Source organism: Mustela nivalis (assembly GCF_964662115.1).
Source record: "Mustela nivalis genome assembly, chromosome: 9".
Lineage (NCBI taxonomy): Eukaryota > Metazoa > Chordata > Mammalia > Carnivora > Mustelidae > Mustela > Mustela nivalis.
This window is the reverse complement of record NC_139028.1, coordinates 54,732,470-54,860,135: the sequence shown is the minus strand read 5'-3', so window position 1 is coordinate 54,860,135 and position 127,666 is coordinate 54,732,470. Positions and strand designations below refer to the sequence as shown.

Below are 127,666 nucleotides of genomic sequence, written 5' to 3'. Positions count from 1 at the left end.
TAAACATAGAATAGAAGTGGTGAGAAGGGACATTCTTTTTTTTTTTTTTTTTTTTTTTTTTAAATTTACAGACAGAGATCACAAGTAGGCAGAGAGGCAGGCATAGAGAAAGCCCGATATGGGGCTCGATCCCAGGACCCTAAGATCATGACCTGAGCCTAAGGTAAAGGCTTTAACCTACTGAGCCACCCAGGCACCCTGAGAAGGGACATTCTTATCTTGTTCCCAGACTTGAAGTTTCCTCTATTTGTAGTTTGCTGAGAGTTTCTATTATTATGCATGAGTGGTGGACTTTGTTGGAAATTTTTATTTCTGCATCTATGATATAATCATACTTTTTCTTTAGCCTATTGATGTGATGAATCATATCAATATTTTTTTTTAATTTATTTATTTGACAGAGAGAAATCACAAGTAGACAGAGAGGCAGCCAGAGAGAGAGAGAGAGGGAAGCAAGCTCCCTGCCGAGCAGAGAGCTCGATGCGGGACCCGATCCCAGGACCCTGAGATCATGACCTGAGCCGAAGGCAGCGGCTTAATCCACTGAGCCACCCAGGCGCCCCCATATCAATATTTTTTTGAATGTTGAACCAGACTTGTACACCTAGAATAAATTCCATTTGGCCATGGTGTATAATTCTTTTTTAATAATGTCTTAACTTTTATCAAGGTGATTTACAGGTTATAATATATTACATTTATTTTCTATTATTATTATAATATATTACTTTATCACCTTTCCTATTACTGGGTTTGCCTAATACTTCTACAATTAAACTACATTTTGTATGACACATTCATCATTTAATATGGTCATAAATTAAACCCAATTATTTTATTAAAGACATTTCTAGGGGTACCTGGGTGGCTCATTTGGTTAAACGTCTGCCTTCAGCTCAGGTCATGAGCCTGGGGTCCTGGGATAGAGTACCACATTGGGCTCCTGGCTCAGTAGGGAGCCTGCTTCTCCCTCTCCCTCTGCTTCTCTCCCTGCTCATTCTCTCTTTCTCTCAAAATGAATAAATAAAATCTTAAAAAAAAAAAAAAAGACATTTCTATGCAGTGGCAGCAGTATGGAGGCATTACAGTGCTTCACACTGGAAAAGAACATTGGCTTTGAAATCAGATCATCCATGATCTGAATCCTAACCCCACTGAGCTATCTGAGCTTCAACTACTTACTTCATTTCCCTAAAGTTAATTCCTTCCACACAAGGATTAAATAAGATATACATCTCATGGCACATGGTGGGCACTCAATTAGGAGCAAGTTTTTTTTTAAAGATTTTATTTATTTATTTGACAGACAGAGATCACAAGTAGGCAGAGAGGCAGGCGGGGGGAGAGGGGGAAGCATGCTCCCTGCTGAGCAGAGAGCCTATGTGGGGCTGGATCCCAGGACCCTGGGATCACAACCTGAGCCAAAGGCAGAGGCTTTAACCCACTGAGCCACCCAGGCACCCTAGGAGCAAGTTTTTATTGATGTTAATATTTTAAGATGATACAAGTACTCTTTTATACTCCTTTTGCCAGATTTTGGAATCAAAGTTTAGCAGATAAGAATTTTAGCAACAACAACAAAAACAAAAACAAAAAGAAACAAATAAAAACCCCTATATTTCTTTATTTTTCTAAATAATTTTAACTTCAATACCAAACTTCCCCCCAGCTTTACAGAGAGAAAATTTAATCTCATGCATCTTCAGGGATACATTTTTGCCAGGTATTGCAAGATTCTGAGGTCTAAAAGAGCATTAAAACTTTAGGATAAATTCTCCATTCAACAATCATAGGTCACTCTCATTAAGACACAGTCTCACAAAATCTGCAGGCCCATTCAAGCCAGAGTCTCTGTTCTTTCCAGATGTGAGAAAAATGGTTAGAAAAATGGACTCAGGCGATAAACTTCCTAGGTTCAAACCCTGTCTCTACTCCTTCCAAGCTGACCTTCAGTTTCCTCATCTATAAAATGGGGAGAATGATAATTCTTAGCCAATATGTAACATTTTCAAAAGTACCTGACACACAGTATGTAAGTGTTAGCTCTTATTATTTTTTAATTAATTATAGCCTTGGAACCTTGGGCAAGGCTAAAAACTCCACTGAAAGTTTTACATCTATCCCGTCAGGAGTGGTGGGGAGAGAATGCCAAGGGGCAGAGGGCCATTGTTCAAGGGACCCACAAATCTTTATCCCTTTCTCAGTCTCCTGGAACCTCTCTTCTTTGCCTTGCTGCATCTCGAAGGGCTACCTCCCTCCCTCCAGCTCTCGGGGAGCACATAACAAGATCCCTTCCTGAAAGCTTGGACTTTTGGAAAACAAGAGCCAGGGAAGGAGGATGTCAATATCCCCTGCTCTCTATCTTACCACAAATCCTGAAGCAAGAAGCATGAAGATTGGCTATCTGCTTATCTGGGGAAGAAAAAGGGGGCGGGGGAGGGGCGCAGACAAACAAACAACTGATATCTCAAATAGCTATCCTGACCTAAGAATAAAGTTAGCCTCATAAATGACTCAAAAAATTTCCCTCTTTTCCCCCCTTCTTTTCCTTACCACTGGAAAAGTAACCATCAAAAGAAATTGCCTATATCATGGATTTCACATGCTCTGGAAACAGTTCATGTGTAAAAACAGTGGATCCAGGAAGACTGGTGCAGAAATTATACCATTATCCCTTCATCAATTGCTAAGGGATATGAGGAAAGGAAGAGGAAAGAGGAATGGAATTAACATTTAATGAGCAACGAATAGTGCTTCTTACACTAGTAGGCCTTTGCCATATAATTCGCATCTTAATATATGACCATGAGTAGCAAGGTAGATTTGTTACTGCCTTTACAGAACAAGAAAACAAGGTTATCAAGATCACACAATTAATATAAGGGAGAACTAATGTTTAAATCTGATTCTGATTGACACCTAAATCAATCCTTTCGACCATGCCTCCATTGCTTTACAACAAATTAATGACAAATATGTGAATCTTCCTCCTGAACTTTATTGTTGCAAATGGAGGTTTCTTTTAGGTCTAGCTCTTTGAAAAACCCTAAGCTGAGGAAAAACTTACAGAAACACACATGTTTATGAACTTCAGAACCAAATTCACTACAGAATGTTTTCCTAAAAGTTTCTCGTACACAAGCTGCACCCTGATTAACCCCAGATGAAGATCTTCTGTATCACAAGGGGAAGATTTTGAAGGGTCAGTTTGGGAAGTGGAAGGCTTAGCTGAACATTGGGTCTTAGAAGCCTCTTTAAAGCAAGGTCACTTACATAGTGACTTGGGACTTTTTTCCAAAGCTGCTATATGTGATGAGTCCCCCAAATTATATCCCAGTAAGAAATCAAGACTTGTTAATGGAAAAGAAATAGCACCCACTTTTATTTTCATGCAAATGGTCCCAGCAGAATAAAAAGGGGGTAGTGAAAGTGATGACACTGATCTAATTATCTGCAGGCCAATATCACCCAGTTCTTGAAAGGAACCCACAGAATGGCCTGACACAGACACACAAAACACAGCCAGGAAACAATTGGGACCTTAGCAACAAGGCAAAAACTGGCTCCTTTGTGCATAAAGAGCTGTTTTACGAGCATTTCTTGTTTCTTTCCATTAAGTCCCATTACCTCTTCCGAAGAAAGCTGCAGTCTATTTTTAATCGATGCCACATTGCCTATAATCACAGACATGTACCATTCCAACTTCTGCTTTCCAGCCTATTGTCCTCTCACACAGTTTCAAGCCCAGTTTCATGGGAAATGTAACACATAAGAATAAAACTTCAGTGGATACAAAGCCTCAGCATCCAAACACAACCTATTCCTCATATCATCCTGTTAACCACTAAGTGAAGCTCGTGTTAAAAAAAAATCCACGTTTAAAAAAAGGAAAATGAAATCCAAAGAGATGTGGCCACTTGACAAAACATTCAAAGCCAGTAGAAAGAAAGGAGCCCCAAGTCTAAGACTCTTTTCACTGAACCGCACTGCCGCTGTGTTAAAGTACCAACAAAAAGAAGAAATGAGAGGTAGGTTCCAAAAAGCACATTCAGGGCAATTCAGCAAACAGTTTCCTAGTTTATGCTTTAGTTTCCTGAATCCAGCCTTGCTTCACCTGGGTTCCCAGACCCTCCCAACCTTTGCTGAGGAGCCTCTTCTCACCATTACCTTCCAATCTGCCGCTAACTATAGTCCTATATCAAATCCCAGCTGCCATATCCTTCCTCCTTCCTTGTAATATTCTAAGTATCGTCACTACCTAGGACCGAGTCATGCTCTGCCCTGTTTCCAGATAAAAGTCTTTGCCTCCTAATACCAGCTCAGATCAAACCAAATTCATCGCAACCCCTTGGACTCTTGACCATCCCCTTAGGGATCAGATTTACAGAGTATACAGCCCCTGGCCCAGCCTAAATCCAGCTCCATCCGCTTCTCTAGGGCCTGCTGTTAAGGTCCCACACAGTCTAGTAGAGGCAGTGTCACGTAGGCAATTATCATAGCCTTTGGAGTCAGGCATTCAGGCCTGGATTTGAACCCCATTACATGAGCTGGGCAAGTTATTTCAGCTCTGTAAAATTCTATATCCTTATCTGTCTGTGACAAATGACACATGTACCTTGTGAGGAGTTAGCACACAGTGACAGTCCAGTAAAAGCTAGATGTGTCCAAAGTCATAACTGTCATTTCTATTTAATCAAAATTCATCCTACTGTTATTTAAGAATAACTTCACATTCAGATTAAGTGGTGATCAGTTGTCTTGCTACTTAAAAATAGCTAACAGTATTTAAGAAGTAAATATGATTAAATGAATGATTAAATAATTGAATGAATCAATCAAACCATTGGATATACCTGGTATAAATGAATCAATTCAATTAATGAATATATATAAAATACAATCATGTCCCAGATATGATGCTGAGTTCTAGACAAATAGCAGTGAATAAGATACACAGGATCTTTGCTCTCATAGAGCTTACAGTCTACCACTTATTCTCTTCTTCCTTTGGTTTTTGATACAAAATCCATGATAACATTGAACAAAATGTATTAGAATTATTTGCTTTGGAAGCTGCTTCCTGCATTGGCCTGTGAGCACCATGAAGATAAGAGCTGCGTCTTTCAGATACCATATGATTTCACTCATATGTGGACTTTAAGAAACAGAGAACTTAGGGGATGGGAGAAAAAATAAAATAAGATGAAATCAGAGAGAGAGGCAAACTGTAAAAGACTCTTAACTCTAGGAATCAAACTGAGGGGAGGGGGTGGAGGAGGGGGTAATTGGGTGATGGACATTAAGAAGGGCACATGATATAATCAGCACCAGCTGTTATATGCAACTGATGAGTCATTAAATTCTACCCCTGAAACTATTAATATACTATATGTTAATTACATTGAATTTAAATTAAAAATAAAAATAAAAAAAGCTGGGTCTTCATTACCTGCCTCAGAGCCTGGTAATGATTCATGACTTATGTACTAACTCAATTTCCCATTTTTAACAGATCTTGCTCTCTCCTCTGGACTTTCCTTAAATGTGCACATTCCTGTTTCTCTTCCTTGACAAAAATTCAGGCAGGAGCCTGCCTTAGAATTTGTCCCCCAAGATCTCGTGGGAGTAGGGGTTTGGGCAAGGAAACACTTTTGTGCCCAGTTGCAATTTATGGACCCAGAGAGTGACTTTTAATTGTATACATCTTAAAAGAAAGTGCTGATGTTGTAACAGAAAAACGAGTTCAAGATAGTATGTCAACTGAAGAGAGCCAAGGGGTCAATGAGAGTTAAATAAGCCCATGATGATGTCCAGACTCATTCTAGAGACCAGGATTGCCTGCTGCTCCTGCCATGCATTTGAGTCAGTGGCCCTGGTCGGTTAAAGGAACAGAACTATGTGGACACTGTCAACCTGTGGAGCTTCAAAATGACCCCAGGACCAAACGAAATTTGGACCAAGACTAAGTAAACTTGAGACTGGTGACTCAATTCCTTGCCAGGAAAATCAGTTCGGCCTTCAGAGTCTCGGGCCTGACTAAAAAAAATTAATTCGATCAGCAACTGGACACTTGCACAAACAAGATGTGCTGGGATTTCTCCACCTGCATTCTGGTGCCAGGATAGGGAGAGGACAGTTAACACACACTCACAATAATTTGCTCTTACTTATACAATGGATGGAGAATAGGAAGCCTACATGCAATTGCCTCACCCCTGTCAGAGGTTGTAGCTGGTCATCATGAACCTCTGAGAGCATGTGGTTTTCAACTATTTCCCAGAGAAACACTTTGGAGTAAGTCATTTCATAAGGCAGATAGTAGCAGAGCTCCTGCAGTTGGAGGGACGATAGGTCTGGAAGGCCTGCTCAGTCCCTCGCAGTTGGTAGGAGTGGGGGGAAGGGAGCAGGAAGGGAGAGAGAGCTGGGGAAAGGATGAGGAGGTTGTGGTTCATAAAGAAACCACAACGCAGCAGAGCACTGGGATTTCATATTCTTTCAGGGTATTATATGCCAAAACAATGGTGAATGAGAATGGTCAGGAATGAGTAATAACTGGCTGCCAGGATCCTCATTAACCATGGTGATTATCTCCCAGCCAAAGTCAACAGGCAGCAGACTGATAAGAGACGCATCAGTTCTTCTGTTCACAATTCATTTAGAGTTTTGTGTTTGTTTGTTTTTTTTTTTAAATATGGAAGCCAATTTATTCAGACATTCAAGCGAGGTCTCTAGTCAGCAGGAAAGCATTTGTCCCTTATCCCTCATCTTCCCTGACTCTTCAGAACCAAAGGGGAAAAGGTGCCAAGCCAGCTGGTCAGAGATGTCTGCATTCATGCTGGACCTTCTTTCAAGGCTCTGGAAACAGAAGGCTGCATAACCGCATCCACCTATGGCCAGACGTTTTGAGAGTCCCCCTCTCCCACCGCACCCCAGCTCGGGCAACTGCTTCCCAGCTGCAGCAGTGGCCAGCACTCAGACTGGAGTGAGGGACATAAACTGTTGCCATTTATCACTCGTCAAAAATTCAGACTCCACTTGTCCTGAACAGCAGTCAGACACAAAAAGGCCACGACCAGTCAGAGAATAAGGACCTGAGGAAGGCCAAGGGGCCCGTATCCCACTTGCAGGGAAGAAGAAATGAAGGTAACAATGTTTTGCCACTGTCTTTCTGTCTAAATAGGAAGGCTGAGTCTTATGATGTGTGTCTCTCTGGGAATAAAAAGAACAGGCTGAAGGTCTCCATTCCACTCTTTCATTATGTGCCTTCTGGAAACTTATGTGATTGAAGACCTGGCTCCTCCGTCTGTAGAAGGAGGATAATATGAACACCCACTTCCAGGTTTTCGTGGAGGAGGGCTAAGAAATGGGATGAGCCTTAGGAAGTGGAATGCACTGTATATGTGATTATCAAGCTATCTAAAGACTCTCTGGAGTCTGTCTGGTCTCTGAGTGTATCATCATCCTGCCATCCCCTCGCTTCTGTTCTTTCCTGTGTATAACCATGTTTGCCCAGTGGGACCAAAGGAGTCAGCAACTTAGTGCTGCCTGGGACAACAGACTCATTGGATCACCACAGCAGCTGCAAGGTAACACAAGACTCTGAATGCAGACAGGCTGGGGGTCCAGTGTTGCCTTTTACCAGTTATGTGACATGAGACACACTATTATTCTCCAAGTCTCTTTGTCCTAAGTTTTTGTGTAACATAGGGCCAATAGCATACACCTATTCAAGGTTAAGTTCAAGTGACATACTGTCTAAAGTGCCCAGCTTGGGGAGCCTTGGCGGCTCAGTCGGTTAGGGTTAGGGTTAGGGTTAGGGTTAGGGTTGGGGTCATGATCCCAAGGTCCTGGTCGTGATCCCAAGGTCCTGGGAGACGAGCCCTGTGTCACATCAGGCTCCTGAGCAGGGAAACTGCTTCTCTCTCTCCTCTGCCTCTCCTGCAGCCTGTGTTCTGTTGCTCACTCTCTCTCTCTCAAATAAATAAAATCTTGGCTCTAGATGGCATTTGGCCTTCCAATGAAAGACAATGACATCGAGTCACTGTGTAAGAAGCCACAAGACAATAAAACTTATATTAAAATTCATCTGAGTGGCCTAAAAAGTGTGATCCTCAGTATACCTTGCAGAAAAGCATGTACACTCCTGGCAGCCCTGGCCCAAGGAAATCACCAACATTCAATGACTTGCTACTCCCTGATGTCTTGCCAGACATCTCAGAATGGAAGATGTCCTCCCTGACTTCTATCCTATCACAAATGGTCTATTAATAATCCAGTGATTATCTTCACCCAAACTGAGTCATTAATTTTTCACATTTATTTATTTACACATAATGTATTATTTGCTTCAGAGATACAGGTCTGTGAATCATCAGTCTTACACAATTCATAGCACTGAGTTATTCATTATTCCTAGAACCAATTTAGGGGTAGGCCAGGTAGACCATTTCCCAAGACCCCAGTTTAAAAGGAAAGCTAAGGCAGGACTAGATTATATAATGCCAACACAAACAGTTTTATACAAGTGATCGCTGCCCAGTTTCACTAGGAAAAAAGAAATCCACCAGTAGAGTCAGGAGGAAGCCTCAGAGCACCTTATGCTATATGGGAAAATTGTCGTGGAGTCTGCGTTAATCCAGATGAGGCTACCTCTCTCAGAATTCTTTGCTCCTGATGGAGCCCTCACCTCTCTCTCCTCCCCCAGCTCGACACCCATAGCCTCATACTACCATCTGCCTTGAGACCATCAGAGTTAATCTCATATGCCCTTTATACCTACTGAAGTCAGACATCAAAAGGAGTCTGGACATCCTCATCCTCCGGGCTCTCATTCCCACTGGGTTCTCTATATCCTCTTTTGTGATGTCACTGACCTCAGCAGATACCTTGGGAAACCCTTCAAAGCACTGAATCCCCCTGGAAATCAAAGCCGGTCATCAGCAAAACCCTTACAACCTCAAACTTTTTTTTTTTTTTTTAAGATTTTATTTATTTATTTGACAGACAGAGATCACAAGTAGGCAGAGACTCAGGCAGAGAGAGAGAGAGGAGGAAGCAGGCTCCCTGCAGAGCAGAGATCCCGATGCAGGCTCGATCCCAGGATGCTGGAATCATGACCTGAGCCGAAGGCAGAGGCTTTAACCCACTGAGCCACCCAGGCACCCCCTTACATCCTCAATCTTATACTTTCCCTTTGCCTTCTTGTTCTAACAGAAATCTGACTCTTCTGGAAGGACATTGCTTCCCCAGCAACCATCTCAAGTGGTTGTTTTTGTTTTTGTTTTTTTCAATCTCCAAATTCCTTGGACTATGGAGCCCAGGCGCGGGGGATTCTCCTTGCCTATTACAATGCCCTCTACATCTCCCCTAAAACTCCTAGTTTTAAATCATGTCACCATACCATACTGCCCACTACCCACTCTTGGTCACTGTCATCTACTGACCTCTAAGTCAAGTTTCCTTATTTCTTGGAGAGTGTATTTCACTTTTATTCTTACTCAGTTATAATTCAATAATTTCATTGAGACATAATTTCAATAATCATATAGATGTTTATCCCGACATCCTGGTTTCGGTCTTCCTTGACCTCATCTCCTCCAATGATATTATCCTACAGTTCAACCTAGCCACTCATTCGCCTAGTCTTATCCTACAGCTTACTATCAATAATGGCATTTATCTAGTCTCAGTTTCAAACATGCCACGTTCTGATCACCACTACTTCTTATTTTTCCAGTCATGGTATTCCAAGTCCAAGAAATTTCTGACCACACAGTAATCTGCAATCTATAGATTCCACTCTTTTTCACTATTGCCCACTCGAGCACCCTTCTGTGGCTTCACTCCTCACTTTACCCAGCTCAGAGTCTACACTCAGTCATAATAGTTTCTCCTTACGCACACCTTCACCTATCTTTTCCCTTTCTTGCTTCATTGTACTCACCTTGAAAACTCCAATCTCAGTGGGAGCCACCTCTTCACTTCCACTTCTCCCAGCCTCTTCTGACAAGCTGAACCTGGCTGGAGGTACACAACAGCTGTGCTGACTGACTTTATTTTCATGACTCCTAAACTGGAGCAGACTCTTGGAACTGCTCGGGAATCATCTCCCTGATCTAGTCACTCTCTGGCTTTCTTATGGAAGTATTTCATATAGTTTCCTCTCTTTAAATTGCCACTCCTTCTTTGATCATTGTTTCCCCTTTCTCAGAAGAAATAGAAACAGTCACTTAGAACTTCCAGTGCTGCATCATCCCATTCGCCCTCACACATATCTGTGCCTATATTCTCTACATCTTCTCCTGTTACTGGGAATGAACGGTCTTTGCTCCTACCTAAAGTCAATTCTGCTGGCTGTATTTTGAAAGCATCTAAAATCCAACCTCTTGGGACGTCTGGCTGGCTCCGTCAATTAAGCGTCTGCCTTCGGCCCAGATCATAATTCCAGGCTCCTGGGATCGAGTCCCACATCAGGCTCCCTGCTCAGAGGAGAGCCTGCTTCTTCCTCTGCCTGCCTCTCCCCCTGCTTGTGCATGCTCTCTCTCTGACAAAATCTTTAAAAAAAAAAATTTTAGGGGTACCTGGATGGCTCAGTGGGTTAAGCTTCTGCCTTCAGCTCAGGTCATGATCTCAGGGTCCTGGGATGAAAACCCATATCAGGCTCTCTGCTTAGTGGGGAGTCTGCTTCCCCTTCTCTCCCTGCCTGCCTCTCTGCCTACTTGTGATCTCTCTCTCTGTCAAATAAATAAATAAAATCTTAAAAATAATAAAAATAATAAAAAATAAAAATAAAATTTTTGTAAAGATTAAAAAAAATTAATAAAATCCAACCACTTCTCCATACCCACATCATTACCTCTTTGGCCCAAGATACTAAACCTGGTTTATTGCAATAAACCTCCTAACCAATGTCCCTTAACTCCTATTCTAACCTCCAAGCTTTTACAAATGTGTCAGATTTTGTCACTCCTCTGCTCAAAACCCTTTAGGGGTTCCCATCTCCTTTAGAATAAGAGCCAAGGAACTCCATAGAGTAAACTATTTTCTCTTCTCCGAATCCTGTATGTACCACAACACTTCTCACACTGAATACTAATGAGCTTGTTTACCAGTCTGTTGTTGCCTACTCTGTTAATTACTTGAGGACCTGGGTTAGGGACATTTTCTTTTTCTTTTTAATTTTTGGTATTCCCAGCTCCTAGCCATATGCCTAATACCTACAAGGAGACCCATAAAGATTCATTGAATTTTAATTGCACCTAACAACTGTGAGTCTGCCTAACCCTAATTTTTCCTGAAGAGAAGTCCCGGGTATATTCCCAACTAGACTATAAACTCCATGAGGATAAAGAGTGCATCTGCTTCTTCTCAGCACCTACCATGACACCTACTACATACTGGGTGCTAGGTAAACGGTAACTGAATGAGTTAACGATGAACAAGTAATCAAATAAAGGTCCTACACCTCAGGCTGACTACCCTTCTCCCCTCAAATGCCACTGTCATCTCCAGAACAGCTCCTTGTACTTTCCTGAGAGAAGGCTTAGAGTTGTTAACTTCTTTGAGCAGTGCCGAGTTGGCAAAGGGTAACTGCTAGCCTGGTTTCCCGGGCTCAGCTGGCTGGGCTCCGAGCTCCATGGCTGGCCCTGGGTGAGGGGAAGAAAAGGAAGGGCAACTATAGATCACTGCTTCAGTGAAGTGAGCAACACTTGCTTCCGCAAAGAAAATATCTTCTCTGTTTACCTTTACCTCAACTCAGAAGAGCTCCTGAACAGCCAGCTTTGTCCCCAGACTCTTTCTCCTCAATCTCAGGAAGCCAGGAGCCAGAGCCCACTCCCTCTGTTCTGGTGTGTGGTCTGAGTTTCAATTCTGTCTGGCAGACAGTATGGAGGACCCCAGGTCAGCAGGGTCATCAGAATGCTAAGAGGAAATCTGATTGATGAGCAAGTGTCAGCAGGAATGAATGGGGGCCTTAATTAATGACTTCTGCCCTGTTTCAAAGAAAGGTTCCCTTACACCCAGTTCTCTCTTTTCTCTGGAAAAAAAAAAAAAATTGGGGTGGGTGAGGAACTGAGGAAGAAAAGGAGGAAAAAACACCCCTATAATCCAAAGTTTTCTAAACGACATAAAGGAGACTTCAAAGACAGACATGGTCAGTTTTTTATGTGCAAGACTGGTTCAGTGATTCTCTCCTCTCTTTGTTTCCATGGACAGCTAGGCTCCATTCCAAAGCTAAAAAATAAAAGGCCACATTGTTCTGAGGGGAGCTAGCTTTTACAAGAAATTTCCTCCTCACCACTGGGGCAAATTAACTGCCTCAGCCCTGGGTGCTCTGGGAGCATTTCTTCCTGAACTGGCTCAGCAGGGCAGCCCCCCATTCCTGCCCTGCTCACTCTCACCAGAGGAGAAGCATAATCTACCTAGTCCACTCAACAGGCTTTGAAAACCGACTGGTCTGGTGAAAGATCACAATTCAGAGTGATGAGTGTGGTAACAGAGGCCTGATCAGGGTTTGTGTGTAACAGATGCAACATTAGGCTACAGAAGGATTCCTCAAATGGCAGTGTCTAAAACTAGGCTTACATTCAGGAATTTTAGTCCATAACTCACCATTGAACATCTGCCACACACCTGGTCATGGAGCTGGATGATGACACAGAATGTAGAGAGGAAACATTCAAATTACAGCTTAGCAAGTCATTTAAATTCTCTGCTCTTGGAAACTCACCTCTAACATGGATTTCCTAATATCTATTTCTAGAAGTTGGTGAGGGAGCGATGAAATGAGAAAACATAGGTAAAACTCCTATATAGTATGTGTTTGGTACATAGAAGTTAATCAATAAATGATAGTTAAGAAAGGGGAAAGGCAGGGCGCCTGGGTGGCTCAGTGGGTTAAGCCACTGCCTTCGGCTTGGGTCATGATCTCGGGGTCCTGGGATCGAGTCCCACGTCGGGCCTCTCTGCTTAGCAGGGGGCCTGCTTCCCTTCCTCTCTCTCTGCCTGCCTCTCTGCCTACTTGTGATCTCTCTCTATCAAATGAATAAATAAAATATTTAAAAAAAAAAAGGGGGGAAAGGCAGTTAGTCCCTGTCTGGATCCCTTCAGTCTAGGGAAAACAACAAATATGAAAAACAAGTAGTCCTATTGTGTCTTAGTCAGCTGTGGCTGCTGTAACAAATTAGCATAGACTGGCAACTTACAAACAATAGAAATTTATTTCTCACAGCTCTGCAGACTGGAAGTCCAAAGTCAGGGTGTTAGCACCGTTAGATTCTGGTGAGAGCCCTCTTCTGGGTTGCAGGCCACCACCTTCTTGCTGTGCTCCTGTTCACAGGATCTTCACTCTCATGACCAAAGGCTCCACCTTCCTAACAGCATCACACTGGGGGTTAGGATTTCATGAATTGTGGGTGGGGGAATACAAACATTCAGTCCATTGCACTTGGTGATATTATAAAGGCTACAAAAGGTGTGCACAAAAGGTAAGTATGAAGTAGAGTGTACACAGGATAGTAACCCTCAAGGGAAAGTTTCAGCACAGATTTAACAAAGAACCAAATTCAATCTGAGTGTTGAAAATCAAGTAACAATTCACCAAGTAAAGGAAGCTGGGAGACCATCTGAGGGGGAGGATCAGTGAAAGGACATCAGGCGGTTACTATGGGCTGTATGAGTAGAGATTCTGTAAGAGATGGGATAGGCAGATGACAGAAGCGATTGAACTTTTCAATGGATTGGACATGGGTTGAGGGCAGTGGAAGAAGTCAAAGATGACTGAGGTGGGCTTGGTCGCAGGAAGATGGTGATGTTCCAACTTAATCTCACAAGAAACAAGGCTGAGTTGCACATTATAGATAGAGCTGTTCTTTCTTTTTTACCATTTCAGTATTACTAAGAAAAGTCATTACTAAATATCCTGGTATATATTTATATAAATATTCTAGTACTTTATAGTGTATAGAATAACCACCTCCCCCAAAATGGATTGTTCCTTATTTATAAATTGTTTAACCTGATTGTTGAGGTTCATCTTAGTGAGTTAGATATCTTTTATACACGTATTATGTGTCAGGCACTGTTCTAAGTGTGTAACATAAATGAACTCTTTTGGTCCTCATAATAAACCGTAAGGTAAGTTCTATCTAGCATCCCACTTTTCTTAAATGAGGAACAGAAGCTCAGAGAGGCTTAATAGTTTGCCCAATGTGACACAACCACAAAGTAGCAGTTTGTATTTGAACACAACCATTCTGGCTCCAGAACCCAAGGTTAGGTAACTGCTATGCAATACAGCTTCTTGGCATTGTACCTCTCTTTTTCATCATATGTCCTCCATGTACTGCATGGCATTGGATGAAGGAGGGCACAAATGAATACTTGACCCAGTAGGGAGACCGAAAGAGTAAGAATAAGGCATCAGAACCACCACCACCACCACCCCGCCCACAAAAAAAGTGCTGCCCCTCTGTGCTCTGTCAAAAAGGGATAGAAAATAGGAAACTGGTTTAGAGGAGATCAACTTATGTCCATCTGACAGCTAGTGAGTCTTAGACCCAGGGTAATCTGCACGAGTCTTAGAGCCCCTTGAAGAATGCTAATGAGAAAAACTTCATTTACCCAGATATTTCAATAGGGGTGTGGAGGCAATTGGAAGAGCTGTCTTTCAGAGATTGTGCTCCTATAGGCTGTTTTTGCTCTGGGCTTTTCTCCCACCCCCACTCTTCCCAAACCACTATCATCAATGCATTTCATCAGAAAAAGAATTGAGAGCTTTTATTTCCATAGGAAATAGAATTTGAAGAAACCACTTGAATCCCAACCAAAAACCACCCTCCACTTGCCCATCAAGATTGGGAAACCAAGGCCTCAAACAGGAAGTGACTCATACAGCTCTTTCCATGGGAGCCAGACCTCAAACTTTGACCATGGTTCCCACCTCAGTACTTTTTTTACTGTTGGGGAATATAATTAAAAACAAACTCTCTTCCCAAACCAGAAAACTTCTCTACAAAGGTTGAAGAGAAAGAAAACAATTTTATTATTGAAAAAGCATTGAACCAGAATATGATGCATATCAGGCGCCATCAATCCACAAAGAGATTACAAAGACAGAAAGAAATCTTACTCTTTCATATAGTTTTCTATGAGCTGAATTTTTTCCCTTAAAAATTCATATGTTGAAGTCATAACCCGAGTGACCTCAGAATATGACTGCATTTGGAGATAGAGCCTTTAAAGAGGAAGTTAAAGGACACCTGTGGCTCAGTCAGTAGGGTATGTGACTCTCAATCTCAGGGTCATGAGTTCAAGTCCCATGTTGGGCAAGGAGCCTACTTAAAAATAATAATAAAATAAAATAAAAAGTAAAAGTACTTAAAGGGAGGGGCGCCTGGGTGGCTCAGTGGGTTAAGCCGCTGCCTTCGGCTCAGGTCATGATCCCAGGGTCCTGGGATCGAGCCCCGCATCGGGCTCTCTGCTCAGCAGGGAGCCTGCTTCCTCCTCTCTCTCTGCCTGCCTCTCTGCCTGCTTGTCATCTCTGTCAAATAAATAAATAAAATCTTTAAAAAAAAAAAAAAAAAAAGTACTTAAAGGGAACACCCTAATCCAATCTGACTAGTAGCCTTCCAAGAAGAGGAAATTTGGACACATAAAAAGCCAGCAGGGATGTGCACACAGTGGAAAAGTCATGTAGGACACAGTGAGAAGGCAGCCATGTGCAAGCCAAGGAGATGCCTCTGAGTAAAACAAACCTGCTAACACCTTCAGCCTCTAGAAATGTAAGAAAATCAATTTCTGTTCTTTAAAGCACCCAGTCTGGAGTATTTTATTATGGCAGCCCAGCAACCCAAGAGCCAAGCAGATGCAATCCATTTCATACATGTTCTCAAGATAAACAGTAACTAGTCCTCAGGTAAGAGGTATAATTTCTGTATGCCCCATCTACTTCTAAGCCAAGAAAAGCCCTGTGAAGGTAGTACAGAGGAAACAAAGCTTGAAGGGGTTAGAGGAGAAAATCCTAGTGCTTGGCTCAAAGTGATGCCACCTCCAAGAGCCTGGATTATATTGTTCCGAGCACTAACAGTGACTATGTTTCAATAGCACTTAACAGTTTCCATAGTATGGTAAAACCATTATTATGATCACAACAACTCTCTGAATAAAAAGGAAATCTTTTATACATACCCACCACCTTCCTCTTCCCCTTCCCCTAACACACACACACACACACCACTTCACCTTCCAGTCAAAATACATATATACGTTTCCCCTCACATCACCCACCATTTTTTTTTTAAACCTTTAGGACATTCAGGAGATTGACCAAGATAGCAACAGAGGGGCTTTTGAGCTCCCCTCCTCGCACAGACACACTGAATATACAGCTAGTCAGAGCAATTTCTTCTGAAAGAAATGCAGAAACTAGCTGAGCAACTCTTACCCATCAGGCAGACGAAAAAAATGCCCACATTGAAACAGGTAAGAAGGGCTGAGACACACTCTCATTGTAGACTCCACCTCCCGGGCAGTGCCATGCTACTGGGAAGGAAATTCCAAGTCCTGGCTTCTCCCTAAAGTGCACAGAGTTTGAATCCCATTTTTAGTGCTCTAACTTTTAAGACTCCTGAGTGATGGGTCTCCAAAACACCTAGCTCTGAAAGCCAGCAGGGATGGCATTCACAAGTCCCACAGAACTAAAGTAAACAAAGAAGCAGTTCTTAATGGGTGCACAGTTTCTCACTACAGCTTTGCCTCCAGGGATCAGTGCAGAAGGAGTGGCAAAAATGCCTATTTTCTAGTCTTTCTCCGAAAGGAGTCCATCAGTATACTTTTGAAAGCTGCTGCTTAAGGGCAGGCTTCTAATTTACCACAGTGGACACCATCCCCACTTTCTCTCTCTAGCCTGCTCCAAGTCACCAGTATCAACCTGGAATGGGGTATACTCATGCCTGTGCCCAGTTTTGCAGCCACCACCTAAGAGATGTGTTCCCATATCATCTGCCTTTGATAGCCAACAGGCCTTGCATTCACTAGTCTCACAGGACTGAAGCAAACAAAGACACAGTTCTTAACAAGTGCAGGAGTACACCCCTGTGGCTATACACTGGGCCAAGTACTAAGGAAGCAAGCAAAAACCTGGAAGGGGTTAAATGCATACTTGCCCAGTAGCTGCCTGAGGGTCCAGCTTCTAATTAGCCTTCATCTGGTTGCTGAACTTGATCTTACCCTTTGGGATACTGCCAGGTCTTGGCATACCTACAGCTAGGTAGTCCTTCAGAATTGAAGAACACAAAAAGAGTTTTCCAGAAGAGCAAAAGCTAAAAGAGTTCATCACCACTAGACCCGAAACTATAAAATTCCTTGAAGAAAATACAGGAGAAAAGTTTCTTGGGATTGGCCTTGGCAATGATTTTTTTTTGTTATGACACCAAAAGCGCAAGCAATAAAAGCAAAAATCAACAGATGGGACTACATCAAAGAAACAAACAAGCAAGAAGTTTCTGCACAGCAAAAGAAACAATCAACAAAATGAAAAGGCAGCCTATGGACAGGAGAAAATATCTACAAGACATACATCTGATAAGGGGTAACATTTAAAATTTTAAGTAACTTTTACAAATCAATAGCAAAAAACCAAATAACCTGATTAACGAAGGACCAAACAAACAAAGAAAATAACCCCAAACAGACATTTCTCCAAGGGAAAAATATTTAAAGATCATGATATCTTAATATTCAATTAAAACACAAACCATAAAAACACGATACTTGGCAACCTGTCTCAAGGAGAATCCCCTGATTAAATTAAATCTTACAGAAAGTATTTAAAACTACTTTTTAAAAATTCTCCTAAATACAGTGCATAGCTAGGACCATGTATAGATGTAATGGAGAAAAGTTAATTTATTACACAAAATGGATACTTTAAGCAGTGAGGCATAATTCCTTCATGAAATACATGAGAAAGACTTAATAGCTTGAAGAAAAGGGAAGGGTCAAGAAGAAAGCATGGGTTTCAGGTTGGGACCTAAGAAAGTGGAAGTTCTATTTACTGAAACAAGAAAAAATACCCTACCCTCAGCCCTCTGGTTATAGAACATTCTGCTCCATCTAGAGTAGTATTTCTTGTCCTTTTTGCCCAGTTGGCCGAGATGTCTCACAAGCAGTATTACTCCTCATGTCCCAAAACCATGTTCCCATTTTCTTTCTTTTTTGTTTCAAGATTTTATTTATTTATTTGAGAAAGAATGAGAGAGAGAGAGAGAACACGAGAGGGGGGTGGGTCAGAGCAGACTCCCCACTGAGCAGGGAGCCCAACATGGGACTCAATCCTGGGACTCCAGGATCATGACCTGAGCCAAAGGCAGCTGCTTAACCAACTAAGCCAAGTAGGTACCCAAGTTTCATTTTCTATTTGCCTACATCTTGTCTCTATCTTCAGTTGATTAGGTACTAAATGCTGGGGATGACACAAAGTTAGTGTTTTGTAATCATGAATTCAAGGGCAGGGCCTATGCAGATGTATCTCTGTAATCTCACACAGTGTCTACCACAGAACAGAACTCTGTACATACTGAGTAAATAATTAGGAATGCATTTATGATGGCTAAACCATCTGGGACTTTTGAAGCAAGAAAGCAACTTAAGATTTGTGTTTAAAAGGATTACCCTGGGTGTAGTGTGTAGAATCTCCTAAAGCAGGTTTTGTCAACCTTGGCACTTATTGATAGTTGAATGGGTCAAATATTTGTTGTGGGAGGCTGTCCAGTGCATTGTAGGATGTTTAACAACATCGCTCGCCTCTAGCTAGTAAATACCAGTAGAATTCAGTTATAAACCAAAAATGTCTCTCCAGAAATTGGTAAGGTTCTCTGGGAAGCAAAACTACCCCTTAATGAAAACCACTGTCCTAAAGGGAAAAGATGAAAGATAATTCCTGTGGCCATTCACCAGGTAATGTTAAAGGAGGAAGAATGAAGTGTACTCACATTGTTTGAAAACATCTACAAAGTGCTGGGCACTACATATGTTACCATAATTTAAAGAGGAATATGGGATAAGAGAGCCTCACCTGTCCACACCACCTGCCCCTAGAAATCCCTTCAGGATTACCTGAGGTCAAGCTCCCAAATGATTTAACCCTAAGACAGACACCATCATTTTTCCTGGCCCCACTAGAGCACGGTGAAGTCTAATTCCCATGCCATGTCAAAGAGGAGTACTTGACATTACTCCACGGATATTAATTTAAATTATTCAGGGGAGTCCTCAAAATCACTTTTCAGTCAGCTCCAAGAGGAAACAGAGCAGATTTTTCTTTGCCACAAGCTGGTCAAACTTCAGGACTTGGTTGTCCTCTTCCTTTGCCCAAGCCCTCATCCATCCTTGGGGAGCCTCTCCCTGGGGACCATGCAGCAGCTGGGCTAAGAGCTAAATGCTGGAGCTGGCCAGCATTTCTGGGGAGGTCTGGCTCAGAGGGCCCTGGCAGGTGATTCTACGTTCACTCAGCAGCCTGGGGGCTCTGTTGGCTCCTCTCTGCTCCCACCAACACCCGCTGGTTGCTGCTGGTATTAATAACCCGAGCAGCAGGAGTCTTCGCACCAGAATCGGGGCTGTCTGGGTAATTATCTAGTGGCCTAGGACCAGTCAGTAAATTACTCTGTGACCTGGGAATTCAGCAGGTTACTGCCATCACTCAGGCCTGTTCACTTTATTGCTCTCCCCTCCTGCTGCCCTGGCATTTATTTGTCTAGTTTACATTCAGAGCATTGATTTCATGCCTTTTGTTTTCCATCTTAGAGGTAAGAAGTAGCCCCTTTGAGGAGACTAGTTCTCAGGTCAGTGCAGTGACATTGGGCGGGGCGGGGGGGGGGACATTGGAGGTTTTGTTTGTGCAATCTTTTAGTGTGCACCCAGCACATCAGCACCTGCTTTCTGTGGCACTTCCAAATGTTTTTCAATCTTTGTTGTCAGAGTTGTGACACATTCCAGTAAACTACCTACCTGTCTATGTAATCTTGTTTACTGGGGAAAGGAAAGAGAATGTCACTCTTTCTCATATCACTCCCACCTTACATACTACATGTCACCTATACCAAATGGGAATAGCACATTCACACTAATGTTCCCCAATGCCATAGTCTCTCTCCTTGGACTACTTGTTCCCTTTATCTAGAGCACTCTGCCACACCCCCCCCCCCCCGCCTTAACTACACTCTTACTCAGTTCTCAGGTCTTAAGTGTCACTCCCTCCACCCAGAAAGCTTTTTCCTCACCCATCTGTAACATTGTCTGGTAACTGGTGCCCCTTTGGGACTTCCATAGTGGTCCTAAGGGTTTTCCCTTATTATAGAACTCCAGTTGGTTGCAAGACCTGTTTTCTTGCTTCTCCTGTCTTCCAGATTATGAGCTCAGTAAAGAACAAGAACCGAACAACATCTCTGCAAGTCTCCCATTTAAAGTAATCAAAGAAAATTAATAAATAGACATAGGAAGGTATCCCCTCTTTCCTCTAGACAAACCTCATTCCCAGCTTCAGTTCAGCCAAGAAAGATACTCACTCACATATCCAACACCATTCCCCAAATGGCTGTTAGTAAGTTTCCCAGTAGGGAAACTATAGCTTTACCAAGGACTTTATTATACCCATTCCCCAGAATTATCTACTACACATCTCTCCCTCTTTTCAACTTATCTATTTCTTCTTTCTTTCTCCCTCTTCCTTTCTTCCTTCCGTCCGTCTGTCCTTCCTTTCTTTCTTCCTTTACCAGAGAGAGAATGAGCAAAAGCAGGGGAAATTGCAGGCAGAGGGAAAAACAGGGAGCAGGCAGAGTGATAAGCAGGGTCCCTACTGAGCAAGGAGCCCAAAGCAGGACTCTGATCCCAGGACCTTAGGATCACGACCTGAGCTGAAGGCAGCCACTTAACCCGGTGAGCCACCCAGGTATCCCGTCAATTTGCCAATTTCTATAAATGCACCGAAAAATAATTCTGTAATTTTTTGGGTAACTCTCATTAAATGTTTACTTTCATTTCATAATTCATCTAAAGAACACAGATATTCCTGGGTCAGCTGACTAAACTGCTTTTTAACCTGGATGAAGACATTTGCTTGCAGTCAGCGTTGATTTCTTCTTACACTGAACGAGTTCATGATCTCTTATGTACCATCTATTCTGAAAGTTTCTCATTCTAAAATTTGAAGTGTATCTTGTATTCTGCACCACAAAGATGGCGAGAGTTCCCACTATGCTGCAAAACCCTTTTGATAAACATACTATAAATCAAGAAATTAATTAAAATAAATAATTTGCCTACTTTTTTCACAAAGGTACAGAGAGATCATAATCTGAGCTCTGCCAACCTGCCCCACTCCACTGCTAATCACACACCGCTTCCAGTTCTGGTTCAAACTGCGCAAATGCTTTTCTAGCTGATGTACTTTCACCTATGCTATTCCATCTCCTTGGAATGCCCTTTCTCCTCCATATACCTGGAAAATTTCTAGGTCTGTTTTGAAACCCGGCTATGGTTAACTCCTCTGGGAAGTCTTTCTTGATTTGAGACATAGCCCAGCATAATGAGTAAGGCTTTAGACTATCAGGTCAGACAGATCTGGGACTCTAATTTGGCTCACCATTTATCACAGTGGAAAAGTGATTTCGCTGATCTGACCAAGCCTCAGCCTCCTCATCTGTGAAATGGGCATGACAGTTCCTACCTCATATGGCTTTAAGGATTGAATGAAGTAACTTAAGCACTTAGCTAAGCTCCTGCCAAATAAAAGGCATTGTATAGAGTTAGCTATTATTATTAACCCCAAGTTAGAAATAATCAATTATGATGCACATTTATCAAGCTAAATTTTACATGCTTGCCTCTCCTACAAGACTATGACTTCCTTAAGGGTTAGACACCAATTCATATATGTATTCTCAGAATTAGGTATAAGGCCCAGCATATAATAAGTAGTCAACAAGTATTTTGTTGAGTTAAAATGAATTACACATTTAGAAGAGAAGTCTTAAAAGAACAATTAAAAATAATACTTTAAATAAAGTAAGATAAAATATAAATAAAAGTGTACAATGTTATTTGACAATATTCTAGATTGACTGTGGCACTTTCATATTTATGTTCACATTTTTAGTATGGTTTTCACAGTGACTTTAAGTGGCAGGCATTATTATCCCAAGTTCTCAAATTAGAGAAACAGTCTCAAAGGGATCTAATTTTGGCCCAAAGTCAGTAGAGCAATTTGCAGAATCTAAACCTGTATTACTTTTCTCCTCTTGTGTTTCCCTTCCAATCTCCCCACTCCCACGCTGGCCCCAAAAAGGAGCAGCTAATCCACTCTTTAACTCAGGTGTAAGATGTTAAGCTTCCACAAGTGACCCTTCACCCAGCACTCAATGAAAGCAGGCACCCAGACCTGGGCCCTTCTCAGAGGTACCATTCCTGTTGATGACCACAGCCTCAGGTTTTCAGCACACTGTGGAGAAAGTAGGGATATGTTGTACGTTTTGCCCTCAGCATTCAGAGGAAAACACTTGCTTTCTGCTAGTCCTTTGGGTTCCTCTAGACTTTTCCTGTGCTTTTGTGCAGCTGAGAAGGTGAAGCGTAAGGGTATCAAAAGTGGCAAACAGTCCCTACCTCTGGAGACAGGCATTTACTAGAAGAAAGAACGGACCAATGGCTTCCCAGAGCATTGTTCAGCCACATTAGAGAAGGGATTAAGCAGATACATTCAGCTATTCTAACAGATTTTCTTTAAGCCTTGAATACGCCTCTCACACTCACTCAGATAATCACATTAGTTTTGTCATTAAAAGCTCCCTTTTATAGAAAGTACCTAAACCGCTTAAACCACCCAGAGAGGTTGCATACATTTTCAAACACCAAGACAAAAAAAAAAAAAAAAAAAAAAGGATTTTCTCTTCCACAACTCAGTTTTCCTTATTCTTCAAAAAATTCGGGAAATAGAGGAAGAGATGATTTTTCAAATAGACAGTGGCAATTCTCAATCCTCCCTTCCCTTGGCAGTAGAGCTGGGAAGATAAGAAAACTCCCTCAGCATTGAGGCCAGTAGAAAAAATGGTAAGACAGATGAAGACAGTAGGGCAAGGAGAGGATAGAAAGGAGTGTTCTTGCCTCTCTACACAGGAAATTGCATTTGGAACCAAGGAAAAGTAGAAAAGTGCAAGATTTGGGATCAGACAACGGCTGCTTACTAGATCTGGGGCCATGGTCGGGGGTGGAAAAGTCACGTCCTTTCTCTTGGCTTCATGATCCTCCTTTATAAAATAGAGGTAATATCTGTCTTGCCTCCCAGAGGCCCAGGAATGTTGAGGGGCTCAAATGAGAAAAGACAGGCAGCAGAGTTCTCCGATTTATAAACTATGATACCAGCATTACAGGGGAGATTTCCCTTGGTTTTCGTTTTATGAACCCCCTAACAATAGAAACTATGTCTTTCCCCACCCCATCCCCCCTTTTCATAGTAACACGGTTGGTGCCTAATGCTTGGTAGATAATGTGTACTGAAATTTTTTTTTTTTTTAATAATGCTTTTGTTGCCTTTCTCACAAAGTTCCATCCACCCTGCAAATGCTCATCCCTCAGTCTCCATACAAATGCTACTTTTCCTTTAAAGCCTTCCTCAAACCTGCAGGGTGAATTCATCACATGTGCTTTCATGCTTCCACAGCGTCCTAAATGCGACACAAATTCTTAGCTGCATCCTCTGACATTGTGACCACCTCTCCCCATCAACACTAGGCTTCTTGAAAACAACCTGGCTTTGCCTTTGAATTCTTACTGTCTAACACTATAATGCATAGAGTTGCCATTCAATAAATGTTTCAACGAACAAATGATAAATGAACAAATAATCGAAAGAATTAGATTATTCTAATAATCTAAATTATTAGAATTTAGGAAAGCTAAATTCAAGGAGTAACTTAAGAATCAGTCTCTACAAACCATAAGTGACTCAAAACAAATTGAGGGTTGCTGGGGAGAGGGGCTTGGGAGAGGGGGTGGGGTTATGGACATTGGGGAGGGTATGTGCTAAGGTGAGTGCTGTGAAGTGTGTAAACCTGGTGATTCACAGACCTGTACCCCTGGAGATAAAAATATGTTTATAAAAAATTAAAAAAAAAAGAATCAGTCTCTACAATAAAGATTATTAAATTTTAGACAGGAGCATGTCTATACTAAACATTGTGGTATTGTATTATTTACAATGTAAGACTAACGGGTAAATTGAATTAACGATGTTTGCAGGGCCTTAAGTTGAGGAAAGGGCCTTAAGTTCCAATAGAGAAGATTAAAGTTTAGACTTTCTCGACATCAACATTATTGCCATTTTGAATCAGGTAACTATTTGGTGTGGGAGGCTGTCCTCTGCATTATAGGATGTCTACTCACTAGATACCAGCCTACCCCCAAGTTGTGACAACCAATAATACACCAGACATTACCAAATGTCCCCTGGGGGGCGCAAAAATTGATACCAGTCGAAAACCACTTGCTTATACCTAAAGACTAAATTCCTGCCGGTAAGGGTTTTTGTGGCATCAGAAAAAGAGACAAAAGAGATGGTGAAACTCTGACTGTAAGTTCTGAAAGATAAAGCACATGGTTTATTTTACTGATTTATATCGTATCTTCTACTCTGAAAGAGTAGAAAATTTGACCAAATGAACTGACATCATGGTAACATATAAAATGTCTTCTGTCAACTACCAGGGAATTTTTTTTTTAAGACTTTATTAATTTGAAAGAGCGAGAAAGCACAGTAGGGGAGAGGGAAAAACAAACACCCGCCCAGCAGTGAGCCTGATATGGAGCTCAATCCCAGGACCCTGGGATTATGACCGAGCTGAAGGCAGATGCTTAACCCCCTGAGCCACCCAGGTGCCCTCTTTAAAAAAAAAAGAAAAAAATTGATTTGTTTATTTGAGAGTGTGGGTGCATGCATGTTGGGGGAAGGACAGAGTGAGAGATCTCGAGGAGACTTCCCACTGAGCATGGAGTTAGACACGGGGTTCACTCTCACAACTCTTGAGATAGTGACCTGAGCCAAAATCAAGAGTCAGACACTTCATGAACTAAGCTGTTTAGGTGCCCTGCAAGGGAGAGTTCTGAAACAGGAATCTGACAGATAGCCTTTGTTGATGAGAGAAGGAAGTCTTTTATTTATTAAATCATCTGGCTACTTCACTGTATTGTACATATTCAGGCACTTATTGTACACCCTCAGTGTCATAGCACTTTACATAGCAGCTGAGCAAAAAGTTTCATTTAGAGTTTAATTATCCTGATGTTACTGACCCGATAGTTTTCTGTAAATCTTTGCCTATTTATCTCTAGATTTCAGGAGCTACAAAACAAAGAAAAATACAAATTAAAATCATCCCCCACAGCTACAGAGGAAGTTTGATAACAGATGCAAACATCTGCAGGGGAAGCAGCACCTGATTCCTTGTCTGGGCTCTGCCTCCACATGATTGGTGAGCTACCCTTGGTCCCAGAGTAAGTTAACAGTATATTCAGGTGTCTGAGCTTTTTTTTCAAACACTTCATTTGTGTTATTAAACATCATTCCTTCTCCCTCTTCAACTGTCTACTACAGCATTAGAAACTGGCCAAGAAGTATCTATCTGGCAAAATTTTGGCTGAGAGTATTCCTCCAAATGTTATAAAATCTATTTCTAGATTAAGCCAAATCAGCAAAAAACATATATTCCAGTAGTGTATTTCATTAGCTCATTATAGATTAATTGTATTACGGTGTTAAGACTTTCCTCTAGTGGCACCTGGGTGGCTCAGTTGGTTAAGCATCTGTCTTGAGCTCAGGTCATGATCCCAGGATTTTAGGATTGAGCCCCAGGTAGGGCTCCTGGCTCAGCTGGGGGCCTGCTTTTCCCTTTCCCTCTGCCTGCAGCTCCCCATGCTTGTACTCTCTCTGCCAAATAAATCAAATCTTTAAAAAAACCATACACACAAAAAGACTTTCCTCTACATTAAAGGATTGTGTAAGGCTGAATACCAAGAGATTTAGCAATATGTACGAAGAAGATGAAGATCTCATCACATTTTTCCCCTCCCTGAGGCTCCATCAGGAAATTCCTGCCTGGGCTCCTCCAAGCTGATTGGTCTGATTTATTTTATGCACAGTGTGAACTGTTTAACTGATTTTGTCGTTTTTCTTTGCAGATGGCTGCTAGAAAAGTTAGCCAAATTTTCTTGGCCCCTGTTTTAAAAAACATGTAGGATTCCATGGCAGTATTTCTCAATGAGTGTTTGGCAAAGTACTAGTTCTTCAAATGTTGCTAAAAAAGGGGTTCTGGGTCATGTAAGTTTGGAAAATGTTGCATTCTTCACAGTGCACCTGGTGTATCAAAGTTTGAGAGATTCTGTAGTAAAGATAATCTGTTTAAATTTATTTCGACCATGTTCAAACATTTTCATCATATATACCTTCTTGATGAAATACCCACTAACATTCAGCCTTATTAGCATTGTGAAACCTGTTTGATAAATGTTGCTTTCTGACTTGCATTCCTAGATCCATTTTGTATCTCTATCCCTTTTAAATCTCTTCTGTCCCACTCTTGCTGTTTAATGTATATCTTTAGAACACCTTTAGAACCAGATGTAACAAAAATTTTACAATTACTGTTAAATAAACATGTTAGCTCTATGACTTTGGGAAGGTAACTTCTGTACTCCAGGCCTGAGCTTATCAAAGATGTCAGCCATGTTAAACACACACGTAGAACTGAATGATCCAAGACTGAGTTCACACACTACTACTGGAAGCATCTATCCTCCCATCACCCTTGGTAGGTAATCAAAATCTATTGGAATCAGACCCTTCTTTGACTCTTTGCACTGAAAAACAGCTTCAGAGATATCTATCCACTTGCATGTCTGTTTCTAAGGGTCAGGTTCCTACCTAACCTCAAGACAGAGTTGCATTCAGCCCCCTTGACAAAGAGAGACAGGCTGACATAGCAGGAAAGAGAGCCAGGAACACACCCAGTTGAAGAGTGGGCAAATCAGGAAGTCTGAGTTCTAGAAGTATTGAGTACTAAGACATCCTCTTTGCAAAATCTAGGAAAGCCTGGGACAGGAGGTCACATGGACACATCAGAGCTGTGAAAGGTGCTTAGCTACAGATACCAATGGAAAGCTTGGCCTTTCCATCCTGAAAAGTATCTACTTATGTAAATTTACAGAGAGCCTACTGATATCTGGCAGCCAGACCCCATCCTAGATACCGATTACTAGAAAGAGTTAAGACATAGTTCCTCTGTCAAAGAACTTGGTCTTCTTAAAAAAGAGGGTGAGAACATTTAGCAAAATATCACAATTTGGGATATGTGTACTAGATTAGAGGTAGTTCGGCACCCTTTAAGGTACTAGAGATGCAGAGATTAATAAAACAGGCAATCCTTACCTTGGTGGAGTATACACTGTCACTGACATACGAGGTATGAACCTGGTGCTTTGAGAACATAAATAAGGAAATCATTTATTCCCTTTAGGAAAACTGAGAAAGACTTCACAGTAGAAATAATCGAGTTGACCTGAGCTTTTGCATACTAGTTTGTCAGTGAAAACATACTGGAGGGTAATGCCAGGAAAGGAATTTCAGAGGAAATTTGGAATGACTGGCAGGGCCTAAGGCAAGTTAACAGCTAGCAAATAAGAACAGAAAATGAGTGCAGAGGTAGATCCCAATCTAAGCCATGGTTATACCACAGCAACCATGTTGGTTGGCTAAGTGGAGCCATATGTACTAAGGCTGTAGGAGAATTAATGCATCATGGTAGGTACAACACAGCAGTGGCTCCTGACATTTCCTTACACTAGCTCCTTGAACTAACATCTCATGCTTTGATTGCCATCTATTCACCAAGGCTTTCTAGCCCAGACTGGATTCCAGATCTTTACATCCAACAGTCCTCCTTGACAGCTAGCTCTATGTGATTATTTCAAATTGCATAAAACTCAGCCTGACAAAACTGAACTGAACCCATAGTCTTCCTGCCAAACCTGTTCACCATTTACCCTCTGGTGCTTTCTGCTAGTGTAGAACACCACATCTATCCAAATGCATAACCCAAAAATCATCCTTAGATCTCAGAGAACACATCATCAAATCCTATTGATATTTCTTACTAAATCTCTCCCAAATTCATCTACTTCTCATTGCCATCACTACCACCCTAGTCAAAGCTACCCTCTTCTCTAAGCTGGACAAATGCAAAAATGATGTGGTCTCTACATCACAGGCTTGCCCCCTTCAATGCATATTCCAACATGACCTTTTTAAATGAAAATGTGTTTATGTCACTCCCCTCCTAGGACCATCACTGATTTCTCATTCCTTGTGACTCCTAATCATGGTCTACTTGAATAAGCTTTCTCCCTGCTCAAATATGCAGATTCATCTTATGGCACTTATGGCACTTTCCCTGTGTGTGCTATCCTAGACAGTGGCCTTCTTTCAGTTTCTGGAATATGCTACACTCCAGGCTTTCACACATGCCACTTCCTCCACTCCTTCCTATGTAGCTTCCATTCACGCTTAGATCACAGCTAAAACACCACATCTCTAAACAGCATTCTCTTCTTCCTGTAGACTAGTTCTGATTTCCTGCTAATAACCCCTACTCTTCAGGGCACTTATACCAACTCATTGTGTAACTTGACATTCATGTCTTTCTACCACTAGAATATAAACCTTATTAGAACAGATGTGTTTGCTTTTTCACCATTGTTTTCTCCGAGTCCCAGAACGCCTTATGCCTTGTAGGTGCTCTGTAAGAACAGGAAAAGCTGCATTTTCCATTATTATTTTAGAGTCACAATGCATATTTATAGATTAAAAACAAAAAACAGTGAGTATTTAGCTTCGCTTAACCCATCACTTTCCAAACTAAACTGTGGATCTTTCTACTACTTAAGTATTAGCATTTTGTTGGCTACTTATGTTCTGGAAAACACTGTGAGATATATATGCCTGAACTGCTTCCTCTCCAACAGTGTATCTCAGTGTATCTCATGGTTTTATAACCTCATCCCTCCCTCAACACTTGAGAGTTGTGGGCTTGAAAGGTGGTGCAGCCCCAGGGGCCCAAGGACACCATGTTGGGAAGTCATCATGGGCCTGTACCGGCAGAGAAAAAGCTGGTCTGCAGATTAAGAATGAAGCAACCACGGGAAGAGACACTTTAGGCAAAGATCCCACATTCAGATGGAACCAGGCAGGATAACAGGAATGAGGTAAATTGACAGGGCCATTTCCTGTCTTGAGATACTCAAATTCAGAATTCTTTCCACTGGTGGTTCTTAAAAGAAGATCCCCCAGTATCACCTAGGAACTTGTAAGAAAAGCAACTTCCCAGGGTCAGCCCCACAACTTATTACAAACTCTGGGATGAGGCTTAGCAGTGTTTTAACAAGCCCTTTATGTAACTCTGAAGCTCATACACATTTTTACATTGCTGGCCAAATTATAAAAATCTGAGGAACAAATCTCACCTGCAGGCTCATGACCTCTGTTGAACGTGAGATGAAACAGAAATTAGTAGTCTTGACCTTTCATGGCTTTCTGGACTCCCTCCCTCACAATTCCTAGTTTTATTCAAATCCTGGAGCTATTCCTACATAGTTTCAGTAAATTTCCTCTTCTGCATAAGCTGATTTGGTGAGGTTTTGTTGCTTATCCAAATAGACATTGCACTACACCAATTTAAAAAACAACAAAACAAAACCTGGATTCAAGGCCTGGTTCTACCAGAAATGAGTGTGACAAGTCCTGTCTCTCTGGGCTGCAATGCCATCATCTACAAATGATGGGTTTGGACTGGATGACAGCTGCGGTGCCCTCACCTTCTAATATACTAGACTAGACATTGTTTCTTCTGGGTAATCTCTTGATCCTACAGATCCCCTAAGAAAAATTCCTATTTCCTTCCTTCTATCTATTAACTCCAGGTAGTTAAAGTAACAAAAAGAGAAATAACCCCAATTCTTTAGGTCTCTCTTTCGTTGTCTTTCAAAGGCATCATCTATTAATGAGGAAATGCCTTAAATAAGGCTCATTTCATGGTCCAGTTCTTTTTCAATTTAAAATTAAATTCTAGATTATTATAATTAGGCTAATTTAAGGCTGCTGTCTGTAATGAAACATACATTGAAAAACATTACATAAGACCAAATTATACTTGCATAAAAATACAGCAATTTTTGACAATATGTCTCTTCACAAAAATGTAATTCATCCAAACAACAAATATTAAATCAAATGGCAAAATATTTTAAAGATTTTAAATAAGCGCAGAATTTCAAGGAAAGTATCACAAAATCAATGGTACCTAAAATAAATAGTAAAGCATCTCCTCTATTAAGCATTTAAACCCTGTATTATATAACTTCTTAGTTGATAGAGAATAAAAACTAGTAGTTTTGACCCTTAAATTCTCACTCCAGCAGACTTTGCTCTGATACTGAAACGAAAATAGTGACTAAATGCTTTGATGGACAACACATTACAATGAGAACTGAAGGCTTCCAAAACCAGACAAAGATTTTTTTCTCTATCTCCCAGATGCCAGGAAACTGAAATATTTCAGTTTCCCACTCAAGAATGCACTCTATATCTGCACTTTAAAAAAAATAAGTGCTTTAGAAATGAATGAGCTCAAGGTATAGTTTTTGAAAAGCAGAAAATGTTCCCAAGGCAGGGTGAAGAAAAAAAAATTACTGAGAAAATAAAAAAGAAACAAGAGGGAAGAAATCTTTCAACAGAGTAGAAACTGTTAGTCTCTCTGTGTCCCTGAAAGGTTTTGATCCAACCCTATTTGTTATCCTAGAAAAGCTCTTCTGAAGAAAGGTCTCAGTGTAAGAACTGCTTGAAAGAAGCCAACCCCTTGGAAATAGAACGGCTCGGCCATTTATTAATGTCAAATATGCTGCCTGCATGAATTAGTCAGCTTGTCTTTTGGAAGCCATACAGAAAAGTTCTCGTGCACCTGCCTCTTAGCACCCTGACACTTCTGACTTTACTGACAGCAGTAATGACCACCAGGAGATAAAATTAAAAAAAAAAAAAAAAAAGCTGAATATAACTACATTCTATCTTCTAAATAGCTGATTCACCAATTTTTAAAGACTTCTCACTGAAATATCATCAGTGACTGCAGTATATAAAAGCTCGCTCAAATGTAAAAATAAAAGCAAAACAAAAGTCATTCTCTAAACTGGCAAAATGTAACCAAATTACCACAAAACTGACCTTAGGAACAAAGAGAAATGGAGCAGAAAAAGGCCAGATTTCTTACTGACAGTACCACAGTGGCAAATATCCCAGAATGGAAAAAAGCTGCCAAATAGAAGAGAGAAAATTAAAGGACTTTCCAAAAGCAGCCAAGCCCAATGTACACAGCATTCCCAACAGCTGGAGTGAGCTTCAGAAGCGACACACAGGTATAAGGTCCAGCCTTATTCTTTATTTACAGCACAGTTCAAAGTCATTAAATCAAGTACAAAAGAAATGGCTTCCATTTCCTGGATTGGCATCAGACATCCTTCCTACCAGCTGCAATTACATCATTTTTATCTATTTTCTGCTTTTCTTTTTTTCAGGGGGGAGGGTTGGGGAGTGACAAAAGGACCAAAGAGACTTAAACCTCAAAACCAAGAGAAAGCCCTGTTTGCAGAGAAACAAAGGAAGCGACTCTCCCTCTTGTGAAAGGCAGTCAGGAACTCTGCTCCAGTTATGAGGGCCACTGATGGTGTAGGAAAGTGTCACAAAGAGATTCTTCCTGGAGGTTGTGTGAAGATGGCGAGGACCCAGGATGTGGGAAGGCTGCTGTCACCACCATCACCCTCTTTTCTATCTCAACCTTCGCCCCACCAAATCTAAAGACAAACAAGGAAAAGTAATTACACGTAGAAAATCAAAGTGAATGGGAACATGGGTAGAATTAACATAAAAGAAGTGAAAATGATCAAAACTGTTCAGTGCTTCTTTCTCAGACTGGCATAGAAATTTCTGATCCACTGCTTCATGTGTCTAACTTCCAAGGAGCGGGCTAATATCACGGTCGTGGGATCAAAGGCATTTCTGGCTCGGAGATCTAGATGATGGGCCCCATCTGGGATGGTGATCGCAACCAAGGTGTCTGTGATATCCTTGGTTACTCCACCTCCTGACCAGGGGTCTAGTTCACCATTGCTAAGTGAGGGAAAGAAGAAAAAATAAGATTGTTAGTTTTTCATAACTATACCCAGATAAGATAGGAGAAACCTATTATATACATAACATCTAAAATTACAAGTTCATAACCTGAGGGATTTGATCTGAGGATCTAATCTGTCATATAAAAAGCTGCTTCATGCTCAAGTTTTATAATATTTCTACAAACAAGAAACAGAATCAGAGAAGGCTGAAGGTGGTGCTCCATGAAGCATCCCAGATTACACTTAGGACTTGGAATTCAGAAGGCTGAATTTCAATCCCAGATTCATCACTCAAAAGCTAGATGACACACAAGCTACCAGACTCAGTTTCTTCATCTGTAAAATAGAGGTAATAAGGCCGACCTCTTACGGTTGTTACAAGGTTAAACCACATGGTAGATGTGGATGTACTGAATAAGCACAAGTGTAAGGCACAGATGAGTCCTTCAATTTATACTGGTTTCCTTCTTTTCTAGGACCTAACTACCAGAGTGATTTTAAAAAACAAAACAAACTCCCTTATTTAAAAAACTCTACTTATTTCAGCTTTAAAAAAGAAAAACTGCTTTCTTTTTCAAGATTTTATTTATTTGAGAGAGAGCAGAAGAGAGAGTGCGCAGGAGAGAGGAGCAGAGAAAGAGGAAGAAGCAGGCTCCACACTAAGTAGGGAACCCAATGTGGGGCTCGATCCCAGGCAGAGGCAGAGGCTTAACTGACTGAGCCACCCAGGCACTCCCTTTTTTCTTTTTAAATAATACTAATACTTTCCTCTTAATACTACTTTGGGAAATAGGATGTAGAACTAAAAAAAAAGTTCCTCTGGATCTAGAATCAGAAACTTTGGGCATTACTCAAAGATCTTCATTTTATATTAGCTTTTAAGTTAAATAAATGGTATTTTATTAGTCTTGGCTGGTTCACACAACATTTCAGAATGATGTAAATAGGATCAGTCATTAACTGGCTATTTAGTTTGGCCGAGTAAAAACCCAATACTCCACTGATAGCATTCTTAATAATATTGTTAACAGTTTTGTTGAGATATAATTCCCCTATCATAGAAATCACCCATGTAAAATGTACAATTTAATGGTTTTTAATATGTTCAGAGTTTACAACCATCACCACAATAAAGAATATTTCACCACCTCAAAACAAAACCCATACTCATGGCAGTCAATCTCTATTCTCCAACACCATTCTCCCTCATTCTCAGTCCCAAACAACCACTAACCAACTTTCTACCCCTATAAATTTGCCTTTACATTTCATATAAGTGGAATTATTCAATATACAGTCTTGTGATTGATTTATTTCACTCTGGCGTAATGTTTTCAAGTTTCATCTTGAAACTTATAGCATTGTATCAGTACATTATTCCTTTTTATTGCCAAATTGTATTTCATTGTATGGATACATCACATTTCATTTATTCAATCATCAGATGCACATTTGTATTGTTTCCACTTTTTGGCTATTATCAACAACATTGCTTCCGTGAACATTTTCCATGGGTGCAGGCTTTCATTTCTCTTGGAATGGAATTTCTGGGATATATGGTGACTTAACATTTTAATGCACTGTCAAACTTTTTCCAAAGCAGCTACAGTTTTACATTCCTACTAGCAACATAATTGTTTCAGGATTTCTTTTCCTCTAGTGTCATGGTTCTTGGTCATATCACTTCAAAGAATGAAGAGGTAGACCAGATAAACAGTGGTGGGCAGCAAAGTAAACTTTATGGGTAGTACAAAGCTCCCAAAGAGGGAAGGCACCTGAGAGGGTTGCCCTCAGAGTTTCTAAGTCCAGGCATTTTTATGAGATTTCTGGCAGATTGTTTTAATCTGATTAAAACAGATATGCACCTGTCACCCAATCAGGTTTTTGTTCATGCACATGTCTACCTATCAGGTAGTTGTTCATGTGGGGAAAGGTGGAGTGCTCCTTCCAGAGTAGTTGAAGCCTTGGAGATCAAGAGGGCTGCAGCCGACAACGCCCTAAGCTATGCTGGCCAGCCACAGGCCACCAGATCAAGCTCTTTGCTTTAATATCCCATAAACCATTGAGCTGGCCCTGGGACCTGGCTTAGGACTCCGAAGGCCATTTCCTTCCTTTCTGCCACATACATGTGATAAGTCCTCCCAGTAGGAAGACTTAAAGCTGGGGCACTCAGTAAAGCTTAGAATAACAGGATGGGGTCTTTTTCCTTTTAAGGATAGTTTCCTCTTTTTATTTATTTATTTTTTAATTGACAGATAAGCGTCTGGGTGGGGGAGGAGACAAAAGGAGAGGGAGAAGCTGGCTCCCCACTGAGTAGGGAGCCCAGTGTGGGGCTCTGATCCCAGAACCCTGAGATCATGACCTGAGCTGAAGGCAGGTGCTTAACCAACTGAACCACCCAGGTACCCCCTAAAATATTTTGGCAGTGGTGGCATTTAAACCCACATCCCCAAAGAGACAGAAGCCTTAATCTATTGCCTTAGATTGCTCAGCCATGCTACCACCTGAGCACCCTGAACCAAGGGTAGTTTCCTCTTAGAATGGGCTTCCCCTTTCCCCTGCCTGCCTTTCTTCCAACTACCCTCCACTATAAAAGGGTTTCAACTTCTCTATATTCTTGCCAATACTAATAATCTTTTTGATCATATCCTATGTGGGTGTGAAATGGAATGTCACTGTGGTTTTTATTTGAGTCTCCCAAATGACTGATGATATTGAGCATTTTTTCATGTGCTGAATGGCCAGATGTAAATCTTCTTCGAAAAAAATATTCAGATGTTTGACAGCTTTTAAATTGAGTTATCATTTAAAATCATTTGATCCATTTTTGAGTTAATTTTTTGTATGCTTATGAGATAGGGATCCAACATCTCTCTTTGGGTTGTGAATATCCTTTTTCCCCAGCATCATTTCTTGAAAAAAACTATTCTTTCCCCAACAAATGGTCTTGGCCTTTTGTTGATAATCAATTAACCATACACATAACAAGGGCTGATTTCCAGACTATCAATTCACTTTGAAAGATCTGTATGCCTTTCTTTATGACAATATAATAACGTATTGATTATGGTAGCTTTATAGTTTGTAGTTTCAAACAAGGAAGTATGAGTTCTTTTTCAAATTTGTTCTTCCTTGTTAAGATTGTTTTAGCTATTCTAGGTCTCCTGTATTTTTATATGAATTTTAAAATCAGCCTGTCAATTTATGTGAAAAAGCCAGCTGAAATTTTGATAGAGATTGCACTGAATTTGTAGATCAATTTGTGGAATATTAACAGCTTACTGATATTACCTCCTCCACAAGAACATGGGATTTTAGATCTTTAGTTTCTTCCAACAATGTTCTATAGTTTTCAGTGTATAAGTCTTATACTTCTTTTGTTAAGCTTATTTAAAAATATTTTATTCTTGATGCTATTGTAAATCAAATTGCTCCTTAGTGTTATTAACTCCACACCTGCATAGAGTGGTTTCGAGTTTACCAAGGCCTTCACATTTGACTATAACAACTCTGTGAGGCGGGTTTAATTACAACTCTTTCATAGATGAGAAAACTAGTATCGAGGGGCACCTGGGTGGCTCAGTGGGTGAGCCTCTGCCTTCGGCTCAGATCATGATCTCAGGGTCCTGGGATTGAGCCCTGCATCGGGCTCTAGGCTCAGCAAGGAGCCTGCTTCCCCCTCTCTCTGCCTGCTTCTCTGCCTATTTGTGATCTCTGTCTGTCAAATAAATAAATAAAATCTTTAAAAAGAAAGAAAGAAAGAAAACTAGTACTGAGAGAAATTAAAAGACTTGCCCAAATCATTCAGTTAGAAATGGCAAATCTGAGATACAAACTCAGGCCTTGTAAAGCCTAGTCCAATGCTCAATCTTATACTTCCCTACATTTCATAGATACAGGTTGAAAATGAACAGCACACATCCTCTTGACTTCTGTGGTGCAGAGTAAGAAGAACATGAGCTTTGGGATTAGACATACCTGGGTTCCAATTCCAGGTCTGCTTCTCAGCTTCCTAACCTCATGGATGTTTAGATTCCTCAAAATAAAATAAAGACTGAAATACCTGGATTTAAGAACCTGGGAACTATTAGATCACTTTTCCCTGGTACTGCACCTCTTGGTATAACTTTATCTACATATAATTTGATTTCACTTACAGAATATTTTTATGTGCATTCTGACATTTCTCTCATATATATTCCATTTTGCTGATACTGTTACAAATCTTTAGGGTCACATTATCAGATATATGAAATGGTTCCCATAATCTACATAATTATTTTTTTCAAAGATTTTATTTCCTTATTTGACAGAGAGAGATCACAAGTAGGCAGAGAGGCAGGCAGAGAGAGAGACAGGAGGAAGCAGGCTCCCTGCAAGCAGGGAGCCCGATGCGGGGCTCGATCCCAGGACCCTTGGGATCATGACCTGAGTTGAAGACAGAGGCTTTAACCCACTGAGCCACCCAGGCACCCCTACATAATCATTTTTGAAAGTCTCATCTTTAAGTACAGTCTATACAAGATGACTATCAAATAATATTCTTAGGGAGGACCTTTCCCCTAAACTTCAAAAGCAAAATTCAACTGCCAACTTGACATTTTCACACGGAAATCTCATTAGACATCTCAAACTTACTAGGTCCAAAACAGAGCTCTTAAGAGTCCCTAACTGCCAAACACCCCCTCACTATCTTCCCAATGTTTGCTGAAGGCAACTCTATCCTTCTAGTTGATTAGGCCAAAAAGTTTGATGTCATTTTTTAACCCTCTCTTTCTTTCATGCCCAAGGGGTCAAGAATTCCTATCAGTTATATATTCAAAAATATATCTAGAATTTCAACACTTCTCACTACATCCACTGCCACTACTCTGACCCAAATCACCATTATTATCTCTAGCCTAAAGAGTGTTTTAACTGATCTTCCAGCTTTTATTCCTAGCTCCCTGCTTAGAGCATCCAATTTGATCTGGTTAAAACCTGAATTAGATTGTGTCACTTCTCTGCTCAAAACACTGAGTTTTCCCATTTCACTCAAACTAAAAGCCAAAATCTTTACTAGACTCTACAAGTCTGTACATGATCTGGACCCTCTGTGGTGTCTGATTTTCTCTCCTGCTACTCTCTCCCTCATTAGTTCCACTCTAGCCATACTGACCTCCTTACTGTATATGGAATAGAACATGATAAGACATTTACTTCTCAAGTCCTTTACCCTTGCTTACTCCTTGGTTTAGAGTGTTCTTACTCCACAAACCCATGGCTACCTTCTTCCATTAGATGATTTTTCAAAAGTTCCCCCTTGTGAGATCTTCTTTGGTAACTCATCTAAAACTGCAAAACTTGGGGAGCCTAACTGGTTCAGCTGGAAAAGCATGTGACTCTTGATCTTGGGGCCATAGGTTCGAGCCCCACATTCACTGTAGAGATTATTTAAGTAAATAAAAGAAATAAAGTAAAATAAAACTGCAAACCTTTTCCCTCCTCCCGACATTTCATGGCCTCTCCCCTGGTTTATTTTTCCTCCTTACCACTTAGCTCCTTCTAACGTATTTATAGGTACAATTTTTACTATCTCTCCAATTAGAACTCCATGAGAGAGTTTGTTTATTACTATATCCACAGTGCCTAGAACCAGGCCTGCACATATTAGAAGCCAAATATTTATTAAACGAATGGAGGAAAAAGTAAGTGTATAGTTATCTGTGGCCTTGTACTAAATGCCCTACAAAGAGATCCATAAATATATGTATCCAAGTTCAGGAACAAGAAATCACTCCACACTTTTTTACATGGGAAACCAGAGTTAATATAAGTGATTAATATAAATATAGGGAGACTGACCTTCACCTATGTGTAGTAGTGGCAAGAACAATTAACTAACAAGATCAAAGTTTTATACCCTTACCAGCCCATGACCTTGGGTAAATCATCTAACCTCTATGAACTTTAATTCCCACATGTATTACAAAGAAAAAAAAATATTTAATTTTATTTTTTAAAGATTTTTTTTTTTAATTTTAGAGAGAAAGAGAAAAAGAGGGAGAGAGAAGAAGAGAGAAAGCAGCAGGGAGGGGCAGAGGGAGAGAGAATCTTTAGTTGATTCCCACCTCAGCCTGGAGGCCATGATGGGGCTCGATCCCTTGATCCACAAGATCATAACCTGAGTCAAAACCAAGAGTCAGACGCTTAACCGAATGAGCCACCCAGGCACACCCCGCCCCCCAAATTTTTTTAAAGAGAAGAAAATTCCTTTCCCTCACAGAGATACTGTGAGGTTCACATTATATGACAGTAAAGTATAAACTATAAAATGTGTGGTATTATTATAATTATTATTATCATAGTTTGTAAGCATGAAAAGTGTTAATACTTCTGAAAGGTAATTTAATCATGAAAAAAGGATGCGAAAGCTTGTCTCATAGAACTCTGGCCAGAAAAGTAATGTGATCAACTTTTTCCAGGTAAATGACAAACTAAATGAGAAAATATGCACTTAGGTATATTGTGTGTGTGTGTGTGTGTGTGTGTGTGTGTGTGTATTTGAAATACAATTTTAAACTCTCTGTTCTAGGGCACCTGGCTGGCTCAGTTGGTTTAGTGTCCAACTTTTGGTTTCAGTTCAGGTCATGATCTCATGGGTGGTGGGATTGAGACCACCATGGGATCCCATGCTAAGAAGTACGTGTGCCAGAAGATTCTCTTCCTCTGCCCGTCCCCCAACTCATATGCTCACTCCGTCTCTCTCTTCCTTTCTCTCTTTCTCTCTCTCAAAGAAATAAATCTTAAAAAAAAAGAAGTCCCTGGGGCACCTGGGTGGCTCAGTGGGTTAGGCCACTGCCTTCAGCTCAGGTCATGATCTCAGGGTCCTGGGATTGAGCCCCACATGGGGCTCTCTGCTCAGCGGGGAGCCTGCTTCCCCTTGCCTTTTTGCCTATTTGTGATCGCTCTCTGTCAAATAAATAAATAAAATCTTTGGGGAAAAAAAAAAGAAGTCCCTGTTCTATTCTCACCACACTTTCTCTTTAGAAACAAAATTAATTCGATTGCAACTTAATAACATCATTCTTGAGGAAAAAATAAATCACTCCAAAAATGTAGATTTTTGATTTTGTTAAAAACAAAAAGGATAACTCCCATGCAAACTAGCAGCCTTAGTTTTCAAATACCAGATAAATTCTTAAACTACACAGGAGTTAGATTCTCTTAAGTGAACAAATAGCCTTTATCATTATTCTGATTTGACAGAACCAACCCAGATAGGAAACTCTCCATTATTTGCAAAACAAAAAAGCCATCCCAACAGCCACATAAGAAGCAAACTGCATTTGATTTAAAAGGTCATCTGAATCAGCCCAGTGGCTTAGCAACAGTGTTTGGAGTTGCTGAGAAACCTAAGATGCACATGGACTTGAATTTCTTGGTCGTAGACACATGAAAGCTAAACCAGCCACTGGGACTTTTCCCAAAAAAAAAAAAAAAAAAAAAAAAAAAAAAAGAAAGAAAGAATACTGGCTTTTATGAGAGCATCTAGATGCCTGGATAAAATTCCCAACAACAAGCTTCTAATCACTGGCAATAATTAATTTGCCTGAGAAATGATATTAAACTAACCAACTCCTCAGGGACTCCCTTTTGAATTTATATTTAAGTAACTGAGCATGACCATTGATAAGATAATTCTTTACTAGTTGGGGTTGGGGGAAAAATAAATCCTTCTAACAAAACTGTGGAATAAAAAAAAATTACTGAAATGAAACGAATAATGGCTACTACTTATTAAGTCACCATTCATTCCACAAATGTTTACTATGTACAATGCATTCAACAGTGAGCAGACAAAATCTCTGCCCTCACGGTGCTTACTTCCATGACAATCTATTTACTCATTAAAGTATCTCTGTTTTGTAGTCATTATTTCTAACTTAAACAAATTGGCAATTTGCCTAAGTCTATACAGCTTAACTCTTAGGTCTCCCTGACTTAAAGCCCAAGCTTTTAATTTAACTGACAAACCTCTGATCAGATAAATTCATACTCAACTTTTCATTCAGAAAAGCAGTCACAACTAGATTTGCGTGAGACAACCAAAGGAGAGAGGCAGGGACATAAAGACACTTTCCACCTGGTTCCTTGAACATTTACTTAGTCATCAACCAGAACCTTTTTCTAGCTGATACCATGAAGTAAACAGAACAGAGACACCTAAGGCTGTTTCTTTACTTTGAGAATGTGTTTTTTTCAGAAAATTTTTCAGGAAAATTTTGAATTTTTTAAAACTTTAAAATTTTTACATTGGATTTCTCACACCTAGCAGCATAAAGATTTCTTTTTAAAAGTAGACTTGCCACTGCAAAACAAAACAAAACAAAAACCTCACTATCTTCATATATTCCTGCTTTTAAACTTTCTCATGTCTTGGAAGCCTTTCTAAGCTTTGTATTTTGTTCCTTGTTTTTATCCACACACACATTCGTGGGCATCCAGTATGTGCCAGTCACCATAGTATCAAAGGCACAGATATGATTAAGACAAAGTCTCTGCCACTGAGAAGTTTACAATCTCATGGGGCAGAAAGAAATAGATAATTTCCAACAGAGTGTTAAGCGATATTCACAGGCCTAGAGGAGCTAAAGGGTTGGGAGAAATCTAACCTCCCTGGAGGACTCAGGGAAGGTGTCTTGTAAGATGCCTGAGTCTTAAAGAAAGGGAGAAAAAGATGAAGTGAAAGAACACGCAAAAACAAATAGTTCCCTGTGGTTAGGACATTAAGTATAAGGCAGAGAGTGTATTTCCATTTATTCATTCAACAAATATTTTTTGAGCACATGTATTTGTCAAATCTGGGCCAAATATTTCCTTGGGTTAACTCTTAAGCATCACACAACACAGTGCAGTGAGTGGTATTATTATTAGCATTTTACAGAAAAGTAGACTGAGGATCCAAGAGCTTAGTAATTTTATTTAAAACAGCTCATTTGACCTTTGCACAGTTCTATTAGAAAGTCCCACCTTATTATGCAGTTAAAAGTTTCTAATACTAAGCTATAATTCCCATCTCTTGGCTTCAGTTCTATTCTCCAAAATTTTTTCACAAAATCTGCCTTCTTCCCCAATGATGATGATGATTTTGATAGCCTAAGCAAAATAAAAGCTCAAACTGATATCCAAAATACTCATCTATTCTGGTTGACTCCAATAAAAAAGGACAATATATTTAACCAAAAGTCACATATTAAAACCTTCATATAAGGATTTAAAGACTCTACAATTCAATTTGAACTTCGGCTTTATAGGGTTAAAGCAATGAAGGATGAGCTTAAAGTATCAGCATGCTACTGAAATCCATTTAAATACTATATGGAGATACATTACCAAAGAAAAAACAAGAAACTGACAAAGTAATTCCTCTTCTGAAGAACAAAAATGAACCTGGACATCAAAAGCATTGTGTTTAAGCCTTTTACAGTCCTTTAGGTCCCTTCATGTTTTTCTGATTTCACACACCCTCGTTTGGCACAGCTTCCTTAAATAATCTATACTTAGATTTATTTGCTCAACCATCACTTTATAAGATTGAGCGGAAAAGTATAGTTTTGAAAAATCCTACTGAGAATAAGAAACACAATTTAAGGGGCGCCTGGGTGGCTCAGTGGGTTAAAGTCTCTGCCTTCGGCTCAGGTCATGATCCCAAGGGTCCTGGGATTGAGCCCCCCATCGGGCTCTCTGCTCCTCAGGGAGCTTGCTTCCTCCTCTCTCTCTGCCTGCCTCTCTCCCTACTTGTGATCTCTGTCTGTCAAATAAATAAATAAATAATCTTAAAAAAAAAAAAAAAAAAGAAACACAATTAAAAAAAATTAAACCGAAGAATCTTTACATTTTCCATTTAAGTGTTTCAACTTTTATTTGGTGCAGGTAACATGTTGGGTTAGCCAACAGCAGGAATCTAGTAAGAAAGGCTCTTTTGCAAAGAGGGCAGTGCCACCAGCCTAAATCCAGAGAATGATCCTTCAGCTACTGGCCATATCCAGAAGGCCAAATTTGACTGTCATTTTATTTTTTTTTATTTTTATTTTTTTAAAATATTTTATTTATTTATTTGACAGACAGAGATCACAAGTAGGCAGAGAGGCAGGTGGAGAGGGAGGTGGAGAGGGAGGAGGAAGCAGGCTCCCTGCTGAGCCGAGAGCCCGATGAGGGGCTCGATCCCAGGACCCTGGGACCATGACCTGAGCTGAAGGCAGAGGCTTTAACCCACTGAGCCACCCAGGTGCCCCTTGACTGTCATTTTAAAGAGCTTGTAAAAGAATGACAATCACAGTTTAAACAATAGCTCCACATTAAGAAGTATATACACTATCTCACAACTATTTTTATGCAGATTTGGGGACTATTTTTAGTAACTGACTGTTATCTTAAGAGCTGACAGCCTACTATTCAAACCAAAAAATATGGAAATTTTAAAGTCACAATCAGATACACACAGGAGTCCACTCAGATTATGTCTGACTTGAGCCAATACCAAATACATCCATTCCATCTAAAGAAGCAACTTAACGCAGAACAAACACAGGTTTTGTAGTCACAGGCCAACGTTGAAATCTGGCTTTAACACTTAGTTACTATGACAAAGTTGCTTTATCACTTAGTAACTATGACAAAGCTAGACAAGGTTTGGCAAGTGACTGAACACAGTGACCTTCACTTTCCTCCTCAGTAAAAACAGGACTGTAATAACTACTTCACAGAACTGTTGTGAGGATTCAATTAGGCAACTTATTTAAAGTGCCTCACTTAGTGCCTGAATCAGAACTGTGTAGGCACCTCAAAAGTGTTTGAATAAATACTAAAAACACCTTTATTAACAATTAGTAATAGTATCAACAGCGACACAAATTGAGAGCAGCAGATGATGCTTCATTTTGTGCTACCCTTTTTTCAATAAAATATTTAAATGTCATTGTTATTATTCTTTTTAAGCCTTTAACCATGTTGGTAACAGAGTATAAAATCATATCTCTTACACAGCATCCACTTTTTTTTTTTTTTTAAGATTTTACTCATTTATTTGACAGATCACAAGCAGGCAGAGGCAGGCAGAGAGAGCAAGGGAAGCAGGCTCCCTGCTGAACAGAGACCCCCCCCCCCAAAGCGGGGCTTGATCCCAAGACTCTGGGATCATGACCTGAGCTGAAAGTAGAGGCTTAATCTACTGAGCCACCCAGGCGCCCCAGCATCCACTATCTTTCAAAGAAAGACATGATGGATACCACTACTGCATTCTATATTGTTTACTGTCAGCATTTTTCTTGTTCTATCTTCTCAGCTATTCTACAAATGTCTCCATCAACCAAAGTTTTTCTTTGCATGAGTAAAAACTCACCTAAAAATGATGTTCGTGTGTGAACTGATGTTTTTGCCTCCATACATAGTAATGATCCAGGCAGGCCTCGGTCTTACACTCCACTGTTTAAAACAGTCATCAGAAAATTCCCTCAAGTTCCATGCATGAGGTTCAAACATGTCATCAATACCATTAGTACAAAAAGGCATGATCATTTCTGTGCAGGCCTATAAAAGGAAACCAAAAGAGAATCCAGTAAGAAAATGAGGCACAGAGTTAAATAAATTACCCAAAGTCATACAGTGAATAGTAGCAAAGCTAGAACTTGAACTCAGGCAGTCTGGCTTCAAAGTACCCACTCTTTACTCTGTTAAACCATCTTTTGTTATTCCTGGAAAGGCCCAGCGAAGAAGTTAACAAAAGTTAGGGCTATATATTCTTCCTTCGTAAACTGCTTTCTTACACATCTTTTATCATAATTAATCATCAAAACAACTCTGGAGGGTATGTATTATTATTAGTCTCATACAGATTAAGGAATGGAGGTTGAGAGAGAGTCAAGTCAGGCTGCCCTTCTTTTCTGTATCCATAAAATGCTTCTTTATAGGACTTAGAAAGATCTATTGTAACATAAGTATCTTTTTTCACTGAGCTATATTTGAAAGAGAGATCATGTCCTATTTATCTCTGAGATAAATGGGTAAGTACCCAGAATATATTTGGTGATGATTAAATACAGGAAGGAAGGAACGAATGAATGAACGAACGAATTTATCCATGGTCTCACAGTGTAAGATAATGGAGCCCAGATTTGGATCCAGGTCAGTGACAAAATCTTGTGAACTCTGTTACAGTACAACGATATCAGTGAAAAGTAAGTTCTACTTGAGGAAATGATACACGCTTACCTGATAGCTCCAACCCTGGGTTCCCAGATTGCTAGTTGTTGTCTCTGATATATTCAGGCAACTCGCCTGGCCTGAATAATTATAATACACATTCAGAGCTTGGAAAATATTCTGTAGAAGCTGTGCATCAGATACACTGGGATTTTTCAAATACTGGCACACTACCTGTCATTTTAAAGAAATGTAAAGGAAAAAGAGTTTATATTTACAAAATCACAATTTTTAATGAAAAAAATTTTTCATTTGTCTATAAAACAATCTTAAACATCTAATAGCACTGCTTGATAGTTTTCATCTCGAGTATAATCCCGTTCATAAATGAATAAACCATTAATTTCCAAGTATAAAATTTAAATTATTCTCTTAGCTACAGAAATAAACCAGTCATTTGCATGGTGCAAAGTCCTCCACATCTACCACTGTAGGCTCATCCTTTCTTCCAATCTAGCAAAACCATTCCCATCACACCAGGCTCTTTCTCTGCTCTTTGCCTTTTCTCACCCTGAAATACCCTTTCCCACTCTCCCACTCCATTAATTTAGTCTGGCAAACACCAATTCATTTTCTATGATACTTAGCTCAAGTATCACCTCCTCTATAAGGCCATCATTAGCTACGGCTTCAAGTCGGGAAGATCTAAATCACCCGCTTTGTGCTTCTACTTATGCCCTGTACTTCCTGTGCTTCTACTTATGCCCTATAGCAGAGCCCCTATAACACTGCACTGTACTCATGTAATTCCAGAACATCTCACTCAGCACTTAGCAAAGTATCTGACAACTAAATGCTAGCTGAATGAGTAAGCACGTTTTTATGAAACTACAAAATTTATAAAATTTCTTATGGAAAAACTATACCAAGCTCCAACATCTGTGGAATGATAAGAAGCATATTAGGCAGTAAACCAGCTTCCAAATATTCCTATCACTAGACTATAATCAGCATCTGAAATTCTAGTATTTTTTTTTAAGATTTTATATATTTATTTGACAGAGAGAGATCACAAGCAGGCAGAGAGAGAGGAGGAAGCAGGCTCCCTGCTGAGCAGAGTGCCCGATGCGGGGTTCAATCCCAGGACCCTGGGATCATGACCCAAGCCGAAGGCAGAGGCCTTAACCCACTGAGCCACCCAGGCACCCCATAAAATTCTAGTATTAAAAATCACAGACAAGGGGAGCCTGGGTGGCTCAATGGGTTAAGCCTCTGCCTTTGGCCAAGGTCATGATCCCAGGGTCCTGGGATCAAGTCCTGTATCGGGCTCTCTGCTCAGCAGGGAACCTGCTTCCCCCCTCTCTCTGCCTGCCTCTCTGCCTACTTGTGATCTCTGTCAAATAAATAAATAAAATCTTAAAAAAAAAAATCATAGACAATACTTGGGGTGAGGAGTGAAAGAATGAGTGACTAGACAGTGGCATGGGGAATTTTTAGGGGTAGGGAAATATTCCCTATCTTCATAGAGGTCTGGGTTATATAATAAATAGTTCATTGGCAATTTGTGTAATTCACAGTACATAAATTTTATCTAAAAAAAAAAACATAAACAAATCCTGAAGTCCCATTAATGATGATAAAGGTGAAATGTTCAAAAGAAGTATACTGATATCTGCAACTTACCTTGAAATGCATTTTAAAAATAAAATGGAATAAAGGATAGAAGGATGGTTAGGCAAATATGTATGTACAAAATCAAATACAGCAAAATACTTTTCTAGAATTTAGGTGTCATTTTTATGGGTGTTCACTGTCCAATTATTTTAATGTTTCTACATTTGTAATTCTTCACAATAAAATGTGGGGGGAAATCACAGGCAATGTAATCACAGCAAAAAACAACCATAACTACTAATTACAGAGTTATGGGTTTACAACCATTATATCATATAGTCCTCAAACAATCTTATCAGATATATTATCATCTATTTTATATAGAGAAACTGAATCTTAAACCACTTATTCGAGGTTACTCAGCTAGTAAATGTTAAGATCTAGATACAACCCCAGATCTCTCTAGTTATAAAATACAGGTCTTATCCATCAAGCTACACAGCTTAGAAAGCATCCCCTGTAAAACCGCAAATGGCCACAATGGCAAGGAAATCACACTCCGTAAGCTTTCATCTTCTATTAACACCTTGACATGAAGTCAGTGATTTGATCCTTTCTCATTTCATATGGAAAAAATGTATATAGCAGGCAAGTACTGATTCAAAGAGAGAGAGAGGGGCGCCTGGGTGGCTCAGTGGGTTAAGCCTCTGCCTTTGGCCAAGGTCATGATCCCAGGGTCCTGGAATCGAGCCCCGCATCGGGCTCTCTCTCTGCTCAGTAGGGAGCCTGCTTCCTCCTCTCTCTCTGCCTGCTTCTCTGCCTACTTGTGATCTCTGTCTATCAAATAAATAAAAATCTTTAAAAAAAAATAAAATGAAAAATAAAAAAAAATATAAGAGAAAGACATCCAGAGAAGAAAGAGCCAAGAAAGAAAGAGTCTAGTTACTCTACTTTTGGGATAGGCTCTGGGCAGCAGAAGCCACAAGGCTTGGGCTGGCCTTATGCACCCACTCAGGAAAGGAGGACACTGAGAAAGGAAGTAAACAGCAAAAAGCAAACCTAGCCTCTAATCAGTTTTGCTTAGGACTAGTTTCCAGCAACATCTTTCTGATAAAAAAGGGAAACGTGAAAAAGTGGAAGAAATGAATCAGGGAAAATTCAATGTCTATGGAATTCTATGGAATGGACCTGTGGAATGCATAGAAGAACACTAAGGTCAAGCATATAGCTTCAATAGATGAGGCAGGGTGACAATGTAAGCTGGGCAGGAGGAAAAGTGAGTGCTGATGAGCAAAAACAAAGAAGTAGCCTAAAACTCGAAAAGAACAGTAGCAAGTTAAGTGTGACTCACATACTGGCATCAGATTCCCTCTCAGAGCTAGAACACTGGCCCTCTGTCAGGCAAAGAAAAGGAGTACCCATGAATAGCCATCTCTGCCAATAGCAGTTACTGTCATTCCTTAAAAGACACAAGCATGGCTGGGGACTGGCACCAGCTGACAATACTTGGGTTTCGGCAGTCCAGTTACACAAAGAGAACATCCTGGTCAGAAACTTGGCATCTAATAGAAATTCCATGCCCAGATTAAGGCCACTCCTGGGTCCACTGTCCTCTCTGAGGTCAGGGCTCCTTTGCAGTACTCGGTCCAGTTCTGAGCACCACACTTTAAAGACAATGACCAAAGGAGCAATCAGGATGGGGAGTTGAGGAAAAGTTGAAGCAATCCTACAATTGCTCATTTGTATCATTCCCAATCTTTTACACTACAAAGGCTACAATAAATAAACCTGAGGCTACATCATTACATATATCCTTAATTGTTTTCTGGAGGTAACTGATTCAAAGGAAATAAACATTTTTTAAAAAGATTTTATTTATTTATCTGAGAGAGAGCAGGAGCAATGGGGAGGGGCAGAGGGAGAAGCAGATGTCCTGCTGAGCAGGGAGCCCTACGTGGTGGGGCTCAAACCTAGGACCCTAGGATCATGACCTAAGCTGAAGGCAGATGCTTAACCAACTAAGCCACCCAGGTGCCCCAGGAAATAAATACTTTTAAGGCCTTTGTTACATCCTGTCAAGTTGCGTTACAGAAAGAAAGTACCAATTTATAATTCTACTGGTATATCAGATAACAGAAGGCCTAAAAAAAAAAAAAAAAATCACTTAAATTTTTTTTGTAAAATACTTACAAATTTCTAAGTATCATCCTCTAGCATAAAGAACACAATCTCTACATATCTCTGTGTACTTCCTTAACAATTATGGTAGTAAAGAATGAAATTTTCCAAAAAAATACTGAAGTTATACTAGCAAAACCTCAGCACTATTTCCATGCTTAGTTAAAAGAAGATAATCATGGGGCGCCTGGGTGGCTCACTCAGTCAGTTAAGTGTCTGACTCTTGATTTCAGCTCATGTCATGATCTTGGGGGTGTAGAAGTGAGCCCTGTGTTGGGCTCCGCACTCAGCACAGAGTCTGCTTGTTCTTCTCCCTCTGCTCCTCTCCCCTACCCTGCTCATACAGGCACTTTGTCTTTCTCTGTCTCTCTCTTCCTCTATTTCTTAAATAAATAAATAAAATTCAAAAATAAAACACGAATTAAAAAAAAGAATAAAAGGAGATAATCAGGGGCACCTCAGTGGCTCAGTGGGTTAAGCCTCTGCCTTCAGTTCAAGTCATGATCTCAGAGTCCTGGGATCCCGTCCTTGCATCCAGTTCTCTGCTCAACAGGGACCTGCTTCCCCCCTCTCTCTGCCTGCCTCTTTATTTGTGATCTCTCTCTCTGTCAAATGCATACATAAAATCTTAAAAATAAAAATAAAGGAGATAATCACATACTTTTATTAAAAATCCACAGAATGCACAAAACACTTATGTAAATGTTAAGTTGGAACCACATGAAACTGCCATGTTTATAAGTCAAAGGTGGTCAAGCTATCAGCTTCTTTGGTTCAACCTCATCTAATACCCACTTCACCTTAAGCCTGATAATTTGCAGTTATTAGCCAACTGACTGTTTATTTAAGGGTTATGATCTACTCAGACAACAAGGTAAGAGTCCCTGCCAACCACTTTCATTCAGAACACTCACCATCCACATAGCCTCTGTACTATATTTCCTACTAATTTCATGGACACTATCAAATTAGCTTCTTCCAAACAATTTCTATGTAAGGTATAGCATTTCCACTTGTGCCATAAATTCACTGATATGAGAATATCTGGGACAGAGGCTGCTAGTACAACTACCGAATATTCCTCGAGGTCAGGTACTTTCTCTACAATGGCCCAGGGTAAAACACAAGGCCATCCCCATATCACAGAGGAGAATATAGCTGGGAGAAGTCTGGCTACAGACATACAGTTTTAGTAGTCTGAACCCAGACTCTGGCGACAAAGTCCTGGGATAACACTGTCCCCCTATTATTATGTAATAACAATAATAGTTACTACTATATAACTAGTATCACTTTAGTGCTTACTATACATGGGGTTCTATTAAATTCTCATAATGACCCTTATAAGCATTACAAATATGATATCCCCACTTTGCCAATGAGGAAACTAAAGCACAGAGAGGCTAAGAAACTTGCCCAAAGTCATACAACCAGGAAGTCGCAGAGTTGGAATTCAAACGGAAGACACACTCTGGAGCTTCCATTTGTAATAACCAACACTACACATACTCAACCTCAAGGTTTTAGTGTAAGAGAAAAATAACAATACAAACAGTGCCTAAATATACCTGTAGTCTCACACTTAAATATTGTAAGCAATTTTTTAAATTCTTAGATTATCTTTATATTTTTCTAAGTTTATCTGGTAAAAATCTTAATAAAAGGGATTCAATATAAAAATAAAATATATAATATATATTTTATATTATATAAATTTTATATTTATATAAAAATCATACAACTTTTTGGGGGTGCCTGGGTGGCTCAGTCAGTTAGGTGGCTGCCTTCGGATCAGGTCATGATCCCAGGACCCTGGGATCGACTCCATGTCGGGCTCCCTACTCAGTGGGGAACCTGCATCTCCCTCTCCCTCTGCCTGCTGCTCTCCCTACTTGTACTCTCTCTGTAATAAATAAATAAAATCTTAAAAAAAAAAAAATCACACAACTTTTTTATTATGCAACAAAGAAAACTGTAAAATAGTAATTAATATGAGGCTCAACAATCAACATACGAAATACTTAATTTACCTTCTATTTCCTAGAGCAAAAGTAAATGTACAGGGAAAAGAAATTTAAAAAGAGCATTACACATCCATTTTAATTATGGCTTTAAAGAGTGTAGAAACAGAACATTTCTATTTTAGTACCAAACTAATTAGCTCTGCACCCAAATATTTAATTTGTGCTTTGACCCCACATACACTAGAGAAAGTAAAGACAATGATCTGTTTCAGAGCTTTACGTGTCCCTTTACTTATAAGGATAAGCATTTGAATAAAGAAAGAAAAAAGGAGGCAAAGAAATTTTTTTAAAAGAAGGAAAGAAGATAGGTTAAAAAAAAAAAAGACCAACCTCCTCTCAGAAAGTATGGTCCATCCACATTAGAGAAAGGATTAAGCAGATACATTCAGCTTTTCTAATAGATATTCTTTCTCTAAGGTTTCAATACCCCTCTCACACTCACAGATAATCACATTAGTTTTGTCTTTAAAAGCTCTCCTTTCATAGAATGCACCTAAACCGCTTAAACCACCCAGAGAGGTCGAATACATTATCAAACACCAAGACAAACCGAAGAAATTTTCCATTTTATGTCTTATTATTTCACTATATCTATCTGCATGCTCAGAAGGCTAAGCCAAGAGATGTGGTGAGTTATCAGCTAAAAACTTATTCAAAATAAACAACCTCTATAGTATCCTTAAACACTGCTTTTTAAGCTGAGAAGAGGTCTAGTAGTTTTTATGCTGACAGAGCAGTCAAATTACAGAGAGGTTTTCTATTTCCCTTTTTCTTGTGTTCCCTCAGCCAAGTCCATGATTATTTCTGCATGAATGTTGCAGCTTCTGTTAACAGTAAACAAAAGCAAAAGAAGTCTGAGTGTACACAGCCCACAAACAAATTAAAAAGAACGATACTTGAGTTGACACAGAAAAGACATTCAATCACTGCCTATGGATCATTCAGAACCATACAAGGTCCAGGCAGAATTGGAAATCACCTACTTTTTTTTTCATAACCCAACTGTTACACATCATCTCACTATCCTAAGCCTGAGTTACAGACTTAGAAAAGGACGGCTGTTTGTCAGCCCTTAAAAAGGAGGAAGTGTATCAGAGGGAGGAGGAGTCCTGGTTAAATGGAACTATCCAAGTGAAAGAGTGGTCCCCAACTGGGTAGTGTTCCTGGGATTAGTGGGTTGGGAGAACAGAGAGGAGGTCAAGAAAGGAGAAATAGAATGAACACTGAAAGAAAGTGATATAAAGCTAAAAGTCTGGGAGGGAGACATGTAGTAGAAATACTCTAAAATCATATAGGATAAAACTGGAAATAGGGCAATGGAAATTTCTCAAGCAGGGGGCAAAGAGAGATTTCTTTTGGTTGGTGTGCAGGCAAGAAACAGAATCATAAATATATTATAAGCAATCAAGAATTGCTTAATATGCCAAAAAGATAAAACTGTAAGAAGTAACTGAAAAGAATGACAAGAAGTAGTCCTAAAGAAAAACAAAAGGTGATTATAGGGCAAAGACCCAAGTTACCTTGTCTTAAAAATAAACTTTTATAATGTATATACACTAAAGATAAAAGAACTGTGCTAGATCAAAAACAGAATGCAAAATATCTCAGATACACTCCACTAACTTTGAGTGAATATTTAAGAGAAAGAAAGGATAGACATTTATTTACATTTAAAGATGCAACAGCAAAGTATCTCAAAAGGAACATTAAAGAAATGGGTAGAGAAGCGAAGTTAGTGTTCCTTGTTCCAAATCATAAACAAATGAACACTGAAAAGCCGTATTCCTCTGGCTTTTTTCTAAATCAGGAGTTGGCATACTAAAGACCACAGGCCAAATCCAGGCTACTGCCTGTTTTATAAATAAAGTATTTTTGTGACACTGGCTACTTTCTTGCTACAGCTGCAGAACTGAATAACTGCAGCAGAAACCGAATGGTCCACAAAACATAAAATATTTACTATCTAGTTCTTTACAAATAAAGTTTGTTGACTTTTGTTGTAAATAACAAGGGAATTCCCCATATGTTTTTATCACCTGACAACTCATTTGTTCTTCAAGTGGGCATAAAAATGCAAAAGTAATTATCACTTTGTAAAGAGAATACAGTTAAATCTGATAGTTGTCACAATGCAGCTAGTGATCCACCCAAAACTTCAGCCAAATCCTCTCCTCATGCAGTGCAATATGGTAGAAGATCAGAGGTTCTGAACAATGGTAGACCCAAGCTCAAATCCCACTTTTACCATCTTCACTGAGCTTAAATTTCCTCTTTATAAAACTCCATAAATTTCCTCTCCATTGTACCTCTTTTTCATATGTAAGGGGATTAAATGGGATAGCATATATGAACGTGTTCTGCAAACAGTAAAATAATATAGATAAGGCCTTATTAGCACAAAGACATATATGGAGGCTAACTGACTCGAATTTATTTTTTTCTCATTATTTTGATCCAGGTTTTCTTACCATGAGAGAGACAGCTCTTTTAAATATTTCTGTATTATCTAAATTCAATTTAATTCAATACACATTTACCTCTGGCCTGTATGTGCAAGACATCCAGTTGTCATTCTACTTTTTAGATGAAGAAAAATATCTCTAATAGCAAATGACCTTGTTCCATTTGGGTTATAAAGTTTTAAGCAAAATGTTCATTTAATATTAACTTCAAAGGGACTGTTAAATTAAAAGTGCTTTTGAAAACTGGTTCTCATATTATCAAGTCTGTTTACATTTCTGGCATTCATTCCAGCTGCAGAATCAGTTATATTCTCTAAACTTAACCATCAAGTTGGCCAAACTTGGATTTTAAAACTAAGAATGTTCTTTACAAAGAAATGCTTAAAAGGAGATACACAGGGCGCCTGGGTGGCTCAGTGGGTTGAGCCTCTGCCTTCGGCTCAGTAATTGCTGCTAATGGAGTGATTACTGTGTGTCGTGTCTTGTGCTGAACACTTTGCATGGACAATTTACTTATTACATCTTTGTGATGTATGTGAGACAGGTAGACCTGTGTCGTATATGGTTAGTGGTTAATAAATGGGATCTCAGGGTCCTGGGATCGAGTCCCGCATCAGGCTCTCTGCTTGGCGGGGAGCCTGCTTCCTCCTCTCTTTCTCTGCCTGCCTCTCTGTCTACTTATGATCTCGCTCTGTCAAATAAATAAATAAAATCTTCAAAAAAAAAAAAAAGGAGATACACAATAAGCATTTTGCCATATAAAGAACCTAAACATTTATGATGTAATGTGTCTTTACACTTTCCAGAGTGTTTTCACATCTAGTATTTTATTTGATCCTGAGCACAACCCTACGGAGAACTAAGTATAATTATTTCATTTTGCAGAGGAAGATGTTCAGAAGAAGATAGCCTCACCCAAGATCACACAGCTGGTAAATGGTAGTTTCTAGATCAAGGATCCAGAGTCAGTACTCTTTCCACTCCACCTGCTGCATGGAGATCACTCCTTTGTGATAAATGTGTAGCACTTAGAACACATTAGCAGTTGACTGAATCATAGCATGTGAGAGCATTTGCCATTTATTAACCACTAACCACATACGACACAGTTCTACCTGTCTCACATACATCACAAAGATGTATTAAGTAAATTGTCCATGCAAAGTGTTCAGCACAAGACACGACACACAGTAATAACTCCATTAGCAGCAATTACTGGTATTAGTTTTAATTCATACAACTCTATAATCTATTCATTTTGTCTTCTTTATTCAAATAAGAGGAAACTGATGTTCAGAAAAGTTAGATAAGGGACGCCTGGGTGGTACAGTTGGTTAAGTCACCAACTCTTTGTTTGGGCTCAGGGTCATGAGATGAGCCCCGCCTCAGGCTCTCCATTCAGTACAGAGTCTGCTCAAGACTCTTTCCTGGGGCACCTGGCTGGCTCAGTCATTAAGTGCTTGCCTTCATCTCAGGTCATGATCCCAGGGTCCTGGGATCGAGCCTCACATGGGGCTCCCTGATCGGCAGGAAGCCTGCTTCTCCCTCTCCCACTCCCCCTGCTTGTGTTCTCCCTCTTGATGTGTCTCTCTCTGTCAAATAAATAAATAAAATCTTAAAAAAAGAAGACGACGACTTGTCTTTAACAACAACAACAAAATGACTCTTTTCTTTTCCCTCTACCTGTTGTTAAATAATAAGATAAATAAATAAAAATAAATAAATAAATAAATCTTTAAAAAAGGGAAAAAAGAAAAGTCAGGTAAGATGTCCAAGTGAGGGGGGCCTGGGTGGCTCAGTGGGTTAAAGCCTTTGCCTTCGGCTCAGGTCATGATCCCAGGGTCCTGGGATCGAGCCCCACATCAGGCTCTCTCCTCCATGGGGAGCCTGCTTCCTCCTCTCTCTCTTTCTGCCTGCCTCTCTGCCTACTTGTGATCTCTGTCTGTCAAATAAATAAATAAAATCTTAAAAAAAAAAATTAAAAAAAAGACGTCCAAGTGAGTAACCAAAAAGTGACAGAAGTCAGGATTTCTGCCCAGGTTAGTCAAACCAAGAGTCCCTTTGTCACTGGAGATTCCTTTACTGCTAAAAGTCACAGAAAGCACCAGTTTAAAAAACAAAACAAAATCCCGAGACTAATAATACACTATATGTTAATTAACTTGAATATAAATTTTAAAAAAAGAAAGAAAGATGCTTTCTATAAACAAAAAGAAAGAGAGACAGAAGTTCATATTAAAAGTGATAAAAGGACATTTTTCTGTTACCTTTATAGGCCAAGCAGGCAAAGGCTGTAAAAAGTCACACTCATAAGGGTAGTCCACCATTGCCAGATTTATCCAGGTTTCAGAGAGCCAGGCTTTCAAATGCTGGACATCCTGAGCATTTGTTAATGCGGTACATAAGTCAAGGGCTTCAGAAAGCCAACGCAAGCCAGCACCTGAGAAGAGAATCACATTGTTGGGAACCTAAAAAGCACTATATGACAGAACGCTTTACTCAATACTCCAGAAAATTCAATATTCTATACCATTTCTCCAAGAATGCTTTTTCAACATTCAATAAAATATTTTTAGGCATCTGGATAATGCCATGATAAACAGGTTGTCTATCCTCATGGAGTTTGCCAGAAATTATATGAATTATTCCCTGTTTTAAAGATACGATTGAGGTAAACAAGTAAATAAACAAATGGAACACTAGAGAGCAATCAGTGTAAACCCCAACAAGTAAAACAAATGGAAGTATCTGACATAGTGTCAAGCAAAAGACAGCAGACACAAAACATACATACTGTGTTCTTGATTATACTGGATGATGAGTAAACTATTACACCATACCGATTATGTTTTCCCTTGTGAAAATTCATCAAGTGATGTATTTTGATTTGTGTATGTTTTTGCATGTTTTACCTAAGTAAAAATGTTACTGAAAAACTGAGAAGTGTTGAAATTAACAAGTGAAAGGTAAAAAACTCTGTGATTCCATTCTATTAATTAAAGCTTACCTGTTCTTGAGAATCGATTAATAGCATCCCAGGAGCTACGGATGGTTTCTGAACAATTTGGACCACCTCTCTTAAAATCTTTAGTTACAATCTCCATAAATACACCACAAGGTACCAGATTACCAAAATGCCAAATGGGGGCGGAGGCTGCAAGAGCTCTAAATGGTGAGAAAAATAAGAAAGGAGAAAAGAAAAAAAAATGCAACTTACTGAATTAAAGTTCTGAAATTGAAACTAATACTGAACAAAAATGGTGAGAAAAATTACAGTTGTTAATGAGATATAAAGTAGAAATATCAGTACAACAGAACTTGTTTTACCAAAACAAATCTCTAAGTATGCTTGACAATCATTAAGAAGTGCTCATGTCCAACATAAATGCATTTACCCAACCACTATATGAGGATATTTCATCCTGAACCAGGCTGCAAGCATGCCACCGTAAGAGCCCCCTATGGCAATGACAGGTTGATTTTTAGCTCCTGGGATTGTTTTTTTCAAGTGTTTGATTAACACTGCAAAATCAGCCAGAGCTTGTTCTGATGTCAGAAAATTCAAGTGTCTGGAATCCTAAAGAAAAATAACAAAGAACAAATATAAATGTACACATAATAGCAGCTTAGGCATAGCATAGATCCAAGAAAAAAGCCAGTCAGATAAGCTTTTCTCCAAACAGAATTTCTAAGCAATTGAGTTAAAATGCCTAGTCAACATAAGAGCAATGTTGATTTAAACAAATCATTAAAACAATGATTTTAAGTTTGTGTGACAAACATAATATATTTTGCATTCAAATGTAATTTCGATTAAATGCTATTTACCAAAGATCTTGTTGAGGTTGTAGAAATAACAGAAACAAACTCTAAGTAACTTTTAACTGCAAATGTGACAGAATACAATTTTCAGCTTAACAGATAATTGCTGTATAATTTTTATTTTAAAACTTGAAACATTTAAAATGGCTACCATACAGGCAAAAGGAGACCGAATCCTGTGAAATACTGAAGTATCATCAATAAAAATAAATCTCACCCTCCCAAGTAAGAAAGAAAATTATGTCTGATATACCAACAACCAGAAATTACCCTGTTGTAAACAACAGAAAATTAGAGTTAAAAACAAAAACCAATAGAACAATTATTTTCAGGCATTAGAAAAACAGCAATACCAGACATTGATCCTGAGAGAAGGATACTCAAAAAGTTCCATGATCATCTAATTCTCTGCCTAGAGACAACTGCCTCACTTTAACATAGGGAAGTAAAGCTCAGAGCTCTGCTAAACTGAGGAGGCTAATAAAGTATCTCCCTTTAAAAGATAAGTCCTCTCTTTGAACTTGTACTGGACTTAGTGACTTGGTTCTAACCAATAAAATGTGTCAGAAGCGATATGTGACTTCCAATGTTAACTCATAATAAGCACTGCAGTTTCCACCTTGCTCCATTGGATTACCGACTTTGAGGGAAGCCAGCTGCCTTGTCATGAGGCCATTGAACTAAGCCTTTGGAGAAATGCAGGAAGAGACAAATTGTAGCCTCTGGCTAACACCCAGCAACATTTTATCACTCATGTGGATTCTCCCTATAGTGGAGAAGGTTCTCTGGCACCAGTCAAGCCTTCAGATAATTGTTAGCACCAGCTGACATCTCAACCTCATGAGACCCCTTAAAAAAGAACCTCCTAGCTGAGCCACTTTTAATTTCTTACCCACAAGAGCATGAGACAATAAATGTCTACTGCTGTTTTAAATCACTAAGGTTTTTGTTTTTGTTTTTTTAAGATTATTTATTTATTTATTTGACAGAGATCACAAGTAGGCAGAGAGGAAGGCGGGGAGGAGTGGGGGAAGCAGGCTCCCCGATAAGCAGAGAGCCTGATGTGGGGCTCGATCCCAGGACCCTGAGATCATGACCTGAGCCAAAGGCAGAGGCTCAACCCACTGAGCCACCCAGGCGCCCCTAAATCATTAAGGTTTAAGGTAAATTGTTACATAGCAATAGGTAACTAGTACAGCTATATACCTATTAGGCTGTCTTACTTGATCTTCATGCTTTGGTCTCACCACTCTGACTCCTTCCATCATTTAGCCAAGTCTGAAACCACACAGTTCCCATCTTTCCTCTTTCCTATCATCCTTTAGCCTTCCCCCTTATCCAAGATGTATACCTTCTGACTTCTTACCTCCTTGCTTATTGTCTGTCACTAGTCTTTTACTTCCAGTTTTCATCGCATTATGTATAGTTGAGTGCGATTTTTTTCTAATCCTCGCATAATATTTGTAATATTATCCCCCAAGCTACTGACAAATTCTGTGAGCACATGAAGAGAAGGAAGCATATCAAAGAAGAGCCCTCCGCTCCTTTTTGCTAACAAAGCATGAAAGAAGGGATCTAGAAGAGGATACTACATTTCTGTCTGCAACAAGGTGACTACTTCTCAATGGTTTCAGGATCTATCAACTCTCCGAATCAGATAATTATGCAGAATAAGCAGCTAAAGAATAGTTTCTCATGCAGCCCAACAAATATCAGCAACTTGTTCTGCTTTTCATTTCATTTTTCACTTTTTATTTATTTATAATGAGGTAATAAAACCTCTGAGAACAAAAATTAAAACTCCTTTCAAAATAGGCAGCCTAGAAAATTACTGTCCCTGAGTTCTTCTAACTCAAGAGTTCCCAAAAAGGATGGTTTGTATATACTGGTAGTATGCATGATGGTCTTAGATAATACACAGTCTTTCTTAATTTAATACTTGTTTTAATGTCATTTAGAAAAAAACATGTAACTAGGATATAAAGCCCTTGTTAAGGTAAGGTAAAGTTTGAAAAGTTAGTTCTTTAAAGAAAAATATTGGGCGCCTGGGTGGCTCAGTGGGTTAAGCCGCTGCCTTCGGCTCAGGTCATGATCTCAGGGTCCTGGGATCGAGTTCCGCGTCGGGCTCTCTGCTCAGCAGGGAGCCTGCTTCCTCCTCTCTCTCTCTCTGCCTGCCTCTCTGCCTACTTGTAATCTCTGTCTGTCAAATAAAATAAATAAAATCTTTAAAAAAGAAAAGAAAAGAAAAGAAAAATATTGTGTAAATAATAGCGCAGATCGCAACCAAACACTCAGAATCACAAAGGCAGTACAGAGTGACTTAGATGCAGAAAATGTATCCTTTTTATTAGGCGCACAGTCTGTGGTCAAGGCCAAAGCTCCTTGTGAGATCAGGAAAGGCCAGAAGGTAATCCAAGTGGCCCGTTGGACTCACTGAAAACGGGATAATTTGTACTCATTTTATTGAAAAATACCTATTAAACAATTGAGTGCTCACTGTATTTTTTCCAGGGGTAGACCTAAGAATTTATGTGTATAATTTATAAACCAGAATTACTTACTGACATTTTTGCAACACTGAGAAGTTCCCTTCAAAGTCTCTGCAGCCATACCTTAGGATTTCTCTAGTTAGAGCTAACCTCATCACACTGAGTTAAAGACTGACCAACACTATAAATGATAATATTATGGCTTTAAAAAGGCTTAATCTGTTCAATTGCATATAAAAAGGAAAGATTACATACAAATTTTTGAAATTTCAAGCTGTTCAAATTAAAGCTATCATTTCTTTCTTAATGTTATTAGAACATGTAATACCCTAAACTTCAAAAAAAAAAAAGTTTTAAACTTAAAAATAAAAAAGTATACAGGCACACCTCAGAGATCTTGCATGTTCAGTTCCAGTTCACTTCAATAAAGTGGGCATCTCAATAAAGCAAGTCAAACTACTAGTTTGGCCTCCTAGTGCACATAAAGTTATGTTTACACTATACTGTAGTCCAGTAAGCGTGCATTAGTATTATTTAAAAAAAGATGTACATTCTTAATTTTAAAATACTTCATTGATAAAAAATCCTAACACCATCTGAGCTTTCTGAGCTTTCATCTTTTTACCAGTGGAGGATCATGCCTAAATGATGATGGCTGCCAACTGGTCAGGGGGGCAGTTGCTGAAGGCTAGGGTGGCTAAGGCAATGTCTTAAAATAAAACAACAATAAAGTCTGCCACATTGATTGATTTTTCCTTTCATGAGTGCTTTCTCTGTAGCTTGTGATGCTGTTCAATAGTAGTTAACCCACAGGAAAACTTCTTTCAAACTTGGAATCAGTCCTCTCAAACCCTATAGCTGTTTAACCAAGTTAAGTTTTTATAATTTTCTACATTCATTGTTGTTATTTCAACAATCTTCATAGCATCTTCACCAGCAGTAGATTCCATCTTCAGAAACCACTTTCTTTGCTCAACCATGAGAAGCAATTCTTCATCTATTCAAATTTTATCATGAGATTGGAGGATTTCAGTCACATCTTAAGGCTACACTTGTAATTCTAGTTCTCCTGCTATTTCTACCACATTTGCAGTTACATCCTCTACTGAAGTCTTCAGCCCCTCACAGTTACATACAAGGGCTGAAATCTACTTCTTTCAAACTCTAGTTCATGTTGATTATTTTGACCTCTTCACACAAATCCTAAATATCCTTAGAGGCATCTAAAATGGTGAATCTTTTCCAGGAGGTTTTCAACTGACTTTGCCCATATCTATCAGAGGATTCACTCTCTGTGGCAGCTAACGCCTTATGAAATGTATTTCATAAATAAGATTTGAAATTCAAAATGACTTTTTTTTAAAAAGATTTTATTTATTTATTTGACAGAGAGATCACAAGTAGGCAGAGGCAGCTGAGAGGGAGGGGGAAGCAGGCTCCCCACTGAGCAGAGAGTCCGATATGGGGCTTGATCCCAGGACCCTGGGATCATGACCTGAGCCAAAAGCAGAGGCTTAACCCACTGAGCCACCCAGACACCCCTCAAAATAACTTCTGGATCCATGGGCTGCAGAATAGATGCTGTATTAGGAGACATGAAAACAACGTTCACCACATTGTACATTTCCATCAGAGCTCTTGGATGACCAGGTGCATTGTCAATGAACAATATTTTGAAAGAAACTTTTTTCTTCCTAAGCAGTAGCTCTCAACAGTGATCTTAAAATATTCAGCAGACCATTTTGTGAACAGATGTGCAGCCATTCAGGCTTTGTTCTTCCACTTATACAGCACAAACAAAGTAGATTCAGCATAATTCTTTAAGGCCCTAGGATATTCAGGATGGTAAATGTGCACTGGCTTCAATTTAAAGTTACCAGCTACACTAACCCCTAACAAGAGAGTCAGGCTGTCCTTTCGAAGATTTGAAGCCAATCATTGACTTCTCCTCTCTAGCAATGAAAAGTCCTAGATGGCATTCTCTTTAAGAAGCTGTTTTGTCTATATTGAAAATCTATGGTTTAATGTAGTTGCCTTCATGAATTCTCTCAGCTAGATTTTCTGTATAACTTACTGCAACTTCTGTATCAGCACTTACTGCTTCATCTTCACTGTTATGTTATGGAGATGGCTTCTTTCCTTAAACCTCATGAACCAACCTCTGATAGCTTCAGACTTTTCCTCTGTAGCTTCCTCACCTTCCTCAGCCTTCATCAAATTGAAGAGAATTAGGGCCTTGCTCTGGATTAGGCTTTGACTTGAGGAAATGTTGTGGTTTGTTTGATCTTCTATCCAGACCACTCAAACTTTCTCCATATTAACAACAATGCTGTTTCACTTTTTTGTCAGGTGTATGTTCACTGGAGTAGCACTTTTAATTTCCTTCAAGAATTCTTTCTTTGCATTCACAACCTGGCTGAATGACTGGCACTAGAGGCCTAGCTTTTGGCCTCTCTCACTATTTTGAACTTTGAACATGCCTTCCTCACTAAGCTTAATCATTTCTAGCTTTCTATTTACAGTGAAAGACATGCAACTCTTCTTTTCTTTTCATTGGAACATTTAGAGGCCATTGCAGGATTATGCAGGATTATTAATTAGCTTATTTCAATATTTTTGTGTCTCAGGGAATAACCAGACCTGAGGAGACAGAAAGAGATGGAGGACTAGCCACTCGGTAGAGTAGTCAGAACAGATACGTTATTTATCAATTAAGTTTGCCATCTTATGTGAGCATCTTAGACAACTGATCACAGATCACCATAATATAAATAAATATAAAATAAATAAATATAATAATATATTATATTATATTATATTATATAATAATAATATTATTATATAATAAATAAATATAAAAACAATGAAAAAGTCAAATATATTATAAGAATTCCCAAAATGTATCACAGAGACACAAAGGAAGCAAATGCTATTAGAAAAATGGCACTGATACACTGGCTCAACACAGAGTTGCCACAAACCTTCAATTTGCAAATACCACATGATCTGTGAAGTACAGTAAATGGAAGTACAATAAAACAAGGCATACCTGTACTTACCCTGAATGATTTGTTACCAAAAGGTAGGGATTCTCCATAGTATCGATGTTCTGCAAAAACCAACATAGCCTTCAGTTGATCAGCCACATCCCACATGAACCCCTGGGAAGAATTTACAAATATTTTACAGGATAAAAACCAGGATGTGAAAAAAATCATCAAACCTTTTGGCAACTCCTATGAAACGAATGTTAAACCAGACCAAAAAGAACTCTGAGAAGCTGCATAATTTATGTTTGTTCTACAGATAAAAAATTATTGTTTCATTGTTGCACATCAATCTCATACTATGTTAGAGTGAAACAATAAAAAATAATCTCAAGTCACTCAAACACCAATCATTCCAACTCTCCTTATTCTAACATTCTAGCTGTAGGATCAATACTGTGTTGAAAATAGTCTTCAAATTGCCCTGTGTACCAGTCTAGGAAAGAACTGAGGATGTCTAAGTTAGCTGCCTACTCATAAACATTCACAACATAAAAGAAAAAAAAAACAATAAAAATAAGCATACTGGACTCCCTTGGGTTCCATATTATCTTATTTACTTGGAAATAAGCAGTCGCTAACAAAGGCCAGTAATAGCTGAGTGCTTACAATGCGTCAGGCACTGTTCTAAATACTTCATATATAGTAATTCCCTTAATTATCACAACAATCTAGGAGACAGGCACTTTTATTATCTCCATTTTAGAGACAGGGACACTGAGACACAGTAGTTTAAATATCCTATGACAGTCAACACAACTAGAAAGTGGCAGAGCTACGAACTGAACACTGGCTTGCTGGCTTCATAGCACAATCAGCCAGTGCATTCGACCTCCTTATGTCCACACTTAATGCTTGTGATTAATCAATCACTGCATTTTTTTCATTTACCTCAAATGGTGCCCTCAGAATTCTTCTTGACAAAGCACTCTAGGCAGCCAACATCAATCGATTAGATTTAGATTTAGCACAGATTAAAACTATTTGTCATTCCTAGGGCACACTCTTGTTTTTTAATGAACTGCTGCTCCCTACCAACAACTAAGAAATTTCTAAAAGGTTTTGTTCATTTCGATCAATAAATGAACAATTAAAAGATCTGCGTGCATGTGCTGATGGAGAATTTAAACTGTTATCTGTGATGGTTTCAATAATCCTTACTTTCTCTCTTAATACGTTGCCCAGTCCCTGCCATTTATCTGCAGATTCTGTAATAAGCAGCTCAAGCATGCTCTCCTCTACCTACTGATCACGGGCACCGCTGATCACTCCCGCTTCTCAACACCACCATGCTAGGCATAGCTCTCTATTACCATGTTGCAATATTTGCTTATATGTATGTCTTACCCTACCAGATTATAAGCTTCTTAAGGGTAAGGATCATCTATCAAAATAGCCACACCTCTGGGGAGCTGACTTCAGGCTTTTAATGGAAGCAATTTAAGTGAACTGATATGCATTACAATAAGTGATTATTTGCCTATATCTATTTCAGGGTATTTGTATTTTTCAGAAGAGGTCCATGTAATATATTAACATTTAATAATAGTATAGCATTGTCCTAAGTTCCTAATTCTTATTTAGTCCTCACAGCAACTCTATGAACCAGATTATTAATATACCCATTTAGCGCATAAGAAAACTGAGGCACAGAATAAGAAACTACCCAAAGTCACAAAGCATAATGGTAAAACAAGAATTCAATCCTTATCAGTCCTAATCAGTCTAATCACTCCTGACATTCTGCTACACTGTCTCTTAATAGATGAATGTCCAGAATATGTGAATATGCAACCAGGACATTTTAGTTTGTACAGGGATGTGTCTAGGGCTGGGAAAAAACTGAGATCCTCCTAAGGATCTACCTTTAGCCCCTTCCTGAACTGCTTCAACACTTGAGTGGCTCCTCCTCTCTACCACTTCTGAGGCAAGCCTGAAATTATGCTGCAGTGTCTGTCAGAGCAGTGGTGGGAGGAGCAGCTGCCTGTTTATTAATTCTATAAAGAAAAGGAGGGAGCACACAGGTGGCTCAGTTAAGTGTCTGACTTTTTAAAATTTTTTTAATTTTTCATTTATTCTTATTTTAAATTTTTTTTAAGTGTCTGACTCTTGATTTCAGCTGAGGTCATGATCTCAGGGTCATGAGACTGAGCCCCAAGTTGCGCTCTACACTGAATGTGGAGCCTGCTTAAAATCTCTCTCTCCTACTCTCTTTCCTCCTACCCTCCCATTTATTATCTCTCTCTCAAAAAAAAAAAAAAAGGAAGAGGAGGAGGAAGTGGGAGAGGAGCTGGAAAAATAACTGGACAGGAGAAGCTGCCCCATGGCCTTGGCATAAATAGGAAGTCACATAAGAGAAAGAAAAAAAAAAAAGCTAAAGCAGCCTCAGTTGTTCCATAGAAAAAGCAAGCAGGAATCTGATGGAAAATAAATCTTAACTTCATTTGTCACTGATGTAAGAGAAACAGACATCCTAGGATCTCATTTCTCAGGAAATTATTTTCAACTAACATATTTAGACTCAATATTCCTAAGGAAATAATCAGAAATGGGAAATCCAATAACAGTATAATTGGGTTCATATCTTTACTTCCAATTCAGTGTAGTTCAATACACATTTACTGAGACCTCCTGAATACTAGGCACCATTGCCAGACATTGGCAGTGGAGAAAATATAATTCAGTCTTCACTTTAAGGTAATTCACAGACTAGCTTTTTGGTAGGAAATTGACATCTTCTAGTCACAGTTTTGGAATACAAAAAGGAAAATTTCTTCCTTTCAAATTAAATGTTGTTAATGGATTTAAGTGTTATTATAAAAGTAGGATATACAGTCAGGGAAGCAAGCTGACATCTATACAATTTTTTAACCCTCACAAATATAGGAAAAATAGAACAGGAAAGCTAAAATCCTATTTGACAATCAAACTTGCATTTTTTTTTTTCTTATTTGCCCTGGCTTTGTTTAGGTTTTATCCATTTATTCATTTAACAAATATTTATTGAGCACCAATTATATGCCTTAGCACAGTTTTAGACTGAATACACAACACTGAACAAACAAAAATCACATCCTTGTGTTTACATTTACATTGACCATAATCAAAACAAACAAAAACCAAAAAAACCTATATGCAGTAACATTTAAAAAAAGATTTTAGGGGCGCCTGGGTGGCTCAGTGGATTAAGCCGCTGCCTTCGGCTCAGGTCATGATCTCGGTGTCCTAGGATCGAGCCCCGCATCGGGCTCTTTGCTCAGCGGGAGCCTGCTTCTCTCTCTCTCTGCCTGACTCTCTGCCTACTTGTGATCTCTCTCTCTGTCAAATAAATAAATAAAATCTTAAAAAAAATTAATTAATTAATTAATTTAAAAAGATTTTATTTATTTATTTGACAGAGAGACAGCACAGGCAGGGGGAGCTGCAGGCAGAGAGTGAGAAGCAGGCCTCCAGATGAGCAAGGCGAACCAATGTAGGGCTCAATCCCAGGACTCAAGGAATATGACCTGACTGAAGACAGATGCTTAACTGGGCCACCCAGATGCCTCTGCAATAACATTCTTATTCCCATGTCCCTCATATCCTTATTCACTCTAGAATCAAGACAAAAAAAAATTTTTTTTTTTTTTTTTAAAGATTTCACTTATTTATTTGACAGACAGAGATCACAAGTAGGCAGAGAGGCAGGCAGAGAGAGAGGAGGAAGCAGGCTCTCCGCGGAGCAGACAGCCCGATGCGGGGCTCGATCCCAGGACCCTGGGATCATGACCTGAGCCGAAGACAGAGGCTTTAACCCACTGAGCCACCCAGGCACCCCACAAGACAAAATTTTAAAAAAATGTACAATTCAACTATCCAAAAATATTTTCATGTATAATTCTTTAAGGCAGAACACACAGGCTTATTGGACATCTGTATTCAATCTTTTGTGATCTGCCCACTTGTATGCTTCTGCCATTTTTCTATTATTAGTGAGTTTTATCTGTTATTTTCTAAAGAGCTTCACAATTAGCTACAATGATACTTGGTCATACATACAGCAAAACATATTTTTTTCCAGTTTGCCATAATAAAAGGCAAACTGAGCATAAGAATTTGCACATACCGTATTATTACAAAACCAGGTAATGTCCCCTTCATTACCAGTGTAGAAAAGTATTGATCCACCATTTTTCTTCCAGTACGCATCAGCTATTAGGTACCGCTGTTTAAAAGTTTTATCAGCACTAAATCCAAAATGATCAACCTAAGACAAAAACACAGTAGACAAATTTCAGAGGAGAGGAATTTAATGAGAACAAAAAAAGTAATTAAGTTTATTCTTCCATTAAGATCAACCTATGTTACAAAAATAACCACAAAACTTTTTTTTTTTAATTTCTTTTCAGTGGTCCAGAATTCATTGTGCACCACACCTACACAAAACTTTTTAAACTTCATTTGATTTTAGTCACAGTAGTAATACTGGCACTGTTATTTTGAAATTACTTTCTTTATACTGTAAGATAAAAAAATATTAGGGGCACCTGGTTGGCTCATTTGGTAGAGCATGCAACTCTTGATCTCAGGGTCATGAGTTCATGCTCCATACTGGGTGTGAAACTTACTTAAAACAACAACAACAACAACAAAACCCAACAGGGGTTCCTGGATGTCTTGGCCAGTTAAGCATCTGCTTTCAGCTCAGGCCTCAGATAATGAATGATCAGTCCTAGGACTGTGCCCTGTGTGGGCTCCTGGCTCAGCAGGGAGTCTCTTTCTCCCTCTCCTTCTACCCCTCTACCCCACTGTGTGCGCACCTCTCTCTCTCAAATAAATAAATAAAAATCTTTAAAAAACAACAACAATAAAAAAGTGTTATCAGTACTCAAGATTTTCAGTGTAAGAGAAGAGATAACAATTATAAAGGAGGTATTTACAAAACAGTAATTAAAACTGAACTGGAAACAGAGATTCCAATCCATTAACTTTTAAAATACATATATCCCTGGGGCGCCTGGGTGGCTCAGCGGGTTGAGCATCTATCTTCCACTCAGGTCTGGATTCCCAGCACCTGGGATGGCCCTGCTCAGTGGGGAGTCTGCTTATCCCATTCCCTCTGCCCCTCCCCCTGCTTATGTGACCATTCTCTCTGAAATAAATAAAATCTTTTAAAAAATACAGATATCCCTTACCATCTGTATTTTCATTAGCTGATTGAAACATTCAATTCACAAAAATCTACTAGTTCAGAAGGATATCAAAAAAGAAAAAAAAAATACTAGTCATTTGTCACCACTTAAGGTGCCTATTAAACCAACTTAGAAATTGGGAATACAAAAATAAAAAACTCAACATTTAACCTCCCTTTCCAGTGGAATTGTGTTTCAAAATATCAAATAGTTCCAGTTAATGAAAAAGAGCTGTGTTCAATTAAATGTCAGCTAAAGCAGAAGGAATGACAAAATTAGACAAATGAGTTTTGCAAACCCTTATGAAGTTACTGATTTGGGCAAAAATTACCACATGGTGTTAAAAACATTAGGAAAATGAATGACAGGGAAATGAAGATTTGTATTAGGACCAAAGTAACACCATGGAGAGTACCTTCTTGTCACATAACAAAATGTAATTTTACAATGGAAGGATCAGGCTGTCATCACCTCAATCTACTGATCAAAATTAGCATCACTACCAGCAGGCCAGGCATGGATTATGCACTTCCTCAGGTGGTACAAGAAAAGCAAATATCACCAAATTTCACCTATAATAAAATCATGCCAAAAATGTTCAACTTGTAACTTTTTCCAGCCTTCAGATCTGATTTCTTTTAGATCTAATTTCCTGTTTGTACAGAACAGGAAATACACAAGGAAGATGAACAAGATAAAGACACTCTGAGCAATCAGACAAATCCAAACGTGGGATAAGACAACGGTAAGACAATGTAATGATAAATACTAAACTTTAAGGAACAAAATAACCAGATGCAATGCATGATTCCAGGTTGTATTCTGGTTCAAACAAATGATAATTTAGGGACAATTAGGTTAATGTGAATATAGACTAGGTATTAGACAATACTAATGACTCATTAATTTTGTTAGGAGTGATCATATTGAGGCTATGTAAGTAAACATTTTTGTTTTATACAGCTGTACGTTGAATGATTTAGAGATAGAATGTCATGCTATCTGCAATTTACCTGAAAATATTTCAGCACAAAAAAGTAAGGTGAATTTAAAGGAAGAAAATTTAATTTACACTGAAAGAGAAAAAAACACAGGACACTGAGACTTTGCAAAACTTACTATAAAACATGTCCAAATGATAAAAATGACAATAGTTTTAAGTTTAAAACAAACTTTACATTTTTGTGATATTTTTTTACCCTTCCCTTAATAAACTCACCATTTTAAATATAATTATCATATCCTACAAAATGAAATATTCATGTGCAACTACCTAAATTTATAGTGTTATCCACAGTACAGAGTCCCACTGAGCCTCTAGGATCATGGGGCTGCATTTCCCCAGTACTATGGAGACAGAAGTGAAACTGCTGCATTTGGTCTGGTGTAGACCAGTACCTCAGCTGCTCCAGTGCTGCTTCAGACTGTCTGGTTCAGACCTAAACCAAGCTCTGCAAGACTTACCTAGGTCCTTCTAAAACAGATGGGACTCCTCATACCCAGTTCCATCTATCTACACATATCTACTTCACAGTATTCCAGAGGTCCCAATCATGCAAGTTTCTCAAAACTGTACTAACTGTATACTTTCTGATGACCATGATCATCATTACACATAGTCCTAAAATATAAGCTATTCTAATCCAAAATCTGCCTACCTCGAGAAAATAAAGTTTGCACAGAACAGGCATATGATAATGATGTCCATGTGCTAAAAAATCCCTCCCATTTTATATGCTAGTTTAACATATATAACCAATCACTCATTCAATAAGCATCTATTGAATCGCCAAGCTCCTGTTCTGGGCCAAGATGTAAGCTTGGCCAGGCAATGGGATAAAGTGTTGGCTGAGCCATAACACCTACACTTAATTTAAATGAATTCAAGTATACCCATTCACCTAAAAAAAATGGAGAGCAAGAGAGACAGTGGAGGGAAGACAAGTGATCCTACTTGCCTCCATTCATTAGTACAGCAGTCCTCCATTCAAAGTCCCTACAGTCAGAATCAGCATCACCTGAGAATCTCTTAAAAATGCAAATGCTCCCGCCCTCTCAAAAAAAAAAAAAAAAAAAAAAGCAAATGCTCTGGCAGAATCCCAGACCTACTGAGTCCGAAACTGTGGAGAGTAGAATGCAGTAGTCTGTGATGCTGATGTACAGCTGAAGTTTTGAGTTAGCCTAAGCCCTCAAATAGAAGATGAATCTGCTATTCTTTCTTTTGATCTAGGTTTCGGAATACCTCTAATACTATAAGCATCAAACCATGGTGAATGAGAGTCTGGTGTTTAAAGATGTGTATTACCACCCAACATGGCCCCCAAATACAAGCCAGCCTCATCATTTGAAGCTGAACAGGAAAAATCATGATCTGTTTCACCAAAGAAAGACTAGCTGTGCTGGACTTACAGAAAGGAGGTACATGGCTCTCTAACAAGACACCTTACCGTGGGATTCTCAGAGATTATTCCACTGTAGTGGTTTTCACCTTACCTACTGACTTTAGAACCCAGGCTTCTTGTAAAATGCGACACTGCTGTACCCTTAAAAAGTAGCCCACCAAAAAAAAAATATTTCAATAATCCAGTTTAAAGGTTTCAAATTTGAAAACATGGGTATGTGTTTATATATAGGATGTTAAACATAAATGGTAAAAAAAATTCTTGTCAGACGAAAAGCTTCCATCTAGAATTATAAGGGTCACCAAAACTTCAGAACAAGAGAAAGTCAAACTTCTTTGTGTGACCACTGTCTGGCCATGCCTGCTCCTAGTAATTTGGCCCTAATTGTTTGAATTGGGAAAAAAAAGGAACTCTGGTATGGTAGAAAGAAAGCAGGTTTGAGAGTTAATAGACCTGCACTTGAATCCCTATTGTGAGGCCTCAGGCAAGTCACTTCATCTCTCTGAGCCCAGTATCTTCCTATATAAAATAAGAGTAACACACAATTTAAAGGATTGCTGTGAGGATTAGAGAAAATGTACCTAAAGTGCTAGGTATAGCTTCTAATATACAGTAAGGACTCAATAAATGTTAGTTCTCCTCTCCACCCCATTTACAAATCACCCTAAGCTTAGAGTACCTAGATAGGGTAAATAAGGTGGAGGGAGATGATAAAGCTCTTTACAAAAGAAAAAAGAAGTTCATATAATCGTAAGAAGTGCCCCCAGAATGTCAAAATCTCCTTTTTTTTTTTAAGTGTTTCACCCAAATATTAAATAGTTAGAAAACAGGCCATGAAATCTTCTTTGTAAAACATTAGTTTAGGGAATTTTCTTGGCTACTTCCTATGATCAAGAACATCAACTTCAGGCTACATAACTGCAGACAGTTTCTAATACCTAATGGCTTCGCACACCAGGGGCAGTGTGCCCTCTGCCGTTGAGAACTGGGACCCACATACCACTTTCAGCTCTGTGTTCCTGAATAAAGAGATTTTATAAATCACAACAAAAAAAGGGACAAGGGCTGTATAAACCATTTGATCTGTGTCATTCAACTGAAGAAACTGCACTCGAGGACATCAAGTGACTTTGCCAAGGTCACAAGTTAGAGGAAGAGGTGGAACTTGTAATTATTTTTGCAATTTGGTTTATTGAAATAACTAAAATAAATAATAGTGCTGTAGAAGCAATAAAACATGACCTCAAAAAAGAAACACACCTCTAGTCACATAAAGTAGTCCTTTCTAAAATGCAGTCCAAATTTCAAGAAATACTCTCTCCTTCACCTTGTAGAGAAGAGATCTGTCAGAATGTGTAAGCAAAAGGAACAAAGAGAACATCCTCTAAATAAAATATATTGCAGCAAAATTAATTATTTTAATTAGCTTCAAAACTATTCAAGAATAAAGTTCATATCCAGAAAAGTCCATTAGAACATTACACTAACCTGTGTAACACTAACATGACACAGGGGAGAAGGGAATGCAAATAACACAGAGCATGAACTACACACCTGGCACCATGCTGGTGCCTTATAAAGATCATGTTCTCCCCGCAGTTACCCTCTGGGGCACTTTCATTACACTAGTTTTATAAAAAGGTGCTGACACTTAGAAAGGCGGATAATTTGCCCAGGATAACATAACTAATAAATAAAAATCAAATGTAATTTTTTTTTTAAGATTGTACCTATTAATTTGACAGAGAGAGAGGGAGAGCATAAACAGGGGAGCAGCAGGCAGAGTGAAAGAGAGAAGCAGGCTCCCCACAGAGCAGGGAGCCCAATGTGGGGCTTAGTCCCAGGGTCCTGGGATCATGACCTGAGCCAAAGGCAGAATTTAAACAACTGAGCCACCCAGGTGCCCCTCAAATATAATTTTTTCACATGCTTTTATCCCCTACCCAATTCCACCTTCAACAAAATCCCCATTTTTCACTGTAATACAGTATTGCAGAGACAGCTGACTACCAACTTTAAACTTAAACAGGAAACACTAGAGCATCTTTCTCCCAATTTGTAAAACGAAGGACATACTCCCCACCATTTACTAACAGTTAAATTGAAGAAAATGTGGAATATTGGTCTTTTCACTGGCCTAACTCAGTAACTGTTACTATACAACTATTTTTAACTCATTTAATTAGGCACTAATAAAAAAACAAAATAAAAAAATCACACTCTTACTCAGGAGCTTTTCATTTTAGAAAACTCAGTATTACAGTTAGTTTAATTTACAAACCCAGATATATGATCATAGCTAACTGAAATTTTACTAGAGATAGGAAAAGTATACTCGGAGGTACACAGAAAAAGAAAAAAAAAAGAGTTCCACCTCCAGTAAATCAAAGTACCTTGAAAGACGGCTCTCTGGTTCCCAATTCTAATTCAAAGATGCTAAAAAGAAGACAGACCCACTTTCTTCCACTTGATATGTATGTCCTGTATTGGAAGTGTGGCATTACATTTCATTAGAATTCCTAAATGGAGACACATTGTTTCTAGGCAAGGTTGATCTCCCCTGAAGGGGAGACACCCTCATGTTAGAAGGATACAAGTTTTCAAGGAAGGAATCAAAACCTGGAAAGAAGGTAAGGTTTAGGCAAACCATAGGTCTATAGCTGCAGAAGGGCGAGTATCTGTAAGTGGAGTCCTACTAAGTTATCCCTCATAGAGGAATAGCCCAAAGCTAAAACAAGAAGGGAGAGTAAACCATATCTTATGAGTTGGTATTTCCTTGTGAAAATCCTGCTTAAATGTTCTGCATATGCTTGTCTGTATTATGAAAACAGGACTGGAGAGTAAATGTGATTTCAAGAATTAAAAGGGCAACAGTATCCCTCAAGGATAGTATGGTAGTGACAAAGGAAATGAACCAAATCCCACCAAGAAGAATATAAGTCTAAGAGACAGGATTGTCCTTCTCTTCCCACAGGGATGTTTTCTTCATTGCCAACCTTACCACATGTTGTTTCCATTTTAACAAGGAAAGGAGAAGTTTCCTCAGGTATACTCTTCAAATGAAAACCATCATTCTCTGTAGTATGACACTGTTTTGCACACACCCTTCTGTCCATATTAACCAGGAGAGAGAACTATATTCCCTCCTTCTATACTTTTTTGGTAACCTGCCCCTAATCTTAAAAAAGAGACTATTAGAAATAAATTATTTATTTGAAGAGAAAATGACAAAAGAAGGGGAAAAAATAAGTGATATGGGAGAGTCCATTGTAGAAAAAAGTTAGACTATCCAGCCTCCTATATTTATAAAATAATAGTTAGAAAGGCAAGAACACAATAGCTACCACAGCATACCTATATAAGATACTTTATAAATAATTATTAAATGGATGCAGTTCAATTCTAATCAGTGGTTCCTCACAATTTTATGTATGAACTTCTCATTATTAATGTTAGAGTTTGCATACATATTCTATTTTAATAGTCCATGCTTGAAAAAATACACTAGAGAAGCTAATATAAACTTAATACCGGTATAAATGAGTACACAACAGCATCTAATTACATTTGAAAAAATAGTATATGCTTGTCAAGAATACGGACTACTCGTGCACTCTCTCCAGGAACGGTGCAATGTTCAGTAACTCCCTTTTCCTCTGACTAAAGACCATGGGCCCCTGACTCAAAATTACCAAAATTCTACACACACAAAATACCTCTGCTCTACTGCTAAAACCAACGTAAGGATATCCTGCCCTTGAAGCATCAAAAAATTACAGTAAATCAAGAAATAACATGTTTTGTCAAACAACACTGAAGTATTGCATCAGATGAAGGTTCTGGCATCATCTGCTGGCTTTCACAAAGCATCACATGATCAATAAATCACATGATCAACTCTCAATGGCTTTAGGAAGCTTTGCACCTCTAGAATTACCTGGCCACAGTTTAAATTCTCAAATTACAAAGTGCTGCAGAGATCACTAAATCATAAATTTTAAGAAATGTTACACCGTCAGAGGGCGCTGTTGTATAAGAAGGGGGAGAGGCCATTAAGTTTTAAATATTAGACTCCTAAAAATTTCAGATTCGATCTTAAGTCCAAACTCTTTTTCTTTTAAAGATTTTATTTTTTTTATTAGATTTATTTGACAGAGATCACAAGTAGGCAGAGAGGCAGGCAGAGAGAGAGAGAGTGAGCGAAGGAAGCAGGCTCCCTGCCAAACACAGAGCCCAACTCAGGGCTCCATCCTAAGACCCTGAGATCATGACCTGAGCCAAAGGCAGAGACTTTAACCCACTGAGCCACTCAGGGGCCCCTTAAGTCCAAACTCTTAAGGGGGAAAAAAAAAACCCGAGATACAGAGATGCTAATTACTTTAAATCTCTCTTTAAAAAAAAAAAAAAGATATATTTGCATAATTGAAATATGGCATTCATCATTATTTTATAAGAGTTAAAAAATTTATGCTGTGCAGAACAGTGGTTACTCTTAAGAGCTATAAAGAATTTCTCAAACTCAACACTCAGAAAACTAATAACCCACTCGAAGAATGGGCAGAAGACATGAACAGACACTTCTCCAAAAAAAGATGTTAAGAATAGAGCTACCCTGCGACCCAAAACTGCACTATGTACCTACTCCAAAGATATAGACGTAGTGAAAAGAACGAGCATGAGCACCCCAATGTTCATAGCAGCAGTGTCAACAAGACCAAACTGTGGAAGGAACCGAGATGCTCTATGCCCTTCAACAGGTAAACGGATAAAGATGTGGTATATATATACAATGGGATATTATTCAGCCATCAGAAACCATGAATACCCACCATTTACATCAACATGGATGGAACTTGAGGGGTTTATGTTACGGGAAGTAAGTCAAGCAGAGAAAGATAATTATCAAATGTTTTCACTCATACGTGGAGCCTAAGCAATAGCACGGAGGACCACAGCGGAAGGGAGGGAGAGAAATCAGAGAGGGAGATGAACCATGAGAGGCTATGGACTCTGAGAAACAATCTGGGGATTTCAGAGGGGAGGAGGGGTCCCAGGAGGGGGTAACAGGGTGGAGACTATTGAGGAGGGCACATGTTATGATGAGCACTGAGTGTTATACTTAACTAATGAATCACTTAACATTACATCAAAAACTAATTATATACTATAGAGTGACTAACTGAACATAATAAAAAAATAAAAAATAAAATAAAATAAAATTTGGTTGTTTAACCACCATAACATAGTATATATCCCTTACCAAAAAAATACTAAAAATGAAAGTAAAGAACTTAATTTTTTTTTAAAAATTGTCATTTGTTTTACCATTACAATATTTAACCACATATTTTAATATTTTTTCATTTTATATCATAAAAACTTTTGTTATTTTATGTGTTCCAAGACAAACAAAAATTAACTAGGAAAAAAAAAAGAATAGTGGTTACTCTTCTTAGGGGAAAAGGACCCTAAAAGATAATGAGAGGATTCTAGAAGTAGGACAGTGCATTTTTCTATATGTATAAGATAATCAACAAAATAGACTTATAAACCTTTAAATTTCCTTTAAGGTATATGTATTATTTTATGATGTATATATATTTACATTTCTACTTCACTATAATCATATGTAAATTATGCTGCACTAAAATCACATCCATAGTACATTTTTCCTTTATTTAAAAATGTGTATTGAAAAAAAATAAAGTAAAATAAAAATAAAAATAAAAATATGTGTATTGAGTACTCATTAAATGACACACATTAAGGGAAGTAAGACAGAATTCCATCTCTCGAATTTAGCAAAAGTGGTGAACACAATAATAAACAATCACAGGATAGTATGGTTAAGTTCTACAAAGTGCTATGAGAGCTCAAAAGAGGAAATTACCATCCTGCCTGAGGCAATCCTATAAGGCTTCACCAAGGAAGGAATATCTGAGCTGAACCCTAAGGAGTAACAATTTTTTTTTCAGGTACAAAAGAAACAGAAGAGCATTTCAAGCAAAGGGAGCAAGATAAAAGCTATGCAGAACAAGCATATTCAGGAACTACTGCTGTTTTTTGGCAGGAGGTATATGGTTTATGAGGGGAAGAAATAGGAGATAAGATGATATTCATCAGACTGCCTCCAGATGTAGATAAGGAAATCTATCAAGAGAAACCTAACTGAAATTTGAGCTTGCCTCTCTAAACCAACACTGAACGAAACTGGTTCACTACAAATAGAGTCTAATGAGGCAAAGACTTTTATCTGGTTTGCCCACTAAATCTCCAGTGACTAGTATAATGTCCGGTACATAATAGAAGATCAGTGAATATACAGAGAATGAATAATGGCATACATACATCCTAGCTCTGCTATTAGTATAAAATGAGACCCAACATTGTTTTCAGAGACCAGAATGATTCAAAATAATGAGAACGGAGGTCAAAGTGTCCAAGAGTAAGTTTGTGCAGGTTCATTTATTGCATGGGTCTGTTACTGACTTTGGAAAAAGAGCACAAGACTGTAGTTTGCTGTGTCTTTTGCCCAGTGACAAATCACATGCCTAAGGGAAAAACCCAAGCGTAAAATCTAAAACCAACTTGTAATAGTTTAGGCTTATACAGGCTGTTGAGGACACAGGAACTGCATGCCCTTTACTGGGAGCAGAAACAGGATGATAAATAACTGAAATTAATATAGACCAAAGGCCAGCATCTGTATGGAGTGGCAGTAGAAAAACTAATCAGCATTTTACTGAAGTATTAAATTAAAATACACTTGGCCTTTTGACAAGGTATAGTCACAGTTTTTAGGGCTGAAAAGGATCTAAAGGTGTAGATCTCAGCGAGTGCACAGTTTATCTAACCCGAATGACAGCTTCCTGTAAAATGTATATCATAAGGGCTCATTCAGCAGCATTCTGGTGTTTGGTAAACCTGAATATGCTATAAAATGTTGATTTGATCAGTGCAAGATACATTTTCTCAACAGAGTTTTATAAAGAAGGAAGAAACACATAAGAGGTATCATGCCCACGAGCAAAAAGTGATTAGAGGGAATGACTGAAACTATAGGTAAGGAGGCATTTTGTGAGGCAGGGGGGATTCTGAGGAGGCAAGACAGAATGGGGTCAACAGCAAAGATGGAGGGATTTAACTTGGACAGACAGAGGAATTTCTCCTCCACTGGGTAACAGATGGGTGCAGGAGTTACATTTCCAGGTGGAAAGGGAAGAAACTAAAGGGGTCCTAGCTAAAATGCCTCTTACATCACACCTTTACTTTTTTAACCAGTCAAGTAGGAGGCAGGGCTATTAGAAGAGCATAGTGCTCTAACAATTTGAAGACAGAAGTAAAAGTATGATGTGCAAGAAAGAACTGAATCTGCAGGCACAACAACCTGCCTAGTTATAGGTGGGCTTCAGCAGAGGTTCACATCTCAGGTGTCGGAATAGAGACATTTAACAGCTGAATAAAACTAGAATGTGAATTCCATAAAGAGGCTGACAGAAGGACTAGGGTAAAGGGAACTGAGGGGTCATTCCTGATCTCCATGTAAGCATGAATACCTAGAACCATGAGGTCCTCTACACCACATACAAATGCTGCTAAAATCCACTTGCTGACTTGCAAGGGAATAGAGACTGTTGTATTTATTCCATTTTATAGAGTAAAAAAACCTTGACAGAACTCATATATACAATATGTAAGCATTTCAACAGTAATCTTATAAAAGTTACATAGTGCTGTATATTACCAAAGAGAGCTTTACATGTTTATATTCTCTTGCTTTGTTAAATATAGTAAGATATATTACTAATATTTTTCTTCCTTTATACTCTATTGTTCTAAATGCTTCTGGACATGCAAAATACTCCTCTAGTAGCACTGTTATAATCGTATACCATGCCAGATCCTCTGAAAGATGGAGAAAGAATCTGGTACAGAATAAAAAGACAGAGATTCTACCCTTATGCCTAAAGAGTCGTATCTTTCCACAAACAGAATTATAACACTGTGGTGTATGTAACACCACCCATTCTTCTCTACTTCCCCTTCTCTGAAGGGAAAGTCTTCCTGCAAAGGGTGTGAGGACTTTTCAGATCCTACTAACAGAGCAATACTGGTTCTTACCCATCTAACACCATTTCTGAAATGTTCATACTCCCTTTCATATGCTAGTTCAATTATGTTCCTCTCATGGATGGCATGCCCAGAATTGAGTGCAATGCATGCAAGGTGGTCTAATCAAGTAGCTTGCTCACCACTGGATAAAAGGAAGTAATTTATGAGTATGTTTACAAATACAGCTCCACTACTGCAGCCTACTTCAAGAGTTCAGGAAAGGAGGGGCGCCTGGGTGCCTCAGTCGTTAAGTGTCTGCCTTCGGCGCAGGTCATGATCTCAGGGTCCAGGGATCGAGCCCCGCATCGGGCTCCCTGCTCAGCGGGAGGCCTGCTGCTCCCCCTACTTGTGCGTGTGCTCTCTCTCTCTTTCTCGCTATCAAACAAATAAATAAAATCTTTAAAAAAAAGAGCTCAGGAAAGGTGTGTTGGGTTAAATAATGCCTTCCCCAACCCCTCAAAAATTCATATTCTTCCTGGAAACTCAGAATATGACTTTATTTGGAAATATGGTCACTGTAGATATAATTAAGTTGAGGTCATACTGGAGTAGGATGAGCCCTTAATCCAATATAAGTGGTGTCCTTATGAGAAGAGATACAGAGACAGAGAGGAGAGGACCATGTAAAGACAACAGTAGGGTGCCTAATCAGTAGGTTAAGCATCTGCCTTCAGCTCACGTCATGATCCCATAGTCCCAGGACTGCATCCTACAATGGGCTCCTTGCTCAGCAGGGAGTGTGCTTCTCTCTCTGCCCTTCACCCCACTTGTGCTCTCTCTCAAATAAATAAATAAAATCTTAAAAAAAAAAAAAAAAAGACACCAATGAATAAAACAAAGACAGCCATGTGACAACAGAAGAAGACATGGAAATCATGCAGCTGTAAGCCAAGGAACACCAAAGACTTCCAGCAACCACCAGAAACTAGGAAAGGCATGGAACATATTCTCCTTTTGCACCCCCCAAACAAACCAATCCTGCCAAAATCTTGATTTTGAACTTCTGGGCTCCAGAATTGTGAGAAAATAAATTTCTGCCCCCCAGTTTGTAGTACTGTTACAACAGTCCTGAGAAACAAACGCAGAGGTACTCTTAAGCCTAAAGCAGCCAGCCAGGGGAAAAATTCCAGAAAGGAATGGAAAATACAAAGGCCCAGAGATCAGAAAGAGTTTACCTTGTTAGAAACAGAAAGGAGACAAGAGTGTCTGGAGCATGGTGAAAAGAGGGGAAAACATTAGGGTAGGGAGTTTAAATTTAACATTAAGAAAATGAGAAGCCTTAAGAGTTTTAAGGCTTGTTCTGATCCAGAGGTGCCTGAGTGGCTTAGTTGGTTAAGCATCCAACTCTTGATTTCAGCTCAGGTCGTGATCTCAGGGTCACTGAGATTGAGCCCTACATCCCAAGATCATGAGATTGAGCCTTGCTTCAGGCTCATGATGAGCATGGGTCTCATACTGGGTATGGAGCCGGGGTAAGATTCTCTCTCTCCCTCTGCCCCTCCACCTCTCTCCCTTTCTCTTAAAACAAAACAAAACAAAACAAAACTTGTTCTTGTTCTGATCCATATTTTAAAGAGATCACTCTGGCTATTCTGTGGAAGGTGGTCTAGAGAAGGAAGGTGATAGTTTAAAAAGGGAGAAAGATTGAACAGAAGGTTACTGAAAGGTCCAGGTGAGAGATCATGGCAAGACTGATTAATAAGCTGTTTCAAACCATGTCACTTAAATTGCTACATATATAACACATATAACAATGTTCATTTTCCAAAACCATAATACATTTAGGGAAGATCAATCAAAAAGGGCCCAGTGTATAATATCAGCAGTACATGCACAACAGCAACGGGTAAAAGGAAGTCTTTTCTTTTTTTTTCCCCCTTTATTTCCAACAGTTTCTCTCTCTCTCTTTTTTTAAATTTTTTATTTTTTATAGACATATATTTTTATCCCCAGGGGTACAGGTCTGTGAATTGCTAGGTTTACACACTTCACAGCACTCACCAAAGCACATACCTTTTCTTTTCTTTTTTTTTTTTAAAGATTTTATTTATTTATTTGACAGAGAGAGATCACAAGTAGGCAGAGAGGCAGACAGATAGAGAGGAGGAAGCAGGCTCCCTGCCAAGCAGAGAGCCCAATGTGGGGCTCAATCCCAGGACCCTGGGATCATGACCTGAGCCGAAGGCAGAGGCTTTAACCCACTGAGCCACCCAGGCGCCCCAAAACAAAATCTTTTTAACAACTGTAACCACCACTGCTGCTCTTCAACAACTGATTCTGCACCGACTCTGACTGTGGACATTCTAAATAGTAAGAATCCTACTAAACTGGTGTAGGAGTCCCAAGACCATCAGGCTCCTCCTAGCCTTTAATCGAAGTTAATAAAGTAGATCCTATTTTCACCTTTTTCCTTCAAAAGCTGCTTTAAAAAATTGTACAAAGTGAGACTCCCAAGTTCTCAAAGTTATAGTATCTGTTCCCCTCTAATGAGACAAAAGACATAAGGGACCACAATCTTTACCTTGTTACTCCTGTTAAATTAACTACCTTTTTTTTAAAAATGGTACCTATGAACAAGATACTACAACACAATGCTTAAATACATCTCCTCCTCCCTCATGGAAACTCTTCTATGAATCACATTGTGAGGATCACTGCAACAAAAATCTACAGCGTTCTTTTCAGAGATTGCTTTAAAATGAATTATTTTGATTACATTGAATAATACAAGATTTTAAAAGGAGCATTTCAAAATACTAAACTTTACAAAATCCTCGCATGAAAATCACCCACAAAAGGAAGCAACTGAAGAAAAGTAGCTGCCTAAGCTTCTTCCTCCTGGGGAACTCCAAGGTCAAAATTTTCAGTCCTGATTTCACTATAAAATGGCCTCTAGAGACCTTTAATCATCAACTTAAAAATATACTGTATGGTCTACTCATTGTTTTCAACATTCATCCGGTCTGAGGGATAAGGACACTGTAAAAAAGATAAAGGAAAGGAAAAGGATATCCTCAGCTGAAACCAAAAAACTCAGAACAATGGCAACAAGTTCAAACACGACCAAGTCGCTTCTTTGATTACTTTCAGGTGCTTCTGCCTTTGTGTCACCATCTTGTATAGCAATTGCCCAGAGTTAATAGGATGTACAGAGAAGTGACAGTGAATGGTTATAGTCATCAATTCATTTAACAAGCATTTCTTGAGTGCCTACCACAGATAAGTGCTAGGGAGACAACAGAAGACAAGCTAGATATGTCAATGACCTCACAGTGCTTATAGTCTAATGAAGGAAACAGACAACAAACAAGCAAATACACAAATAAACACCTGGAAACCACAACTGAGCAGGTTTGATTCCAAAAGAGAATACAAAGGTTGATCTGATTTTAATACAGTGGTCAGAGAAGGGGTCTCAGAGCAGACAATAGTTAATTAAGCCTTTATTCTCCACAGCCTTCGGGGGAGCCTAGGTGGCTCAGTAGTTTAAGCTTCTGACTCCTGATTCTGCCTCAGGTCATGATCTCAGAGTCTTGAGATCAAGTCCCATGTCAGGCTCCATGCTCAGCAGGAGTTTGCTTGAGATTCTCTGTCTCCCTCTGCCCCACCCCCTGCTTATGCTCTCTCTCTGAATTAATTAGTTAAATCTTTAAAAAAAAATCTCCATAGCCCTCTATCACATATGTCACTGTGTGAAAAGGTCCATGGGATCTAGTCAATGTCATTTCCTACACTAAGCGGTCCTTGTCCTTCCTGCCTTGTGTTGCCACAGTAATTTTAGTTCTATTATATCATTTTTCAAATATAGAATTTCACTATAGTTATTTTTATATACATATCCTATACCTGCTATATTGTTATTAACCCAAGACTAAAGTAACCCTATATAAGATGTCAGAATCTGTTGATCAAATCATGTGTAGTAGTCCCACTTGCCCCTGTGAATAATGCAAGGGCCACACCTAAAACCTAAAAGTACATCCTCTCATCTCTTCTTCACAGAAACACTATGATGTGTAAAGGGTAACTTTCCCCACCATATCATACTGTCTCTCTTCTCTTGTTTACATCTGAACCCCCACAGCACAAAGCACAGTGAGTATAGGACTGATTCATCAGTGACTATTAAGTTGAATTTTGTAGAAAATGTGAGGGGTGACACCAGAAGACCAAGTGACCTAGCTGAACTTGGGTTATACCAGTATCTCTATTCTTACCCCTATCTCACCAGTGACACTCTATCAGGTGTGTTAGCCATAGGAAATATGAACAGATTAAAAAATTATCAAGTTAAAATCCAACTCAACTTTGAAAGAGTAGAAGAGTGTTAAACCCACAGATGACTATGATTAATATTAATTCTTCTCAAGAAGGACAAGGCATTTTCATCCTCCTACTACTTCCTGAGTGCCTACTGCATGCTCCGGGCTACAATGGCCACAAGATAAAACACACAGTCTTTGCTTTCAAAGAGGTCACAGTATAGCAGAGACAAGCAAGCAAAGAAACTATTTCTACACAAGGGATGCACATTATTAATGCAGGTAAGCACAGGATGTTTGTGATAGCAGGAAAGAGGAGATATAATCTAACGAAGGCAAACTCAGAGGATACGATAATACCCATACTGGGGCCCTGCCCACCTCTTTTCCAACCTCATCTTCTATCACTTGCCCTCTACTACTTCATAATTCAGAAACCCTCTAGACATAATATCCTTTCTCAAGTCTCCAGGCTGCTGCACGTGAAATATCCCCGCCTGGAATATTCTTCTACATTGTATGAAATTATATGTCATTATAGAAAATTCCCTATTTCATCCTCCATCTATCCATGTGTTCGCTGAAGCACTTTCCCCTCTGTAAGGCTTTCCAGGACAACCCCAGGCCCAGAGGAGTGGGGCTTCTCCAGTGGTAAGAGCCCAGCTTTATAACCTGACAGAGTTCTGGGTTGAAATGCTGATTGTGCCACTTTCAAGCTAGGTGAATTTCAGCATATTTTTCCACATCTCTGAACCTCAGTTGCCTCATCTGTAAAAGGGGTACTAGTATCTTCCCAAGAAGGTCACAAGGATTCAAGATAGTGTGTGTATAAATCCCTGACCACAGTAAAGGCCCCTGATATATTGAATTATAGCAAATACTCCCTGATGATTGATAGCTATCAGTTATTACAACTTGTGACATTCAAACACACACAAACACACACACAAAAGTACGTTACAACCATATGGATATTTTGGCATGTGACCCCTGGGAAACCTAAAAAGCAGTTTGATGATACATTTTTCCCAGGAACAATTCTGTCCTCAAAATTGCTCAGAATTGGCAGAAAAAATAATGTAAGGTGGCATTTACATAAAGGATCTTCTATAAAAGAGCTGCCACAAAGAATATACCCAAGAAAAGCTTCACCTTGAAAGCTCATTTCACTCAAAAAGAAAAATCAATTGAAAACAAACAGCACATTCTAAAGGAAATACTCAGGAGTAATAATTATAACCTCCCAACACTACTTACTATATGACATTGTCTCCCTTTAAAACTATAATCCAAGGATCCTACAATGAGAAAGTAAACTATTCACCAGTAATATCTTCATCCCATAGACTAGTACCTCTTCAAGCTCCCCATTTTATTTTAAGATTTTATTTATTTGTCAGAGAGAGAGAGAGTGTGTGTGAGTGAGCACACAAGTAGGCAGAGTGGTGGGCATGGAACCTACTTAATTAAAAAAAAAAGAAAATTCTAGACCCGAAATACAGATGCAGGCTGATTCCAAAGTTGGTGGTCTTCACCAGGATAGCAATACAAGGGGGAATGTTGTATTTTTATTTATTTATTTTAAAGATAATATTTTTTTGTCAGAGAGAGAGAGAGCATAAGTAGGCAGAGTGGCAGGCAGAGGCAGAGAAAGGAGCAGGCTCCCCACTGAACAAGGAGCCTGGGACTCGATCCCAGCACCCTGGGATCATGACCTGGGCTGAAGGCAGCAGCTTAACTGACTGAGCCATCCAGGTGTCCCTCGAGTTCCCCATTTTAAAAACAGTCATTTTTGTTTGTCCCCAAAATGCATGACTATAAAACAGATATAAATATTCTTCCTCATGGTATCCTGCTTTGCTCATTAATGTTTAGAAATACAGTCCAATCAGGAAACCTCAATTACAAGCTCTGCTATTAAGCAAGCACAAAACACTGAGAAGGAAAACAAGATGGTGAAGAAAGAGGAAATGAATGTAAAGCCCAGGATCAGATGGCTTCACAGGGGAATTCTAAATTCTAAATTTAATTTCAAGCATTTAAGAAGAGTTAACACCTATTCTTCTCAAACTATTTCAAAAAACAGAAAAGGAAGGAAAGCTTCCAAATTCATTCTACAAGGCCAGCATTACCCTGATACCAAAACCAAATAAAGACACTACGAAAAAACAGAACTACAGACCAATATAAAACAGATGCAAAAATCCTCAACAAAATATTAACAAACTGAATCCAATACATCTAAAATCCAATACATTTAAAAAATCATTCACCACAATGAAGTGGGATTTATTCCTGGGATGCAAGGATGTTTCAATATAAGCAAATTAATCTATGTGATATATCACATCAATAAGAGGATAAAAACTATATGATCATTTCAACAGATGCATTAAAAGCATTTGACAAAGTACAATATCCATTCTTGATTAAAAATTCTCAACAAAGTATGTTCAGAGGGAACACACCTCAACAGAATAAAGGCCATATATGAAAAACCCACAGGTAACATCATACTCAATGGGGAAAACCTGAGAGCTTTACCCCCAAGGTCAGGAACAAGATAAGCATATCCACTCTCATTTTATTCAACATAGTAATGGAAGTCCTAGCAACAGCAATCAGACAACAAAAAGAAATAAAAGGCATCCAAACTGGTAAGGAAGAAGTAAAACGTTCACTACTTGCAAATGACATGATATTATATATAGAAAATCCTAAAGACTCCACCAAAACAACTACTAAAACTGATAAATGAATTCAGAAAGGTCACAGGATACAAAAATCAATATACAGAAAGCCACTGCGTTTCTATACACTAATAACTAAGTCATTAAAAAAAAAGAAATTAAGGAAAATAGTCTCATTTAAAATTGCATAAAGAGAAAAAAATTGCATAAAAATTTAAAAAATTGCATAAAATTTTCTTTTAAAAACTAGTAATAAAAAACAAAAACAAGGGGTGCCTAGGTGGCTCTAGTGGGTTAAGCCTCTGCCTTCGGCTCAGGTCATAATATCAGGGTCCTGGGATGGAGCCCAGCAGCGGGGCTCTCTGCTCAGCAGGGAGCCCGCTTCCCTTCCTCTCTCTCTGCCTGCCTCTCTGCCTACTTGTGATCTCTCTGTCAAAGAAATACATAAATAATAAAAGAAAAAAAATCTTTAAAGAAGTTAAAACAAAACAAAACAGAACAAAAAAAACTAGGAATAAACTTAACCAAAGAAGTAAAAGACCTATACTCTGAAAACCATAACTGATGAAAGAAATAGAAGACGACACAGACTAATGGAAAGATATTCCACGTTCATGAATTAGGAGAACAAATATTGATAAAATGTCCATGGTACCTAAAGCAATCTATAGATTTACTGTAATCCCTATAAAAATAACAGCATTTTTCACAGACTAGAACAAATAATCCTGTAATTCATATGGAACCATACAAGATTCTGAATAGCCAAAGCAATCCTGAACAAGAGTAACAAAACTGGGGGTATCACAATCCCAAATTTTAAGACATACTACAAAACTATAATAATCAAATCAGTAGGGTACTAGCACAAAAACAGACACATAGATCAATGGAACAGAAATAAACCCACAATTATATGGTAAATTAATCCTTGACAAAGGAGGAAAGAATATCCAATGGGGAAAAAGTCAGTCTCTTCAACAAATGGTGATGGGAGGGAAGCCTAGGCAGCTCAGTCCATTAACCGCTTGCCTTTGGCCCAGGTCATGATCCCAGAGCCCTGGGATCAAGTCCGCATCAGGCTCCCTGCTTAGTGGAGAGTCTGCTTCTCTCTCTGCCTTTTCCCCTGCTTGTATGCTCCCTCTGTCAATTCAATAAGATCTTTTAAAAAAATGCTGATGGGAAAACTGAACAGCTACGTGCAGAAGAATGAAACTGGACTTTCTTAGCCCATACACAAAAATATATTCAAAATGAGTGAAAGACCTAAATGTGACACCTAAAAACATAAAAATCCTAAAAGAAAGCACAGGCAGTAATTTCTAACATTGGTAATAGAAACATCCTTCTAGATTTGTCTCCTATGGCAAAGGAAACAAAAGCAAAAAAAAAACTACTGGGACTACATAAAAATAAAAAGCTTCTTCATAGCAAAGGAAACAATCAACAAAACTAAAAGGCAACCTACTGAATGGAAGAAGACACCTGAAAATGACATATCCAATAAAGAGTTAATATCCACAGTATACATCTCAACATCCAAAAAACGAATAATACTATTAAAAAATGGACAGAAGACATGAACAGAAATTTCTCCAAAAAAGATATCTCAATGACCAACAGACACATGAAAAGATGTTCAGTATCACTCATCATCAGGGAAATGCAAATCAAGACCACAATGAGGTATCACCTCATACCCGTCAAAATGGCTAAAATCAAAAACACAAGAAACAAGTAATGGTGAGCACACAGAGAAAAAGAAACCCTTGTGCACGTTGGTGGGAATGCAAACTGGTGTGCCTACTATGAGAAACAGTATGAAGGGTCCTAAAAAAATTAACAGTAGAATTACTATATGATCCAGTAATTCCATTACTGAGTATTTACCCAAAGAATATGAAAACACTAATTCGAAAAGATGTATACACCCTGATGTTTTTAGCAGCATTATTTACTACAGCCAAATTCTGGAAGCAACCCACGTGTCCATGGATAGCTAAATGGATAAAGAAGAGGTAGTATTTATATACAATGGAATATTACTCAGCCAGAAAAAAAAGAATGAACTCTTGTCATTTGCAACTATAAGGATGGATCTAGAAAATACAATGTTAAGTGAAATAAGTCAGAGAAAAACCAATACCATATGATTTCATTCATATGCAGAATTTAAGAAATAAAACAAATGAACAAAGAAAAAAAGAGGCAATCAAGAAAACAGACTCTTAAATACAGAGAACAAACTGATGTCACCCATGAGGAGGTGGGTGGGGGGGATGGTGTGAAAGAGGTGAAGGAAATTAAGAGTACACTTACTGTGATGGGCACTGAGTAATTTATAGAAATGTTGAATCACCTGAAATCTAAAACTGTACATACCTGAAACTAATATAACACTGTATGCTAATTGTACTAGAACTGAAATAAAGAAAATGAACAAGAATTTATATTATTCCTATGTGCTCTTGCAAAAAAAAAAAAAAGAATGGTAATAATAAAGCGCACACACACACAGAAAAAACAAAAAAATTTCTGAAAGGAATGATTTAAACATTGAGGGAAAATTTCTAAGACTGTTAAGAGATACCAATTGCCTTCGCCCCTAAACAATCATCTTCCTACAGTAAGAAGTAGTTTTCACCAAGAAATTCTCCCTTCTCTGAAATCTTGTGCTATATATACAGATATCTATATCTATCTATCTATCTATCTATTGCAATACTTTACATTCACCCTATAGTAAAGATTTTTGCATTCCAGGCTTTACCTCTCCATTATATGAGAAACATTCATCTTTATAGGATCCACATAGTCTAGGATTAGTGTTTCATTAGGAGGATGTGATCCATTCATAGTTATAAACTAAAGTTAGTGGATTACAGTCAGCATTTCTTTCAAAGAAAATTACCTGCTATTCAGCAACCTGGCTACAGAATTTTAAATTATGTCAATCAGGAAATTTTAAAACTCTAAATGTCCTGAATCATTATGACCCTGTAAGGATATTAATTCTAGGGCATGTATGCTTTCAACTTCAGAGACAACTACTTATTAAATCATATTCTAAGATGTAATTACAGTTCAGGCAACAAGAGCCATTTCACAAAGTTAATATATAGTAATAATATATAGACAATAAGTACCAGCAGAGCCCAGGGAAGGATAGATAGTTCATACTAGGCTGGGTCAGTTGAGGAAGGTTTCCCTGAGGAGGTGGGGTTTAAGCAGGGCCCAGGAAAGGCCTGGATTGGAAAAGAGAAGGGGAGAAAAAAACCATAGTTGCCAGTTGGCCTGGCCTGAGACTAACAGAACAAAAGACTGAAGAGGCTATTATAATAGTTTAGCTTGGAATTGTGTAGGTTTATAAAAGCTAGTAACCCTGGAAATGCAAAGGAAGGGGCATAAAGTAGGAAGGAATCGTGGAAGTCTTGGTGGTTAATTGGACTTCGGTATAGAGGTGAAAGTAAAGGAACAGATGACTCTAAAATACTGTAATCCTGGGTGACCAGGAGTTAATGGCACTAATGACCAGTGCCATTAACAGAAATGTGAAAAAAAAACCAAAGGAGTTTTAGAAGGGAGTGTTACATAATGACATTAATATTTTTAATAAAAGTTTAACTTGCTTTGAACACCCATCCCTCCCAGTTGCACCTATCCATATGAGGGATACTAACCAGTTTAAGCAGCATCCTATTCTCAAGGCACTCCCTACTCGGAAGAACCAAGTCTGCTACTCAGCCAGTTAAAATACTAAAATCCCTCTATACCAGTTATCAAATAATTATCTCAGCACCTTGAGTGATGCCTACCTCCACTCTATGCCCACCTGTCCCACTGTCCCAATTCTTTCTCCAGACCTCAGGCCTAAAGAACTAACCCATGACACTGTAAGGGGCCTTAGCTCAATGACCAGCTTCTGTTCTAATTGGGCAAGTGTATGCCTTATTGGTAGTAGTAGGCAAAATATAATAAAAGCAAGTGTTAACAGCATTCAGAAAAGGGAATAATCACCTCAGCTTGGGCCCATTACTCATTTAAACAACTGTTGAGGGTGTACACTGTGGATACACTGATAGGTGTAATCCTAACAGTTTCAGCCTGCTCAAATACTATTACAGAGACCAACAAATAAACAAATTACTGCAATCTAAAGTAGTAGTACAAAAGAAGTATTTATAAAGTACAGCAGAAGGCACAAAGGGGATATTAGTCAATACACAGCTTGGGAAGAAAAACAAAGCAGCCCCATGAAGTTTCACAGAGGTGATGTAAGACCTGAGCCATGAAAGATGGACAGGAGTGCTAGGCAGAGAAAGGATGAAGATAAACCATACCAAGCAGAGAGATACCAGTACTGTATGAGCCACATTCCAGCACAGAATGTACAAAATAATGAAATGACCAATGCGTAATGCCTGGCACACGGTGTCAATAAGAAATAACAATATACAATAAATATCAGAGATTCTTTTCTAGCAGGGTTATTTCTCTGATTATGTCTTTAAAGGCTGATCCTAAAATTCATTTGTTTTGTCTAAGCCTATACAAGCTGAACAATGGATACGGTAATCAAAATATCCTGGGAGGCATGGGATGAGGCAGTTTGGAATTTAAAAATGAAGTACATGTAATTCACAAATCAACTAGAGTTGTCTTCACATCTTAGATGTGTGTAAGCAAAGATGAAACAAGGACAGTGAATTAACTGTGAAAAAGGAGCAAAAGAACAACAGAAGACCTCACTACTTTTCCAATTAACAAAGAAGGGCTCCCTGGAGGGGAATATTTTTTAACAGAAGGGAACAAGCAAGTGCTAAACAGGCTAGATGCCTTGAAGATTCAAGAAGTATTTAAAGAATAAATCTTCAGAGGAAGACCAATAGGCGAGAGTAAACATATGTATATGCTTGTCTAGAATGTGAAATGGAGAAGGGTCATCTAGGGAATAGAGATCACAGATAAATGACTATAAATTCAAACTAAAAAAGGGTTTGGCAATGTTACACAATTTAAGTCCAAAAACGCCTTCTGGATGGGCGCCTGGGTGGCTCAGTGGGTTAAGCCTCTGCCTTCAGTTCAGTTCCTGGGATCGAGCCCCATATCGGGCTCTCTGCTCAGCAGGGAGCCTGCTTCCCCCCTCTCGCTCTGCCTGCCTCTCTGCTTACTTGTGATCTCTCTCTCTCTGTCAAATAAATAAATAAAATCTTTAAAAAAAAAAAAAGCCTTCTAGAAATCTTTTAAAAACCAAGATCCATATTTTCTGGAGAGTAATTTCCCTGACATCTTAGCTAACATTCATTTCACCATGTTACACTCAAATTCTTCATATATGAACCAAAACACTGGGGGTATGTAAGTAACAGCAATAGGCTCTTTTATACCTTGTCTGAAGTTGGATATTTGCATTTAATGTTTTCAATAACACAGAACATTACATGCAGTGTCATTCTATCAGTACAGCTCAACATGTACAAAGCTTGGTACTGCAGCCACCCAGATCCACAGATGTGTGAGACTCAACATTGCTGCCCTCAAAGAGATCACGGAGAGGTGGTCAGCACATATTAATTACCTCCTCTTTTAAACTACGGTCATTTTCTAGAAATCAAACTACATAAAAAGGCAAAAAGAGAGCGTTTTTGTCTGCAGTAGCCAAACCACTCATTGTCATTTAAAGTCAATTGTTTAAGAGAAAGGAAGCAGCCTAGGCCAAGGAGAAGGGAGTTATCACCACTGCTTTCCGAAATTGTTGTTATGAGCTGCTCCCTCAAAGGAAGAGGCCATCAGTGCTCCGGAAGTGACAGAGGTTTCCGGCAGTTTTAAAGGATAATGTCTGCAGTGTGACCCACGGTTCAAACTGCATAAAAATAAGAATTCACTGGCAAATGATAACAAGTACTTCCTCACTTTCCTATCAGCTGAATCAGAGTCATTGTTTGGGTTGTAGTTCCTTGTTTAAATTAGGTTATTAAATCACAATGATGCTGGCCAAACATTCTAGTCATAAGCCATCAGGAAAACTTATCAAAAATACCAGTGTCAAGGTTTGGGCACACGCGTGCACACACACACACAGAGACACACACACACACCTTTGCACTAATAAAATCGGATCAGTACCAAGGGTATCTTTCAAAAACTTTGTTTTTTTCTCTCCTGAAAACCACAAGCAAATGTTCTATAAGGTAGCAAAAGAGAAAGATCAGAGTTTGAATGCCAATTCTGCCATCTATTAGAGCTATTGGAATTTGAATACGTTACTTCATGTCTGTGGGCTTGTTTTCTTACACATAAAATGAAAAAAAATAGTACCTATCTCAGAGATCTTTTTTTTTTTTTTTTTAAAGTAGGCTCCACGCCCTCAGCTTGGTGCCCAGCTCAGGGCCTGAATTTCATCACCCTAAGGTGTGCTCTCAGACCTGAGCTGGGATCAAGATTCAGACGTTTAACTGACTGATCCACCCAGGGCACCCCTCAGAGAGGTCTTAAGATGATTAAGTTGGATAATACATGCATGCAAGTATCTAGCAAGGTCCTGAAGGAAGTGAGAGCTTGGTGTATTACAGTGTATTTTGTAGAACATGTTTTATTAGCATGCACATCCCAAATCTGAAACCACTGCCAAATACATGCACAAACATACGCAATGGTATATGTTTAATAGTACTACTTATGAGGAATAAATTGTCATATAAAACATTTCTTAAAAAGATTTCATTTACTTATTGAGAGAGCATATGTGCACACATGCACACGCACACACAAACACAAGAGTGCAGGTGGGGCGGGGGCAGAGGGAGAAAACTCTTTGGAGAACTCAGTCTGAACACAGAGCCTGAGGCAAGGAAGTGCATCACCACTCTGAGATCAGGATCTGAGCCAAAATCAAGAGTTGGTTACTTAACCAACTGAGCAACCCAGATACCTCAGTGATATAAAACTTCAACAAAAAACAAAACAAAACAAAACAAAACAAAAAACCAAAACCAAAAAAACTTGAGCAATTTGTTCCAACTTTTTGTTTAGAACAGTATGACCTGGCAAAGCAAAATATTTTTAAAATTTGCAGTTATCATGGAACTGAAAGCAGCAAAAAGGCAATGACTTGGTGACAGTGTAAGTTTCCAACATACTAAATACCATGTGGCCTGGTATGTGTGACAGGTTTTTGCTTCTGACTTTCTATCCAGTGCTGTGACAGTGCAATATACCTTTAGTTACTCATTCATCACTACATGAATTATATAAGCTCTGAGGAAAGTTTATATATCGCAAAAATAAAAGGTGATTGAAAATCTTATTTCTAAAGAATTTTAAAATAATCTGTAGCATCACTTCCATCACTCCATATGTTGAAGATTATGAATTTGCATCTCAAAGGACTACTTATTTCTTCTTGGGGTCAGAATAATATAATTACAATCATGGCTCAAATATCCAGGTTTCTCCTAGAGATTTAGTTTAAATTTTCAGCTTAATATCCTTTAAAATGATAATACTCTATTATATAGGAGAATACTATCATTCTAAGCACTATGTTTAAAGATAAGACCACTAGGGGACTCGCGTGGCTCAGTCCGCTGAACATCCAACTCTTGATTTCCGCTTGGGTCATAATCTCAGGGCCCTGGGATGGAGCCCCACACAGGAAGCCTGCTTCTGCCTCTCTCTCTGATCCTCCTTGCACTGGTTCCCTCGTACTCACATGCACTCTCTCTCACTCCCTTTCTCTCTAAATATTTTTTTAATCTTAAAAAAAAAAAAAAGAGAGACCATTATCCAGGCTTCCAGAGAAAACAAAATATACAGGAATTGTTACCCAAACTTGACTTTCTAACCAAGGTAGACTTTCAAAACCAAAGTGCCAAATGGTGACATCTATTCCTTTGAGTTGGTAGACAAAAAAGGAACATTCAAATGGAATAGAAGATAAATATATAGCAGTAACTAATTCATAGAGTATAGATAAGCAATATTTACATAAACTTTAACTTATTCCAAGCCAAATTTTGTACACAGATTGTTGGGAAAGCTTAAAATTAAGGAGGATTCCCTAATGGAACTATGGTGAACTACACTAAGCACCAAACTTAAGGGAACAATTTCTAAAGTAATGACCTCACTCCTGCCCCACAACCAGTTTAGTCTCTTTCTTTATTTCTTGGAGAGTACCTTTTTGTGATCATCAGTGGAGGTCTCTTAACATCCTTTACTCTAGAATTACAGAGCCCTCCAAAAATACCTAATAGTTTGTGTCTCGGAAGGTTTCATAGCTCCTTTTTGCTGTTAACATGGTTCATTTATTTAAAGAGCATTCAAGATTTTCTTTTTGTAACAGGAAAGCCAAGTCAGAAGAAAGTTCTATATTGTTAAAACCTCCATTACGATTTTTTTTTTCCTCTCCAAAATTATCCAGCGTGGTGCTAGAGAATTGAGATTCCTCTTGATTCAACTTTATTATGGTCTAATCTGGATTTCCTTAACAAATGTGACTTCCACACTATCTCTAATTTAGGCCATGAATTACACAATCTTATGTCTATTCCAGAAATAGAGCTAACACAGAAGTAACATAGATCAAGGGCTCTGATGTCAACAGGGCTTAGTTTAAATCCTGGCACTATCACTTATCAACTATGGGATCATGGATATATCACTTTACCTCTGAGCCCTTTCTTTCTCTATAAAGAAGATGTAGTACCTCCTTGCAGGGTGGAAGATAAATATATTAAGAGCACTTAGGCTGTACCTGTTACAAGGTGAATGCATTTATTCTGGTCAGCAGAGCAGTGCTTTGCCCCATACCACTTCAACACCAAGTTATGTTCTTGAAGTCAATGAAAAATTCAGAAAGGAATACCTATACCATGCTTGTGCCAATGGAAATAGTAATAATACTGACTTCATAGCCCACCTCTTGCCTCATGAGAGTCTGACCCCCTGTCCCAGTATTACTGACCTTTCAGTTCCTCCAATATGGACTTCTCTTTCCTACCTTAAGATACACTCTCTACCTGGGCAGAAATCTCGATTATCTCTTCTCCTGGCTAACTCCTATTCAAATTCCCAGTCTCTGCTTTGACACCATTGCTGCCAGGATTCTCTAATACACCGGCGCTTGGGTGGCTCAGTCAGTTGAGCAGCTGCCTTCACCTCAGGTCAGGATCCTGGAGCCCTGGATTGAGTCCCACACTAGGCTCCCTGCTCGGTCGGAAGTCTGCTTCTCCCTCCGACCCTCCCCCTTCTTGTGCTCTCTCTCACTCTCTCAAATAAATAAACAAAATCCTTTTTTTTTTTTAAAGGGTTTTCTAATACGCAAGACTCAGGACTCCATTATAGATCCCACAACAATCTACTTCCTTAGAGCACACATTGTCACACTAGTAATTACTTATCACTATGTTCTTTCCCACTAAACTGTAAACTTCATGAAGTCTATCTTTGATTTCCACTTATCCCCAGCTATTAACATAGCGTATGGCACATGGGAAGAGTTAAATAAATATTTCTGGATGAACACTGTGCTACTTTACTATATGTCAGATATCATATCTACTGTAATAGAATGATACTTCATTGTACCATATAACCAACTTGCAAAGCTATTCAGGGAAAGCTCCTAAAGAAATCTGACTTATTAATAAATCAGCCTTTTCCTAACCCATGCATGCATCCCCACAACATAAACGAAAAGAAAGAACATCATGAACTTCAGAGAGACGGGACAGTTGATCCTCTCCAGGTGCAGTACTGTGTGACAACTCAGAACTGACAAATACATAACAGAAAGTAAGGATTTACAAATACACATAGTTAACTGGCTTCTTTTTGCAAATGAATCATAATAAGTATTGCCTTTACCTCAGGTCTCTAGTAAATATGGGAAGTACACAACTGCCACAGAAGTAGGCTTTATGGGGACATTTTTCCTAATTATCTTCATTATTTATCCTTTCTCTGGCCCTCACCCAGACACAAAACAGAGAGCAAACTTTGCCACACTCCCTCCCATGATTCTTTCTCTGTACATGTGTGGGGAGAAGGGTCAGTTCAGATAACTAGCTACAGCTTCCAGACAGATCATCAGAATAAGAGAATGCGAATAAGTGGGACTGCTTTTATTTGCCTGGCATTCTACATTGTTTCCCAGAAGGATTTTAAGAACAGTTGAAAATAAAGTCTCCATGCCATTTCCTTCCCTATTCACACACACACCCCTTCCTTATTTCAATGTAGAGGGAAGCAGTAAAGGAGAACAGATTCAACAAACATTTGTAATGATGATACTCTAGAACTATAAAAACTATCTAAAACCTAGGGGCAGTATGCTATGGAGTATGATACTTACAAGACAGAGTTCCTGCTTTAAAATGGAGTAAAATAAGGGTACAAAAGATTTTAACACAAGGCTAGAATAAAACATGTGCCATAAGAGAAGAACAAAGATAGATCTGACATTCCAGGAGATTAAGACATACCTCATGGAGAAGGCAGTGTCTGAGATGGGGTTTTAAAAAAAGGCTAAGATTGATAAAGGAGGTAAGGGCATTGGGAGAGGTATTCCAAGCAAAAGGAACAATGTGGGCTAAAGCATAGAAACAGGAAAAGAAAGAGCATTTGTGAAGAATAGATTAGCACACTGGAAAAATGGGTTGGGGTCACAGGGTGGAAGGCCTTGGAATGATACAGGATTTTGTTCTGAATAAAGGAAACAATCAGCTGGCGTGCCTGGGTAGCTCAGTCTGTTAAGTGTCTGCTTTGTGCTCAGGTCATGATCTCAAGAGTCCTAGGACAGGGCCTGGCATCTGGCTCCCTGCTCAGTGGAAGTCTGCTTGAACTTCTCCCACTCCCCTTGCCCCTCCCCATATTTGTACACTCTCTCACTCACTCTCAAATAAATAAAGTCTTAAAAAAAATAAAAAAGCAAATAATTAGAAATCATTGCAGGCTCCGAGGAGAAGAGGTGATTGAAGTGACCCAGGGGAATACAGTAAAGGGCTAACTGCAGGAAGCAAGAAGGACCTTCAACCTCACATAATTTACTTTTCACTGTTCCTCACGCCATCCTCACTCTTCTCCTTACTTGGTTTAAATTTCACGGCCAATGAATAAACTACTCCCTTGCATGTGTCCCTCAATTCCCATGTCTCTCTCTCTCACTGATTTGGCTAATGGTTAAAAAGAACTCTCCAGGGGTGCCTGGGTGGCTCAGTGGGTTAAAGCCTCTGCCTTCGGCTCAGGTCATGATCTCAGGGTCCTGGGATCGAGCCCCGCATCGGGCTTTCTGCTCAGCGGGGAGCCTGCTTCCCTCCTCTCTCTGCCTACTTGTGATCTCTGCCTGTCAAATAAATAAATAAAATCTTTAAAAAAAAAAGAACTCTCCACCAACTTCTCATTCATACCCAAGGAAGTAAATGTAGCTAGAGAAACATACAGCCTATCAAATAATCTTATTAAATGAACGAGACTTCAAAGATGGCTATAATCAAACTATCAATTCTCTAGCCCATTTACTTTCCTTTTCTGCTAGAGGAGTGTTTCTGTTCTCTTTCCTCCTCACTGTCCTCACCCCCTGCTACCCTCTCCTTGGGTCCTTTCAGCCATATTGGTTGGCCTCCTTTTAGTTGTTCCTGCCAGACAAACATCTACCTTCAGGCTTTTGTACTTGCTTTTCCCTATGCCTTAAATGCTCTTCCCCCCATGGCCTAGAAGGCCTAGAAGAATGCCTTGCAAAGAGTAAGAACTTAACAAAAAGAGGGTTTTTTTTTTTTTTCAGTTTGGATTTTGAATGTTCATTTTTTTAAAATTTGGAATTTGAAATTTGTTTTTTTTCAATTTGGAATTTTTCAATTGTTTGAATTTGGCAACATTTGTATGTTCAAGTTTTCTATTTTGCTTTTTTCATTTAACATTAATTCAAGAACATTTCTCACATTACCAGATAGACTTCAAGACCATCATTTTTAAGGCATAATAATATTTCATTTTATCAATGTACCACAAATTACTTACAATTTGGGACTAAGAAAGCAGGAGATTTACAAATGGCATATTGTAGATGTTTCTTCCTTTGATCCTTCTGAAGCCTGATAGATTCACTTCTAAAAATAAGCATAATATCTACCTCACAGTATTGTTTTTAAAACTGAATGTGGAATATAATAGACACAGAGACATCAGTTTTGAAAACAGAGGCATCGTGATGTCAACTGACTGAAAGATCATAGATCTTGGAAGCAAAAGATTAAAATATATTTCCCTCAATAGCTGGATCAAGTCACTTAACCTCTATGAACCTCAACTAAACCATCTATTTTTGAAAATGATTGTGTAAACGAGTTTTAAAATAATACCTGGCCCTGATAAGACAATCAATAAATGTTTACTCATTCACTGCTCATAAACAACAAAGATTTTTCTTAAATTGTGAACCAGAATAAAAAAGATAGTAAAAGGGGGGCCTGGGTGGCTCAGTGGGTTAAGCCTCTGTCTTTGGCTCAGGTCATGATCTCAGGGTCCTGGGATCGAGTTCCTCATCAGGCTTTCTGCTTAGCAGGAAACCTGCTTTCCCCCTCTCTCTCTGCCCTCTCTGCCTACTAGTGATCTGTCTCTCTCTCTCTCTCCCCCTCTCTGCCTACTAATGATATCTCTCTCTCTCTCTGCGAAATAAATAAGGTCTTTAAAAAAAGATATTAAAAAAAGATTTTTATAACTCACCAATAACATACACATTGTCAATGTAAAAGTTTCCTTTTGATGGACACTTAAAAAGCATACTTCAGATTTTTTACATAAAGCTCTATATCAATTTTGTTTCATTATGAAAAAGACAGGCAAAACCATTATTTTAAATACTAAGTGACAGTACGAATAAATAAATTCCTTTATTTATCACATGCTTCAATGTGTATATACACATCAGGTCAGCAAACTATCATGGTAATGATTAAGTTGAGCAAGAAAATATTAAGTAGACCAGGCTCACTTCAGGGATTTTTTTTGTTTAAGATTTATTTATTCATTTATTTATCTGACAGAGAGAGATATAGACAGAGAGCACAAGCAGAGGGAGCAAAAAAGGGAGAGGGAGAAGCAGGCTCTCTGCTGAGCAGGGACTTGATCCCAGGACCCCAGGATCACGACCCAAGCCAAAGGCAGATGCTTAACCACTGAGCCATCTAGGAGTGCCAACTTCAGGGATTTTTTGAAGCAATCTGCAAATGCAGCCACATAATGCCAAGACATTACACATTTTGTCAGTCCTCTTTCATATTTTTCAGATATAAGCTTAAGTATGTATGACTGGAATGGTCAAGAAGTATGTGAATTCCACCAGGATGTAATCATCTCTGCCTTCCTGGGACCTAGTACAGTGCCTGACATATAAAAGGAATTGGATGAACACCGAGTAGGTGGATGGACGGTGAATAAGAGACTGAGTATGGTAGTCATTAGTGTTGTTTTTGTTTCCTTCTAGTGTTGTTGTTTCCTTCTAGGATCTCCAAAGTGAGTATTTTTTGTCTCCCCACCCTGTCCTTAGATGCAGCAATATAATCAGTATGGTTCAAAGAATTATGAAAGGAAGTGACATGTGAAATTTCCAGACTGGAGCATTTCTTTGCCTTATTTACAAGTATATTAAACTATAACCCACTGATAAAAAGAAATATATATACTATTTATGTAACTGAAAAAAGAGTTCGTATAGATTTTCATATTTTCCAGAATAATTATTTTAGGCATGGTAAGTGATGATTTGAATATTTTATTCCGTGTAGAGAGGGGGTAAGTTAAAGCCATATATATTAAGAAACCTCAAGATAAAATTAAAATATTTATCATTTATTGAGTAAAATGATATATAAACTGTACTATTAAGTCCTTTACACATACTAGCTCATGTCACAACAAATCTGTGAGATGAACAGTATAATTATCCCAAAAATCTTGCTGATTATAAACACAGATGCTCAGAGTAACCTGTCTGAAGTTTTCCTCAGCTAATAGGAGAAATATAATTTGCTCTCAAACGTGTATAGTAATCAATCTCTAACAAGTTCCTGACTCTTCTAATTTAGATCAAAGTTACCTCATCATATCTAAGGGGTGGACTACATGATCTCCAAGACCCCTTCTGGTAATGATTCTAGGAGTAAAAACACAAATCAATTCAGAAGTTGCATAATATTTGTGACATATACCCTGGGCCTTAGGGGAAAGCCATCAATAGATGAACCAATAATAAAAAGTGGAGAAGAGGGGAAAAAATTAAAAAGGAGAGGAGGAGGAGAAAGATCAGGATTTTACTAGACATTAGGGCCACTGTGGCATGAGTGGAAAAGGGAAACCTGGAGTAGGAAATAAAGAACCATTACGGATATACACCAGTAGAAACAGCTTAGCCCACTGATGTGACTGCCTCATAGCAGACAAGGAAGGAGCTGTGGGAAGGCTTTGCAGAAGTCAGTGGCCATGAGCTTAATGCTGGGTCAAGATGAATAAACACTGACCATTAGTTAAACAGGAATAGTTGAGTATAAATTACTGACCAATTAAGTTTCTAAAAGAGACATTACCACAACTGTCACGCATTTGCTTCAATCTGAAATGCTAACACTATGGGGACTGTGGTTTTAGGACAGAATGGGGAAGAAACCAGCATTTACTCTGTTACGTTCCTTAAGTTCCTACTATGTCCCAGGCACTATGCTTGTGCTTTCATGTGTTACTATATTTAAACCTCACAACAAGCTTGGAAGAAATAATGGTTAATTTTACATGTCAACTTGGCTGGGCTACAGTGCCCATATATTTGGTCAAACATTCTGGATGTTTCTATGAAGGTGTTTTTTTGGATAGGATTTATATGTAAATCAGCAGACTCTCTGAGTAAAGCAGATTTACCCTCTATAATATGAATGGGTCTCATACAACCAGGTGAAAGCCTGAAGAGCAAAAAAGACTGACCTCTCCTGAGCAAGAAGGAATTATGCAAGCAGACTCTTTGGACCCAAACTGCAACTCTTCTCTGGGTATCCAGCCTGCTAGCCTACCCTGTAGATTTTGAACTTACCAAGCCTCCATAATCATAAGAACTAATTCCTTAAAATAAATCAATCTCTGTGAAAAGAGGGATAGACAGACAGAGAGACACATTCTATGGTTCTGTTTCTCTAGAGAACACTAGAAACACTAGTGTTTCCTAGTAACACTGAGGAAAAAGAGAGCCTCAAAGGACCCATTCTTTTTTCCTACTACATCACACAGTAAAATGTCCTCAGGACTCACATTGTATTCTGAGGGGCTAGGGTGGACGGTGGAGAGTAATGAGAAGAAGGGAAACCTTATAACCACAAGCCATAGATTCCAAGGAGCACCTTAAAACTCTGGCATCACACATGTACCCAAAGCCTGGATGTGACCAAGTGATGTACTATCCTTTGTTGGGTCTCCTGATTCAGTTACTTCAGAAAAAAGAAACCAAATAAAAAAGTATTCCTACTACAGCAACAACATTTGAAGACTTCGAAAGAAGGGGAAAAATAATTAGTGAAGAAGAGAAGTAAAAAACAAAAATAAGAATAAAAAATAACTTGTGTCAATTAAATGATCTGCTTTGTGAATTAAATGACTTTGCTTTGTTTAGGCTTTTTTTGGATAGTCATTCATTCACTCCCTCAACAAGTATTTAATTTGTACTTTATATTTTTTAATGGGCTCTTCTGGGTACTGGAAAGCACTATCTAGCTATGGGGTACACACAGAAAATAGTAAGCGTGCAGAGTGATAAAAGACAAACTAGGTTGCCCTAAAGTCCAGAAGGCTTCACAGAAGAGGTGACATTTCAGCTAGGATAGAGGTATCAGTTTGAGGAGAAGAAAAATGGTATTTCAGACAGAATTTCCAACACCGTAAAATTCAACTGAATCTATGTTCTATGTTGCTAAAGGTATATGTATATGTTAAGGAGCAAAGGGGAGGGAAAGGGCCATGGACTAAGCCTTTATACCCAGACCATTCATGTACTTATGTGCTAAAAGGACAGCTGGGAATGGCTTGGTCAACTGGACAGATATAGCCACAGATAAAGAAAATCATTACAAAGGTTATAAAAATTCAACCTTGAATAAAAACTGAGCCTTACAATTCCAATAAAGATGTCTATTATCAAAAGGCACAAAAGTATTTCAAGTCCTCTAACTAAGAAAAAAAAAATTGAAGTTGAGTTTATACAGACATAGTCAGTCCCACTAAAAATCTATGGTCCAGAATTAGCAATTACTATAATCATTATTATGTAATAAATACATATGTGGAAGTTTTCTCAAAAAATGAAATAAAGCTCAGCTGAAGTTGGTGTAAGGAAAATTATTATTATAGTAATAAACATGTATGTGGAATCTGTGTCCTAAAATATAAACTAAGTCAGAGGGCAAAAGGTGGCTGAGTAAAGTCAGATTTATCAAATGACGAAAAATGAAAAAAGGACCCATCTTAAATTTTATTTCTAAATAGGTAAGTGGTCAAGAAAAGAATGTATAATGAAGGAATATAAATTAAGGGCTCACAGATCATTTGGTCTCTTCCTTCCTTTTGTACCCCCTTTTCTCTTGACACTTCTCTTTTTCATCATTTCTTATTTTCTTTTTGGCGGGGTGGGGAGGGAACAGAGGGTGAGGGAGAGAGAGAAACTTAAGCAAGCTCCATGCTCAGCTGGGAGCCCAATATGGGGCTTGATCCTACTGACCTAAGATCAAGATCTGAGCCAAAATCAAGAGTGGGACACTTTATCAACTGAGCCACCTAGGTGCCCCTTCATCACTTTTAAAAAGATTTCAGAGATCCTCATTCCAGAAGCTCCCCTTCAATTTTACTTTATCAGTAAAACTCTGCAAATAATCATATATAAAATCCCAATATATGAAATAAACCAAAGCATAAAGCTCAGGCTCAAAGTGTTCAGGAAGAAAGGGGTTGCTAGAATACCCGAACTTGGCCTCCACTTGGGCCTTCACCCACCAACCCCCTGAGATAGCTCCCCCAAAGCCCTTAATTTTCCTCAGTAGAGTGTGTACTTTGCTGTTCCTTATTCAACCCTCTCATTTTACAAATGAAGAACAGTACCCTACAGATTTAATTTAAATAAGTTGTCTGAATAAAAGTCCTGTTTCAAAAATTAAAAAATAAAAGTCCCCTGTTTCCTGGTACCCCTACTGAAATAAAATGCTTTCTCTTCCTCATAAACTGTAATTTAAATTTCTGGGTTAAAAATAATTTCTTATAAGTTACAAATTCATACGATCCCTCTACCAAAATTCAAAATTTAGGGCCAAATTCTCTGCTGGGGACTTGTCATCTGTCCATTTAACCATTATCAAATCCCCAGATTAAGAAACTGGGTTCATTTTTTTAAAGATTTTATCTACTTGAGAGAGAAAGAGAGCAAGCATGCAAGCTGGAGAGAGCAAGAGCAGAGGAGGAGCGGGAGAGGAAAAAGATGACTCCTGCTAAGCAGGAGCCCTACCTGATCCTAGCACCTTAGGGATCATGACCAGTGCCTAGGGCGGACCCTGAACCTAGTGAGCCACCCAGGCACCCCAAGAAACTGGGTTCAGAGAAGTACTGTATCTTTCCCAAGGTCACAGAGCTAACAGAGCAGTATGCTGTTCTGTTCAACTCCAAAAGCCAAATCTCAGACTCTTAAATTCTTTCTAATCCACACATTTCCCTAAACTTTGCCTATCTTTACAGAGTCTCCCAGAAATAAAGAACCATAAGAGATCCTGTCATTTTACGCAGGATATACTTTTTTATCCAGGCTTGTCAGAGTGCATTATGCTTCAGCCAAGCATCAAGGCTCTTTTAAACTTCTAAACTCAAGCTTCAGAACCACAGAAACGCTAATCCCCACCCTCAAATCTTGACTCTCTTCTACTATTTCCTCTACAAGCATGGGCTACACATAAGTTCAGTCTTATGGAGCATAGGAATGGTTAAAAACTCTTAATCAAAGGGTTACAAAATCAACTTTGAGCTAAGCAAGAGATGACAGGCTTGCGTTTTAGGTTGAATACTAAATATTACCTAGTAAGATATTGGAAACGTGTATTTAGAGGCTGCTTAGGGACAAAGGATGACTGTCACCACGGAGTAGGAGACAGAGTTGGCATTAAATAATTTTAATTTGACGGGAGGTCAGGGGAATTTGAATTACGGCAGAATTTGAAGATTTTTCAGAATTTGAATTCTGAGAGCAGAAGAAGTTGAAATGACTATCATAGCCAATTACAGAAGAAAGTGTGGAACCAGGATTGATGTTACATTACTGGTAAAGGGAGGAGAGATTTTTTTTAAAAGGCATTTTTTTTTAAAGATTTTATTTATTTATTTGACAGACAGAGATCACAAGTAGGCAGAGAGAGAGAGAGAGAGAGAAGCAGGCTCCCTGCTGAGCAAAGAGCCCGATGCGGGGCTCGATCCCAGGACCCTGAGATCATGACCTGAGCTGAAGGCAGCGGTTTAACCCACTGAGCCACCCAGGTGCCCCCCGGGAGGAGAGATTTTAAACAGAACTGAAACTTAGTGTCACCCTCTGGGAGCTGTGAGCCAAAGATCGAACAAGTCCTAGGCATCAGGGATCCGAAAGTCCGGGTGGGCTACGGTGCCTAGGCTCGGGTCTATTACACCGGAGACGTCGAAACTTCGTCTACCCGCACGCCCACCCCGCTCCGCCTTACCTTCTGTTGGATGTAGTGAACCGAGTAATTCTTGGCAACAGTACGGCGGAATGTGGAACTGGCTGACCAGCGCAGGCTGCTGAGGGCCTTCATGGCCGGCGGTACGTGGAAGGCGGTCCCGGGCGTCAGGATAGCCAAGAGCAGGAGCAGGACGGTGGGACGCCCCATGCCTCAGGCTGGCGGCTGCAGTGCGGGTGGGAGCGAGACGGGTAGATGCAGCGGGCTAGAGCCAAACCCAACCACAGCTCCGCCCACCGCAGATAAGCTCCTCCCCGCTGTAACCCAAAGCCACTCACCCCGCGGCAACACCGCCCACACCTGGTCACCCAAACCTTACCGCCCCCGAACCCGAGGGCGCGGCAACTTTTCTTGTTCGTCTCGTGCAGGCCCCTATAGAGTCCAGCTTCATCGCGGTTACAGCCCAAGCCGACCTTTACCATCCTTGGACTTCCTCCTACCTGACCGCCAGAATCCCATCCTCTCCTAGAGCGCTCCACAGATCCACCTTTCCGGCTGTTCCCTGCCGGCCTCAATTCCATTGCCACACCCCTTGCCCTCCGCAAACCTATACGATAATAATAGTAGCTACCATGACAATTTCTTGAGCGTTCTCTAAGGTCACTATATCGCTAGGCATAACGGCACACACATCAACTTATCTAACTTAAGCATCAGTGTGTCGTGTATGATCGCCCCTCCCATTAACTGATGAGGAAACTGAGGCCCCAAGACAGGTGTAGAGACTTACACTGCGTCACTCCGCAGACCGCTCGGTCTGGCTCCTTGCACCCCACTTCCATTAAGTCAGTCAACCACCTCCTGTGGTACTCTGCTCATGGGTCACCCCAAACCTCCATGTTGTCCACATAACCCATCCCGTAACTGGAGGCGCCGGGGCCCACATAGCCCCGAGTCAAGGTACGTCCTGCTCCCTTCTTCCAGGATACGCCCCCTTTCTTCTCCCGGCTCGGGATAGCCCCATTCAGGTCCCGCTTCCTCACCCCCTTCCGTCTTCACCGCGCCACCAACCCCTTTACTCAGCTTCCACTCCTCCTTCCAGTCACCCCGCTGAGCCCCGACTGGAGGGGTGCTACCACCACCTCCTGGGATCCCTATACGACCCCCAAAACCAACTTTATAGACTACGCCACGACTCCACTAGTCAGAGAAGAACATTCGCCAAACCCTGTCTCTACCCACAGTTTGACGAAAATGGTCGTTCCCAAAAACTCACAGAACGCAGTGTTCAATCTCCACCCTTGGCGGCGCCTTCTTCTGATTGGCTGTGAGGAACCACTGCCAAAGCGTCACTTCCGGCGGAAAAGGACGCGGGAGATTCGATTGGAAGGCGCCTGGCTGGTCGCTAAGCCCTGGGGTCTGCACCACCGAGCGTTGCCCGGGCAGGTTGCGTCCTCTGCTTCAGGTGAGAAACTATGGGAACAGATTCTCGGGTCGCGCAAAGGGCGAGACTCCTAACGAGGTCCTCAGTGTCGTTATAAATGAAAATTAGAACATTCTATGTTATTTTTTTCAAGAGTTAGTCTTTTCTGTAAAAGGTTTCTGAGAGTAAAGAGAAAAAGGTCAGTCATTTAAATTTTAGGCACTGCTCTTGATAAGAGTTGAACTAGCGTTTACTCAACATTTACTAAGCCATCGAGCTAGATGTGGATGAGCGTCTGGAACCGGTAATACAAAGAGGGAAAGTACTACTCCTGATTTTGGGGTGCTCAGAATTAGAGATTTTGCGGGCTATGCCGAGTAATGCGTGCTGAAAAGGGGTTTCTTTCTTTCTTTTTTAAGATTTTACATATTTATTTGAGAGTGAGAGAGAGCACAAGAGTGGGGCGAAGGGCAGAGGGAGAAGCAGGCTTCCCGCCAAGGAGGGAGCCCAGTGCGGGACTCGATACCAGGACTCTTGGGATTCTGACCTGAGCCCAACGGAGACGCTTAACCGACTGAGCCACCCAGGTGCCGGAAAAGGGGTCTTTTCAAACTGCTTTGATCTAGAGGGAAAAGTGCTTATCAGTGTGCTCAAACCGGAAACTTAAGAGTTTTCCAGATTCCTTCCTTGTCTCGTGTTCGGTTCGTCCTTACCAGTCTCTGAATATCTCAAATGCATACAATTAACACCAAGACTGCTACATAGGTAGGCGTCTAGCCTCCCAGCGGCTCTTACTTCAATGATGTTATTTTCCAATCCAGTCTCCGCATTGCCAGGCTGTAAGAGAAGTCGCAGATCTGGTCAGGGCACCGCCCCCCCCCCCCCCCATTTAAAAGCTTTGTTGCCTCCTATTTGCCCTCAGGTTTAAGTCTAAGCCCTTCACATATTTTACAGGGCCTTTCTCATCTAGCTTTTGCCCACCTCTGAGCTTTGATTTTCACCACTCTAGCCCTAGGCTCCAGCCCTGTGGAAGGAATGTCTTTTTTCAATTTCTCAAATGCACCAACTCACCTCACCTCCAGACCTAACCCCATCCCCACCTTGGCCAAGGAGTAAAACTCCTTCCAACCTGTATTTTATTAAGTCAGGAAGCCTTTCCTGACCTTGCAAGACTGGGTCACAAAGTACCCAGTAGTTAGTCATTCTGCAGATAGTTTTAAGTGTCTTCCTTTGCCAAGAGTTACTAGGTACTGGTATTACAATGGTGAACAAGTTAGATTGCTCACCAAATACAACTTAAACCTTTGATGGTTCGAGTTAAGGATAATGGGAAACTGAGTTAGGCTGGTTTGGGATGGCCTTTCTGAGGTCTTAAAACACAAAATTCAGCCAAGTAAATTTGAAGATCTATTCAGCTTTATTAAATGATTCAGGTAGCATCTTAGTAGCAAGTAGAAGGGCGTTCTGGGAGGGTTGTACAAAATAGGTTTTTATGGGAAAGAGGGTAGGGCTAGAAAGTTATTAGCAAAAGAAAGGATTGTTCCAAGCAAGGTCACTCTCCCTGCTGGTGGGGGAGTCTTACCATGCTGATTACCTTTGTTAAGATGGAGGGAGCCCTTGTTGGCTTTGATCCGGAAAACCCTTAACTGACCAGTTAAGACTATTACTTCTGCGGAAAGGTTGAAAACTGCAATTAGGTTAGGTATTAAACATCGATTTGGGGACCCTGCCTAAATGGACTCAATTTTGGGTCTGTGGTTTTCTTTTTAACAGAGGAGTTGACTCTTAGAGTAAGGCCTAAAAGATGAAAATGATCCAGCCATGCACTAGAAGGAAGAACATTCCAGAATGAATAGGTTGTGCAAAGGCCCTAAGGTAGAAAAGAGCTTGGCACCTGAGTGTTGAGGAACTTAAGGAAAGACCGGTGCTGCTTGAAATGTGTTCAGAAAGGACAAGTGGTGAAATGGGCCTTGAGAGATGAGTGCCAACCAGATCATGCAGTTAAGAGGCTATTGCAGCAGCAGAAGTAATAGGTGATGGTGGTTTGAATTAAGGTGGTGACAGAATATATGGGGGGAAGTGGATGGTAGTTTTTAGATATGGATATAGATCCGAGGACATACAGATGGGTATAATGTGGGATTTGAGGGAAAAGGGAATGAAAGATGATTCCTAGGTAACTGACCTGACTTAACTGATTGGAGAGTAGTGCCATTTGCTGAGATGGAGAAAATTGTAAAAAAAGAATGTGGTGTCTGTCTGATCAGATTGGGACCTCCAGATGTGGGGCAATGATCAGTTGGAAATGGGTAGCACAGGCAGTGAAAGAATTCACCCAAGACAGCACAAAGGAAATAGTTTATTGAATATACCACAAACGAGTGGCAGGCAGGACAGCGAAGAAGAGACGTCCGCCACAAGAAAGTGGGGCTGTTATTTCAAGGAGGACGGTGAAGGAGGTATGGAGACATACAGAATTTTTTCTTTTTGGTACTTTGGTACTTTGGTAACTGTTCCTGGTTGTGAGTAGCCCATTGGTCTGTTAGGGACGATGGATATTTTGAGATAGGTCACCTGATAGGCTTGTCTGTATTCAGCCAGGTGGTCACTGGACCCTTTTGCCTTGCTGTACATACCTCTGCTCAAGCCTGTTGTCTAAAAGTGGTCTTTACAAAGAAGTTTAAGAGGAAACTAAGAATTCAAGTTTTTTACCTATGAAAACTTGAAATATCTATGAGAAGTCAAAATAGTTGGCTCTCCATAACTGTCCCCTGGGTGTGGAAGTCTGGAGCTTGCAGATATTGTACATACCTTTGTGTCACTTCCTTAGTAGTTACACATTGTCTTAGCCAACAGTTTATAAGTGTCTTGAACACAAGAGCCTGTGTTTTTTTGTTTGTAACTCTTTCCTCCTCCCCATCCCTAAAATAGTATTACATTTACCACAAATTCAATAGACAAACTGTTGTACTCACTAAGAATTTCTTGGGTGGTTCTTGGATTTTTTGTTATTGTTGTTAGGGTTTCTTTTGTTTTGTTTTAAATAGGCTCCACACCCAACATGAGGCTTGAACTCATGACCCTCAGATTAAGTGTCACATGCTCTACAGACTGAGCCACACAGCAGCCTCTTCTTGGGTAGTGGTTTTTTTTTTGTTTTTTTGTTTTTAAGATTTTATTTATTTATTTGTCAGAGAGAGAGAGCAAGAGCAAGAGAAGCAGGCTCCCCGCGGAGCAAGGAGCCTGATATGAGACCCAATCCCAGGACGCTGGGATCATGACCTGAGCGGAAGGCAGCTGCTTAACCAACTGAGCCACCCAGGCGTCCCTTGGGTAGTGTTTTTAAAGTATTTTTCACCAATATTTCTCCAAATAAAAGAGGTTTTATTTTTTGTTTGTTTAGTTTTCTGTCTTCTGCCTTCTCATCCCTTTCCAGAATTTTCATGTTAATGTCAGTAAATCATTTATCAAGGACTTGTTTTGACTACTTTTAGAAAAATTAGACAAGTATGCACCCTCAAGGGTGACCATTAGATAGTTTTAAGTGAATAACTTAAAATAGCTGAGGCCTCTTGGCCCTGTGTAATATGAAACAGGAGATCTGAAAGCAACAATGTGGACAGATTTTCTTGCCCAGCAAGAACAGTTTTGGGAGTATAGAGGCTGCCCCAAGATGAGGCACTCTGTCATGAAGATTATTTTGAGTTAAAAAGCAATCAAAACCCAGCAGATTCAAGAAGAGCCCTTTACTTCCCCCCATAACTGCCTAAAAAGAATGTAGATAGAGGACCTCATCCAAGATGAGAGCTATCTCCACATTATGATACATAATAAGGTATGGTAGAAAGGAGAAACCTAGCAAGGCCTGTTTGAGCAAAGTCCTCTCTTATTCCCATTGCTTCTGAGTGGCCCAGCAAACATTTGTTTGCCAAACATTGACCCTTTTTAATTTTTTTCTGAGGATTGCGGGCCTTCTCGAGGAAGTCCTGGACTCCTACCCACTTCTACTTAGTTCAGGGTGACATATGTACCTGATTTTGCCTGACCGTCTTTGGAATTTTCAGGATTGTGTGAATTCCTTCTGTACACATGCTGTTAAATTTGATTTTCTTGTTAATCTGTCTCATGTCATTTTGATTCTTACTGCAACTAAAATCACCTTGAAGAGGACGGGAATGTTCTCAACAATGTTAAATAATTAAATTTTTCTTAATGATCTAACATTTTAATAAGAATTATTCTAGGCTAGCCCAAAGGAGAAAAAATTATGTCACTGTATGTGCATATAGGGGCATGGTTTTGTTTTTGTTTTTAAGATTTTATTTATTTGAGAGAGAGCACAAGAGCAAGTGAGACTGAAAGAATGAGTGGGGGGAGGGGCAGAGGGAGCCGCAAACTCTCTGGGGAGCCTAGCACAGGACTGGATCCCAGGACCCTGGGATCATGACCTGAGCAGAAGGCAGACATTTAATCAACTGAACCACCCAAGTGCCGTGGTTTTTCATATGAAGGTGTCTTCTAGGAAATTGGTAGTGAAGGAGTTTAGATTAAAAGTCTCCAGATAATAGAGCAAAGATTTACAAAATAATCTGAAAGAGACTATAATACTCTCAAGCTTTATGACTTAACTGTAACCACATTAATCGCAAGTGTTGTTCACCATCAGACAGCCTCAAGCTAGGCCAGTGATTTTCAAGTGTGGGCAACATAAATATTATCTTGTGAGACGTGCAAATTCTCTGGCCCTCATCCCAGATTCACTGAATCAAACTCAAGTTGGGGCCCAGAAGTCCTTTTAGCAAGCCCTCCTGGTGATTTTGATGGATACTAAAGTTTGAGAACTACTTGGCTAGTATGAAAATGGATGGTGATTAATGAGTTTTGTATCTGGGCCCGCTGACAACCATCTCTAGTGAGAAAAGAACACATCAACTATATTAGCCTAATTCTCTTAAAATATTTGATTCACCTAATACCCCTTTTTCAAGCAACTTCCTCTTTCTAATTTGGTTTAACATATAGTTATACCCAAAAGAAAATGTGTGTTTAAGATGTGTCCCTTCCCTGTGACTGTAATTTTTCATGGTGAATTAATAAAGCATCTTTGGATATGGTTTAGATCCCCATATAGCTTGACTAGAAAGAAAGCATGTATTCTGTGTTAAATACTGGACCCCACGTATTTTAATAAATCTCAGTCAGTCTTCTTCATTCTTGGACATTCCTGGGAAATTTGGGACTTAAAAACAAAAGCTAACTGAGGTCCTAATTAGTTCCCATCAACCTATCCTAACACATATTTCCCCCTCCCCCCCATCTCAACCTCCTTGTTTCTACTTTTAAGTGTAAGAGATGAAGAGAGGACCCAAGACTTTCTTTGTATGTTATTTCTAAGTTCACTACCTAGTATTTTTATTATATTTATTCATTTTTTAAAGCATAAACATAATACATTTTCAAAATACTTTAAACCTATAAAGAAAATTAAAATCACTTTTAATCTGACAACTGAAAAATTGTTTCCAGAGAATGATTATGTATTTTCACAACTATTCTCTGTCCTCGAAGCTACGACTAGATTAGTCCCCTTATATTTTCTCATAACATTATGTATATTTCTTTTATAGAATTTGCCGTGTTATTAGTTAAAATTTTTGTGTGATTATTGTCCATTTTACCCATCACTTATCCCCCAGTACCTGGTATTTAGCAGCTGCACAATAAATAACTGATAAATTGAACTGGAATATGATTTTCTGGCTATGATAGAGCTGAAAGAAATTAAATGCTTCTTCACCATCCTTCCCAAGAAAATCAAGAATAAAAATAAATTGCAAGAGATACTATATATGAAATTGTTCCCAATTCCATTGTAAGATTTTCATAACTTTGGTATTTACTTGTTCCTGATGTTTCATTCAGTTCTCTATCAAACATGATTCTACAAGTCAAGCAGTAGAGTGAGAGATAAATTAGATGACAAGTGTCATAAAGGAAACACTGTAAAAACAGCAAAAAGCTGCCTGAAAGGATTTTACTGGATTTTTGTCTACTGGAAAATTAATGAGAAGTCTTTTTGCCATTTTCTGGGGCTTACCAGGTGAAACACAAATAGTAAAAATAGTTGACTGACCTTTTTCATTTTAGTTCTCAAATTTGCCTTTAAGTTGTAAATACTGTAGTTTTTTTAGACATACTTATTTGACCCGCTAGAGGGCAATAGACCCTTAAATAAAGACAGTTTACCCAACTTAAAAACACAGCAGTTAGTGCTTGCACAATTAATTTAGAAATTAATCCCAAATATTTCTGCCTGTGTTTTCATTTGTTGTTGAGCTGCCTGCCCAATTAGACAGTAAGCATCTTATTTTGCATTGTTTCTTCTATAACATTTAGCACAGTATCCTAGTTATCTTTAAGGTCTAATCCATTTCCTAAAGTTTTAGTTTGATAACAGTTGTGTCAAGAATATGATTTGATATAAGTTCCCCATATATTTCTAGTACAAAATAAAACTATTTTAGAGCCCTAAAGAAGATAGTCTCTGCTCATTATATGACTACAACTAAGGGGGAAAGTAGAAATAAGGATATAATGCAAATGTTTAAAAGAAGTTTTAAATACGCTACTGTTATATCAAACTACTCTGTGCCTGCTAATGTGTATATATACAAATATAAGATTATTTTGTGATTTGGTAAAATTGGATTTATATTTAATGGTGTATGGTAAAACCAGCTTAGGAAGAAGTAGGCTGAAAATCAGGAAGGAAGTTAACAGCTGTAGTTCAGATCAACAGTTTTTAAGCTTGGCCCTGGGGATATAATGAGATGGTAATTCTAAGATCTTACTCTGTTCCAGAAGAAAACATTAAACAGATAAGTTTATTGGGATGTGATAAGTGGCAAATTTAGAAATGGGGTCCTTTACCTGGGAAAGCTTCCTGGAGAAAAAGGCCCTTAAGAAGACTTCTTAAAGAAGAATAAGCATTAGCCAGGAAAGTGAAAGAACATTTTAGACAGAGGAGAAAGGGAAAGAAGCAAAGACAGAGAAATGTAAAACGTATTGTAGTAGGGGAGTGTTCAGGGTTAGGGAAGAGAACAAGGGTTACAACTCATATTATTTTTTTGTGCTCTCTTTAGCATAAATTACTAACCCTTAAATAACAAGAGAGAGCCAAGGAAAGAGGTGTTAGCGAGAATAAACCAAATGGAAATGACTAGACAAAACAAATGTCAGACCTCTTTGTTAATAGAGAAAGACTTTTTAAAGGGGGCTTTAAATAAAAAGGGAAAGAAATCTATTGTGTTTCATATACCTGCTCCTATAAAATTTTTTCTTAAATTGTAAAATTCTGCTTATAGTTTTTTATTCAGTGTATATGGATTAAGAACATACTTTGTGGGTGCCTGGGGTTGCTCAGTTGGTTAAGCAACTGCCTTCGGCTCTAGTCATGATCCCGGAGTCCCAGAATCGAGTCCCACATTGGGCTCCAGCTCCATGGGGAGTCTGCTTCTCCCTCTGACATCCTCCCCTATCATACTCGCTCTCTCTCTTTCTCTCTCTCTCTCTCTAAAATAAATAAATAAATAATCTTTTAAAAAAAAAAGTACTTTGAGCTAAGCCCTGGGGTATATAGTAGAACACAAGATAGACCACATCCCTTTCTTCGAGGAACTTTGAGACTAGTAGGGGTAGAACAAACAAAAATAAGGTGATATATGCAATTTCATTGTTAGATATATCACAAGCAGGATTAGTACTATGAAGGAATAAAATGGGTGATGTCATAAAATTTTAAGAAGAAAGGTGTGTCTACTTGAGATAAAGTGGAGCTCTCTGAGGGGTTACATTGGAGTTACAGATTGAAGGATGAGAATGAGCCAACTGCTTGAAGAATACTCTAGGCAAAGAGAAAAGTACAAAAACCTGAGGAGTGAAATTGGTGTGTCTGAGGAGCAGAAAGAATGCTAGCAAGGATTGAAGTGCAGAGATTAAGCAGGAGAAGGTTACAGGGTGAGGTAAGGAGGCAAGGCTAGATGACCAAGAACCTCATAGGCTATTGTAAGGAACTGAGGGTTCATTCTAAATAGCACAATTTTAAGAAGGTTGACATTTTTCAGGTAGGGAGCTTTGCCCTACTTTATCTCCCAAAGCTCATAAGTAGCTGTACCACCATGTTACACCCTTCCACAAACTGGATTTTAGAGGAGATGTAGAGAGAAGATGCCTTTGCTGACCTACATTCCATCATTTGTTGTGTTGGAAAGGAATTTGAGGTTAGGAGCACTAATGCAGTATTTTGTGACCTTCCTGTCTTCCCCTTGTATTCCATTCCCCTACTCCACTTTGTCCTTAGAGATTGCCATGTGACTTAGATGACAACCAAATCTGGGATTACATGTCTTCTTGTGGTAGAACCTTACTAGTCATGTATCCTGAGGGTTCCAAAACAAAGATGACAACAAAGAACAAAGAGTTAGGATTATATTTTTTATTTTTTCTATGTTCCCTTTAATAACATAGGTCAGTGGTTTATAGAAATCCCTTTATGTTTCATCTTTACAAGTTTTCATCTTACTGCCTTAGGTGGTAAGATTTTATTTTCACAGAAATGTTTTGCTTGATGGAATTGGTATCATTTTAGATTTCCCTTCCATAGTCACCACATTTCTACATTTATGGTCATCCTTAGGAAAAATGATAACTAAGAGTCTATTATGATTTTGAAACTAATTTCCTTTTGTCTGATTTTGCTAATGGCAGTCACAGAAACAGTTCCACTCATTTTCAGAAATTGAAACCTTTTCCATATGTTTACAAATGAAAAATTTATGATAAATTTCTATCTTAAACATGTACAGAAGCTTTAATTTCAAAAATTTATATCATGCTATAAATAAGCTAATATTTTTAAAATTTTGGTAAACCAACATTGATTTTTTAAAAAGAGAACATTATTATTCTACTTCTGAGTGTTTTATAAAAGGATCTTAAATCTCTCTTTTGACTATGTAACATTTTTATTTGTCTGTTTGCAGAATCAGAATTGTCTTTTTTTTTCTTTAAGCTGTATAAAAATATATACACTGAAATCTAGTAAAGGGATTTTTTTTTTTCAGCCTAAAAGCACCATTACCCAAATTAGGTTCTTTAAAAGAATCATAAAAGCTTATTTAAGTTCCTTCCAGTTAACAGAATAAACAAGTTTTTAAAGCTCTTCTAAAGTTGTGAAAAGGATTAAATCATATCATTCCTGAATTACAGGGATGCAGCATTTATTTAAAAACAGAAAATTTGTTCGAGCTACTCTATTTTAAATCGTATTTTCTTGCTACTAACACTTTTAATTAGGCAGAAAAATAAAATGAGTTTTTCAATATCTTGACACATACCACAAAAGACACCTATTTGAATGCTTTACAGTGGAGACTAAGTTGTTTTCCTAAGAAGTGAATTATGTACATACAATGAAAGATTTTCCATTCATCCCATGACTATTTTGTTTTGCAGACTGCAGTGAGAACATATGAATAGAGGAAGAAAATTTCTTCTGGCCTCAGTTCTTGCTCTCCAGAATTCCAGTTTTATATATCCTTCATGTCAGAAGTGCTTCTCTCGGATAATCCTGGTCTCCAAAAGGTAAAAGTAAAGTCTGTAAGCATGAGAGAGGAAATACGTGTGTACACTGTAGATTTCCTACAGCTGAACAGCAAATAAGGATTAAATTCACCATACCATACATCATCCCAAGAATGGAAAGGAGACTAACTGTGCTGGAGTGTTTGGGGAAAGGACTTGTTGAACCAGGACTACAGGCGAGAAGGGCACACGTGATCTGTTGTGGGAGCCAGGGCATTGGCCTTCAGGCTGGACAGAGGGACAGCAGTAGGGAGAGTTGCCACATTCAAATCTCTCTGAGGCGAGGTAGAGTGCTTAGTAGATGTTTCTGTCTCTATCTTTTCTGCCCTCAAGCCCTGAACAAGACTCTGGCTATTCTTCCTTCATCTTGTGCTGACTCTGAAAGGAGTCTCTAAGTCTCCTTGTAAGTTGTGGTTCCACACAGACCTAGTGGTATCTGATCACCTCCCGGTCCCAGGCCTGGCTCATGGACCTGTACAGAAAGAACCATGGGCAGAAGAGGCACCAAGCTGGGAAGCCCAGCTCAAGTGTGTACCTTAGGAGACCCAGCTTTTCCCAGAGAGGGAAGATAACCCAGAGTCCAGGGACAAAGGATCACTGTTACAGCCACTCATTACTGAAGTGGAATCACAGGTGTTCTCAGAAAAACTCACCACCAGCACCTCTACATTTGAAGCTACTTCTGAAGTTGAGGGCACTTTAGAGCAGCAACAGAGAAATTCCAAACTGGAGAGACTGAGGCAGTCCCTTGCCCAGTGGAAACATTGCAGGCAGGTGATTGTCACCCATAAGAAAACTCCTGCAGGGAAGGAAGACCATAAGTGTAGTGAATGTGGTGAAGTTTTCATTTATAATTCATGCCTTAAAAGCCACCAGAGAATTCATTCTAGAAAAAAACCCTTTAAGTGTAGCACTGTGGGAAAACCTTTAACCAGAGCTCAAACCTTGTTGAGTATCAGAGTATTCATACAGTTGAGAAAAACCCTACAAATGTCATGAGTATAGAAAGTCCTTTAGGTGGAGTGCTCATCTTATTCAGCATCAGAGGATTCATTGAGAAGAGAAGCCCTCTGAGTATAATGACACTGGGAAGACTCAGTCAGAGTTCATATCTAGGTCAGCATCTGAGAATGCACAGTGGAGAGAAACCTTTTATATGTAAAGACTGTGGGAAAGCCTACAGATGGAGTTCAGCTCTCCTTAGACATCAGAAAATTCATTCCAGAGAAGAACCTACCCAATGTGCTGAAGGTGAAAACACCTCCAGACAGAACTGTACTTTTGTTTAGTAAGTTGTAGAACTAGATTATATTAAAGTTATAAATTATTTTTTTAAAAAATCACCATATACCAGGACAGATTCTCTTGGGTTGGTTCTTTAAATCCAGAATAGAATTATCTGGTAATCATCTAGGGCAGGGTGGTGGTGGGGGTGTTCAGGTTACCTCCAAGCCTTTGCTAAGTACCTGCTTTAGAGAAGACAAATCCACTTCTGGGATATCCCTGGAATGGTGTAGGGTTTGTTTGTTTGTTTGTTTATTATTTTTTATTTTCACTTCATACCCAGATTTTTTTTTTTGTTTAATAAATAAATTCCTTCAGAAAAGGGACTATTAGAGAAATCTCTGTACCTTTCAACAGCTTGACACACAATACTTTATTTGTGGTCCTGAGGACGCCTGGGTGGCTCAGTCAGTTATTTGTGGTCCTTGAGATGCAGGCCAGTTATACCTGAGAGTCTAAGGTTCTTTGATTTTTAAAGTATAAGTCAGGATTAGGGTTGGAGTTCCTTAAGAATACTTTCTTTCTGGGGCTCAGTGGCTCAGTCAGGTAAGCATCTGCCTTCGATTCAGGTCATGATCTCATAGTCCTGGGATGGAGCCCTGCAGTGAGCTCCATTCTCAACAGGGATTTTGCTTGTCCCTCTGCCTCTCCCCGAGCTTGTGCTCACATGTGTGCTCTCTTTCTCCCTTCTCTCTCTCTCTCTTAAATAAATAAATAAATAAAAAGAATACTTGGGGTACCTCAGTGGCTCAGTAGGTTAAGTGTCCAACTCTTGGTTTCAGCTCAGGTCATGCATGGAGTCTGCTTGACATTCTCTCTCTCCTTCTGCTCCTCCCCCCCACTTGCATAAATATATATATATATATATATATTTTTTTTTTTTTAAGAATATTTTACTTTCTGCCTAGAGGAGAGAATATATAGTAAGTATTTGGTAGTAAGTAAGTAAAAATACTGTGCCAGCAATATTCTTAAATAGTCAAGTTAGCATTTAATGGGCAAGGATTAGCAATTCCAGCCCCTATCTAGACTAAGAGAAGAGATCCTTCTAGTAGTTATTGCTGTTCTTTTATTGAGCCATTCTCTCAAGCATTCATTTGTAAACTCAGAAACACCCTATTTGTGTTAGTCATCACTAAATCCTCAACATCTAGCCCAAAGGTCTAGTTCATTGAAAATACCCAGAAGGGGCGTCTGGGTGGCTCAGTGGGTTAAACCTCTGCCTCCGGCTCAGGTCATGGTTTCAGGGTCCTGGGATCGAGCCCCACATCTATTCTCTGCTCAGCAGGGAGCCTGCTACCCCTCCCCCCACCCCCACCTCTCTGCCTACTTCTGATCTCTCTCTCTTTGTCAAATAAATAAATAAATAAGAAAATACTTGTTAAGTGAATGAATAAATGACATTATGATAGTGTTTATAAGTATACTTACTGCAGGGATGCCTGGGTGGCTCAGTTTGTTATGTTATGTTAAGCAGCTGCTTTTGGCTCAGGTTGGGATCCTACGGTCCTGGGATTGAGTCCCACATCCGGCTCCTGGCTCAGCAGAAGCTTGCTATTCCCTCCCACTCTGCCTGCTGCTCTCCCTGCTTTGTACTCTCCCTCTCTGTTAAGTGAATAAATAAAACCTTAAAAAGATTATTTAAAAAAGTATACTTATTGCAATATATCATGATGATTAAAAAGTATAATTCTCTGGAGCCAGACTCCCAACCCTGTCTCTTGAATTATCTGGACTTTCAAAATGGGGAGGGTAATATTTGTGTCATGGGGTTTATATAAGACCCAATGAGTAAATATCACAAAATGCTTAGAACATTATGTGATACATAATCAGTAGTCAATACATGTGAAATATTTTTTTAAATTGTCTTGTTTGCTTTTTACCAAGTTATTTCTTATCAAGATAACCTGCAACAAAAATATATGTTGAACAATATTGCCATTATTGCCTCTTTGGTCTGATAATAACAATAGATAACATTAATAAATGTTGACCATTTGCTAAGCACTATGCTGGGAGCTTTATAAGCTTATCTTTTAATACAACAGCCTTGTGAGTGATGCTATTAATGCCAGCCTTCAAAGGAGAAAATTAAAGCTTAGAAAAGTTAAGTAACATGCCCCAAATCACACAGCTAGCTAGTTAGTGGCAGAAACATATTCAACCCTAAACAATTTGGCAGCTGTCTACATTACCTAATCACTATATTACCTTCAGATTGATAGTGGAATTTGTATCCAGAATGACATCACTGCCCCCTCTTTCCCAGAGCTTAAGAAGCCCTGGGTAAGGGAGTTCTGACTGAACTATTTAGGTATACAACAGATTGAACAAAGAAGGAAATATGAGGATCCAGCAGTAGTTATTAAGTCAGACACTAAAGAAATTTACAAACTATAAAACAATGCCCTTCTCTTTTTTTTTTTTTTTTTTAAAGATTTTATTTATTTGACAGAGAGAGAGAAATCACAAGTAGGCAGAGAGGCAGGCAGAGAGAGAGAGGGGAGAAAGCAGGTTCCTCGATCCCAGAACCCTGGGATCACGACCTGAGCCGAAGGCAGAGGCTTTAACCCACTGAGCCACCCAGGCGCCCCAACAATGCCCTTCTCTTGATGCTAATATTTTTATTTTGGAGCACAGTTATTTTTCATAATTTTTTTTTTTTTTTTTTGGTTAGCCACTCAATGGATCTATTATTTGAGTAGTTAATAAATATTTTTTTAGATTTCTCAATTTTAATTTCTTATTTTCATTAATATCTCATATTCAGTTAAAAATATGGGTAGATATTAGACACATAGAAGCTTCTGGCGTTCTCAGTTTTTTAAGAATATAAAGGGGCCTGGGTACCTGGGTGGCTCAGTTGGTTAAGTGACTGCCTTCGGCTCAGGTCATGATCCTGGAGTCCCAGGCTCCCTGCCCCTCCCTGAGACCGAAAAATTTGAAGACTGCTGTTCCGTTAACAAATGATGTTTTTGGAAAATGTGCCTCTAGAAGGTAAATCAGGGGACTGTTTTGAATGTGTTATCTCTACCTTTGCTTCTCAAAAGGTGGTCTGAGAACAGCTGTATCAGCTGTTCTGTTCTGTTATATGGAGGCTTATTTGAAAAGCAGAATCTTGGGCCTTGTCCCAAACTTAATGAATCAGAATCTTTATTTTAACAAAATAAACAAGGTATTTACAAATGGAGCAATTGAGGTGAATTTTATGACCCAAATCTAAGGATTTCAGTTTCTAGCGTGTAGTTTTTCCTTCAGTGATGTCTTTGATAACTGTAAGACCTGTAAGGCTAATGATGGACTATCTTGCAAGCAGAAGACCAATGATAGTCTAACAGAAACTAGGCTTTTAGTATTAATGCATATACACACTAAATTACATACACTTTAATATATTTATATTATCATTATAGTATTTAACATAATAAATATGTACAATCCAAGAGGAATAAAGCTGGATTAAAATAAGTAAGTGTCAGTATGGCTAATGGATTAGAGGTTTTTAAATCTTAATATGCATAGAAATTTCCTGGGCTGCTTAAAAACATTTGTAAACTGCAAAAATGCTGATGCATATTTTTCTAAGATTTGCCGAGAGGTTTACATTAGACCTGAATGTATTATTAATACGTAAGAGTAAGGATAAATGAATGGATTGGCATGCAGCCATTTTCAGTGTAGCAAAAGCAAAAAAAAATAATTAGCACAGATCTAGTGATGGTGAATCAGTAACTTAAACAAAGGACTAACTTTTGTTCAAAATAGTCACCTTGTGAGCTATGGATTTTAGGCTCCCCCTGGTGGCTTTCTGGCAGTAATTATACAACTTTTATACAACAATTATACAACTATCTCTAACATTATTTTCTATTTGCATTTTGCCTTTCATTTTTAAGCCAGATCATTAGGGTCATGAAGGGAGAATAAAATCCTAGGATTAACCATTACCATAAGATATATTAAATGTACTTCAATATTTATTAAATGTTTCAAGATTATTCATCATTCTCATAACAGATATTATTCTCTTAAAAGATAGACATTAAACATCAGGTCTTCTGTTGGTGTGGTCCTCATTTCATTGTTTACTTTGTCCACCCCCCTCAATTCCATAATATGCCTCAATTTGTTAATTGTAATTTAGCTCCCTAATATCTTTCTACCTCTCCTTTCCTTTCCTAACCCTCTCTCTTGTTCTTCCTCACTCTCCTTCTTTTCTGTCTCTCCTTCTCTCATGCACATAGGTTTTATTTTTCCTTTTTTTAAGTAAGCTTCACGCCCATTGTGGGGCTCAAACTCACTACCCTGAGACCTAGTGTTGCATGCTCTACCAACTGAGCCAGCTAGGCACTCCTTCAGTTTTCTATCAATTTGGTGCTACTTAATGTCAGAAAAGTAGTTCTCATGAATAGAGAAATTGAAAAGATCCTGATCTGAAATCACTTAAGAATATGAGTTATAGAAGTACATTTGTACACAAAATATTATTTTTAATCTTTACTTTTCCAGATTTGCTTTCCATAGTTTAAAAAAAAAAATAGTGAACATCTGTACTTTTTTTTTTTCCTCCACTCTTCCAGGTCTCATTGTCCAAAATGTGGCTCTACTGGTAAAGCTGAAAATGCCAATTATAGATACAAACTTTCCTTAAAAGTCGCAGAATCTAACAAATTATTTGGCATTACTGTATTTGGAAGCTGCTTAGATGCATTTTTTGGTCTTACAGCCACTGGTTTGCACAGGTAAGACTATTTAAAGTACTTTTTTTTCCTTAGCTACTCTTTTAGTGTATCAGTAGAATTTGAAGATACATGTTTTTAAGGTAATAAGCATTTAGTTGAAAGATAATCACTTGACCTCAGATTATCGGTTCCTTTAAAAGATGATCAAATAAAGAGAAAGGTATTTATTTCCTCATTACATATTATGACAATGTTAAGCTAGGCTCCTTTTTTTCAGGGAAATTTAGCTGTCGTAAAAATATTAGTCTACAATACTCTAATCCATATTAGAGGAATATAAGATAAGAAAGTAAAATTGTTTCAAACTAAAGGATTATCCAGACTGAGGTTAGCATTCAAGTAGCTAAATTCCATTCCTTAAAATGGAAGAAGACGTTGAGGGAATATTTGCATACCAGAGGTTGAAAATTTGTCATTTCTTTCATTTGCACTGCAACGTCATCTGCATAGTTTGACCTATTGAGGTGTCCTGAGATGTAAGAATGATTCAAGCGATTAAAGCTTTTTCTTCCCTTCCATCTCCTACTCTCTAGAATACTCTCTTACTTGCCAGAAGATAATCTCTGTCCATTTCCTTGTAGTTGAGAACAAACTGGATTATCAAAAGAAGAAAGAATTCCCTCTGCTTTGAGGGCTAGAGATCCCACTACTACACCTACTGCCGCTTTTCAAATAAATGCTGGGCTTGATTCCTAGGAAGGGATCCACTTTATACACGCTTGATCATTTTTTACTTTCTAAGCTATGGGAAACTAGAGGGAGCAAAATGCCTACCTTTTAAAGTCTTTTTTTTTTTTTTCCTATATGTTACTCACAAGGTTTATGCTGCATTTTCAAACTAATTGTATTTTTTTTATGGCAAGTTAAAAGTTCAAAGCTTTTGTCTTCACATTTTTAATTTTCTTTCCAATCAAGGTACATTCAGGATCCTAATGAAATTTCAGAAACACTGGACAATGATGCAATTCGGAACCTATTAACTAAAGCAGTTGAAATTTGCTTTGTTGGACAAAGCTTTATTTTTGGAGTGACGGTAATTGAGACTAGCTTTCTTTTTAGTATTCTGTTAACATTTTCACTGTAATAAAATAATTTGAATTTTCTGAATAGTCTTTAGGAGTCATACATGTAAGGGTCTGTAGAAGCACTTTAAACTGTAAAAATAGGCTAACCACGATCTGTTAAAACACCATGTGTGATAGCTTCCTCTTTCAAGTCAGAAGAGGCCAGTTCAGATGCTTTCAGAGCTTTAAAAATGTAAATTAATTTTAAAGGCAGAATAGTTAGATATTTTGTTTTGATATTTGGTGTTTATTTCACTCTCCAAAATTTGTTTAAATTCTGTAGTAAAACTTAACTCTTTATTGGTTTGATTCTATCATTTGTAAAAGGAGGAGAGAACTAACATGGAAAAGAAAGTTTCTGAGTATTTGTTACTCTAAGAATAGGTGGGAAGAATGGTCTTAAATAATTACAAAAGTGATTGTAGAAGTTATAAGAATATACTGACTCTGTAGGAATAATCGTTTTCTGTCTCATCTATGCTAAAGGGAAATAATAGAGATTTTGCCCACGCTTGAATCCAGGTTTCAAAAGAGGGAATAGATCATTCCACAGCTAAACATTGAGAAAAAATAAAAGTTAACAGTGAAATCAGGAGCCATTGAGCTTTTTGTTGTTGTTGTTAAAATCGTAGATGGCTTTTGTTCTTTTCTTCTTTTTAATGAGTGAGAACTTTTCCCTAAACATTTAAAGTTTCTGGAGTCTAATGAGAAATATAATAGTAGGTACTATTGAGCAACTACTGTTTCCTTGGCACTGCAGTTTTCCTTGTGTTACTGATAAAATAATAGTCCTGCATATTTATCCTTATTTTATACATGAGAGAACTAACGTTCAGAGAGGTTAAATAATTTGTCTAAAGCCCCAACAGTAGTAAATGTTAGAACCAGTCTCTTTACTCCAAGGTTTATTTCTATTACTTTATGCTACTCTGCCTAAAACACTATAGGAATTGAAATTATGGGGTAGAAGTTATAACTGTGTCTATTTTAATCTGTTAAGTCTCTGTTTCACTTTTGAGTCAAAAGAAGAGATTTTTGTTCTCATTTAAATTCATTTACTACTTTCACAGAATTTTGGAAACCGAGATGGACAAGGTTCAGATTCTAATAACTTCTTAAAGCAATGCTCTAACCACAGGAGAGAAGTTAAAGCGTTAGTAGCTTGCCAGATTGTTCTACCAGACCCAGGTGTTGCCAGCTTCACTGTCATTGACTACTTCCATCAGCTTTTGCAGATTTCTGATTTCAGGAAACTTGATGGTGGCACCCAGGCATCAAGTAGCCACTTACTTGCTTCAGAACACACGAATAGTGATCTCAGCAACATCTGTGACCCTGACAGCAGTTCTTGTTTTTTCAAGTCCCATAGCAGAGGTAATTTTTCAAGATTCTGGCAGACATCACTTGAGCTCACTTCTACTCTTTCATACCTAACAAATGATGATTTTTCAGCTTCAGAACAAAGCAAGGCCATTGGTACTCTTCACCAGAACAGAAAGTACATCTATTTTACAGAGGCCACTGCTTCCAATAATAGCTGCCATGATACCTTTCAGGGTTCTTGGAGCCTTGTTTCATACATGGATAAAAAGAGTACAGTACAGAAGTTGGATGAAGAGCTTGGCTTACAAGCTTATCAGCCCACCACAGTCCATAGCAGTCATGAAATCAGAGTTACTCACCCTAATATTTTCCCTTTGAAAATGCAAGAGCCCCTTGAGTCAGGTAATAAAAAATCCTTCCACAGTGCAGTGGAAATTAAAAATAGGTATTCCCCACGTGAGCCCACATGTCACCAGTACCATGATTTAGATAATCCCAGTAGCCTTCAGGAGAGATCTACATGTTGTCCACCTTCATCACTCAGACTTGAAGAGGTAACTGGTGGTTTCCAGGACTCTGACGCTGAGATTTGGGATGATCTGCCATTCTCTGAAAGCCTGAATGAGTTTCTGGCAGTTATTGAAAGTGAAATTGCTATAACCCAGACAGATGCCTATAGTAGGAAATGTCTTCTAGATAATGACATTGATAGATTACATGCAGACCACAGCAGGTTATCTGTGACTTCCCAGACAACTACTGGAACCGTCCATATACCACCTATAGCTTTAAGATCATCACAAGCAGTCATCGAAGCAAGCTGTAGCAAAGATAACTTCCTTTCCAAACGTGAAGCAAATCCAAGTCCTAGTGTTCAGGAGTCACAGTCAAATAACACAACAGAAGCTGTCTCTATAAGTAGTAATGGAAGTGATATTTCTGAATATTTTCCACCAAATTCTTGTCAGTCAGCTCTGTTTCCGTCTTCAGAAGGTTTAGAAACAGCAAGTACTCTTAAGTCTACCAGAATTCCACCGCATAGGGCTGAAATTTCACTTCACTGCTGTACTTCAGAGAGTGACCATTCTTATCTCAGTAGCAAATATTTCAAAAGCTGTGGAGAAAAATCATTTGAAATGACTGAAAAGTTGGTAACTTTGTGTTCAAGGAGATATAATATTTCTGACTTTTGCAATTTAGAAAATGAACAACATTATAGGTGGCCAAAGAACCAAGGCGACAGTTTTACAATCTGCAGAAAGCTTACATATCCTTTAGAAGCACTTTGCAGTAGTCCCAAAAGTACAAGTACACTGAAAGAAATGCCTTGTGGACATATCAACAATAACTTAACACAGAACTATTCTACTGGTCACGAAGGTAGTAGCTACGATGCTTCTGCTGATCTCTTTGATGATAGTGCTAAAGAAACGGACATTACAACAGAAATTACTAAAAAGTCACAGGACATTTTGTTACAGTGGGGAAAATCTTTGGCAGAAAGTCATCATACAGAATCAGATTTCTCACTGAGATCACTTCATGAGAATTCCAGCCAATTTTCACAAAAGTTAACTTTGCAAAGCATATCTGCCTCTGTGTGTCCAAGAACATGTTCTTCTCCACCTCATTTTCAGGCAGATTCAGAATATGATTTTGGAGATAGTCAAGACTTTGTTCCATGTTCACAGTCAACTCCAGTCGCAGGATTCCACCAAACAAGAGCTCATGGGATAAAAGGAGCTTTCAAAAATTTACTTGTCTTTTATTCGGATCTTGATGTTAACTATAAAAAAAGAAGGATTTCCTCTGAAAATGATGCACACCAAGCCACCCGTAGGTGTCGAAACAATGTAAAGACGCCCAGCCAGAAATTCAGAAGCCCTATTAGATCTGGTACTACACAACCAGAGGTTTTCAATATTGATGAGTGTCCTGAAACTGATAATGAATGGGTCCCTCCTACCATAAAAAAAGTATTTCCTAGAGAGATGTTTGAATTCCAAGCCATGGGTCTAAGGAAATGCTCTGCTGCTTGTGATTCTACTGATCAAGAAGAATTACTGAGAAAGAAACTGAAATGTGTCAAACGAAGAACAAGTTCAGGTTGGCTTTCTAAAGAGTCAGTTTGGGGACTTGATTCTTGTTCAGAAGTCCAGTGTTGCTTTCCATTTTCAGAAAATTGCCCACCTGCTGTGCCTGAGAATAAAAACAGTTGGTCTCCAGAATTATTTTCATAGAAAGTCAACCTGGAGCCAGCTGCTAAGCTTTTAAAGGTAAGTCTGTTTGGAAATTTTTGCCTGCTGCAGTATGGAAAGCAGTCTTGAATTTTGAAAACTTAAACAGAAGCAAATAGAAAATAGGTTTTTTTGTGCTTTTTAAAATGTAAAGCCATTGTTTTATCCAGACTACACTCGTTCAAATACTTAGGCACTTTATCTTATTGTTGATTGTCCTTTAGTGATATTGTTAATTTTGCTTGTTAAAAGTATTTGTTAAGATCACATGTACATTCAGAAATAAAGCTTTTACAAACCAAAATTTAAAGTCATAATTGTTCTCCCCAGCTCAGAAAATGACTGCTATGTATTAGGGCCAACTATAGTGCTGTGTTTGTGATACAAAGCTACGAGATCAGTAATCCCCAAAAATTTTAGTCTCCTGGGTAAGACAGACGTAGACAATTTCAGTACAATGCAGTAAATGCAATGATAGAGATTTTTTAAATGGTACTAAAACATTTATGTTGCTAGGGAGCATGGTAGAGAATCAATTAACTAAGCAACATATATGGGTGGGGATAAGATCAATAAAAACTTACTGTTTAGAGTTAAATGTGAAACAGTCATTTTTTAAATTTTTTTTTATTTTTTATTTATTTTTTTTAAAGGATTTTATTTATTTATTTGACAAAGAGAGATCACAAGTAGACAGAGAGGCAGGCAGAGAGAGAGAGGGAAGCAGGCTCCCTGCTGAGCAGAGAGCCGGATACGGGACTCGATCTCAGGACCCTTAGATCATGACCTGAGCCAAAGGCAGCGGCTTAACCCACTGAGCCACCCAGGCACCCAACAGTCTTGTTTTATTTGGTAAATATTTATTGAATGGTTACTGCATGTTAGGCACTGGGCTAGGTGCTAGGAACTCGAAAATGAAAGCCAAGCCCATTCCTTCAAGAAACTCAGGGTCTATTAGTGTAAACAAACAATTAGTAAACATCTGGTAAGTTCTGTGAAAGGAGATAAGCTTGAAGGGCTTAGAGGAGCAAAAATGAGTAGTTTCTAGACTCTCCTTAGCAGCTGTACCCTGTGAACTCTTTAACCTATGTAAAATATGAAATCTTATATGTCTCTTTGCCATTTTTGCCGTTTGCCACAGCAGCTGTTCAGTATTCCTAGAGTACTCTCCTTGCCTCATGCATCATGGAGAAGATTGAGATCACTGGTTATTCCCTCAGCTACCCACACCCATAGCTACCCACTGGTCTGTACTCATCCACAGCTTCTTTAATCCCAGAAAGTGATGCACACCTTCTGTATAGTGCTAATCTTTCTTTTTGAGCTGTTGATTATTATACCCATCTTTGCTTTCTTAGTACTGAATTTTTGGCTCTCTCCTCCCTCTCTAACTTTTTATTTTGAGAATTTACAAACACAGAAAAGTTGGAAGAATAGTGGAATGATACAACATCTATACCTACAACTTAGACTGAATCATTTTTAACGTTTTGTCTTTTGTGTATGTGTGTATTTGCTTTTACTGTTTCTGTATAGATATATAGTTGGTTTTGATGAACTGTTTGAAGATAAGCTGCAGATAAGACATTTCACTCCCAAATACTTAAACCTGAGTTTCCTTAAAGACTTTTTCTTCCACATAATTACAGTATCATTATCATAACAAAGAAAAATAACAATAATTATCCAGTATCATCTAGTATTCGGCCCATTTTCAAATTTTTCTACTTGCCCTAGATTGTCTTATAATTGATGATGTTTAACCAGGATTTAAGTTTCATCTATGATGTTTCATTATGTTTCTAGGGTGTTTTTTTTCCTAGAACTTCACCTTTTATTTTTCACCATATTGACTTTTTTGAAGAAATCAAACCATTGTTTTATAGCATGTCCCACTTCTTAGATTTGTGTGTTTTCTTCTTTATAGTGTTAGTACCTTGTCTCTGTCCTCCAGTATTTCCTATAAGCAAAGCTTGAAAACTTAATTAGTTTCTGGGTTTGGGCAGAGATAGTCCCTGAGTTGTTGTGTACTTCATACTGAACCATGTTAGGACACGGGGTTACTGTCTATAAGTGATACTAAATTAGATTGTTTGATTCCTTTGTTGCCTACCAGATCTCATATTGTACAAATACTTTTTTTTATTCAGTTGCGCTCATTCTTTTTGATACTCTATATACTCCTTGCTACATCCCTGATAGCTACTCTTGTTCATAGCCAGTCTCCTTTAAAAAATAGCCACTGTCAACTTCAACCTGCTGCAATCTGTCTTTTCCACCTCCAGTGGCTTTAGTGTCAATGGTTTTCTAACCCTGAAATCCAGTGGATTTGTCATTTCTAACGTTATTTGATCTCTGCACTTCTTCCTTTTCTAAGTCACTATTCCCATGGTTTCTGCTTTTGCCTAGTTTCTGCTCCTCTTTGTTCAGGGCTGCCTACAGGGCAGATATTTTTTTGCAAGGCCTTTGTCTATATAACAATATGATTTTAAAATGGATTACAGAATTCATGGGCCCACATAAGTAGAGTGT

At 38.9% G+C, this 127,666-nt stretch overlaps 2 protein-coding genes across 5 annotated transcripts; one reads left to right on the top strand and one right to left on the bottom strand.

The window, feature by feature from the left end:
- Positions 1-31,506: 31,506 nt before the first annotated feature.
- On the bottom strand, positions 31,507-104,740 carry PRCP (prolylcarboxypeptidase). 4 transcript variants are annotated; one of them, XM_082682891.1, is made up of 10 exons: positions 104,693-104,740; positions 103,459-103,641; positions 66,184-66,324; positions 62,091-62,192; positions 56,116-56,297; positions 55,728-55,885; positions 54,988-55,160; positions 44,512-44,676; positions 43,643-43,830; positions 31,507-32,254 (listed from the first exon to the last, which is right to left on the bottom strand). In XM_082682891.1, exons 2-10 carry the CDS (start codon positions 103,624-103,626, stop codon positions 32,038-32,040), a joined length of 1,494 nt encoding a protein of 497 aa, XP_082539017.1. In that variant the 5' UTR covers positions 103,627-103,641; positions 104,693-104,740; the 3' UTR covers positions 31,507-32,037. The 4 variants fall into 4 exon arrangements, with proteins under 4 accessions (XP_082539017.1, XP_082539018.1, XP_082539019.1 ...); XM_082682892.1 differs by having other exon boundaries at positions 104,207-104,713; XM_082682893.1 differs by having other exon boundaries at positions 104,659-104,713.
- Positions 104,741-104,772: 32 nt separating this feature from the next.
- On the top strand, positions 104,773-125,438 carry DDIAS (DNA damage induced apoptosis suppressor). Its single transcript, XM_082682890.1, has 5 exons — positions 104,773-104,881; positions 114,353-114,481; positions 120,349-120,510; positions 121,426-121,543; positions 122,645-125,438. Exons 2-5 carry the CDS (start codon positions 114,369-114,371, stop codon positions 125,135-125,137), a joined length of 2,886 nt encoding a protein of 961 aa, XP_082539016.1. The 5' UTR covers positions 104,773-104,881; positions 114,353-114,368; the 3' UTR covers positions 125,138-125,438.
- The last annotated feature ends 2,228 nt before the right edge of the window (positions 125,439-127,666 follow it).

Coding starts and splice junctions, on each gene's coding strand:
- DDIAS (XM_082682890.1), top strand. CDS start 114,369: ATGAATAGAGGAAGAAAATTTCTTCTGGCCTCAGTTCTTGCTCTCCAG. Junction 120,511..121,425: donor ACAGCCACTGGTTTGCACAG/GTAAGACTATTT, acceptor TTTCCAATCAAG/GTACATTCAGGATCCTAATG. Junction 121,544..122,644: donor GCTTTATTTTTGGAGTGACG/GTAATTGAGACT, acceptor CTACTTTCACAG/AATTTTGGAAACCGAGATGG.
- PRCP (XM_082682891.1), bottom strand. CDS start 103,626: ATGGGGCGTCCCACCGTCCTGCTCCTGCTCTTGGCTATCCTGACGCCC. Junction 66,325..103,458: donor TTCACTACATCCAACAGAAG/GTAAGGCGGAGC, acceptor TTTTTGTCTTAG/GTTGATCATTTTGGATTTAG. Junction 55,886..56,115: donor TATCCTCATATAGTGGTTGG/GTAAATGCATTT, acceptor CTCACCATTTAG/AGCTCTTGCAGCCTCCGCCC.